The following is a 139,003-nucleotide window of genomic DNA, read 5'->3' as shown; positions in this document are numbered from 1 at the left end:
TTCCCTTTAGCTTCCGGCCCTGGTGCACCCCTGCTTGTGTTTCAGTGCATCCTGTGGGGGTCATCGTGCATGGGAGAAATTTGCTCTCTCTCTCCTCCTGTCTCCCCTCCTGTGCCTTCCCAGCCCCAGTGCCCGGGGATCCCCAGCACCCCTTTGCTCTAGCTCCTCCCACACTGAGCTGAAATTGTCCACTCCTCTGTCTCCTATTCTACTGTGAGCACTGGGGGAGCAGAAGCCCAGCATACTGCCAGACAGCCAGCAGACATCCAATAAATTAGATTTCAAATTTCAAATTCATGTTCCTCTCTGTACCGATAACATCTCAGGTTCCATTCATGACCTCCCATGGCGGGCAACGAATCTTTTCAGAACTTTAATCGTCAGAAAAGGGATTTCTGGCTGAAGGTCTCTCAGGATGAACTGCTAGTCCGGAACTCTCCAGAGTCCCCCCATCTCCTGCGTGTTTTCTCTAGGGAACAAGATTCAGGGGATTCTCCTTTTCCCTTTTGGTGAAACGTGGTCTTGTCACTTTCCCATAAGAAATGCCCATCTGCGTAATAAAAGAATAAAGGAGAAACTTCATTAGGGATAATGTTTTCTCTTTTCATTAGCATTCACTGAAGGGTTTAAAAAAACATCGAAGACATTTTCACGGCAAGGTTCTATCTCAAGTGAATGCCGTGGCCAACTGTTTCCGGGGACAATGGCCACTGTCCCTCCCACCTGCACGCCCCTCTGTGCTGTGACCTTCGTGGGGCCTCTTGTTCACAGGTGGGGATGATTTCTCCTCCCATCTGACTTGGGTCAGCCAGCAGGGTGCAGGGGAGCGAGGTGGGGGACCTCGGGGGCAGGTGGGCAAGGGCCAGAGCTTGTCGGCTCCCAGTCAGCCAGTGGGTGAAGCAGACGGAGCTGCCTGGTGTTGAGGACTCATGCAGACAGAAGGCCTGGAGGGTGAGCGGCCCCCACGGAGGGGAGGGAGGCGGCCCGGTGACACTCATGTGGCCGTCTCTGTCATTCCAGCCACGGCCCAGCTCCCTGCTAGCTGCTGCACATGGATGTCCCGACCTGGCTTCCAGGAGCAGAACCGCCCGCTGACTGGGGACATCTAATCAGCGCCTGTTCTTTTCAGCCACACATGTGAACGGTTTGATCCAGGACAACGGGTTCCTTCAGACGCATTGCTTTGCTGGATCAGCTCCTAGAGGTGGGGGTGGGGGCTGGGGGGCTGTCGTGTGATGGGTCACGCTGAAGCGAAGCCAGAAGCTTCTCCGAAGGCAGGCACTTGGCCAGCAGGCTTTTCCAGGTCCAAGCTCCTGGCATTCTTGTTCCTTGTCACCACACTCCTTCCCTACACCAGGCCGTTCCCTCCCGTGTCCCTCAGCCCCATCAGCGGATCCCCACTTCGTCTGGCCTGCTTTCTCACACCTGAAAACACAGTCAACACTCTTCCATCTTTGAAAAGACAGCTGTCCTTGCCCAGCCAGGACCCACAATGAGTTCTGTGTCTCCTCGGCCCTCCCTCCGTAGGCGAGCTTTGCCCAAGAGCCGTGTTCCTCCTCCTGTTTCTCGCAGGCCACAGTCTGGCTCCCGCCCCCCCCCATGCCACAGCACCGGCTCTCGCCAGTGTCACCCGGGACCTTGCCTTGTCACCTGTCAGCCTGTCCCTGGACTTACCGCGATCCTTAGACATGGCAGCCAGACCGTGGCCTGTCCCAGGGCCTTATATGTGTCTCCCGTGTAACACCTGCCACCTCTCAGGTCCCTGTCCCCACCCTTCTCTGTCCTCTCTGGCCCGGGCTCCGCCCTCCAGCACAGTGTCCCCAGGGTTGTGCTCCCTTGCACCACCCATGCCATATGACCCCCTCTGGTGCTCCATCTTCAGGGTCTCGGGCTCTCCAGCATCCTTCCAGTGTTTCTCCAGGTCCATAGATCCAACTGCCCAGAGGACACCTCCCCTCAGATTTTCCAGAGACACCCCACATGGAATACACCTCCCCATGGCCCCTGAGCCCCCCACTACTTCTCCTTTAGTACAGGCCCTGGCCCCGGGCCCCTGGTCTTGTTGAGGCCAGAGAAGGGCCAGACATGGGGCAAGTCATGGTAGGGTGACCTGAGCCCAAAATGGGGAACCAGAGAGGAGACCCCAACCCTACTCCCCTAAGCTACATCCCTTTCATCAAGGGTGTGTCACAGGGTCACGGGGGCACCAGAACCGAACACCAATCATGAGGAAGACAGGACCTCAGAGCACTTGAGAAATGGCCCCCATGAGGGGACAAGAGGGCTGCGAAGCATGGCGGCCTCCCTTGACAATGGCGGGGCTATGCTTATGAAAACCTCTTCCATGGAAGCTCACGACTGGAGTCAGCCTAGAGCTGGGGAAGGAGAGCTAGCTTTGCAGTCCCTGGCCCGGGGGGAGGGAGGCTGCTGATTCTTGTTCTGCACAGAGCTGTGTGGTCCTGAACAAGTGACTTCAACGGTCCGAGTCTCAACTTTATCACCTGTAGAATGGGAACAATCATAGCTGTTTCTCGACTTCATAATACTACAGCAAGGATTAAGCAAAGTTAGGATACTCACATGTCCCTCGGGCCTTCAGCTGTTTACAGGGGAGCAGGTGAAGGGCGGGCGTGGCAGTCTTGAGGAAGAGGAGAAGACCAAGGAGAAAAGGGCTTTTGGGTCTACAGACCACAGAGTGTGTGGTGGGAGCCTGGGGAAGAGACCCTGGGTCGGGATCTAGAAGCCCGTCCTTGAATGTGGTGCTCTGGAGAGGCCGGGGCTGGGGACCCGAGGAGGATGCTGGTCCTGCCCTTGGACCAGTGGCCAGGAGCTATGATACATCAGGAAACCTTCCAGAAGCCTCCAAGGGGCAGGCCAGTCCAGCCCCCCAACCTTGTCTGCCCATGAGAGGGGCCCAAGTGCCACGTGTTTCTGGAAGCTTCTATGGAGATGATTCTGTTCCCAAGTGGGGTCACTGTCTTCCTATGGCACCCAGGACATTCGTAAGCCTCAAACAGCCCAGCAAGCCCCCACCCTCTGGGCCAGGTGGAGATGTACCTCTCCCAGTCCCCTTCACCCTGAGCTGGGAAGAGAGGGGACAGAGCCACACCAGCATTACCTTAAAACATAACGCAGGCCAGTAGAGATGGCCAGAAAGACTCTGAAGGTCCTTAGGCATATATTTAGATAATCCCTAAAGAAAAAGATAGAGATAGCCCAGGAGATAAAGGAGAATGTCAAGCCGTGACACATCTGGTTATGAATAATAACAGTAGTCCAATTTATTTCTCGCCCCCGGCTTGCTAGAAATGACACCAGCTTTAACCAGATACTTAAAAATTCCTCTTTGTCTCTTAAGGAAATCTGAAGTAAGCAAAAAAGATTGCTGGATGTCTTCAAAGGAAAATCACACTTTGTTTGGAGCACACGCACTGTGATGGGCGAGGGAAATCCAAATCTAGCCTTCTACTGTTTTTGAGCTAGTTTATAACTCTGTAGATTGCACATAACTGATAGCAATGAAAAGCAATCCTTTTCTCCAGGAGTGCAAGCAAACTCTGCCTAGTAGAAGGACACTACCACCACCACCACCATCCCCCGCCCACACACGTAACACAGGCATGCAGTTCATCCCAAAGTTCCTAATCTATAAATATAATAAATGTTTCTGTTCTTTGGACTCCCCTTTGAATTGGTTGTAACATTTGCTTGGTTTGGTCATCAATCAGGAACTCCATAACATCCTTAACATATGGTCATTTTATTCCCATATGAATTTTTTCCCCTTTTAAGATTCGAGATGGGGGACCACACGTCGGAAAAAAGTGTTGTGGATCTGCAACATGGAGGCAAAGGCTCCCCGATGTTGATCAGACCCAGGGAGGTGGTCCGGCTGATGGGCATGTACCATGACTGGAGGTCCACCTTGCCAGCCACAGCCCCCATCCTGGAGCCCCGCCCTCCTCAGGCTATCTTGAGGACACCCAGTGGCAGGTCAGTCACTTAGGCTCCTCCATCAGGAAAAAGACAGCTGGGATGACGGGTATCTCCATGTCCTTGATGGGGAGCCGATGGTCCCCAACAGCCTGGACCCACTCAACATCCTCACGTCCACACCAAACCCCAACCCCTGATCTCCCCGGTCCCGTCCTCATGTCAGGCAGCCCTGGGTCGATGACATCTCCAACCTCATCTTTCAAGGCACGTGCTTACCACTTTTTCTGCCTCATTCAAAACTATGAATTCAGGGGCGCCTGGGTGGCTCAATGGGTTAAGTCTCTGCCTTCGGCTCGGTCATGATCTCAGGGTCCTGGGATCGAGCCCCGCATCGGGCTCTCTGCTCGGCGGGGAGCCTGCTTCCCCGTCTCTCTCTCAGCCTGCCTCTCTGCCTGCTTGTGATCGCTCTCTCTGTCAAATAAATAAATGAAATCTTCAAAAAAACAACAGCTATTAATCCAAAAGAACCAAGTCATACCAAGGATCGGAAACAACAGAAGAATCTGGACGAACTCCAGTCCAGGGAAAGGGGGGTTCTCACACTGGTGCCCAAGGCCTGTGCACCTGGAACTAATTTGGGACAGGGGGGCTGGGCACCCAATGGAACCAGGCCAGGTCCTCACCGTGGAGGTGATTTGGGGGAGATCCCCCCTGACGGCTGACTTCCTGCCTTCTTCTCCATGCCCAAGCCTCTGTTCTTAAAAACTCAAGAGACAGACTTGTTCGGTCTCTTCCCAGCTCCCAGGTGCACTTCCGGCCCCACCCCTTGCATGCTGGATGTGGGACCCCTTTCCTGTGCCCCCAGTTAGTAAGTGGAAGCATCCTTCCCCTCTATCCCTTGCTTCTCTGCCTCCAGCCTCTGCGCATGTGTTTCCAGGCATTGAGTTTTCATTGATATTGATGAGTAAAAGGGGGAAAAAAAAAAAAAGCAAAAACAGGAGTAAAAGCATATCAACTTTTATTTCAAAACAAGAACAATTGAAAAGAAACCATCCTTTACCATCAACCTCATTTTATATTTTTATAAAAGTCATGTTAACACAAAAGAAAGTCATGTTAATACATGTTAATACAAAAGTCATGTTAATACAAATAGACACATTTCTCATTGTTGATAATAGGGTGGTCCCTTGCAAAAGCAAGGCAGGTGGTCCTATGTTTCCCTCATTTCCTGTGGGTTTCTTTTCCCAAGAAAGGACAGCAGGAAACTTCATCCTAGATCCATCCTAGTCTCTACAATGACCTTGGGGACATGCCTGGGCCACGGTGTTCTGTCTGCTGGCCTGACCGTTTTTGACTGAGAGATACAGACCCACTGGAGTGGAGGTTACAAACGGAAAAACCGTTACTACTGAGAGGTTGAGAAGTCATACAAGGTGGCATTTATCTTGGTGACTTCACAGGCATGATCCGTATCTAGGCCCCACACCCCCCAGGTCTAGAACATCTGTCTCCCGGGGCCTGCAGCTGAGGGGCCCCTGGGAAGTCAGACCCAGTTTGTGAAAGTCACAGAAACATGTCGGTTTGTCACAAGCAGTTCAGAAGGCGAGCTCGGCGGGGTGCTGAGTGGGACAGTCTGTGACAATCCTGCTGGAGAGCCACTTAATGAGGGCAGGATGTCACTCAACCTCCGGCCTCACAGCAGGGGGCCGGGCAGCCCATGGAGGGAGGGGGGCTTCAGGCTCTGATAGGGACTAGGACTGTGGCCAGAGGTGGGCAGGGCACACCCCTGCTCCAGGATGTCCTTTCCCAAAGAAGGCTCAGGCCAAGGTGGACAGCCTCTGCTGTTCTTGGGGGCCATGGGGCTGGCTGTGGTTGGGAATGCCGGTCCTCTCTGGACTTGGATTCTTTTCAATTCCCATGAAAGACAGCAGCTGCCCAAGCCCAAAAGACTGTGATCAGGGGCACCCTGGTGGAGCGGTTGGCTAGGCATCCGACTCTTGGTTTCTGCTCAGGTCATGATCGCAGGTTCCTGAGAAGGAAGCCTGTGCTGGGCTCTATGCTCCGCACAGAGTCTGCTTGGATTCTCTCTCCTTCTCCCTTTGCCCCTCCCTCCGAAACACTAATTAATTAACTTTAAAAAAAAGACTGATTAGGCAAAGAATGTCCCTCTTTATTTCCCATTCATTATGTGGCCAGGCAGAGCCCAGACATCCCAGCACTGTTTCCAGTCCTCTGCTTGAAGGTGGGGCTCTTTAACCTCCAGGGAAGTCTTAGAGTCTAGCTTGGTGCCCTTTCCCCTCGGGATGGTGGCAGCACCAGTGGGGTTGGCCCATGGCCTGGGAGACGCCTACCACAGCTCTGTGAGCAGTTCCCAGTGTCCATGTGACACGCGTCTCACTTGAGACAAGGATGCAATCACTTTTCTTTAATTCTTAAGACAGGTCTCCCTACGGAAGCAGCAAATTAGAGGGATTCTGAGCACAACGGGTTTTAAACATCATTTTGAGAAAGCGTCTTTGAACTCAGAACTTGTAGAAAATTGTTGCTATAATCCCCATGTAATACATGAAATCACTAATACCCTCCATGCACAATGTTGTCTAATCAGAAGCAGAAAGAGCCCAGTTCTCACTTGGTTCAAGTCTCTCCTTCCTATTGTAGTAGCCTTGAATAAGGTCATCCTTCTCTGTTTAACTTTGCCTGGTACCATTTTTGCTTTGATGATTCCCACCTTGGTGACATGGAAGCCACCATGGTGGACAGTCCCTTCGAACGCCAAACCCACGAAGGAGACAATGGGTCTGGGTCATGGGGCAATTTCTAATGCCATAGGATTTACCTGTAGGATTTCTCCTTTTATCTTTTGCGCTGACAGATTTCCTACATTGGCACCGTCACCGCCTTGTTGGAATGAATTCTACCCGTTCAGATATTCTGTGAAAACATTTCTGTGTTTGATTTGCCGATATCTTATTTGATGAGTTTGTGTCTGCATTTATAAGTAAGGTTAATCTATAGATTTTTTTTTGTGCTAGCTTTATCAGATGTGGGGGACATGGAAGACAGTTTAAAATGATGGTAATGAACAGCATTGTTTTATGATTTGGATGTCAGCTAAAAAAAGCTGGCAAGTATCACCCATTTTAAAATTCTGTTGCAGTAAGAAGAGAACAGAGGGATGTCTCTCTTAATGCCGCGATCATCCATTGGGGCGTCACAGTCTCTGAATTTCACGCTTCTTTAAGAAATTTGCTAAGCCTGCTGCTGAATCCTTTATGTGTCCTGACATAATTTTTGAATCATCATCAACTTTCACGAGTTATATAATTTAGCCTGAGCAATGTTTCACCGGCATTAGAAATAGCTAAATTATTCAGCGAGTCTGAATATGAATAACAAAGAGTAAATTAACATGTTTATTAGCATCAGAGGGACTCATTTGTTTCTGGGAGGCAGGACTGAGTTCAAGTAAAGCAAAAGTGCATTAGGCTTTGAACCTTTTTCCTTAGTTTTAACCCCAAGCTTGCAAGTCTGTTCCTGATGAGCTGTTAGCTGACCTCCATTCTGAAAAGGACCTTCCCGACCTTAGGTTTCTTTCCAAAGCAGGGGGGGGGGGGATATGCTCTCTCCCCACGTTGTAGGAATGTGAGCACGGAATGAATGTGGAAATTTCCCTCCATCTGTATCCCCTTCCTCTGGGATCAGTTAAATAACTAAGGATTCCCTATTGCTTAACCGTGACTTGCTTTAAAAGACCTTAAAATCTCGGATGACCTTGACTGTTGAACTGTCTGGATGACGAGTTTCTAAGTGGTTCATTGTTAAATATGGTTTTCCGTTTTTTTTTTCTACCATTATTCTGGGTTTTAGTAGTTTACGTTTAAAAGGAGCCATTGCTGGGGGCGCCTGGATGGCTCAGTCCAGTTGAGCCTCCAAAACTTCCTGGTTTCAGCTCAGGTCATGATCTCGGGGTCGTGAGATTGAGCCCCACATAGGCTCTCTGCTCAGCAAAGAGTCGGCTTAAGATTCTCTCCCTCTGCCCCTCCCCCAGGTCATAATCGCTCTTGTGCGTATTCTTTCTCTAAGCTAACTAAATAAATAAAAATCAATCTTTAAAAAAATAAAAGGGGACATAGTTAGTTTTTGAAAACTGCTTCCTTTTCCTACATGGCAGCTGGCATTCTTGTCTCAAGGATCTGTGTCCAAAGTAAAAGGCCCTCCTGGGGGACACCTGGGTGGCTCAGTGGGTTAAGCAGCTGCCTTTGGCTCAGGTCATGATCTCAGGGTCCTGGGATCGAGTCCCACATCGGGCTCCTTGCCCTCCGCAGGGAGCCTGCTTCTCCCTCTGACTCTGCCTTCCACTCTGTCTGCCTATGCTCGCTCTCGCTCACTCTCTCACTGACAAATAAATAAATAAAATCTTAAAAAAAAAAAAAAAAAAAAAGGCCCTCCTGGGAGCTGTGCCCGTCTCCTGTGGAAGGGAATGAAATTGAGCATCCCATGAAAACCAACATCAGAACGAGTTTCATCTTTTCTCTTTTCCATTAGCATCTCTACTGCTCTTTGACTTCGTTTTGGTATATTTCACCTGGTAGTTGTGCCTTTCAGCGAGATTTTCCCAGAGACTGGCATACATTTATTTGCACATAATATTTCTTATAATTCTATTCATTTTCTCTCTCTCCATGACAACATCTGCTTTTCTCATCTGTGCCTTACAGGCTATTGTCTTCTCTTTTCAAAATTTGGATGGACAAAGTCAGCATTAAAAGCTTCTAAACACTCAGGATAAAATTGTTGCTGTAATTTCCATGTAACACATGAAATCATTAATATCCTGAACGCACACTGTTGTCATTCCATAGTCGGAAGCAGGAAGCGTCCCAGTTATCACTTTATCCACGTTCACATTGCACCCTTGGTGGATGATTTTCAGATTTTCTTAGGGAACCTGAGACCTCATGGTAGCAAAGTACCAGGACTTTCTTCTTCTGGTAGGAAGAGGGGGAATCTTTCCTCCTTCTGGGGCCAGACACTCAGTTCCTGAAGCTCTTTGGCAAGCATGAGCAGAACTATAGTGGTATTCGCTGCATTATTAACTTAGCCCCACGTTGTGTTTTGTTCCCTACTTAATTGTGTTTTACATACCTCTTAACCTCATGCAAGATCAATCATTAACTTTGCCTTTTTATCCCTACTCCCTGTTTACCTACTGATTGTAGAAACCTAATGGGGACAAGGGCTGTAACATTTGTCTTGACATATCTGACTGTACCAGGTCCCAAACAGCGCCTTGCTGTCTGGAACAGTGCTTACCTCCAGGCTGTTTCAAGCTCTCCCGCCCCTCCCCCATCAGAGGTTTCAAGAAACCCTCCTCTCCTGCATTCACTTCCTTCTCCAAACACAGAGCTGTCCCTTGGCTCAACAGGGCAAGGCAGCCTTGGGAATGACTCCCTGCCTTCTCACTGGGCTGCCGTTCTGATAATAAAGCTTTCCTTGCTTCAGAACTGTGTCTCGGATACAGGCTTCCTACATCTTGGGTGCACGGACAAGACTGAGTTGGGTAGCCCATCTTTCTTTCCTTCCCTCCTTCCTTTCTTTGTTTTTCTTTCTTTCGCTCTTGCCTGGTTTTCTTAAGCAATTTATGCCTTGGGCTCCAGGTCCTTCCAAGAAAGGCTTGCTAATCTCTAACAAGAAAGAATTGCATCATGCCTGGGATTGCTGGAAGTTACCTCCTCCAAATGATGTTTGAAAAGACTCTGTGTGGTTGGAATTCCATTTACTTTGCTCCTTCTTTATGTATATGCTTCTCTTAAAAATTAGAGGTCTGGAAAAGTTGAGAGTAGATCCTGAGTCCTCATCACAAGGAGAATTTCTCCCCCTTTTTTTCTTTTCTTCTTTTTGTTGTATCTATGACCTATATATATATGATCTACTGTCATTCCACAGGGCATGTAAATCAAGCCATCATGTCATTCGCCTTAAACTTACACAGTGATGTATGTTAATTATTTCTTATTGACACTGGGAAAGAAATTTGAGGGAAGTACTTACATCACCATCCCAAATGAGAGAATAGGAACTCGGGGTCACGTGTCCCACAGGCCCTGGGAACCTCTCCATCGGGCTGTGGCAGGGGGCCACCTGGGCCAATCCCACTGGTGCTGTCACTGTCCCAAGGAGAAGGGGTACAAAGTCAGACTCTAAGACTTCCCCGAGGTTGAAGATACCCACCTTCAAGGAAAGACTGGGAACAGTGTGGCAGGTGTCTGGCATAAAACAGTACCATGTATTACCTCCTGGCCTCACAGTCAGACCACATGTGGCTCAGGCCAGGCCACAGTCAAAGCTCCCGCTGGGGCCATGGTCCTCTCAAAATTCAGCTGAGCGAGGATTTGCTTCCAAACTCACTGGGTGACTGCTGGTGAGATTTGGCTCCTCCCGAACTATTGGACCAAGAGTCTCAGTCCCTTCCTGACTGTTGGTCAGCACCCAACCAAGTTTAGTTTCTCAACACGTGATCGGTTCTCTCCTGCAGCTCCCAACATGGCGGCTCGCTTCGCCAACATGATCAAGTAAGAGAGAGCCAGTGGGAGGCAGTCACGGCCTGTTGTCACCTAATCTCAGAAGTGACACCTCATCACTTCTTGAAAGCAAGTCTCCAGGTCCCGCTCATCCTTGAGGGGAGGGGACTCCACAGTGTGAGAATACACCCTTACAAGGCTTCCCGCCACAGAAGTCTGCAATAAAACCAGATGTATGTGGGGAGTTACTACAAGACAATGGAAGCCATTTCAAATTATGGTGAAAAGATGACACACATACACAAAAATGCTTGAGATAATCAACCAGCTCCGGTTTGGAGGGTAGGTTCCCTGCCTCACACCATTCACAAAAATAATTTCCAAATGGCTAAAAATCTAAAAGTAAAAAGACACCATGAAATTACTAGAAGAAAACGCAGGCAACTGTTTTTATAATCTTCGGACAGGAATGTCCTTCTAGACAATACTGGCACGCTCAGTTCATGAGGCGAGGGGGATCCGTATGTTTTTATTACTATGGTTATATTCTCAGAACTAAAAACGGTACCTGGCATGTTGGGAATATTTAAATAATACTTGTTGAGAGCATCTGGGTGGCTCAGTTGGTTAGGTGATTACCTTCGGCTCAGGTCACCATCCCGGAATCCTGGGATCAAGTCCTGCATCAGGCTCCCAGCTCCACGGGGAGTCTGCTTCTCCCTCTGACTTTCTCTCCTCTCATGCTCTCTCTCTCTCACTGTCTCTCTCTCCCTCAAATACATAAATAAAATCTTTAAAAAATAAAAAAAAGAATACTTTTTGAATAATGTTTGAAGGAATAAAACCCCAAAACCCTAACAGAAAAGGCTGACATTTTTGACCAAAGATGATTGTAAAAGGTGTGTGGGATGGTGGACACAGGAAGCATGAAGAATTGAGCCAAATGGAGAATAAAACGTTGGCTTCATTAATGGCTGAAAACTAATCAATAACACAAATCGCAAAATTTCTATAAAACCTGTTGTACAAAGAGGAAGGTCTTTTCATCATCTCTTCTCTGAGCCCAACCTCCGTAGCCCACGAACAAACCCATGGGGAAGCTGGGTCTGTGTTTCCCACTCGTCCTGACTTACCTGTGGGCCACGGACACAGAGGCTGGAAAGTGGAAGTTCTGCCCCAGGAGCTGGGGTGGAGTGGATGGGTTGCTTGATGATTTCAGGTGTCCCTGGGGAATGAGAAGTCAGCGTGGACACCCCCGGAACAGTGACCCCCTGAACCAAGTGTCATTTCTTCCCTGGGGAAAAAGAAAGACTGGAAGGTGGGAGGAGATGGAGAGAGGGGTTAAGATCCCTCCCGTCTGCGGACATCAGGGATGCACGTGTGTGAGTGTGAGTGTGCGTGAACATGGGAGTGGGTGTGGGAGTGTGAACGCGAGAGTGTGTGAGAGAGTGAATGAGTGTGTTAGTGTGAGTGTGTGAAATACTGGGTAGTGTGAGTGAGTGTAAAAGTGACCGTGTGTGTGAGTATGAGGGGAATGAGTGTGTGAGAATGGGTGTGAGTGTGTCTGTGCACGTGAATGTATGAGAGTGAGTTTGAGTGTGTGAGAGTATGAGTGTCAGAGACAGTGTGTGTGTGTTGAGTGTGTATGCATTGGGGGAGGAGGGGCGTTCCCTCTTCCCAATATTCCAGGACAAAAGTGGCCCACAAGAGATCACTATCTATGTTATACAAAGGGTTTCATCAAGAAAATAAAGGAGCAATATCCAATTAAAGGGAAAAAAAAATCAAGGGACGGCCAGCTCAGTCAGTGGAGCATGCAACTCTTGAGCTCAGGGCTGTAAGTTCTAGCACTGCACTGGGCGTGGATACTAATTAAAAATAAAATATTTTTTACAAAAGGGGGAAAATCTAGAAGAAAACACATGAGCTGACAACTTACAGAAGAAATACAAATGGGTGATAAAGATGGAGCAGATCGAGAGGGGTTTTTTGTTTTTTGATTTTTGTTCTTTTTTTTCCTGCTTCATCTTTGTTTCTGTTTTGTTTTGTTTTGTTTTTGTTTTTGTTTTTTTTCCTGCTTCATCTTCTTTCCTTGATCTCCTCACTCCTGGAGGGAAGAAGAAATAATCAGAGATTATTTTTAACATAAAAGCACACAGACGTTCTCCTATGATACGTGTTCAGTAGGAGCAAGCTTTTCGGGGTTCAGTCAGGAAAACGGTAACCATTCTATGCATTTTTAACATGAAGGACTAAACACAAGAATTGGGGGCTTCTCCAGTTTATGGAAGAGTGGAGAAAGCAACTGGAAGCTATAATCAAAGAGCCTGGCCTGGAACACCAAGGGACAGGTTCCTGAGAACTCTCCAGGAAAACGGGATTCACATGCACTTATGCGTCTGGATGCATCTGCTTCCAAAGAATAATGTCTTATCATCAGCCATGCCTCCAGCATCTCACAGAATGTCTCTCACTGACGAACTTTGATCCTGGACCACACAGAGAAAGGGATTCTGGGAACTGTAGTTCCTGTTTTCTCTGCATTGAGCAAAAGACCTCGGCAGTGCCAGCAGTGATGTCAAGGTGACTCAGGCGGCCGGGGACAGTCCGCGGGGTCCACACACATCCCTTCACTCGTGTTTAACTTCCAGAAACAGGAAGTGAGAACGTCATGCTTCTGCGTAACCAAGCCAACCACCGCTCAATCAGATAACGCCATGCTCACTGTCTCCCAGAGAGATGGGCATCTCTCTCAGAGACATTTCCTTTCTCAGCCACGATTCCCTTAAATATCCAATAACATAAATGTTGAATCAAAAATACTTTGTATTAGATAAAGAGAAATTGAAAGAAAAAGATTTTTTTTTTTTTTTTTTGAAGACAGGAAAGAGTCCAAGAGCCAGGAAAAATGTTGCAAACATGTTTTATGAGCAACTTCCTATTTAATGATGTGCGAGTTTCAATCTGAGGACCTCTCTGGGAAACCCTTAAAAGGAAATGTATGTCTGGGTGCCTGGGTGGCACAGTCAGTCTGTTGAGAGGCGGACTCTTGGTTTCACCTCGGGTCGTGATCTCTGGGTCCTGGGATGGAGCCCCACGTGGGACTCTGTGCTCAGGGGCGAGTCTGCTTAGAATTCTCTCTCCTTCTTTCTCTGCCCCTCCAACTTGTGCACTCTCTTTCTCTCTCTCAAATCTGTCGATCAATCTTAAAAAACAGAGAAATGAATGTCAATCAAAACTGACTTTCCTTGTGAATGTTGATACTCCTGGATGCTCTTAGTAATTCAATGGCAATAAAATGAAGTATGTTATTTTAAAAGGAGAAAAAACTGAACAGCGCCTACACAGCCCTCCTTTCTGCAACTGGTCCTGTGGGCATGACGGGAATTAGTAACGTGTTTTTCCATCATCCAACCCGTGTTTTCCTTGCCCTTAGCCATCACTTTCACCCTCATGGTTCTTTCCCTCACAGGGGGACCCACGTGATTCCTAAAGGAGGTTCTGCCTCCATTGGGTTGCTGGAGTAGTTTAAGTAACTTTTGCCACTGTACATAAAATACTAAGAGGCATTGCAGACAATGCTCTGGGTTCCTGCTCTTCCCCACTGCATGGTGTGATAATAATCTTTTTCTCTTTGCTATTACTACCAATCACTCCAATGGGACAGCACCTGCCTTCTTGCCTCTTGGTTCAAAGGGATGAGAACCCCCAAATGTCCAGGTGTGAGTTTCAACTTCCAGGTCAACAGAACCCTGTTTGATTTCCCATGAGAAGCAGTCTTCTCCTGGGAACTAAGATCTCTAAACCAGCAAAGCCCCCGTGTTGCAGAAACAGGAATAAAATGTTTGCTTAGAGGGCCATTAAGCAAGCCCTGTCCCGGGTCTAGCGTGGTTTCTGGAACAATCATCTTCAAAACGTCTGGGTACTTCCCTGTCCCCAGCACACAGTGCCTTTGGAGAAGGCAGGAGAAGCACTTCCCATATACATTTTGAACAGTGTAGCTGAGTCCTTCCTCGAGAGGACCACTCTCCCCTTCCATCAAGGGGCTCTGGGTCTGTGACCTGCCTTGCTTCTAGGAACTGGTCAAGGGGTTAGAACTCCCTAGTGAGGTGCCCCACATCTCACCTCTGGCCACTAAGAGTTTTTTCACTTATGCAGATTAAAACTCTGATAGTCGCCCTACTATTGATGGGGAGTGGGAGTCGCCCCCCCCAACACCTGCTAATGCTCTCTCAGGCTGTGCTAAACATTTCCTTCTCCATCTCTGCTTCCCCTCTTGCCGGCCGCAGCACCTCTGAAGATCTTTCTCTCAGCACCTGGATCCCACCCTGCCCCACGGACCACAGGGAGCCCATCTCGAAGGTGGCCTCTCCCAATCTCGTCCCTGGTCTTCAAAGAAGAACCTCTCCAGAGCCTTTCAAGGAAGCTGGGGTTCCTCTTGCCACTGAAGCAGGAATGACCACATTCTCAGGGTCTCTACAGCCAGTGGTTGGTTTGATGGAAGATGGCAGAAATAGACAAGAGAGGAAGGAACTCCAGGGATGCCAAGGTCAAGCGTTTTGTTGCTTCTGTCTTCCAACAGTAAGATGCACCTGCCCTGTGCATCTCTAAGAGGTGGTGGGGGAGGGGGGAATCACCTGAAAGATCCTGCTTGCTCTATCAGTTACCATGTGCTCGCTCATCACCACAGATCACGTCCTGTTCTGAATTTGTTCTAACGACAGTCCTCTCGGAGCACTCTGCATGCTCATTAAATAATATTTTTGTCTCGTGCAGCTGCACATCTGCACCAGATGCGTCCCGTGTCCCCAGATGACTGATGGCAAGTGGCTTCTCCGTCCTCAGTAGGCCTTACCGTGGCTTATCACACCAATGTATATCTCCCCACCAGCTTTATTAACCTATGATTGACAGACAAAAAATGTACACAATTAGTTCGTACAAGGTGATTTTTCAGGGTGTACAATATGATGATTTGATATACGTGCATGTTGTGAAATGATCACCACAATCAAGTTCATTAATGTGTCCAAGGCCTCATATAGTTACCTTGCGTGTGTGTGCATGTGTGTGTGTTAAGAACACTTGTGATTTACTCTCTTAGCAAATTTCAAGTCCACAGGAGAGGATTAACTACAATCACCATGCTCTACATCAGATCCCAGAATTTATTCCTCTTATAACTGGAAGCTTGTATTGTTTGACACATCCTTCCCTAGTTCATCCCCAACCTCTTAGTTTCTGGCACCGCTCTAGCCTCTGGGTCTATGAATTTGACTTTGGTAGATTTCACATGGAAGTGAGGTCATGCAGTACTGTGTCTGGCTTATTTCACCTAGCACATTGCCCTCCGGGTCCATCCCTGTAGTCACAAGTGGCAAGATTTCCTTCTTTTTTATGGCTGAATAATATTCCATTATATATATCCCATTCCATAACACACACACACACAATTAGTTATTAGACTATATATGGAATGAAATCTATCTCATATATTTGTTTTTGTTAGTTATATTATGTTATTTGTTTGGAGTTTTTTGGTTTGGTTGGTTGGTTTTGCTACTGAGTTGTAACAGTTCCTTATATATTTTGGCCATTAATCCCTTATCAGATCTATAATTTATAAATATCTTCTTCCATTGGTAGGGGTTTTTTGTTTGTTTGTTTGTTTGTTTTTAAAGATTTTATTTATTTATTTGACAGAGATACAAGTAGGCAGAGAGGCAGGCAGAGAGAAAGGGAAGCGTCTCCCTGCTGAGCAGAGAGCCTAATGTGGGGCTCGATCCCAGGACCCTGGGATCATGACATGAGCCGAAGACAGAGGCTTTAACCCACTGAGCCATCCAGGTGCCCTGGTAGGTTGTTTTGTTCACTGTGTTGATGGTTTCCCTTGCTGTGCAGAAATTTTCAGTTTGATGGACTCCCACTTGTTTATTTTTGCTTCTGTTTCCTGTGCTACTGGGGTCAGATCCAAAAAACTGTTGCCAAATCCAATGTCAAGAAGATTTTCCTTTATGTTTCCTTCGGTTTTACAAGTTCAGGTCTTATATTTAAGTCCTCAGTCTATTTCAAGTTGATTATTACATACGGTCCAATCTCATTCCTCCTAATTTAGACACAGAAGTACCCAGGCTCTGAAAAGAATCACAAACGACAGATGTCAGATGTCCTCTGGGTTCTGCCACCCCAAGTCATCTGAGACACACTCTGGCTGTTACTCCTGACCCCCATCCCAGAAGCCTGGGTAGAGAGGGGGAAGGAATGTCAGAAAGGTAAGTGCTTGGCCACTTGGAAAATCTGTGGCTTCTTCCCCTCTCTCCCCATGGGGAATGGGGGTTTGCTCCCCACTACCCAAAGCCAGGTGAGGATACCTGCAGGAGAACCACTGATGAAGGCGGAGAGGGGGTAATATGCTGGAAGGGGAGACTCACATTCCCTCCCCAGTTAGGGGGCGGAGCCTGCAGGGGACTTGGGGCTCTGCCTTTTGAATATACCAGGAGAAGGAAAGAAAACTGGAGGCCATGGTGGGTCCAGCAGTGGGCACGGAGGAGCTGTCTGTACTCCTCCAGTACTGATGGCTAACGTTCCATGGGACGCTGAGGAAGGTATCGAGGCTTGGGTGGCCAAAACCCAAGAGAGAACCCCGACAGCAGGTCAGAGCCAGCCAGAGAAGCAGTGACAAGTCCCAGAGGCTGTCTGTCCACAGAGGCACCAGGAAAGAGGGAACCTTCTCCAGTCCTCCTACCCTGAGACGTCAGAGGAGCTGAAGCATGCAGGAGAGGGGTGAGGGGAACTGAGCCACCAAGACCCTCCCTTTCTGGTTCTCTCAGTTAGGGTTCGAGTCTTAGGGGAGGGTCAATGAGAGTAGTAGACTTTTAAAATAACTGACATTGTTCAGAAAGCTGGAGGACTTGCCCAAGATGTCATTAGGGGACGAGAAGGGGAGAGCCCGGGTAGCTCGGTGAGGATGAGGTAATGGGAGAAAATAAAGCTGCCTCACGGGTTCATGGGCTGAGAGCAGACCGTTCAATTACCTGCCGCCTGCATTATGCAGAAGCCAGGCTTAACAATTAAGTGAAAATTAACTTCAAGAACATGCTCAGAATATAAGTCTATTTGGAGAAAAATGAAACACTTCTCTGTGTGCTTATACATGGAGATGAGAACCATGGGTAGGGGTGCCTGGGTGGCTCAGTTGGTTGGGTGGCTTGATTTCAGCTCTAGTCATACTCAGGGTCAGGAGATCGAGCCCCGCATCAGGCTCTGCACTCAGCGGAGAGTCTGCTTGAGAACTCTCTCTCCTCTTCTCTCTCTGCTCCTCCCCCACCTCAAATAAATAAATACATCTTAAAAAGAAAGAAAAGAAAAGAAAGATGAGTAGGGGCTTGGGAAAAGTGTCTGGTAACGCACTTCCTTCCACAGCCTTAAGACCAAAAGAACCAAAAGGTGTCAGCTTATGGGTGATTTTTTACTTTTGCGTGTGTGCTATTTTCTGTAATAAAATGTACTGCATTTGTCATCAGACAATTTTAAGAAACAACGAAAAAAGAAACACAGTTAAAATGAACGGGGGGAAATGAATTGGAAGAAAATACAGGCACCAAAAAAAAAAAAAAAAAAAAAAAAGGATTGGAAGAAAAATCCCTAGGAGACTCTGTTGCTTCCCGGAAACCTCCATGCTTTCTGGAAGAGGGTAGATTCCGGGAGTGCCCCAGTGACACCCACTTCCTTGTCCCCCGCTCCCCCCCCCCCCCCCCCCCCCTTCCTTCCTCCCTCCCGCTCAACCGCCGCTTGGCTGGGCTCGGCTCGGTGCTGCCACCTAGAGGTCGACGGCCAACATGACTTCAAGCCCAATCTGTCCGGAGCGGGACTCTTGCAGCTGCAGTTTTCAGTTTTTCATTCTGAGAAAATTGGTTTCAGGGCTGAGGATGGAAATTCGTGGGAACTTCCTGTGAAAATACAAGAGAGGAGGACGGAGCAAAACAGAATTAGAGAGAGAACACCTGTATGTGCATTATTAAGCATTTCAGAAACCAGAACAGTGGGGGCACTAAACAGGCGTGGGGCTTCCAAACACAGGTTGCCTCCGCAAGAAGCCGCTCCCACTTGCACACTTGTATTTGATGTGTGCCCGTTAGCGAGGCTTTCGTGTGCTGTGCATTTGCGTGGACGTGTGCACACGTGTACATTTGCACTGTGCAGATAGACACCCATCTGTGCAAACATGCACATGACGTGAATACACGTTGACTTCGGTGATGTTGTGCATATTCGCGAACCGTGTGTTTGCGTTTGTACGTTTATGTGAGTGTGAGAGATTGAACAGGCGTCTGCGTTCCGGGTCACTGGAGCCTGGATCTCTAGCTGAAGCTGCCGGGCAATGGCAAATGGGCTGGCTGTCTTCCCTGACGTTACCTGTAACAGGTGCTACAGAATTGAAAGAACTCTCGGCCCATGACCAGTCCATCCAAACCCCTGCACCGAGAGGCTTGAACAAGTTCTATCCTGGTCTTCTAGTGGCATAAGGCTGTGTCCCTAGGATGAGCCCGGGCTCCCACTGAGATGGCTGCCTAAGAAAGCACACTTCTGCCAGAATTTTCCGTGTGTTCCAGCCAAACCTGGTGACAGGTTCCTGCACTCATTTTCTTTGAGCGTTCACTAAAAAGAGCTTAGACTTGCAAATCTTTCTTCGGCCTCCTTGATAGATCTCTGTAACTCCTAAGAGCCAAGAGTATCTTTCTCTAGGACCTGAAAGCCATTCTTCTGAAATGCAGTCATCTGGAAGGATAGGTCTCCATCTCGAGGATCTGCTGGAGGACCGACTCCCACCCTGCACAATGGCCAGTGAGCAGACCCAGCTGGCCTCATGAGCCCCCTTTCTCCACCCTCATTCTGCCTTTTGAAATCTAATCCCCCCCCCCCCCTTAACCCATGTCTGGCTTTGTTCAGCTTTGACACCGCATGCCTGCCCCCTTTCCCCGCTCAGGATGCTTGATCTGACTCCCCCTGCCAGACCTGCATGGCCTCCCTGAGGACATTCTCGGGCTGCTGGGGGCACAGCTGGCCAGAGGCCTCGAGCACCAGCTCCCTGGCCTCTTGGGAGCGGCTCTCTCCCCACACCCTCTGGTGGGATAATTCGGAAGCTCAGGGGCCACCTGGCTCGAAGAGTTCCTTGGGGGGATTTCCGTTCCTTGCAGGGGTCGGAACTGTCATTTACCAGACAACGTACATTTTGGTGGCTTCCTGCTCTCTCCCTTCCCCGCCCACCGGGGGCATCTCCAGGTTAGGGCTTCATGGGATCTTCGCCCCAGGGTCTGGTTCCAGGGAATCCAGACTCTGAGGTGGCCTCCTAAGGCTGGTAGCCAGCCCTCAGGGCTCTGTCCCCACAGGCTGTTCTCCAGGTGGGTTTTGTTGTTTTTGGTTTCTCCCTGCTCAGCCAGCTGGGTGAAGGGTAATGGGTTTTTCTGCCTCCTGCATGCAAAGCCTCCAGAAAGGGGGCCTGATTTCTGACCCTAGGGGTGTCTTTAGTCTCCCCTTTCAGCTTTTCCGCCTCCTCACTGCTTTGCTTCTTTGGGTTTTTTTGTTTTTTGTTTTTAATGATTTTTAGGGAGCAAGGGCCTGTGTGGAAAATAAGAAGACAGGAGTATTTACTGAGCGCCTATTCTGTGCCCCACACTCAGGGACACATCTAGCCCTTCCTGCCGCTCTGTGACAGAGATCTCACTATCTATCACACTGCAGGCCAGGGTCCTGGGCTGGGAGCAGGCTTGCCCAGCGCTGTTCTGTGACCCAGCCAGCCCCTGGGGGGAGAATCTGGGACCCCGAGTCCCAGCTCTGCCAGCAGTGAGCTGAGGTAGTGAGAGTCACGAGGTCACTGAGATCCCACTTCGGTTGCCCATGTGTGCCTCAGTTTCTCCATGTGTTGAATGAGAGGGTACAGGGTCCCTCGACACTCTGCAGCCTCTGTGCGCCTGCTCTTCTTTACGGAGGGAGCACGAGATCGAAGGACTTCAGATTCTCAGTCCCAGACGCCTGCGGACACGGTCGGTCACCCGGAAACACGGCTCGGGTTAGTTTTCTTTGCAAGCGTTGCCTGGCGATCACTGAAGTCAAACGCTCCGCAGCTCTTCCTCCTCCTCCAGCTTTGGAAAGATCGCTGACATTTCATTATGAGGAAGAATTTAGAGACAAGCAGCAAACAGGAAAATCTCTGTGTGAACTTCCTCCTCTGAACTCCGAAAACAAACATTCTGGAAGCCTCGCCCGTGCCCATCCTCATTCCTGACAGAACCAGTGCTCACCTTTCCTCAGAACACCCCCAACCTAGTGCTGAAAGGCGTGGACTTGAGAGTGAGACCATCTGGATTCAAAGCCCAGCCCCAGCACCTACCCACCGTGTGACCTTGGGCAAGTCAGCCGACTTCTCAGTGCCTCACTCCGGATCTGTAAAATGAGATAGTAAAAGCACGTACAGGGTAGGTCACATGGTTTGGAAGAGTTGTTGGGGTCTGGAAAGAATTCTTGAGACGTCTGGTGCAAAAGGGTCATTTTATTAAAGCCCGGGGACAGGACCCCGTGGGTAGAAAGAGCTGCAATGTAAGTGTGTGACCTTATACTTGGGAGCTGGGGGAGCGAAGCAAAAAAGGACTTTGACCTGCTGAGGAAGACTCTCCAGATCCAGGCGGCCGAGGTTCTGTCAAGCTAAAGCTGTTTTCTTTCCCCGCCTCTAGTAAAGCTTTAACTTTAAGATAGTTGGGAGTTTCCAGGAGGAATGTCCTACTCTATCTTAAGTTATTTGTTCCTGGGCTGCAGGTTATAAAGGCATTTAATTTGCTTGACATTCCCTTCCGCCTCTGTTTCCCACACTGTGGAGAGGACCCTGATGTTAGGGCCCCAGGAAATGGAATCTATGGGTCTCTGAAAGTTAGGCTGTTGGTAAGAATGCTTTTTTCCATGTAAATCACGAAGACCTTTGTAAGCTGATGGAGACTCCTGTCCTGCGGGACTGGGATCTTTCAGGGAACCATTCGGTTTTTTCCTTCCCTTAGTTATAGGGAAGCCAGGAGTGCCTGAGGAATGTCACACACATATCCCATGGCAGGAGGGTGTCAGCTCACCTTCTGTTCCCTCATCCCGGGGGCTTGTGACTGACTTAATGGACAGAGATGTGTCAGTGGTGCTGGCTACAATTCCTAATGGGATCGCCCTGGGCTGGGAGCCTCCAGTCTGGGGAGACAGTCTCCAGAGGGACCCAACTTCTCTGCGGGGAACATTTGCATAGGGGCTGGGGGAAGGGGAGTTACCCTGGGTAAAGGGGTTAGCAGACCTAACTGAACGGCAAACCAAAACCTAGGGGAAACCCTGTAAGAGGGAAGGAAGAATCTTACAGGGGATCCTGGGTGGCTTAGTTGATTAAGTGTCCGCCTTCGGCTCCTGAGCCCGATATCGGAGATCAAGTCCCGCACGGGGCTCCCTGCTGTGCAGGGATCCAGCTTCTCCCTCTGCCTCTCTCTGTCTCTCGTGAATAAATAAATACATTTTTAAAGTCTTAAAAAAAAAAAGGACAAATCTTATAAATCCCAAGGGCTTGAGCACCTACAGAACCAGAGGGGACGAGCTGTGGGAATGAGCAGGGGCCCCTTAAAAAAACAAAGTTCAACTGAGTAAACTGAAGATTTAATTGGCTTTTTTCATGGATTGGGCAGCGTCCCGGGTAGAGCGGAGCTCTGACCAGCTGCACAGAAATGATAGGATTTGATAGCAAGAAACAGGGTGGGGTGATTAGCAACAGAAAAGAAAGGATCCTTTCTGGAAAGGTCACTTTCCCTGAGGGGGAAGAGCGGGTACCGGATGACCTCACCTCTCTTCAGGGGATGGAGAGTCCCTGAGACGGGTGACCTCATTGGTGCTGCCCGGAGAGTGCCCGGAGGGTTCCCAGGGAGGCCGGAACTGCATTTGATTAGATTTTAAGCCCCCTCTTGGAGACTTGGCCTAAGTGACTCCATTTTGGGCCCATGGCTTTCTTATTAACAGGAGCAAATAGGCAGTGGCGGCACTCTTCATCTCTGCCCTCCATCAGGCCTGCAGTCACAAATCTCCTTCCCTCAGATCTGGAATGTTCTATTCCAGCAGGACCCTGCCCTCCTCCAGAGCTCTAGCAACATTCGCCCAAAACCTCCTGTGGCCCATGGGGGGCAGCCCGTCACAGCTCCCGGACGCCTGAAGGCCCCAGAAAGCCCTTGAAGGCCCCCGAGCCCTGTGCTGCCACCCCCCTCATTGTTCCGCCCTGACCCTCTCATCCCCTTATAAAACGCTCATCTATGTTCCCCATTATTAACCCCCAACCTGGGAGCCCTCTGAGCAGAAGGACAACTCATCCCTCTTTCTCCCGTCGTGCCAAGCGCCCAGCACATAGGGTTCTCAGTAAATACCTGCCCACTGAGAGGAGATTTGCAACAGGAGAGGCCCAGGCCTACCTCCGGGCCGTTGTCTGCGGTGGGTCACATTTTTGCTGGTGAAACGTGGGAGCTAGTAGCACAGGGCAGTGAGCGGAAGGCTGGGCTAGCCCTCCTTTGGCCTGTCTGGTGCAGGATCAGTTATAAACCCCAGCAACACCCCCCTCCACCCGAGGCCAGGCTCACGCCTTCTCTGACTATGTATTTGCTCCCCAGATGGGCTGTCTGTGGGGTTGACCAGAGGGAAGGGGTGCCCAGGCCCTTCCACAGCCATAGCTCCGCAGGAGCCTTGATAGTGAGCAACTTGATTCACACACCAGCCCATTTACCGACCCCCACCTCCAAAAAAACAGGGTTACTCTTCCTGGCTTCTGAACCTACAATTTTAATAAAATCATAATTCATGTCACAAGTATTAGTGGCTCACTCTGTCTGCACAGGCACAACAGGAAATAGGGATCCTATGTGCAAGAATTTGGAGGGACACAAGGAATTTTAGCACAGTCCAGGTTCTAAGAAGTCTTGTACAAAAGGAATGTTTAGCGTTATTTAAAATAGCGTCACCCAAATTCCCTTGACAATGGGACAATTTTTACAGAACACCTGTTAGTGTGTTGCAGTGTTCCCTGCAGCCTGGCCCCAAAGGAAAGAAAAGAACAAGTGTTTATTCCCCCTGTAGAGGGCTCTGCCCTGTGCCAGTCCCTGGCCGTGCGCTGTCTCAGGCAATCCTGACAATGGCCTCTGTCGGATGCGAGCACCAGGCTCTAACAAGTCAGGGGCTCTTTCCAGGGACTCAAGCCCAGTGTGAGAATCCCCTATGGCTGTAGAGTCCCTTGTTGCCTCTAAACTACAAACCTGCACTTGGATTTTCCCCTGCTTTTGCTGCAGCTCAGAGGTAATGATTCCTGTGGGGAGAAAGGGAGATGACTGCCTGTTTCCCAAAACCGCCACCACTAATGGTTTAGATTTGCAAATGTGGCCACATGGAGAGTTCACTTCCAGATTAGACATCAGCTCCCTCAACTAAGACTCAGGTTTCTTGTCTGTAAGTGGAGCTATGGGTGCGGGGCAGAGAAGGCATAGTTAGAGAGATGTGACCTAAAGCTCTCAAGGTTTACTTAGTTTCTCCAACATATAGGGCCTGGATTTATGAAGGTCAAGTACTCAGCCTGCAATTTAGAGACTCTCCCACCAGGGGGCGAGCAGGACCGAGATAATAGCCAAGTGAGGCTAGAGCCCCAGGTTGCTTTTTGGTTCCCCCTCTGGCTGGGTATAAGAGAAACTATGAAGATGGTTCTGGTCACTCTGAGCAAATGGGATGGCATGGATTAGGATGGATAACAGGATGGATAACTTTTCCACCATGTGAATTAATGCTACTTAAGACCTGGTCCCTGAACCTTCTTGAAACTTTAAGAATCACCATGAATTCCACCATCTCGGGGCTGCAGGAACATGAGGAACAAGGAACAGAGTTGGAAACAGCACCAGTGGGATAAAGGACTTAAGTTTTTTTTAAAAAATCTGTGCATGTTTTATTTTGCCTGTATAATGGCTTCTCTCTCTCTAGAATTTTCAATGTTTAACCTAAAAGAGTTCATCTTAGTGTTCTGGGGTCAAATCTTAAGCTGAGGCAGTTATGACACCTGTTACCTTCGCTCGCTTCTGTCAGAAGTGAGAAGAATTGAAATCGTTGGCCCGACATTCAATCAGCTCCCCTTTTGGCAACTCTCTTGTGATTGCAGAAAGCAAGGCATCTGAAAAGAGCTAAATAAATACAATGTGAAGCTGAATGTCTGCCTCCTTCCAACCCGCCTCCGCGACTCGTCACAACTTCCGACAGCGATGGAGTGGCTCTGTGTGCGCCTTTTGAAGGTGGCACAAATGGTGCTGTTTCATACAGCAGGGCTCGTGCTGCAGATTGTCCTTTCCAGACCCCACTGCAGTGTGTCGTGAGATCGCTCTAGGCTGGCATCCGGTGACCTGGGTCATTCCTTCCCCCTGCGGTAGATGACCCGTTTGCCCATTCTCCTGTTGGCAGACACGTACGTGCACACAGCACGGCAGTGGGTGTCTTTGCGTAGGGCTCCTCGTGTTTATGTAAGGGTTTCTCCAGGGTACACAGAAGTGCAGATTCTAGGTTCTGAGACTTCAATTTTGCTTCATTCTTCCTTGTTGTCCTGCATTCACAATTCATGGAGCGTATGAGAGGTCCCATTTCCCGCCTCACCTACCCTTGCCTTTTCACATTTGCCAGCCCAAGGAATTTGTTTTAGTGTCTCTCTGATCATTGGGGCATCTCCTTGATGCCTGATCATCAAGGCCAAGCATCTTTTTGATCCTTCTGTTTGGCTTCTCCGGTCATTATGAACCCTTCTGCTCTGGCTAAGCTGGGAGGTTCTGGAGGAAGGGGCTGGGTCTCCCCTGTAAGGCTCTCCCAGGGCACAGCCCCATCCAGGGACAGATTTTTCCATGTGTCTTTCCCACCTGATCTCTGTGCCTTACCCCCCAAGCTTAACAAGAGCCCTGGGCTGTATGGGGGGCCAAGTACAGCATGCTGGCTTTTTATTCACAGTGTCCTGTCTCAAATGCTGTGCCCCTTCCAGTCCAGCTGAAAGTACTTATTGATGTGTCAAGACTCAAGAGCTACCTCCTCCATGAAGGCCTCCGCGACCACCAGCCCCAGACCATCCCAGGTTCGCCTTTGTGCTTTCTCTGTCTTGGATGAACTTCTCGTTGCACGCGCAAAACCTCTGAGTGTCCTTATAGGGATGTATCTGTCTCTCCACCAGACTCTGGGCTCCTTATGGATATGCCTTGTCCTGTTCCCTCTCAACTCCCAGTCCATTGGGCAGTGCTGGTCAGAGGGTGGCAGCACAGTACGTGTTGGCAGCTGCATCCTGCTCTGATCCTATCTTCACATGTTGGTCTGATGGACAGAAGAGCCCCAATGCCAGCCTTGTCCACATCAGTCCTCAGCACACTGGAACGTCCTTGAGGACAAGGAGTGTATTGGATTCACATCCCTGTCCTTCACAGTGCCTAACAGGGCTGAGTGTTTGCACCCCTCAGTATCCATTTGTGAACAGGACAGTGTGACTGTCTGGTGGAGTAGAAAATGGCTTTGGTCAGAAATTTCTGGACTTCTGATCCCAACTCCCTAATGGCATGAGTTTGGGCATTTACTTGGTTTCTCCAAGCCTTGGTTTTCCCATCTTCAGAAAATATAAGCTCTGAGGACTGGTGTTGGGGAGAAAAAAGATTGCTGTGTAAGGCATTTTGGCATTTAATCATAGGCACCTGGCATATTATAATTTCTAGGTCAGAAGAGTATGAGGTCTGTTATTGCTACAACACTCAGGATGGGGGGTTTTATAGCTGTAAGTTTCAATGAGCGGATAGTAGCTACTCAGTAAAAGTGATGGCAGCCCAAGAACAGTGTCTTGTAGAAATTACGAACCCAGCAAAGAAGTTGAACTGAACTCAGCACCTCGCACGTAATTAGGTACCCGATCAATATTCAATGAAGCCGAACTCACTTCCCCCAGCTGCATCCTGCTCCAATCCTATCTTCAAGAAGTCTCTCCCTTTTGTGATTCCCCTCTTCCTGACAGCAATCTGCTTTTAGTTTTTCCAAAGCATGATGGTGTGCTAGACTGTTATTGAACTTGAACTTGAAGTTGTCCTGCCTATAGTATACTATAGTATACTTTAGTATACTAAAGTGCAGTCTCTTGCTATGAGTCTGGGCTGGACCATATGTCCCTTTGACCACAGAGACGTTAACAAGACAGTGCAAAGTGTGATAAGCTCTTCCACACTAGACTTGTCCCTCTGGAAAGCTGCTTCTTGGGATGTGATCACCATGTCAAGAAGAAGCCCAAGCTAGTCACGAGGGAAGGGAGTGATGCCCAGGCAGTCCCCGGATACGGTACTCATCCCCACTGGGTACCAGGCGTGGGAAGGCAGCAGTCCCTCTCACAGCAGATGCCACATGGGGCGGAAATGAGCCACACTGAGCCAAATCGCATCACCACCAGCAAATAAGTGATCACTGTTGTTTCAAGCCTCTAGGTTCAAGGGCGGTTTGGAACATCAGGGATAATAACCTCATGGGTGGGACTTGTTTGGAGGACACATGTCAGTGACCTAAGGGGTGAGGTGTGCTGCTGGCTTGGAGACTCACCAGATAAAGCCCTTCAGGATCAGCTGGTAGACATGAGGGTCTAAAAACAGGAACCCCATCTCTGGGGTACTTCTCCCTGGGAACCCAATTCCCAGGTGCCTCCCCTGTTGTTACTAGGAACCTTGCCTGGCTAACGATGATTATCTTCAACAGTGAAAAGTTGTCCAGGCTTGCATTATAGGAAGTCCAGCAGTGGCAGCTTCTGGCCAGGTGGATGGAGCGGCTCAGTGAGGGCAAGAAGAACCCAGATGGACCCCAGCGTCTGAAACTCCACCGGTCCCAGATTTTCCGCCAGGAGCCCTCTTCACTGCGTCATCCTCACTCAACACAATAGGAGAGGAGGATGCTTCCCAGCTCCCCCAGAGGAGAGAAGAATTTCCCAGAAGGCTCCACACACCCGCACCTCTCCTTGAAAGTCATTGGCCCAAAGTGAGTCACACGCCCATTTCTGAACCAATCAGTTCGTGTGCACTGGGAGAGAGACGAGAATTGCCCCGAGACCAATCAAACCCACTCTTGTATGGGGGGGATGGGGTGCCTGATTCCTCTGAAGTCCACGGGCTCCGTGGGGCGGGGGGAGGGGAACTATGTCTGGAAGTAATTGGGGTTCAGCTAGGGAGGTCATGCAAGGGAAGCTCCACCGTGAGACCCCTCCCACAGGACGTGATGGGGAAGCCAAGCAGCGCTCAGCTCCCACATCCTGTCCTGGGATTGTGAGGGAAGGGGTGTAGGTCTAGGAGGAAGATCTGGGGAGGGTTTGGGCTCTTGGGGCTTCTCTCCTCCCCCAGCTGGTCTTTCCAGCACCACACATCCACCCCCACCCCAACAGGAAGGGAGGCAACAAGAGGAGGATAACATTCAGATGTGTGTTTTTATTATTGGTGCTCGCTCTGAGCGGAGGGCGACTCTTCCCAGTCGTATCTAGGACTTCGAGCTCCTGCTTTTGCTCTTTTCTCCAAATTTCTCATCCAGTGCTTTCTGTAAGTTCATATTCATCGCGTTTTTCTGGTGCCACCGTCCTGCAGAGAGCAGGGAAGGAGCCATCCTAGATCACCCAGTGGACTTCTGGAGTGTCTGGTTCCCAGTGGTGACCCATGTCTCTCCCAGGCCCAGCCCAGAGCTCTACCTGCTGCTCTGGTTTCTCTCTGCACCTTGGGGCCAACACATTCAGCCTGGGTAGGGGAGCACCCACCTCCCACAGCCCAGCACCACCACGTACCTAGATCATCCGTCTTCCTGCCATGCCAGTGCTCTATGTCCCTCACTGATTTCTCAATCACCTCAGGGGTGTAGGAGGCCTTCATGAGGCTCTTCGTCTCCTCGGGGGCCCCTGTGGAACCCCATGAAGAAATCCCCAGAAGCCCCAAGTCAACGGAGGTCAGACACTCAAGGATTCATACCTGGGTGTCAGTTTCCCCGAGGGATGGTGGCTTGTAGGAGGGCAGGGCTGTGGGGAGGCAGGCCTGGGTTCAAACACCAGCTCTGGCATTTGTAAACAGTGTGGCCTCAGGCAAGTATTTAACCTCTCAAAGCTTTGGTCTCTTCATCTATTCAAAGGAATAAAATTTTCTTGTAAGATTGGGAAGATTACATGGCTGGAAATTTGCTGGAGCACCTGGCCCAGAACAAATAATATCTTTTATTTTCAGAAAATTTATTTCTAGGTACACCTGGGTAGCTCTGTCAGTTAAGAGTCTGCCTTCGACTCAGGTCATGATCTCAGGGTCCTGGGATTAAGCTCCACGTTGGGTTCCCTGCTTAGCGGAAAACCTGCCTGCTCATGCTCTCTCGCTATCTCTGTCTCTCTCTCTCTCAATTAAATAAATAAAATCTTTTTTAAAAAAAGAAAATTTATTTCTATATTGCATTGTATGTTAACTAAAATTTAAATTCAAAGAAAATGCATTTTTATGTGTACAGTTAAAATACACACACAAAGAAATAAGTTATCAAGGTCAAGAGTCAGCAGAAATATCAGAGAACCAAATCCCAAAAGACAGCAAGGATTCAAATGATCAGTTATGGAATATAAGTGTATTTAGTGTTTTAAGTCACGAAAGAGAGAATAAAAGTATCAATAAAGAATAAGAAGTTACCCAGGGGCGCCTGGGTGGCTCAGTGGGTTAAGCCTCTGCCTTTGGCTCAGGTCATGGTCTCAGGGTCCTGAGATTGAGTCCTGCATCGGGCTCTCTGCTCAACATGGAGCCTGCTTCTCTCTCTCTCCCTCTGCCTGCCTCTCTGCTACTTGTGATCTCTGTCAAGTAAATAAATAAAATCTTAAAAAAGAAGAAGAAGAAGAAATTACCCAGAAAGAACAAATTAGTAAAAGTAAATGGGATTTCTGAAACAAAACCTATAATAATCAGAAAATAAGTTCAATGGATGATAAGGGGTCTGGGATTTACTTTGAAATAAGGAGGGGTGGGCAGGTGGGTGGATGGGAGAAAAGATAGAATAAGACTGGCCATTGCTGAAGTTGGGTTACAAATGCAACATAATGGTCATTAAATTATTCTCTCTTCTTTTAAGTTTGTAAATTGGCATCGGAATGTTTAAAAGCAAATTTAGGGGACAAGGAAAATAGCAGATTAGGTGCAACTAAGAAAAAGGTGGTCAAATGGAAGATATAGCTAAAGTAACTAGCTGGGGGTTCCGGGGGGAACACCTGGGTGGCTGATTAAACATCCAGCTCTTGATCTCAGCTCAGGTCTTGATCTCAGGGTCATGAGTTCAAGGCCTTCACTGGGCTCCACACTAGGCATGGAGCCTGCTTAAGAAAAAAAAAAAAAAAAGAAGAGATTAACCAAAATGCAGCACAGAGGAGGGAAAAAATGGAGAAAATATGAAAACGCTAAGATGAAGTTCTGATACATGTGTAAGTGGAGTTCTGAAGGTGAGACGGGAGAAACCAGAGAGGCGGCATTTGAAACAATAATCATAGTGGGAATTTTTCCAGAATTGGTGTAATATATGAATTCTCAGATTCAAGAATCAGCTTCCCAATCAGCATATGTAAAAAGAATTATTTAGCTAGGTACATCCAAGTAAAACTTAAAATACCAGAAACAAAGAAATCTTTAAAGTGGCCATACCTTGATGTATATTTATATCAATATATATCTATATACAGAAATTATACATAATACACGTGGGTTATAAGTTATGGGGCAAAATAATGACGATGATCTCTAACCATCTTTGAAGATTTACAGTGCACCAAGCACATTCTCAGAGCCTGATAGAACTTGCTCATGGGAACTTCTCAATAACCCTGAGAAGTATGATTATTATCCCCCTCTTACTGTTGAAGTCATGGAAACACAGAAAAGTTGAGTTACTTGTCTAAAGTCACACAGCTGGTAAGTGAAAGATTGAGGGCCCAAAGCCAGACCCTGTGTACCCAGAATCCACAGCTTAAATTACTTTGCTGCTGTAGAATTAAAATTCTGTAAAATAATAACATGTAAGCTGAGATGGTGGCAGAAAGAATAAAGCTGAAGCTTGTAAGTGTCCTCACATTATTCAGGAAAGCCTAAATATCTTGTTCAACTTTAGAATGTATTAGCTATGCGTGTAAAAATGTCAAAGGTAACCACTAAAAATTAGAGAGATTAAAGACACAAATTGGAAAAAAAAAAAAAGAAAGAAAGAAAGAAAAAAAGAAACTTCACTCAAATGCAAAACAAGGAAGGAGAAAAAAAGCAGCACCAACAGAAAACAAAATAAAGTCATAGAAGTAATTCCAAATGTATTGGGGGATTAGTGTAAATATAAATAGACTAATCCCCATTGATGAAAAGCACACGATCAGGCTACAGAAGATATTTTCTAAATATACAGTATGTAAAACAAACTTAAAACAAAAGGACACAGAGAAAGGATAAACATGGAAGTACAGAAAAAGATATGCCAAGCCCATACTGACCAAAAGCACTCTGGTCACGTTTTGTTGATATCAGGCAAATAGACTGTAAGGCAAAGGCATTGTGAGATAAAAATATGAGATAAATAAAAACTACCATAATTCATTCAGGTGATGTAATAGTTCTGAACTTGCTGCATTAGAATAATCTTATTAAATGTAAATGGCTTAAAATAGATATAGCAAAATTGCCAGAGCTATAAGGAGAAATTGACAAAGCTGCTGTCATCGGGAAAGATCTAAAGATACATCTTTAGTAATTAATAGATCAAGCAAAGAAAATTAACAAGGCCTTAGAAGACATGCATAGGAATACTTTTTTTTTTTAATTGTATTATTAGCCCCAGGGGTACAGGTCTGTGAATTGCCAGGTTTACACATTTCACAGCACTCACCATAACACATACCCTCCCCAATGTCCATAACCTCAGTGCATAGAAATATTTAACAAGCCTTCTCTATTAGACAAACATGGAACTCCAAATGCAATAGATTATTTTCAAATACATATTGAATATCTACAAAAATTGTCCGCTGAGCTATAAAGCAAGTCTCTAGCAATTTCAAAGGAGAGAAGCATGACAAGCCACTTTCACTAATGCAAACACCATCCAGCTAGAAATCCACTGTTTTAGAGCAATTTCCATTGTTTGGCATTTATGGCTTTCAATACTTAGATGACAGAATGTTAAGTTAGAAATTTGAGGGGCACCTGCATAGCTCAGTTGGTTAAACATTTGACTTCGGCTCAGGTCATGATGCCAGGGTCCTGAGATCATGCCCTGTGTTAGGCTCCACACTTGGCAGGTAGTCTGCTTCTTCCTCTGCCCCTCCCCCTGCTTGTGCTTGCTCTCTCTCTCAAATAAAATCTTAGAAAGAAAGAAAGAAAGAAAAAGAAGGAAGAAAAGAAGGAAGGAAGGAGGAAAGAAATTTAGACTGAGGGGGCACATGGCTGGCTCAGTCAGTAGAATGAGGGATTCTTGATCTCTGGGTTGTGAGTTCGAGCCCCATGTTGGGTGTAGACATTACTTAAAAATAAAATCTTTAGGGGCACCTGGGTGGCTCGGTGGGTTAAGCCTCTGCCTTCAGCTCAGGTCGTGATCCCTGGGTCCTGGGATCAAGCCCTGCATCGGGCTCTCTGCTCAGCGGGGAGCCTACTTCCCTTCCTCTCTCTCTGCCTTCCTCTCTCTCTGCCTGCCTCTCAGTCTACTTGTGATCTCTCTCTCTGTCAAATAAATAAATAAAATTAAAATAAAATAAAATAAAATCTTTTTTTAAAAGGTGTTTATCCAAGGGAGTATTACTCAGCCATCAAAAAGGATGAAATATTGCCATTTGCAATGACGTGGATGGACTTAGAGGGTAGTATGCTAAGTGAAATAAGTCAGAGAAAAACAAATACCATATGATTTCATTCATATGTGGAATGTAAGAACCAAACGGATGAATACCAGGGAAGGGAAGGAAAAATAAAATAAGATGAAAATTGAGAGGAAGACAAACCGTAATCGATGCCGAACTCTAGGAAACAAACTGAGGGTTGCTGGAAGGAAGGGGGATGGTGATGGGGTAACCGGGTGATGAGCATTCAGGAGGGCACATGATGTGATGAGCACTTGGTATTCTACGCAACTGATGAATCACTAAATTTTACCTTTGAAACTAATACTATACTATATGTTAACTAACTAGAATTTAAATAAGGAAAGAAAAAAGAAAACAAAAGGAACTTGGAGTGAAAACCCAAGCATAACAGAGATCAGAAAGCAAGCTGTGAAGCCCACTCCTCTAGATTTCTCCATGGAAATTCCAAGTAGGCTTCTAAAAATCTGATGAAGGATTCACCAGCATTGAGTATGAGATGTTCTGATTTGGGAAACTGGCTAGAATATTTCTGAGAGGACTTGTTTGGCTGAGTCATTGCTCCTCCCCCATTGTCCCAGCCAAGATGGGACCCACCTCTTATGTTAAATCGAATTAGAGGCTCCACAGTAGGGTTACCTAGGAGCTTGATGTAGAGCCCAAGATTTTGGGTGGGTGCCCAGACTTGGAGCAAAAGGCACTGGCCCAAGATGGCAGGGCAGAGAGAATGCACAGGCCAGCCCTCCTTCTACAAAGTACAAAGGTGTTCCAAAGCCCAGGTGTGGACTGGTGGAGAGAGGACCAGCCTGGAGCCATTTACATGAAAATCCTACCTTCATCTGATCTCCCTGCTACTAATCATGCCCACTGTGTTCTTCTGTCCAAGCTCACAATATAACAGCCAGATGGATCCTTTGAAACGTATAAAATTCTACAATGGCTCCCAGGAAGAGCCAGTGTACCCAGCATGGTCATGGTCCCTCTGCCTGATCACTCTTCCCCAGCAATCCATTGGCTGACCTGCTCCCCTCCTATAGGTCTTCACTCAAATGTCACCTTCTCTGTGAGGTCCATCCAGATTGGTCTATTTAACATTGCTTAGGGGCTCACATGTAGGGGTCCCACTATAAAGACAAGCAGAGGAACTGTTAGCAAAAGGCAGATATTGCAGCAGGAGAAGTGCGCAAGGGACTGTGCTCAAGGGGCTGTGAAATCTGACCTAAACCTGACAGGTGGCAGGAGAGGGAGCTATTACTATTATGCTGTAAATAGCACACATAGTTGGGGCACCTGGGTGGCTCAGTCGGTTGAGCATCCAACTCTTGACTTTGGCTCAGGTCATGAGATCGAATCCCACTTGGGGCTCCAAGCTCAGTGGGGAGTCTGCTTGAGATTCTCTCCCTCGCTCTCCTTCTGCCCCTCCCTGCACTTGTGCATGCATGCTCTCAAAATAAGTAAATCCTTTAAAAAAATAAATAAACTGCACACATAAATTATACATACTCTTCTACATGGATGATAGTTTTCACAATTAATTTTTTAAAGATTTTTTAAGATTTTTATTTATTTTAGAGAGAGAGTGAGCACGACTGGGAGGAGAAGAGGGAGAGGGAGAGAAAATCTCAAGCAGACTCTGCACTGAGCGTGGATCTTCACATGGGGCTCGATCTCATGACCCTGAGCTGATGACCTGAGCTGAAACCAAGAACCAAAGGCACTTGCACTACCAGGTACCCCAACAGTTTTCACAATTTAAAAAGAGAATGCATCTACACTTGTTTAAATGCAGGTTGATAAATTTGGTTTTATTAGAAAATTGGCTAATATAAATTTACCACATCAACAGATCAAAGGAAAAAAATCATTAAAATGTCATTTTTAAAAATACACCATTTGTAAGAAGCAGCAAAAGCAAAACAAAAAACAAAACAAACAAACAAAAACCACAAAAAACTAACATAGGAGTTTAAGACCGCTGGAGAGTAGGGGGACCCTAAGCTTAGCTCCTCCCTCCAACACCGCTCGATGGTCACCCAATCATTCCGAGCACGGGAGAAGTCAATCCGAAGTCTGAGAACAGAAACTGCAAGTCTACAAGTAGAAAAGCGACCGCGCTTTGGAAGGAGGAGAGTTGGCTGGGAGGAGACAAGCTGAAGACTGCCGTGGGCTGGGAGCCCGTCCCCCGACCCCCCAACGAGGCTACCACAAAGTATTATCAGTAGTATAAGCCTAATCTTTTAAAATCTAGATTTTTTAAAATCAGAACTTTGAGAAGTCCGCTACCGTGGGGGACGTGCCTGGCTTAAAGGGGCTCAGGCGGTGTTGTGGGGCAGAGTCCCAGCAGTGACAGGGTGGTCTGGGGATCCCTGGGGTCACAGGAAGAATGAGCCTTGCCTAAGCGCTGTAATGATCCCGGGCACAGGAGCAGGAAACCAGGGAGCAGCAGTCTAGGCTCTGCCCTTCTGCTCCACGTTGCCATAAAGTTGCAGTGCTGTGGGGTCCTGCAACAGCTTTCCTGGGATGGGTCAGCAGATGGCAAAGGCCCATGAGGACCGTCCCCTGGGGAAACCCATCTCTTGCCTGACATGAAACAGCTCAGACAGAAGCAGGATGAACACAGAGTTCTGATGGAAACTGGGGAGCCAAGAGTGATTGAGCGCTCTTCGGTGAGGGCTCCGTGAAGGACGGGCGTGCAAAGTTTCAGCTCGGGGACTAGCAACCTGGGGGACATGTTCATCCCATCCCACCTTGAGGGCTCGAAGCCTTCAGGGAGTCAAACAGCGCCTCCTGGTGAAGACTGGAACTGTTTACATTGAGCCCTGGGCTCTGGAGTCGCACTTCCTCCCAAACAAGCCTGAGAGTCAGCGGGCCCCTCCCACAGAAGACAAGCACAAACAACTCGTTGGCACCAAGTCAACTGCTGATGGCGGCTGCAAAGCTTCAGCTCTAGGGGAAAGAGGATCTAGCTGCCTTTTAATTTTTATTCTTTGTTTTTTATTACTATTTTTTCATTTGCTTCCTTATTTTTTCAATTGCTTTTTAAATTTTATTATTTTTAAAAATTGTTAGTGATTTTATTTTATTTACTTTTGGATCTAGATCTTTTAACAAGCAGACCAAAACACCTAGGATCTAGGGGTTTTTTTGCTTTTTTGTTTTGTTGTTTGTTTGTTTGTTTGTTTGTTTTTTCTCCTTTTCTTTTCTGGACAAAATGACAAGATGGAGAAATTAACCCCCTTGAAAAAAGAATAGGAAGTAGTACTCATGGCCAGGGATTTAATGCAGATATAAGTAAGATGCCTGAACCAGAATTTAAAACAATGATTATAAGGATATTAGTCAGGCTTGAAAAAATTGTAGAAGACACTGGAGAATCCCTACTGCAGGGATAAAGGAACTAAAATACAGTCAGGCTGAAATTAAAAATGCTATAACCGAGATGCGTTTTATGGATGCCATAAAAACGAGGATGGATGAAGCAGATGAATGAGTCAGACAAATGAGTCAGTGATATAGAAGATGAAATTATGGAAAATAATGAAGCTGAAAAGAAGAGGAAAAGAAAGGTAATGGACCACGAAGTCAGACTTAGGGAACTCAGTGACTTATTAAAACGTAATAACATTTATATCATAAGAGTTGCAGAAGATGGAGAGAGAGAAAAAGGGGAAGAAGGTTTATTCTAACAAATTAGAGTTGAAAACTTTCCTAATCAAGGGATGGACACAGATATTAAAATCCAAGAAGCACAGAGAACTCCCATTAAATTCAACAAAAGTTGGCCACTTCCAAGGCATGTCATAATCAAATTCACAAAATACACAGACAAGGGAGGAATCCTGAAAGCAGCTAGGGGAAAAAAAATCCTTAACCTACAAGGAAAGACAGATCAAGTTCATAACAGATCTGTCCACAGAAACTTCTCAGGTCAGAAGGTAGCGGTAGGATATATTCAAAGTGCTGAATGGGAAAGATATGCACCCAAGAATTCTTTATCCAGCAAGGCTGTCATTCGGAACAGAAGGAGAGAAAAAGAGCTTTTCAGACAAATAAAAACTAAAGGAGTTCGTGACCATTAAGCCACCCTGCAAGAAATTTTAAGGGGGACTCTTTGAATGGAGAAAAAAAGACCAAAAGCAACAAAGACTAGAAAGAACCAGGGAACATCACCAAAAACACCAACCCAACAGGTAACACAATGGCACTAAATTCATATATTTCAATAGTTGCTCTGAATGTAAATGGACTAAATGCTCCAATCAAAAGACATAGAGTATTAGAATGGGTCAAAAAAACAAGATCCATGTATATGCTGCCTACAAGGGACTCATTTAGGACTTAAAGAGACACCTGCAGATTGAAAGTGAATCTTTGAAGAACCATCCATCACGCTAATGGACATCAAAAGAAAGCCAGAGTAGCCACACTTATATCAGACAAACTAGATTTTATTTTTTAAATTTATTTTAGAGAGAGAAAGCGAGTATATGTGGGAGGAAGGGAGAGAATCTTAAGCAGACTCCACACTGAGTGTGTAGCCTGATGCAGGGGTTGATCTCATGACCCTGAGATCATGACTTGCACTGAAACCAAGAGTCAGACACTTAACCAACTGAGCCATCCAGGTCCCCACAAACTAGATTTTAAAACAAAGACTGTAATAAGAGATAAAAAAGGGCGTTACATCATAGTTAATGGGTCTATCCATCAAGAAGATGTAACAATTGTAAATATTTATGCCCCAAACTTGGGAGCATATAAATAAATCAATTAATAATAAACAAATATATAAATCAAATATATAAACATATATATAAATATATAAAGCAAATATATAAATCAATTAATAATAAACATAAAGAAACTCATTGATAATCATGCAATAATAGTAGGGGACTTTACGCCCCACTTACAACAATGGACAGATCATCTAAGCAGAAAATCAACAAGGAAATTAACAAGGTATGACACACTGGACCAGATGGACTTAACAGATATTCAGAACATTTCATCCTAAGACAGCAGAGCACACATTCTTTTTGAGTGCACATGGAACATTCTCCAGAATAGATCTCACACTGGGTCACAAATCCGCCCTCAACAACTACAAAAAGATTGAGTTCATACTACGCATATTTTTAGACAATGCTATGAAACTTGAAGTCAACTACAAGAAAAAATTAAAATACATGGAGGTTAAAAAATATCCTACTAAACAATGAATGTGTTAACTGGGAAAGTAAAGAATAAAAAGAAAATACATGGAAGCACATGAAAATGAAAACATGACAGTCTGAAACCTTTGATGTGCAGCAAAGGAAGTCCTAAGAGGGTAGTATATTGTAATAGAGGCCTTCCTCAAGAAGAAAGAAATGTCTCAAAAAAAGAAAAGAAGAAGAAGAAGAAGGGGAGGAGGAAGAGGAAGAGGAAGAAGAGGAAGGAGAAAGAAGTTTCTCAAATACACAACCTTACACCTAAGGGAACTAGAAAAGGAGCAGCAAATAAAACCTAAAATCAATAGAAGATGAGATTAGAGCAGAAATAAAGGGTATAGAAACAACAAAACAGTAGAACTGATCAATGAAACTAGAAGCTGATTCTTTGAAAGACTTAATAAAATTGATAAACCCCTAGCCAGACTCATCAAAAAGAAAAATAGAAAGTACCCAAATACAAAATTATGAATGAAAGAGGAAAGATCACAACTGATGCCCCAGAAATATGAACAATTACAAGAGAATACTATGAAAAATTATATGTCAACAAACTGGGTAATCTGGAAAAAATGGATGAATTCTTAGAAACTTCCAAACTACCAAAACTGAAACAAGGAGGAGAAAATTTGAACAAACCTATACCAGCAAAGAAATTGAATCAGTAATGAAAAATTTCCCAACAAGCAAAAGTCCTGGGCCAGATAGCTTCCCAGGGGAATTCTGCCAGACATTTAAAGAAGAGTTCTTCTTCTCAAACTGTTCCAAAAAATAGAAATGGAAGGAAAACTTCCAAACTCTTCTACAAAGCCGGCATTATCTTGATTCCAAAACTAGACAGACTCCACTAAAAATAGAATTACAGCCTAATATCCTTGATGAACATGGCTGCAAACCTCTCAGTAAAATTCTAGCAAATCGAATTCAACAGGACATTAAAATAATTATTCATGATGATCAAGTGGGATTTATTCCTGAGCTACAGGGTTGGTTCAATATTCACAAATCAATCAATGAGATACACATTAATAAGATAAAAATGATAAGAAATATACGATCCTGTCAATAGGTGCAGAAAAAGCATTTGACAAAATACAGCATCCATTCTTGATAAAAAACCCTCAACTACTTGGGGAACCTGGGTGGCTCAATGGGTTAAGCCTCTGCCTCAGCGCAGGTCATGATCTTAGGGTCCTGAGATCAAGCCCCACATCCGGCTCTCTGCTCAGCAGGGAGTCTGCTTCCACCACCCCCAGTCTGCCTCTCTGCCTACTTGTGATCTCTGTCTGTCAAATAAATAAATATATATTTTAAAAACACCCTCAACAACTCAACAAAGTAGGCATAGGTGGAACATACCTCAACATCATAAAGGCCATATACAAAAGACCCAAAGTTAATATTATTCTCAATGGGAAAAAACTGAGAGCCTTTCCCCTATAGTCAGGAACAAGACAGGATATCCATTCCCACCATTACCATTTAACCTACTACTGGAAGTCTTAGCTTCAGCAATAAGACAACAAAAAGAAATAGAAGACATCCAAATCAGCAAGGAAGAAGTCAAACTTTCACTATTTGTAGACAACATGATACTCTAGAAAAGCCAAAGGAGTCCACAAAAAAATTGCTAGAGCTAGTTCAAGAATTCGGCAAAGTCACAGCATATAAAATCAATGTACTGACATCTGTTGCATTTCTATATACCAGTAATGAAGCAGCAGAAAAAGAAATCAAGGAATTGATCCCATTTGCAATTGCACCAAAACCAATAAGATACCTAGGAATAAACCTAACTAAAGAGGTAAAAGATCTGTACTCTGAAAACTACAAAACACTTATGAAATTGAAGAGGGCACAAAGAAATGGAAAAGCATTCCATGCTCATGGATTGGAAGAACATTGTTAAAACATGTATTCTACCCAAAGCGATCTACACATTTAATGAAATCCCTATCAAAATACCACCATTTTTCACAGAGCTAGACCAAACAATCTTAAAATTTACATGGAATGAAAAAAGACCTTGAATAGCTAAAACAATTCTGAAAAAGAAAAATAAAACTGGAAACATCACGATTCTGGACCTCAACCTCTATTACAAAGCTGTAGTCATCAAGACAGTGTGGTACTGGCACAAAATCAAACACATGAACCAATGGAACAGAATAGAGAACCCAGAAATGGTCCCAAAACTGTATGGCCAACTAACCTTCAACAAAGCAGGAAAGAATGTCCAGTGGGGGGGAAAAAATAGTCTCTTCAACAGATGGTGCTGGGAAACCTGGACAGCAACGTGCAGAAGAATGAAACTGGACCACTCACTTACACTATACACAAAAATTAATTCTAAGTGGACGAAAGACCTAAATGTGAGACTGAAAACCATCAAAATTCTAGAAGAAAATTCAGGCAACAACCTCTTTGACCTCAGCTGTAGCAACCTCTTACCGACATCACCAGAGGCAACGGAAACAAAAGCAAAAATGAACTATTGGGACTTCCATCAAGATAAGTTTTTGCACAATAGAGGAAATAATCAGCAAGACTATAAGCCAGCCTACAGAATGGGAGAAAATATTCCCAAACGATATGTCCAATAAAAGGTTAGTATCCTAAATCGATAAAGAACTTATCAAACTCAACACCCCAAAAACAAATAACCCAGTTAAGAAACGGGGAGAAGACATGAATAGACACTTTCCTAAAGAAGACATCAGATGGCTAATAGACACATGAAAAGATGCTCAACATCAGTCAGCATCAGGGAAATACTAGTCAAAACCACGATGGGATATCACCTTACTATGTCAGAGTGGCTAAAATTAACAATACAAGAGACACCAGGTGTTGCCAGGGATGTGTAGTCAGGGGAACCCTCTTACACTGTTGGTGGGAATGCAAACTGGTACAGCCACTCTGGAAAACAGTATGGAGGTTCCTCAAAATCTAGTAATAGAACTAACCTACAACCTAACAAATGCACTACCAGGTATTTACCCAAAGAATGCAAAAAATACAGATTTGAAGGGGTACATGCACCTTGATGTTTATAGCAGCATAATCTATCAATAGCCAGATTATGGGGGGAGCCCAAATGTCCATTGACTGATGAATGGATCAGGAAGATGTGGTGTATATATAAAGGAATATTACTCAGCCGCCCAAAAAGAATGAAATCCTGCCATTTGCAGTGATGTGGATGGAGCTAGAGGGTATGATGCTAAGCAAAATAAGTCAGTCAGAGAAAGACCATGTAATTTCATGTAATTTCCATGCATGGAAACCATGTATGGATACCATGTAATTTCATTCATGTATGGAATTTAAGAAACAAGACAGATGAACACATGGGAAGCAGGGGGAAGGAGAGGGGAAACAAACCATAAGAGACTCTCAACGATAGAGAGTAAACTAAAGATTGGTGGAGGGAGGGGGTGGGGGATGAGTCAGATGGGTGACAGGTATTAAAGAGGGTACTTGTTGTGATGAGCTGTTGTACTGGCTGGGGTATGTAAGTGACGATACACTGAATTCTACTCCTGACACCAATATTTCACTGTATGTTCACTAAAATTTAGACAAAAAATTAAAGAAAGAAACCGAACAAAGAAAAACTGCATAGTCCTTATAGGAAAAAAAAAAATGATAAAATGTAATTTACAGATACTGAAGGAAGATTTAAATTAGTGGGTCTACCCATCATATTTGTGGATTGGAAAATTCCTTATCATAAAACCGATCATTGCCCCTCATTTGAGCTGTAGATTCAACAGACTTCCAATTAAAATCTCTACAGGGTTTTTGTTTTGTTTGGTAGATATTGACAAGCAGTTCTAAAATCTCTATGGAAAAGGGGCACCTGGGTGGCTCAGTCAGGTAAGCGTCAGCCTTCTTCTCAGATCATGATCTCTGGGTCCTTGGACCCAGCCCAGCATCCAGCAGGAAGTCTGCCTCTTTCTCTCTTTCTCTCAAATAAAGAAAAAATAAAAATAAAATCTGTATGGAAGAGTCAGAGACCTCAAACAGTCAAACATTCACCAGTGGTGGTGGTGGACAGGTGGGTGGATATCTGTCCAACCAGATACCAGACCACCTCTCCTACTTGGTCACTAAAAGCACAATAGTCGGCCAATGGGCAGAAGGGAGAGCCTGGAAACTGACCCCTGCGCACATGGGAACTGGGTGAATACTAGTGATCCCACTGTGGGTCCCTGGGGGAAGGGCTGAAACTACCCAGTAAAAAAGCTTCTGAGATCATCGGTAATCCACATAAAGGAGGAATTATACAGGAATCCCTGCTTCTCACTGACAACAGAAATCGACTCCGGGTGGATTAAAGGCTTAAATGTGAAAAGCAAAACTAAATCCTTCAGAAGACTATATAAAAGATGCTCTTCATGACTCAGTGTGGGATCGGATTTCTTCATCCCACTCTCCCTGGAACCTTCTCGCAGTGGAAAGAGCAACTCCATCCTCCCCGTCTTTCAGGTCAAAAACCTTGAAATCGACCTTAATTCCTCTCTCATACACCCCAAACCCATTTACTAGCGTATTCTCTCCTCCAGCTTACACAAATACCCAGAATCCTACTGCGCCGCTACTTCCCTGGGCCGCCATATTGCGCGATGATGCCTCCAGAGCTGTGCAGGGCCCCCTCCTTCCTGCCTCGACAAGCCACCATCATCTCTCCCACCTGCATTTTTGCAGTCCACTCCTCCCTGTTCTCCCCATTTCTACCCCAGCCCCCCTCCCCCCACAGCTATACCCTACGGCAACTAGAAGGGGTCTTTTCACCAACAGGGCCCTTCTCCCCTGGCTTCCCCACCCCGCCAAGGAAGGAGACTCTCTGCCACCTCCCCCACTGAGCCCACCTCGGGTCTGATTTCCTCTCTGGCTCAGCCACAGCATGGATCAGCAAACGCAAGGCTGAGGGGTCGAGTAGAAGCAAGAGGGAGGCCTGGGTGAAGCCCAGCGACGCTAAGGCCGAATGCAGCCCGAATTCATGGTGCTTGTCAATGTCTCGGGTATAAATGCTACCGTGGCCAATGCCACACCCATCCGTCAGGGCAAATTTAACAATGGGTTCTTGTAAGCAGGTGGGTGCAGGCCGGTTTGCGCTGGTTCCAGCACCACCCCCGGGCCCAGCTGCCAAGGTTGTCTCTCTCAGATTGGCAAAACGTGCACAGATGACTTTTAGATAATTCTTTTATGTTTGGGTAGAAGTTACTGTATGAAGCTGTGCACACCCTCGGGTGATGATTATTACGGAGGCCAGTGGAAGGCAGGAACCCCAAGGCCCAGAACAAAAGACAATCTGGGCTGTCTTCTCTCTCCCTTTCCAGCACCTCCCCTTCTCCAGGCTCAAAGAAAAAGCCAGAAAGGCTTCCCGTGGCTGTCTGGTTCCTTGGGTGACGGGGATCTGAGCCCGGTGAGGAGGTCTGCCAGGCCCTGGGGTCATGAGACAGGGCCTGGTGGGATGGAAGGAAGGAAGAAGGGGACCAGAAGAAAGTCATGTTTGGCAATGAGGAGAGACTTGAACGTGGGGGCCGAGAGAAGTCCCTGGGAGCCGGCTGTGGACCTCCAGCTGAGCCGGCCAGTAAACCACTACGGGAACAGGGTCATTGCTGGGGAGGTGACCCGAAGCCGAGGAAAAACTCTGGGGCTTCGGAGGCAGGAGAAAACCGGATTTGAGCTCTGATAAACTTCCTGGTACCTAGAGGCCTTGAGCAAACTGTTTCCAATGAGCCCGTGAAATGGAGCTAATAGCCCCGAAGAAACAGGATGACGGCTGACCCTCAGGAAACACTGTACACTGACGTCCGAAGCTCCAACCCTCCCTTCTCCCCAGGCCGTGCCAGCATGGCTCCAGGAAGGCGAAACAATGGCCTGCTGGCTGCTTGTTTCAAACCCCAAGCCAAGTGCCCTCAAGTGGCATTTCAGAGTCCTGTCAATGACCCAGTGAGGGCCACAGTTACTGTCCCCACGGTGCCAGGAAGGTGACTGAGGCCCTGAGAGGGGAAGGATCCTGCCCGAGGCCACACCCAGGAAGCAGGAGCGCTGCACTTTGAACCTAGGAAGACTGATATTGTGACTGTGGCACCCAGTTCAGGGGTGCCTGGGGCCTCCCTCTGGCAGACTAGGACACCAGAGGTACCTGGGGAGTGAGGAGCCATCTGCCAGCTGGGATCGATCATCTGCACAGTGGGAACGGATTTGCCCAGGGCCTACCATTCCCGGCACAAGGCACAGGGCCCAGAGAGTGCCCTTGGTGGCCACACAATGAGTGTTCCCCGTCACCAGGAATGCGTCCTGGGTCTCAGACCCCATAGGGGTCTAGGAACGTGTGGTTTGGGGACCACAGGTGCTGACAGCCCCCACTCCTGCCCTTTGGCCTGACCTTGAAACAGGTTTGATCGCATGTTGTAGCCCAGGTCATAGTAGTCTGAGAAGATGGAGGTCATTTCCACGGAACTCTGGGTCCTGCTGGGCCATGAGTTTGCCCTCTGCTGGCCCTCAAAGACCTCACTGATGGCCCTTCGAGCCTGCACAGCCAACCAGGGAGAAGAGACAAGGGATAGAGAAGCAGGATCAGCCCCCTATCTCCCCTCCAACTCCTCCTCCCTCTCACCCGTCCTCACCACCCCCTACCCCACCCCTGCCCTGAAGCCTTGAGCCAGGCCCAGGGCTGGGGAGCTGGGAGAGCTGAAGACCCTCTACCCCTCATACCACCCCATCTCCCACACGGGCGCTGAGGAGGATAACCATCATAGAACCTCCTCCCTGCTTTGAGCGCCTACTGTATACCTATCAGAAGAGGTCCTCATAAGGTAATATTATCCCTGCCATTTTATAAATGAGGAAGCTGGGCCTTGGGGCAGGATGCACGTGTGGCCATAGCTGGTGAACCGCAGAGACCCGCTTGCCTCTAGAACTGAGTCATCCCCCAAGTCAGCTCTGGGCTCCTGAGATTTCACTGGGGCCTACTCCTTCCTGTACCAACGAGGGATCTGGGAGGCTCAGAGTGACTGAGCCCAGGCCTAGGAGCCAGGAAACCAGGGTTCAAGTCCCAGTTCTACGATAATGCAGCAGCTAACATTGGGCCTCTCTGGGCCTCAGTTTCCCTACTTGTAAAATGGGGATGGGGGCAGAATTGGATGGTCTTTGAAGTAGCTTCCTGCTCTGATAGTCACTGGCTCAGGGACACCTGTGATGTGTCAAAGCTAGATAGAAAAAACAAATATCGGGGCACCTGGGTGGCTCAGTCATTAAGCATCTGCCTTCGACTCAGGGCATGATCCCCAGGTCCTGGGATCGAGCCCTGCATCGGGCTCTCTGCTCAGCAGGAAGCCTGCTTCTCCCTCTCCCACTCCCCCTGCTTGTGTTCCTCTCTTGCTGTGTCTCTGTCAAATCAATAAATAAAATTTAAAAAAAATAAAATAAAATAAAGAAAAAAACAGATCTCTCAATTCAAGCCCAGGACAGCCCAGGCCAGAGAGAGAAATTACAGCTGCCAAAGCTGAGACAGCAGGAGGAGATTGTGACCACAGAGCCAGGCTCAAACTTGGATAAGTTCTTCCAAGGAGGACAGGACATTCAGGATGGTGGCCTCCCAAATTAGCAGGCGGGTGTGGTCACCACACCTTAAGATGACAAAGTCGAGGGGGACCCTGCCCACAGCCTTTGTGATCCTGGAAATTCCACTTGCTCAGGGTGACCCCAAGCTGATCACGTCCCCTCTTTGAACCTCTGTTGTACTGTATGTTCAGAAAGAAGCTCTATCTTGAGCCTGGCCTAGTGTAAAACATAGTCGCTATGAGGTTGAGATAATGATTTGACAGAATGTCTCAAAATGCCAGAACAGGAAGACCTCCTAGCATTTGACCAGAAATAGGAATTTTTATCTCAACTTTCAGGTGATCAGTAGTAACTCTGTGGAATCACTCATCTGGTGGGGGGAAAGATGCTGGCATCGACTAGTGATGTCTGCCATGCACACAGACTTGGAAAGCTGGGATATGCATGCCATTGATTTGTCAGCCTAATCTAGTCCAAAGGCCTCATTTACATAGATAGAGACAAGATCCCAGAGAGGGGAAGTGAATTACCCAAAGTCGTCCAGCATCCAGGGGGCAGAGCCAGGATTCAAACCCAAGTCTTCTGATCCCTAGTCAGCAGCATCTCCTTTAGGAGACTTGCTCAAGTAAAAAGCATCTAGTCCAACAGCAGACTTATAATTGGAAAGTCAGTAAGGGCCAGGCACCCAGAATATGTTGGCGCAGCTTGGATCCTTATCCCATAGAGCTGGATGGGTTTAATTCACTGAACCCCTCTAAGCCTGGGGCTCCTTATCCATAGGATGGTGTTAATAATACCTTCCTCATGGGGAAGATCAAATGAATCATTTTCTGTGAAGACTTGCTCTGCCTGGCACCTAGCAAGGGCATAGTCAATGCTCCTCTCTAATGATACTATTGTAGAGCTCTGTGCTCAAGAGCAGGCTCCCTGGCAGGGGTAGGGAGGGGTCCCTGTAAGTCTCAATGTATAACCTTCCTTCTGTTCCCAGCCCCTGTGCCAGCACAGATACCTGTTCCTCTGAGACAAGGTCATCCACCACGTTGCTCCCAAACTTGTGACGAATGTTGTCAGGAATGATGCTGCTTCTCGGGCCCTGGGCTCCTGTGTTGGGGCCTTCCTTCAGCCCCTGGTTCGGCTGAGCCCTGCTCTCCCTCGAGGAGGGTCTATAGCCTCCCCTCCTTGGGGACCCACGCTGTGGGTCCATCCCCGAGGACAGGCGGTTGCTGCTGATGATGGATGGGGGTGGAGTCCGGACCTCCTCCGGGTGGACCTGCCTTAGGGAGCTGCCTTCCTGGTGCAGGGTCTGCTGTGGGGAGACTGGGGCCTGGTACTTGAACTTGGAGGTATCCAAAGGGCTGGGGGCAGCTCTCCAGGGTTCCGTGTCCTGCTGGTCTTCCTTGCTATTCAGATGGGCCCTGGGCAAAGTGGTTGTACCTGAACAGGGGCAGAGAGGGAGGGAGGCAGACAGACAAGTGCACAATGCGGAGTGGGAAGGGAGACAGTGATGGGGGTGGGGAGGAGAAAGAGATAGCCCCAGAGCCCCAGAGCAGCAAAAGAAGGTGAGGGAAACAAGGGACCCCACGAGAAACTGCTTCCTCTGCTCCTTTTGCTGCCTCTACTCTTGCTAGGACCTGGGCCCCCCTCCCCCCTCCCCCCACTCCCCTGCCCCACACATGCAGATGGGCCTTACAGAACAGACAGTGCATGTCGCCCTCCTCGTAAAGGTCAAGGATTTAATGTTTTTTTTTTTTTTTTTTTTGAGTCTTCCAGCACAATAGATAGTATGTAAGGAGTGATGTGAACATTTTCCAAGACCACTGACTCACCAAGACCCCTGGCTCCAGGTGTAAATGACTTAGGGGGAAACCTAAACATGCATCTTTGTTCCTGGATGCCTAAGAAGACAGGCATTGGACCACCGTCCTCAGTACAAACCCCAAGCCCTGTGCAGAGACGGGACTCACTCTCCTTTCCTTTCCGAGTCTTCCAGACACCCCATATCTGCGCACTCTCTTTCTGTCTTCAATAAACTCTGCTCTCACTTCCTCTTGGCTTGCACTTGACTTCTATACTGTGCAAAGCCAAAGACCCTCTTGGCTGGTCCTGGAGGAACCCCTCTGGGTCCTCGGACCCAGCCAGTCTGCATCAAAGAGACGGGGACAGAGAGAAATCACAGGATCCAGAAGCACAGGTGAGAAATCAGGAGAGACAGAGGAACAAGATAGTTCAGTCTGCCAAGCCTCGCAGCAGACGGGATCATCCCATATTGTTTTAGACAATAGGAGTGGCAACCTTGAGGTCTAGCTGTGTGACCTTGATGTCTCTGAGCCTTAGTGGACCTAGCTCCATCTGATTCGTTCCCTTCCCTTCTTTGAACCCCCCAGCCACCCACTGAAGGAAACCACAGCCATGGGAGCTGGCAGACGGGCATCTTGGCTTTTGGCCAAGTCATGGAGCAGGATGGCCAGGTCTTTCTCTGCCTTCAGAGCTGCCGCCCAGCCCCCACTTCCCTCTGCTACTGTCACTATTCAGGGGGTGTCACCCCAGCCACTTCCCCGCTCTCACACCTCCACGGGTCTCCCCTTCTGGCCCCGACTCCCAGCCCCAGAGGGTTCTTGCTCCCAGCCTGTCGGCCTCCTCCCTCTCTTCACCCAACCCTGGCTCCCACCAAACTGGCTGTTCCTTCTCCCCACCCGTGTGGCCACCTCCCATGTCTGCCCAGGCTGGTTCTGCTACCTGAGGGCACACCCTTCCTTCTCCATGAGCCAAAATCCTACCCTCTTCAGCTCCTTCTAATGCCATCTTGTCAGGAAGTCCTCCCTGACTCCACCCCAGGCTGGCCTGGCCGAGGACCCCACGCCCCTCTCACGATCCTGGACTTTCCCTTTCTCCGTCCCTGTGGGCTACAGACCTCCTCATGTCCCTTCCAGGAAGGGAGGTGGCGGGTGGCGGTCTCACTGAGACGGGTCCATGGGTGAGTGGATCCTGGATCCCCCTCAGCGCCCACCAAACAGTCCTGTGCGTTGGAGCTGCAGGTGGAATCCGTCTGCCAGCTGGGGAGCGGGGGGCGGGGGGTGGCTGTTGCGGGGGGCGGACCCAGAGGAACACGGCCTCGACAGGGTAAGACGCCATTTCTTTTCATGATCACACCTCTGACATCAGGCGGCATCTGACAGTGGGTGACCCTTTGTCTAACCCGAAAGGTTTTCTCTCTGTGGTAACTAAATCCCATAAGTAACAATGTATCTGAGAACCAGCCTCAGGAGACTCAATTTATGTAACACGATACTTGTGATCATACCCAGGGCGGGGGTGGGGGGGGTGGTGTATAAATTTTTCCTTGGTTATTCTTTCTGGTATTTTCTGTGCGAAATACAGAAGAGGAACCTTTCCTCTGCCCCCATCCCCTACTCCCACCCCCACCACAGCCTTGGCCTCACCCCCTGCTTCCCCATCTTCAAACCCAGGTGACAGCTCTAAACACGTTTGGTGAGCTGCCCTCCAAAATGTTCTAGATGGTTCCTCCAGGCCTCTTGAAGGGTTTGTGGTTTTGCTTTGCTTTTGTTTCTAGATGAGATTGGATTCTATGGATTGCTTTGTAACTTGCTGTTAAAAAGCGTCCCACTGAGGTGCCCGGGTGGCTCATTCAGTTGGGCATCTGCCTTCGGCTGAGGTCATGATCCCGGGGTCCTGGGATGGAGTCCCTGTCGGGCTCCCTGCTCAGCGGGGAGTCTGCTTCTCTGCCCTTCCCCTGGCTTGTGCTCTCATTCTCTCTTTCTCTTTCGCAAATAAATAAATAAAATCTTAAAAACAAACAAACAAACAAAAGTCCCACTGGGCCTTGGGGATCAACCTGTTGCAGCAGACAAGGACCTGGACCCGACTTCCCTTTCAAACAGGAAGGGCTCAGCAGCAGTCCTGCTGCTGAGCATTCTGATTACCCCAGGTTGCCTTTTCAGAGCAGTCTGCTAGAAAGCAGCAGGTCTTGCTGGCCTTTGGAGGTTTTAGTTCCCTCTCACCAGACCCTGCACTGCGGTCACCAAGTGGCAGTGGGGATCTGCAGAAAACCCTTCCCAGGGGCCCTGGAGACAGAGAAAGCTGATATCCAAGCCCGCCTGCCTCCTCACTCTCCCCCACCAGGGATATCAGATGCCCTTCCATTCTTCCTCCTTTGTCATCGACACAAAAGGCAGAGGGAAAAACCTGTTCAGCTGACCAAAAAGCCTCCTGTCCTTCCAGTCCTGGTGCTGCCCCAGCAAGCAGGCAGCCAAGCAAACAGGAGCCTCTGGGCACACCCGAGGCTTTCAGGATGGGGAGGGTAGAGAGGGGGCAGGCTTGAAACACACTTGACACACTCAGCATCCGTCAGCTCCGCCATGGTCCCTCCACCTGCTTCCGGGGGCCTTGCGGCCCAGCACAGTAAGGGCCTCCCCCCGGGTGCAACAGGATGTGAGGCTCAGGACTCCAGCAAGAGAGATCTGGGTTTTCCCCAGGCCATGCTCCCGACTGCCTCATCCATGAGCACATTATAGCAGAATTCCCGGCTCCCCCTGCCCACCCTGCGGGGAGATGAGCGTTTCACTGGCCGGGTCCTGGCTTCGAAGGCTGATACTGACCCAATTCACACACTGTGGGAGCACCTACGTCAGGTGCTGTGCCCAGCACTGGGGACATGAAAGGGAACCAAAGGGCCAACCCCTGTCCTCTTGGAGCTCAGGGTTTGTTGAATGAATGAGTGTGGCCTGGTGGCCCAGGAGCCTCACTGCAGCTCTGCCCCAGCTCTTCTGCAGGAAAAAGGGCAAAGCGAATCTAGCTTCACTTGCTAGTGTGAGGTTCAAATGGTCCGTGGTCAGTTTTCCCGGCTTGGCCCTTAATCAGAATCCCCCCCGCCAAATCCCCCACCCATTACATTTGCAGGTCCGTGTGCCCCTCCCGGCGCCTGCATCCGAACCTCCTTGGGAGGGCTGGGATCCAAGGGTTTAATAAGCCTGGGTCCTTGGGTTGTTGGAGACAGCTTCCAGCAGCCATTTCCCACCAGTCTCACTGGATGGCCACTCACTGTGGGGCCCCTGTCAGAGCTGACCTGACCCAGTCACCCCTGCATTGAAAGCAGAGCCCCCACCTCGGGGATCAGGCCCAGCTGCCTCTCCTGCCTTCTGGCCATATTCCCTAGGCTGCACCAAAGCACCAGACATCTCACTTCCAGTCTTTTGCCCACACTGTTCCCTGTGCCCAGAACACTCCCTTCATCCCTCCTTGGGCCACACCACTCCCTGGGTGGGCCGGGCTCACTCAAGACTGACATGCACCTTCTACCCTCCACCCCCGGAAGCCAGCCCCAGCCCCCACCGGGTTCTCCCTCACCCCTGCCCTCTGAGTGCACACTTCCCCTCTGAGTCCCACAGAGGGACACAACACTGGGGCCATAGTCGCCGGCTGGATGGGGGCGGGGGGTGGGCAGCACTATTCCCCTCCCCTTGATTTCTGTCTTCAAATAGAATGAAGAGGAAGTCAGGGCCCCGCAGTGGGTCTAGAGGCCCAGGCGAGACTGAGGGAGGAGGAGAAGGGCCTGTTCCCTGCTGCCCACATGGCACCCTTCCAGAAGCTCTGGTCCTTGGTCAGCCTGTCCTACCTGCTCGGTGGCCCAGCTCCATTGACTCTTGCTCTGGGATAGGTAATTCCAAGCTTAGCCCTGTAGACAAAGAAACACATTTGGTCATCTCAGATGACACACAGTCTACAGGGACGCTTGTGACCATCTGTCCAGCCCCTGACCAGAGGGCCCTCCAAGCTGTTTCCAGTCCTCTCTGGTACTCAGTAAGACCCCCTGCTGCCATGCCCCATCCTCCCTGGCCTGCCTTCTGGACGCCTGCAGACTCTGCACTCTTGGAAAAGCCCAGGTCACTTTCAATGCCAGTGCCTCAAAGAACTTTCTCGAACAGCCTGGGGGCCCTGAGCTCCTCTTGGCCTCTGCACCCTCTTCCTTCCACCTTGTCCCTGCTCTGCACCACCCAATGCTTCCCTGGGATCCCCCATCAGGCATCTGGCTGTGGGAGGCCTTGTCCCAAGCCCCTTGTCCTGGTGGCTGTTTGCCTCCCTGGAAGGAGGACTGTGTCCATTCTAAGAGCTGGTCTTTCAAGCTCCAGGGAAAGGAACCAGCTTGGCCAATAGGAGAGCTGAGATCAGGAACCACGCTGTTGGGACCTCAGTCTACGCATCACAAAATAGGCCTTTGAAGAAGAGCAGTTCTGGCATCTCCAGTAGCCCCTGGGGCATTCAGGTTTGTATTCCTTTTCCTAGTAACCTTCTTCTTATTCAAAATATCTGATTTTATTGCAGTGTCTTAAGATTTTTGTGAATCTCGTAATATGAAAAAGCGAAATGTTGTGTCGCATACAGTGGATTCTTAGTCCCTAGGCCTAAGCAGAAAGTATATTTGGAATAAGGATAACATAGAAGTAGCAAGTCAGAGCCGGAAGGGGTCTTTGGGATCAACTAATCCAACCCCTTCACTTTATGGATAAAGGAACCAAGGCCCAGAGAGGGTGAGTGACTTTTGTTGGGTCACCCAGCAAGCTGGTCTGCTGGTAAGCTCAGAGCAGACTAAGAACCAGATCAATTTTAGGCATGATTGGGTGTCTCCATCAGTTAAGTCTCTAACTTTGGATCAGGTCAGAATCTCAGGGTCCTGGGATGGAGCCCCAGGTCAGCCTCCCTGCTTGGTGGGGAGTCTGCTTCCCCCTCTCCCTCTGAATCTCCTCCCACTTGTGCTCTCTGCCTCTTTCAAATACATAAATAAAATCTTTTTAAAAAAGGATCAATTTTATTCTTTTGAAAAATCACAAAGCAAAACACCCTAATAATGTTGACACTTAATAATTGTGTAGTGGTAACTATGTGATTGTGAAGCTTCTGACAGGACTCTCCGTGATCCCATGCCCCCCCCCCAATTCTTACACAGCATTAGTACCCCCACGCCATCCCCCTGAGGGTGGGCTGGACTTAGCAGCTTGTTTTTGATCAAAAGAACATGACAAAAAAAAAGGGGGGGGGAGGATGTCACTTTGAGATTAGATTAGTGGCTTCTGTCTTATTCACACTCTTTCTCTGGCTCTTCTTGGCTTGTTTGCCCTGGTGGAAGCAGCTGCCACGTTTTGAACTGTCCCATGGAGAAGCCAACAGCTCATGAGGAACAGAGACCCTCGGTCCAATAGTCCTCAAAGAACTGTATGAATCTTACCCTGCAAGGGAGCATGGGAGTGGATCCTTCCCCAGTTGAGCCTTCATATGAGAACACAGCCCAGCTGACATATTAATTACAGCTCAAGGGGGACCCTGAGCCAGAAGACCCAGCCAGGTTACACCCAGGATCCTGACCCATAGAAACTGGGAGAAAACAGATTTGTACTTTTTTTAAGCATGTAGTTTGAAGTTGCTAAGCTTTGTCATGCAGCAATAGCTTTGTCATGCAGCAGTAGCTCACTAACATATATTTTGGGACCAAGAATGGGTTTCAGCTGTGACAAATACCTAAAAATGCGGGTGTTTGTTTGGAACTGGGCAGTGGTTGGAGCGTGGGTGGATTTTGAAGAAAAAAGGCTTAAATTGCCTTAAACAGATAATGAGTAGAAATCTGGACTTGGAGGATGCTGCCATAGCTAGCACAGAAGGACATGAGGAACATGTTCTTAGAACCTGGAGGAAGATGTGACCTTGACTCTGTCATTGACAGTTATGTGGAAAGCAGAACCCATGACTAATGGGTATCTAGCAAAGGAGTTTTTCCAAGCAAAGCAGGGAAGTTGCCTCCTGGTTTCTTCCTGTTTGTAGTGAAATGTTAGAGAAGAAAGAAGCATTGAAGGAAGGACCATTAAACATAAAAGAGGCAGGACTTACTAGTTCTGGAAATTCTCATCTTCTCCAAGCGCCAGAAGGTGCTAACATTAAGAAATGGCTTCAGAGCACTGTTAGGAAAATGTAGCCAAGGATGTGACTGTACCACCTTTTGTTAAAAGATTATGAAGATAGGGCACCTGGGTGGCTCAGTCAGTTGGGCATCTGCCTTCCATTCAGGTCATGACCCCCAGGTACTGGGATCGAGCCCCACGTTAGGCTTCCTGCTCAGTGGGGAGCCGGCTTCTCTCTCACCTCCCTCTCCCAACTTGTGCCCTCCCTCTCTCTTTCTCAAATAAATAAAATCTTTTTTTTAAAAAGGGGGGGGGGAAGCTTATAAAGAGGAAAAGCATGTTATTCATGCTTCACAGAGGACCCTTTAAAGAGATAAGGATGCACCTGACAGACCCCCAGTGGGGTAATAGTGCCCCTAGGAAGCTTAAGGGTGCTGTCTCTCTGCAGGAGCCCCAGGAGAGAGGAGCGTGGTTGTTGTCTAGTGGGGCAAGCTCTTTAGGCTTCAGTTATTGAGAAAACCATATCGGCAAAAGCACTAGCAAAGGGAGCAGAGACAGTACAAAATGGGAGAGACTAGTGGACTCTCAAATTCTACCAGTAGAAGCATATTACTCAGCATACACACGTGATTTTATTCTACTTACTTATATATTATATTGTTATATTATATTATATTATATTATATTATATTATATTATATTATATTATTTATTTTTAAAAGGATAGTTAGGGAGTGAAAACCAGTACCTGTAGGGCAGAGCTGAGAACCATGGAGAATTACTCCCAGGCCTTGAAACCCAATCAGGAAAAGTTCAACATTTCCTTGGCTGGATTTCAAAACTGCTACGGGCCAGTGACTCCTTTGTGTCTCCAGCGTCCTCATTTTTGAATAGGGGTGTCTATCATTTTTATCCCAGGTCTGCCACACCATTTCGTGTTGTGTGCGCTCACAATAGGCAGCTTAGTTTCAAAACTGGTAGCTTAGTTTCATAAGATCTACTGCTGGGGAGGGACTGAGCTCAAGAAATCACACCCAAGGAGTCTTATCCCTGCCAGAGCCTGATTTGTAGAACCAGATTGTAGATTTAGAGCTGATGCTGTAATGGAATGAACCTTTTCAAGATCTCAGGTGGAAATGAGTGTATTTGGCATATGGAAGGGCTGTATATTATTGGGACCTGGGGGGGGGGGACCTAGATGGCAGTTGAAATGGCTTACAAGGATCCTGTTCTTGCTATGCACACCTTTGTATCATCCCTCCCCTTGAGTGGGGACTGGACTTGTTGACTCGGCTTCTAACCCACCAGGATATGTGATGGGATGCTGCTTCCAGGGTCAATGAAGATCGAATATAGAGATTGTGACTCTGGCTCATTCACACTCTCTCAGGATCTCCTTGGCTCCCTCACTCTGATAGAAGAAGGGTCCATGTCATGAGCTGCCCTCTGGAGAAGCCCACATACAGGATCTGAGGGAGGCTCCTGGTCCACAGCTCCTGGGTAACTGAGGCTCTCAGGTCAACAATCCATGAGGAACGGAGTCCTAGCATATGCATGGTCTGGAAAGGGGTCCTTCCCTAGTTGCGCTTTGATTATAGTCCGTGAAAGACCCTGAGACAGGGGATCCACTGTAGCTGCATCTGTATTTCTGACCCAAAGAAACTGTGAGATTAAAAAAAAAAAAAAAAAAAAAAAAAACAACTTACGGGAACTTGGGTGGCTCTGTAGGCTAGACATTTGGTTCTTGATTTTCGGACCAGGTCATGATCTCAGGGTTGTGAGATTGAGCCCCACATCAGGCTTCCCACTGAGCATGGAGTCTGCTTGGGATTCTCTCTCTCCCTCTCCCTCTGCCCACACCCCAAATTAACTAATTAATTAATTAATTAAAAATTTTTTAAAGATTTTATTTATTTGACAGATAGAGATCACAAGTAGACAGGCAGAGAGAGAGGGGGAAGCAGACTCCCTGCTAAGCGGAGCACCTGATGTGGGGCTTGATCCCAGGACCCTGGGATCATGACCTGAGCTGAAGGCAGAGGCCTTTTAAAAATGTTCTTAAAGCCACCAAGTTTTGGAGTGATTTGTTACATGGCAAGAGATAACTGATACAGCTCATATGTTACACCTTCTCACATCTGGTAGATGAGTCTATCTTCCCAAGGACTCAGGTGTTTGGAGAAAATATTAACTCCCCCTCTTTCATAGATGGAGAAACTGAGGCTCGGAAAAGACATAGGACCCCAGCCAGGTGGCACTAAAACCAAGCCCGACATCTTCGAGCTGTCTGCTCCCTGCCCCCATTCCCCATCCCCAGCGCCCATGGCTATGTCCCATCGGCCCTAATGCTACCCCCGGCCCCCAGCAGCCTGTACTGGCTTGAGCAGAAGGGCGGACTCACTGCCAGTCTCTGGTCTGGAGAGAAAGGTCCCAAGAGATGTCAGTCAAGGAGAATGGGGGAGGAGGTCCAGCTGCTTCTGGGTACTCTTCCCTCACGAGCAGCCCTGAATGGAGAGAGGGAAGAGGAAATCCCTGGTCCCGGGAGACCCCCACCCACCTCACAGGTCTCTGCCTCACCTCTCCACTCTATCTCATAACGTCAGAAAACACGTGAACCACTCTGGTGTGTGCTGCAGCCCAGGAGTGCAGATCCACACTGCTGAAGCTCTAGTTAAGACCCCTGAGTGGTTGCTAAGGAGGAGCCGTTCTCTGCTCCTGGAGTTGCCATGGTGAGCACTGTTCATGGGGTTCTGTTACCTCACAGGGCTCCTAGGCCCACCCTAGGGAACTGAGGCCAGGGAAATCCAGTACTGGGGGGCGGGGGGGGGGGGGGGCGGAAGAGTCTTCAGACATCATTCACTCTCTCATCCACTCAAAATGTTTCCAGGGCCCCTTACGTGTGTCAGGTTGTGTGTCAGGCAGTGAGGGCTTCAGTGCCTTCAGGTGGAAAGGAAGATCTTGGGACAACAAAGGATTGAGTTGAGAGCATGATGAGTTTTGTCTGGGGAAAAGAGTCACGGTTCTCTGAAGGGCCATTTGAACTGGGCTTTGAAGGATGCATAGGAGTTTAACAGCTTAGAAGGGACTTGAATATTAAAGGTGTGGACGTGTTTATGAGCATAGATAAAGATCAAGAGGAGTGGGGAGGAGAGGGAAAGGTGCACCGGGAGCTCTCTGAGCTGGATCAGAGAAGGGATGAGGGACTGAGCAGTAAAATGAGAGCAGGAAGTGTCAGAGAGAGTCTGCTCTCCCCCGTTCAAACCACGAGGGCTACTGAAGATGAAGAGCTCAGTGGCTTCTGCAGTTGGTGCCAGCAGCAGCTCAGTCCAATCTGGCTGCTGTTCAGCAGGGGCAGGGGTCTAAAGACTGCCTCCTCATGCCAGCCTTCCAGGGGCTCCCGGGGAGGCAGAGACTGTGGTGACACTCAGGGCCCTTGAGTCTGGGCCTACCACTTTAAAAAAGGGTGACTTCGGCTGGATTCTTTGGCTGAGCTTTCCTTGCATGTGAAAGAGACACAGCTCACCGCCAAGGGTGAGAATGAGGACTGAGCGAAGTCACTTCCGAGCACTGCCTAGTGCATGGCTTGCCACAGAGAGATGTCACCTGTACCTCACAGCTAACCCCATAAGCGACTCATCAGCAAGGCCTTCGGAGTACACCAGGCTTGCACCCCCTCAGCCACCTCCACCCGCCGCCCTGGTGCCCCGGCCCCCAGTCCAGACCACCGCCACCTCTTGCCTCCTCTCTGGTCTCCTGGGATTGCTCGCACTCCCATATTATCTATTGCTGAGTGACAATATTACAGCAAACTTAGCAGCTTCATACATTCCCTAGGACAGTTGCTGGGATCAGGGGTCTGGGCGTGGCTTGGCTGGATTCTCTGGCCCCTCGAGACTAAAGCTGGCATGACAAGGACCGTATGGAGGCAGGAGGGGTCAGCTCTAGCTCTCTTCCACGCAGACCCCGCAGGCCTTCAGTCTGACCCACTCCGACACCCAGTCTCTACGGCATTTACTGAGCACCTGCCCTCCCCAACGCCGGGCTGGGGACTGGGGCGTGTCATTGACGGACTTGGTCCCTGGCCCTCAGTGGCCTTGTCTTGGCCCAGGAAGGCCGCCCAGTGGAAGCAGGGGACCCCCATTAGGCGAAGCCAGTGGGAAAACAGCCCTCCTAAGGCACTGCCCAGACATTTGACAATGGGATGACCCTCTTTGTGCCCGGACTCAACGTAGACAAGGGCCCAAGCTTAGGATTTCATCTCCAATTCCAGCTTTGTTTTTCTCAGGGAGCCCAGTAAAATACACACTTTGAGCTGAGCCTGTGGCAAGTCAGTGCCCTCGGTCCTAACTGCCTTATGAGTAATAGGCTCCCTGTCCGTCTCTCCTGCTCACGCGTGACCTGGGACAGAGGACTGCCCTCCCCTTGCTTGTCACCCCCTACCCATGTCTGGGATCTATAAATGATAAATCCTGTGACTTACCCTCTTTTGTGCGGTTCTGTTGAAACTGCGTCTTCCGTCAAAATAAACCCAGGGTTTTCACATTCCCAAGTGGGAACTCGGATGCTGAGGCGGCTACCTGCTGACCCTGTGGGGTGTGGGGGTGGCTTGTGCCCCCTCATTCAGCAGATCGTAACCTGATGCTTCTTAATTCAGTAAACCAGCTATGGGCCCCCCAACACATGGCCCCAAAGGAAGGCTCAGAAAGCCTGTTTTTAGGAAACTCAAAATCCAGCCATGTGGGTCCTGTCTTCTACCATAGCTTCCTAGTGCCAGGGCTCTGGAACCTTCTCCCGGAGTTGAGGCTGCTTTTCTAGGCTCTCTTCATGTGTTCCCTGGAGGGTCAGGTGTGAGACAGGAAGGACACACCAGGAGGAGGTCATCTTCCTCAGGCCTGCTTCTGAGCATCGCCTCTTCCGAGAGGCCCCAGGACCTGTATTGGGGGACACGGCTTTGGAAGCCCGGATGTCCCCCACCCTATTTCTCCTCCAACTATAGCAGGAACGGCGGGCACCCCAGCCAGCCTGTTTCAATTTTCGCCACCTTCTCCATCCCGCTTTCAGGTAGGTCCCAGTATGCTGTACCTGACATGGGACAACGGTGGCTTCCTTTGCCAGAATGAAATAATAGGGTGGCATGCTCAGTGTGGCCTCCCCAGCTAGGGGCTGCTCTGGAGGTTTGTGGCCTCGGTGGGTTCTAAGGAACATGAAGGAACTGGGAGTATGTGGAACGGTTGTGAAACCCAGGGAGAGGCAGGCAAACACAGCTACTCAGAAAAGGCAATTTATTCCAGTGTTTCGGGGTGGGGGGGGGGGAAGGAAAGCTCTACACAGCAATTCTAAAACCCAGTCAGTGTCCTTTGCTAAAGAGGTACACACGACATGTCAGGCTGCAGTCACTAAACAGACGGGGGCTGCCTGCCAGCGAGGAGACCCGCCACTCAGGCTTTCTCCCGCTTCCACTGGGACACACGCGTCTCCGGGGGTGCCCGGCGGAACCACTCGGACCAGGAGCCATCGTAGACGGCCACATCCGGCTTGCCGCAGAGGTAGGCGGCCAGGGCGATGTGGCAGGCAGTGACTCCCTTCCGGCACGTGGCAATGAGGGGCTGCGTTAGGTTCACCTTCTTGGCCTCGAACATAGCACGCAGCTCCTCTGGGGTCTTCTCGAAGCCGTCCGCGGTCAAGAAGTCCATGAACGGCATGTTGACTGAGCCGCGGATGTGGCCCGGGTCCAGTCCTGGGCGCGGCAGAGGACAGAGGGAAGGACAGGTTTAGGAGCAGGAAAGGGGGAGGGGGAAAGAGGGTGGGAACCACTGGGGCCATGGCCATAAGGACAGGGAGCTTCACACACAAAATAACACCTTTGCCCTTCTCAGAGTTCAACTGAATCCTGGCCCCGCCCCCACGGAATGCTGGAGACTGAAGGCGAAGGGCTCCCTCCCCCAAAACCTGCCCCGAGGTTGGGATGTCCAACAGCATCCCTGCTTGAGAGGACAGAGACGAGTCTCAGCTCTGCCATTTACTGGCCTTTTTATTAACATCTATCTGGGGCAAATGCTTCCCTTCTCTGAATCGGTTTTCTCATCTGTAGAATGGGCTCAATGGTACATACCTATCTCATAGGGTTATTGAGAAGCAAATGCTTCGTGCGGGGGCCAATTGCTAAGAACACAGCAGTGGACATGGTCCAGGTTCTCGGGAAGATTACGGTCTAGCAAGGAAGGCAGATGCTAGATGGATAACCACATGATTCATTAATATAATATAAATGCATAAAATAGAATGTCCATTTTACAGATGTAGACACCGAGGTTTGGCAGCATGAAATGGCTCACCTAAGGCCCCATGGGGAGGCAAAGGCAGACCCAGGATTACACCAAGTCCTCTGATGTTCCTGTCAAAGAAAATGTGACCTGCTGCTAGACATAAGTTCGAATCCCAGCTCGGCTACTTACCAGAAGGGTGATCTTAAGCAAGGCATGTCACCTCTCTGAGACTCAGTTTCCCCAGGGGTTAAATGGGAAGGAGAGTCTCCATGGGCCTAGAGTCTCCATGGGCCCAGGCTATTTTAAGGAGCAAAGCACCAGCTGCTGCCCCTGGTCCATCCATGCTCAGATGCTGATGCTCCCGTCACTTCAAGACCCACCCCGGGGGAGGGAAGAGGTGAGGGTAGTGTGGTCTCCTCGGGCCTTCCTAGCTGAAAGGCCCGAATTAGAAGTAGAAGGCCCGAATGGATAGAAGTAGAATGGGGGTCTGAGCTGGCTCCAGGGTCAATTCTGGAATGTTCTCTCCTCTGCCAAATCTGGTTTCAGAACAGTCTGCAGGGGTGGGGGGGGCAAAGAGGTCTGGGCCAAGGCCAGAGCTGGAGCTGCCTGCAAGACCAAGGTCTCCGTCCCACCCTGAGCATGCTAAAGGTCGCTCCTCTCTCCCTCAAGCACCCCCACACCCTGGCAGACTTTGAATATGGGGAGTGGGGCCCAAGACAGATTTGAGCATCTCTTTGCGCTCCCCTTCCTCCAAAATTCCCCACTACACCCCTTAAACCTGGACCATGGGACAGGGCAGGACCAGGGAGGGCAGCAGTGGGAGGGAGAGGACAAGACCAAGGCACACATTGGGGCAGGGTGTAGCCAGGAGGCCCTGAATCCCTGAGCCTCAGTCTTCTCATCTGTGAAATGGGGGAGATAACCCCATCTACCTCTCAGCCTTATGGAGAAGACTAGCTACCGTAGGTAGAAGCCCCTAGTAACCCCGGGCACAGTCGGGGTACAGCATGCCAGCAACATCCCAGTCCCAGGACCCTGAAGCCAAAGAGGCTTGCCAGATTCACGGACATGAGTCAAGAGATCCTTTGATTAAACAGATGTCCTAACTTAGAAACCACAGTGATTTCTTCCTGCGGTCATTTCATCTTTTGTGTCCGGAAATTTTAATCTGAGCCTGGATGCGTGCTGACCCTACCAATGAGGAACAACAGATCTGTTGGCTTCAAAGGCATCCTTTGCCAAGACACCCAACTTAAAAATCTTTCGGCATCCAGGCAGTGGGCTGAATTTAAGTGCATTTGGAAGTGCAAGCGTTTGTTACGTTCTGAATGTTGTTTTGCTTCTTTCCTCTCATCCTGGATGAAAACAGCTTCACTGCTTTCTTCTGACTACATAAAAGGCACCTCTCGGGAGCAAAGAAGTCGGGGTGGGGGCTTCTGTGATGCAGGCTTCCCCAAACTGGGCCAGCCTCAGGAGGCGGGGGTCTGCCTTTCACCTCTGCCAGAGAGGGCCCAGGGCCTGTCTGAGGAATTTCAATGAGCAGGCATTGACCGCCCGTACGTGACAAGGGCCAAGATGAATCTAGCCCAGAGAACCTTGGAGAACAGCCAGCCGAAGGCAAGGCATGCCGGCCCAGAAGTGGGGGTTCCCGCTGCTTTTCCCCCAAGTCTGACCTCCACTGCAATTTCAAGGCTTTCTGCTCCCCCCTCACCCCCACCAGCAGGCAGGCCACCATGCTCAGACCTGTGGCACCAGGCACCAGACCAAGGGTTAGCTCAAGAGCTTTGTCTTCCCGAATCCTCACAAAGCCGGATGATCCCCCCAGCTCTGATGGGACAAAAGGAAACTTGGCTTAGGACACACAGGTGTGTGAAGTGAAGTCAGGTCTGTCTGACCCTAAAACCTGTGTTCTGGGGCTACCCTGAGCCTGTCTAGAAAAGGGAACTGAGGCAGGGAAATGGATAAGATGAACTCTTAGGTTCCTCCCATTCAGGGACCTGGGACTTTGTGCTCCAGCTTTGGCCAAGAAGATGCCAGTGGTGGGGGGAGGTCATCGAGAGGACGTGGCCGCTGGTTCACCCAGGAGCTGGACCGGGGCCACTGGAGGTTCCTCTCCCACCTCCTTGCCCTTGGACATTCTGCTTGCCTTCCCCGCTCGCAGAGGCTGCCCCAAGGACTTGGCCTTGCGATAGTGATGTGGTATTGAGCCCAGCTGGACAGTGTGTATGGGACCAACCCCAGTTAAGGTGTCTGTATAAACTGTTGAGATCTGGTGGGTGGGCGCGGCAATCTCATGGTATGGCCAGCCAAGACAAGCCTTGTAAGTTCCCTTGCTTATTAAACCTGCCACCCATTGACCTGGAGTGGCCTGCCTCTTTCTTCAGCCTCTCCCTGCCCTCTGCCTCTGGGGCTGGTTTCAGATTACCCCAGAGAGGCTGGGAACTAAAAGTTGGCCAGCCAGCCAGGAGACTAAAAAAGTGGGCCTTGGGAAAGAGGCATCTGTGAAGGAAACCTTACATCGGCCAGCGACCCCTATGTGGGGAGGGGTGGCTCATATGTTAGGGGATTATGGACCCCTGCTTGAGTCCAGGAACGTCCCCCCACACTCTGGCTGCTTTCCTGTGCTTGTTCGAGATACTGTGCACAGCACTGCGGCAGAGAAATGAAGCGAACGGTTGTCACGGGGCACTGGCCTCTACTGGGAGTGGTTCAGCAGGACACTGGTGCCCAGCCAGAGGCTCAAAGTCAAGTTAGAAAGTTGGAAGAAGAGCTGGGGTTAGAGAAGGCCGTGCAGGTGTCCACTACTCTGCTGGCTTCGAGCAGGAGAGTAGAAATCAGCTGGAAATCTTGGTGCAACTTTTTTTTGGGGGGGTGGGCAGGGTGAAGAAGGCATGAGATGCTGTGGATTAAGACACAAGAGCTTGTGAGAAAAGCTGATTAGGGCCCTGAGAGGTGGATTGCCAGGCAAGCAGCAGCGGGAATGAAGATGCTATGGCTGAGGGAAGCAGAGATCCCTCATGCCTTCCTGCCCCTAATACAAAGGAACATTTTTAATAGCAATTGCCCCTAAACCTAGGGGAAAACTAAACCCAAAGTTGCAAATCTTATGTCTTTGAAATGTAAACACCCCAGGAGATAACCCACAGAGACTGTAGCAAAAAATCTGGGGGTTGGGAGGGTACAGACTGTTCTAGAAGGTCCCCTGTCCAAAGGCTAGCCCACATCTCCCCAGGATGACTTATCGAGGGCTAAGTTATGGGATCTCTGTCTGTATGCTTACATAGGCCTATATGTTAATATGTACTTTTTCTACCTCCTGAAGGTATTACCAAAATTAATCTGTAAAAGAGCACTATTTAATTAGCTTTAAAACAAACTGTATATCAAAGTGAACTCATGTGAAACTGAAATTTAATTTTCTCTCATCTGCTATAATGGATAAAGTTTTCTTGGATGATTGGTCTGTTCTTGATGGGATCGTGAAAGTATTTTCTTTGCCTTTTAGATAACCTACTTAGAAAACAAAGATTCTGTTTTATCAAAGTAAGTTCCTATGTTTCATGCAGTCTTTACCAGGCCTTTGATTACCTATGAAAATGGAGTCTTCTCTCTTAAAAGAGCTAAGTGTTCGGTTTTTGGTTTTTTTTTTTTATATATAAGTATGCAATTTCCCTATTTACCTTTGAAGCCTTTAATTGTCATTTTGGTTAAATGGATAACTGAATATTGCTTCACAACCATCCGTGATCCTATAAGAGCATGTATTTTAAAATCTTTGGTATTTTTGACGAACTTCCCCCAAATCAAACTCTAAATGAAGCCTTACTGATCTTGAACTAACTTGGAGATTTTCCTGGACAGGCTCGAAAGATTCGTGTTTTCTTCTCATAAGAGAGAAGTATTAAACTAATCAGACACTTCATATGTTAACTTACATGGGGAGTATCGTCAGTTGTCAGTAATGTTCATCCTTCCTTAGGAACTATTTATATGGAAGTTATTAATAGGAGTGTTCCGGAAAGTATATAAAATTCCTAAAAATCTGATATGTCCTGGTATCATGTTACCAACCATAATCTTGGTTTTTACTTGAAAAGATCTATCACAAAAAGAACCACATTCCCTTGTCAATTGCATGAGAATGAATTCTCATTAGAGCATTTCCTGCAAAGGGGTCTCCTGTTTAGGGAGATTCACAGGCAAGACAGACGAATAAAGATCATACCAGTGACCTGAGCAAGGATTAATTACACGGGATGGTATCCCGAGAACGGTCTCTACTCTCCTTCCTCACATCAGTAAAATGCGCCCATTACATTGACGCCGTAATATTAACGTGAGCAAACTTTTATCTGCAGCCGGACATGCTGTAGCCTTTGCTGAACATCTGTGTGGGAAGAATGGTGGTGAACTTGCAGAAGATTCAAGGCCCAGGCACTGTGATAAAGTTTTTGGGAATCTTTGCTCAGGGAAGACACAGTTCTTCCTCGATGTTGTGACTGGTAAGATACGAGTCCTTCCAACCCTCGAGAAGACGAAAGAGCTACAGGCCTTTGTAGGGATGGTAGGGTTTTTGAGGACAGTGCTCCTGTCCCTTCTGTCACCTGGTAAAGAAATGGTGACTAGGATCAGGGAGAAGGTAAAAATATTAATGACATGGTCAGTCTCTGGGCATTTCCAAAGCAAGGCTCTCACTGGAGTGAATGAGTCTGGGACTCTGGGAAATAGGGGTCAGGCACCGTGGCAGAGACAACAGGAGGGGGTGCCCCTAAGATTTTGGTCCTGGCTCTGGATGGGGGCCAAACCTCTGTGTGCCCCCATAGAACACAGGCTCCTAACAGTGCCCACAGCGCACCTCCAGATGGGGACGCTCAGAGAGGAAGCAGTCATGGCAGCCAGTGGGCTGAACTCGTAGTCACCCCTGAGTCCTGGTCTTCAACCACATTAACACTATAGTTTGGGCAATGGGAAGCTGAGGGGTGGATGACCACGAGTGGGCCCTTATGGGGTCAGGATAGACGAGGGACTGTTTGGGCTTGCCTGCAAGAGTCTGAGACAGTCTTCACCTTTCCAATTCCCAGCTCGTGAGGCACTGACACCCACGCCCGGCAGTCAAGAAACCGATGCCCCAGCCCAGGGACGATCCCTATCGACTGGCTCCTCAGGACATAGAACAGGTTGGACGCATGGAACAATGCATCGCATCCAGGTGGGCTGTCATATAGCCAAGGATGCTGGCTTGGCCCTGACATAGAGTGACTTTTTAATGCAGTGACAGCATGTCCTGTGTCTTGTAAATGACACACAAGGCAACTGGCAAAGGAGCCTGGGGCCATTCACCAGAAATCCCAACTGGTGACAGATTGGCAGATCGGTTATGCTGCTCCCTCTTCCCTATGCCCGGTTTGTGTGGATACCACATCGGGTTACCCCCCGCCTTCCCTGGTGACTATGAACCAGGCTGCCACCACAAGGGGATTAGAGAAGCAGAACATGGTGTTTAGCTACTCTCATTGACTAGACAGCGATTGGGGGTCTTATTGCAAAACTGGGCAAAAGAACACGACCTAGAATGGTGGTCCCCATCTCTCCTATAACCTGCCAGCAGGTGGGTTGATAAAAACGGAAGCCATGTCCCAGGCTTTCCTATGTATGAACAATTAACTAGCAGGGCCTGTTGCCCCATTGCCCAGACTGGGGACCCTTGCCCAGACACCCAGCGCTATAAATGCACGGAAGTGGAGGGGGATGTCCATTGTCCCTGCTCCCTGCGGATCGACGTGCTGTGCTGCTGAGAACAGAGCCCAGCACACGTGGGCGAGATGTCACCTGCTGGAATTGGCAATGAGATGCCCCACCAGGACGGCGAGTGACTTCTCAGGCCTGGGTGAGGGGGGAAGTGTTCCCTCTTCGTGGGGATCTCATGGCTTTGCCAGAAGGCAGACCTGCTAAAACGCATTACACCTGGAACAGAACAGCACCATTGGAAGAGGGGAAGAGGAGGGGGACCTGGGCTGTCCATCCTGACCAAACGAGATTCACCCAGCAAGCCTTGAATGATGGCCAACAACACCTGTCCTTACTGAACACCAAACTATCCTCAGCAGGAAAAGCTGTCCTCCAAAGCAGGATGGTCTCAGAAACCATCACTGCCAGGTAAGGAGCCACCTGTGCCGTTATCCAAACAGAATGCTGCCGTGTTCATATCTGATGAGTCTATTACGTCATTGAGTCTATTATGTCTATGAGTCTATTTACTGAGCCATATGAGAGGGACACCTAGGTGGCTCAGTGGGTTAAGCGTCTGCCTTCAGCTCCAGTCATGGTCCCGGAGTCCTGGGATCGAGCCCGTCAGGCTTCCTGCTCTCTGCTCAGGATCCTACCTCTCCCTCTGTACTCTCTCTCTCTCTCTCTTTCTCTGAGATAAATAAAATCTTAAAAAAAAAAAAGTCACTTGAGAAAATAAGGGAAGGCTGTGAATGATCCGACTCCCAGGTCAGGGGATTTTATAAATCGATGGTTTGGATCATGGGTCTCTTGATGGAAAATGTAACCTCTGATGGTGGCAGCACTGTCTGACTCTGTGTTTTCTCTTGTATGTGCCCGTATTTTCTCTTGCTGTGGCCTCTGCCTCCAACACAGAGAGCCACCAAGGGAGCCACCAACATGCTCATAAAGCCTCTTGCTGACTGTTCAGGGCACAGTGCAGAAGTGGCGGGGGGGTGACAGGTGTGACAGGTCCTAGGAGCCAACATGAAGGGTAGAATTTGGTGGGGGAGGTCGTGGAGAGGACATAACCACCAGTTGACCCATGAGCTGGACTGGGGCAACTGGAGATTCCTCTCCCCCTCCCATCTTTGGAATGTGCCTTCTGCTTGCCTCTCCGCTCCCAGAGGCTGCCCCAAGGACACAGCCTTGAATGTGGTTCTGAGACCAGCTGGACAGCGTGTAAGGGACTGACCCGTTAAGGCCTCCGTATAAGCTTTCAAGATCTGTCAGGCGGGTGTGGAAATCTCATCTTGCAGCCGGCCACCCAAGACCAGCTCTTACGCTCCCTTATTAAACCTGCCACCAACTGACCTGGGGTGGCCTACTCTTCCCTTGGTCTCTCCCGGCCCTCAGCATCTTGGGGCCAGTTCAGATTACCCCAGGAAGCTCCCAGCTCCTGAGGAGGCTGTGAAGTATCCTAAGTAGGGGGTGGCAGGCCCCTACTTAGTGGGGGGCCTACTCAGTGGCAGGCCCCTACTCAGCAGCAGGCCGCTGATCGGTGTGGGTTTTCCAGGCCAGGAAAACCCGTTTCGCTCTTTCTTGCTTTCCTCCTATAGATACAAAGCAATCCAGGGCAGGATGCCCCAGTGGGCAGCTCTGGGCCACTGGGAGTCAGCTCAGCACGCTTCCTGCCCCCATCCTACACCAGCCCTCAGTGCCGGGGAGGGAGAGACACAGGCAGAGGGGCCCCAGGATCCCATGAAGCAACGCTACACTGTGAGGCTGTGACCTTTCTCCCCCCAGGCCCTGTGTTTGCTTACACAGCAGTGGCCTTGGGAAACGGCCTCACTTTGAGGCCTGCCGACTCGGGTCAAATCTTGGCCACTCTGCCTCCTTAGAGAACCTTCTCCTCCCCTTCCCCACCTGCAAAGTCGGATCGGTCCTAACTCCCACGTTCCTCCCAGCACAGGGTGGCTTCAAGGAGAGAATATGCAAAACACAAACATTCTGCAGCTGGAAGTGCCCATGAGGGGGTCAGTCTCCCTCTTCACCCTTCTTGCCCTCGAGGCAGAGGCCGGAGGAAAAGAGAACAGGGCTTATACAAACCCTGGTTGCATTCACCTGCCACCTGCTCTGCTGGCTTCCCCCAGCGTTCTAGAAGGTGAGCATGCTCCTTTCATTAAGGAGGAAAGGGCCTGCCCGCAGCTGCCCAGTGCAGGATGCAAACTCAGATCTGTCTGACGCTTACCTTGGGCTCCTTACAAACAGGACCAAAGGCACTGGGGCATAACGCTGGGGCTGGGGAAGGTGCTTGTCCCGGTGTCAGCAGGAAGCAGCCATCGGGAGTCCAAGGCCCACTCCCAGCTCCTCTACCAGGACGTTCTGCCAACCACACAGGCCCTGGGGGTTCCAGCTAGACGGCTGAGCCCAAGCCAAGCTGGGCACCATGAAGTCAGAGAGCCCCACGCGCCTCTGTGCTCCCAAAACGTGTTGTTCGGGAGGCTGGCAAAGCCTTTTAGGGAAGAAGTGCCACGCCCATGCTTTCTAGACGGCCCAGCCCTCGGCGTGGCTCCTCCATTTCTCAAAACACCCTTCCAGCCACTGCTGCCTTTCAATAAGTACACAGCCAGGTGGGCAAGGCTGGCATTCCTCTTCTTGTTTTAAAATAAGGGAACCCAGAGAGGTCAAGGAATTGACTGAGGTCTCACCACAGAGGAGGGGCTGACCTCCCAGGAGGAAGCATCCATGCTCCCCGGGACCCAGGATCTGGAGGTGATAGGAGGTAGGGAGAAGGGCGATGGGGAGGGACCCCTCTCTGAGCCTCAGTGCCCTCATCCTAGAATAGGAGTGAGGAGATGGGATCTGATCCTCTTGGCTTATTTCTAGCTTGCTCAGGGCAAGCCAAGAAGGAGCTAAGGGAAATAATTCTACCATTCCTCCCCATGATGGCAGCATAAGTTCCAACGAGGGAAGGCATCTTGGACCAAGGCCAGGAGGAGGTCTGTAGGGGGTCCAACTGGAAGTCTCTGATTCTTCAACTCCACGCCTCCAGAGAGCAACGTGGGCAGGAAACACATGGGGCCTGGGGAAAGCCATGGCTGTGCCATGAACTAGCCACAGGGCCTTGACCTGCCACTTCCTCTGTGTGCCTCAGTTTCCCTTCTGTCCGATGAGGTGACCTCTCAGGACCTCCAGCTCTAAGAATGTCCAGAACTGTTTTCACAGCATCCTCTCCCTCAGAGGCGCAGACAGGAAGAGTCATTTTTCAACAAGTTAGGAAAAATGTTGCACTGGACCTAGGTTCTGCAGACCATGCCCAAGGACAGAGCACAGAGCCGGGAGGTGTTGGCCACTCCCAGGGCTCGAGTCAGCTTGGAGTGGCCCCCACAGCAGTGAGGCAGGAAACCCAGCCAGGGTGATGGTGAGACTGCTAAGGTTCTCTGTTAGGAGGTTCTAGAACTCAGCACTTCCTCTCCTGAGACTCCCCCCACCTCCAGCAATGTGGAACCCTCCCTACCTCCCCTTTGTCCGAAGGACCAGATGAGCCATCTCCCTGTGGGTGCCTGGTTTAGAGCACTCGTATGAAACTAGTCAGCACTGGGTTAAATCTCAACTCTGCCACTCAACTGAGCAAGTAACTGAAGGTCCTCCCTCCTTGGATTCCTCCATGGCATATTACAAGCTTTCTTGGATGAGTTAATGTGTTGTGGGCTTCGCATGAAACAGTAGCTAATTTTATAGCTCTGCAAACAGACTGCAGCTGTTTGGAAAGGTCAGGGGGCCCAGGGAGCTGGAAGGGGGGTGGGGGGTGCTGCCGGCAGGGCACTGTTGATGTCTACCCGGGTTTTCTGGGAAACTAAGGGAGGCCCTAGGAAGCTAGGTGTCCTTGAGAGCCTCTGTACAGAGACACATGTGTGAGCTCATGGACACACCTTTGGGCATGTCCAGGAGCTGTGCCTGGGCATGGATGTGGGTGGAGACGTCACCAGTCACCTCTGCTGATGCCACCCCATAGGGATGTTAGGTTGCTTGTTAGCACGCGGCTATGGGAACAGAGAGGTAGGTCCTTGCGCATCAAAGCAGAAATAACTCTTAGCTTTGGCTCTGCTCTCTCATTTCACAGATGTAGACCAGGACCTACCTATGGGAGGGGGGGCAAGGAACTGAAGCCAACCCCTGGAGAGGTCCCAGACATCCTTACTCCCCATTATTCCATAGGGGCATCACTCCCCGGGAGCCACCCACCCCCCAGGACACCTACCTACTGCGTCGGGCTCTGGCTCAGTGCCCAGGTACCGTCCTTGGGACCGTGAATCCACCAGCTGGAACCTCTTAGACTCGAGGTTCTCCAGCACCTGCTCGTAGGTTTTGAGCAGGGAGCGGTCCAGGGTGGCTTTGAAGACGGCCGGCTCCGGGCGTGAGGGCTCCGACGTCACCGGGAGGCCCTCCTTCAGCCAGTTTCGGAAGCCGCCGTTGAGCACCGACACCGTGCGGTGGCCAAACACACGGAACATCCACCAGACCCGGGGCGCGTAGAAGCAGCCCAGGTTGTCACCGTCATACACCACCACGTGCGTCTGGTTGCTGATGCCCAGACGGCCCACGTAGTCGGCGAAGTGGGCCTCGCTGGGCAGCATCATCTCGTAGAGCGACTCTGTGTTCCGGCACTCCTCTATATCAAAGAAGGAGGCGCCGGGCACATGACGCTCGAGGTACTCCTTGCGGGCCTCGCGGGTGCCCGGCGAGTACCAGGACGCGTCCAGCACCCGCAGGCCCGGCCCCAGCTTGCCAGCCCGAACCGACTCCGCCAGCCACTTGGTGGAGACCAGCGCCCGGTAGAGCACCTGATGAACCATGGTTTCAGCTCTGCGCATCACCTGGCGCGGGTGGAAACCAGGAAAGAGAGCCGCATGAGGTCCGGGTGTCCAGAGGGGCGGGGTCTGGGAGGAGCTTTTTCCCACCGCACTCCCCGGGGGTGGTGTGTTCGCTGCAGCCCAGCAACCCCGCCGCGATGCCCGAGGCAGGCTGCGGGAAAGGTCTGCCCATTTGTCCCAGGAAAGGCCGCTCCGCCCCTCCCCGCGCAGAAGGGGGCGGGCAAGAGCCTCGGAGCTCCCCAGAAGGGGGAGCTGGCGGGGAGGGCGCTCAGTCCCGGGAGCTACAGTTCTCGTCCTCGGGATCCTGCCAGAAAAGAGCGGCGAAAAGATGCCCAGGACGGGGGAGGGGGGCACCTGTTGAACTTGGAACCCCCTTGGCTGGGAGGGGAGAGGAGAGGGAGCCCGGGGGAGGGGTCGCTGGGGCTCGCACACGCGCTCGCCCGAACCTCTGGCGAGCCCCCCCACAGCCAATCTCAGCAGCCCGGGAGGGTTCGCCCGCCTCCAGAAAGCCCGCGCCCAGCCCCAGCTCGGTGCCCTCTGCCCCTGCTGGGTCCGAGGTTCCCCGGGCACCCTGCCCTGCTCTCGCCGGGGGTACCCTTCCCGAGGTCGCAGGGGCCAGATAGGTGGCCCAATCCCGAGCGGCACGGGCGCCTGGCCGCCGCCCCACCCGGCCGCACTCACTCGCCCTCGCTGCCGCCCTGGCGCTCGTCCCTGACGGCTGGAGAAGTTGGCTGGTTCAAACCCGGAGTCCACACCTCCCTGGCCAGCCTGCACCATCGCACCGCCGCCGGAGGGGGGTACGGCGTGCCGTCCCGCCGATCCCCGGCCTAGCGCCGCGCCGCCCCGCCGCGCCCGCCCCCTGCCGCCCCCCCCCCCCCACAGCGCGTCGCACCCCTCCGACCCCGGGGACCCTCCAGGGGGGCGCGGGGCCGACGCGGGGCGAGGCGCGGCGGCACGGGTGTCCCCCCCGGGTGGGCGAGTGGAAGGCGCGGGCAGCGGCGGCTCCAAGTGGCCACCGCGGTGGGCTGTGCCCGAGTCTCCTCCCTTTGGCCGGTCGCAGGTTGGTGGCGGGAGGAGGGGACGGCTTCGGGCCCGGGGAGGGGGCGCCCTGCGCTGGGGCCATGACCGATCCCGGAAACCCAGAGCCCGAGACCTGGGTAACTGCTGCGGCATCGCGCTTGCCTTTCTTTAGGGGGAGGTCGATCACTGGGGTGCGCGGCGCGGGGCTTCCCTGCGCGGTCTGAGCGGGGTAGGGGGCTGTAGTCCAGGAGGGAAGGCGCGGCCCTGGGTTCGCCCTAAGCATGGCTGTCCGCAGGCCGCTCGGGGTGGCCTGCCCCGTGGCCTAGGCGTGAGCGGCAGGTGGGAAGCTGGGGTAGGGGGGTGGGGGGGTCGGGTCAGCTGGTGTCACCCGACAGAGCAAGAGGGAGGGGGGAGGACTAATAAAACCCCACAGAGAGGCCAGGGAGACAATGCCAAGTGACCCAGAGGCTCCAAGGGAAGTAACTGGCAAAGAACTTGCTGTAGTGAAACGAAACTAGCCTTGGTCAAGGCCTGCTGCTTCTAAGGTTTTCAGACTTCCCACGACAACCTTGTTGTACAGGCCAGAAACTTATTTAAAGACCAGAAAGACGGGCCTAGTGAGTTACCCCAGGGGCTCACAGTGGGGTTGAGACCCCGACCCCCTCGCAGTTGTTAATTCTCAGATCTGAAGCCCACGTGGCCTGCTTGCTGCCTTTGTTTACCTGGCTCACCCCCAAAGACTCATAATTCCAAAAAAAAAAAAAGCCTTTCTTTTTAATGAATCTATTTGATTGTAAGTTTGTATCATTACATTTTTTAACAATGGTTGTGTTTGTGTTTCATAACCACTTCACATCATTCCTGAAAAGGAAACAACTGTTTCCTCCAAGCTGGTGGGCCACCCCTGCTCCCTGCTCAGCGTTTTGCATACAGATGTGTGACATATGCCTGGAATGCTTTTCTCACCCCCCCCCCTTTAAAAATTCTTTTTACTCTGAAGTCATCATATCCTCACAGGAGATTGGCAAACGTGTACTTTGACAGGCATTTCCGTGGAGAATCTCTGAACTTCGTGTTTGGCCCTGCCCAGGCTTCCCCTAGTGTAGGTGTGTGTGCTCTTGAGATGGGCCTGGGGCTGTCCCGTGTGTCCTGGATTCCTTCACTCCCAGAGCATCTGCAGGGGGCCAGGCCTGGCCAGCACCCAAAGGCCCCGGTCTGCGCCCTTAAGTGACACACAGCCTGCTCTCCCAGACCCTCCTCTGCCTCCTTCAGGCCTATGGGACAACTGCCAATCAATAGCCCAGCTCTGGCTTCAGATCCTGAGGCTGCCCATGACCAGCTGTGTGAGGAAGGGCAAGGCACTCCCATCTCCAGTCGCCTCCTGCAGAAAACAGGCATCCTCGTAGAAACCCTCTAAAGGCTTCGATGCTGAGCCTGGGGCGGGGCCCACAAAGCACCTGTTCTTTACCACCACCCCCCCCCACCATGGCAGGATTGCTGGGTATGGATCTTAAGGTGGTGCCCTGCTGAAAGGGGAAGTGGGGGCCGACCTGTCGCTCACACCCCACTCACCTGGTCACATACCCCAGCAGAGGGGGCACCCTTCTCAGACCTGCAGGAAGCCATCTAATGGACCAGGGGCCGTTGCACAGGGACTCAGCATGTTCAGAGCATCCTGACCCCGGAAGGCAGTGACTTGGCTTGTCATGGGCTTGTGTACTCTTATCTGCTGGCCCAGCAGGGGAGCGGCGGGGAGAGGGGGTGAGGCAGGACCACTGTTGTAGCTGCTGCATGAACGTTCAGAGACAAAGTCCAGGCTCAAGGGGCCAAATCTGCCCTTGCAGGGCCCCCAGAGCCTGCACAGTGCTTGCCTGTGAGTGTGTGGAGTCTGGGGTCCCACTGCCTGGTGTGAGGTCTTTAGCCACCAACCTTGGCCAACTCAGTGCACTTATGTGACCCTCAGTGTTGCCCTCTGTGAAACAGAATGTTGCCAGCCTTCTTGGGGCTAATTGTTCCACTAATTAATTGAGAGCCTACACTGTGTCCTGTGGTGTTCTGAGGTATTGTGAGATTAAAGGAGGCTCAGGAGTCGGTAAATCCCGGCCACTATCCCTATGAGGCTGCTTGTATAAACGTTTGATGAATGAACGAGAGAATGAATCCCACCAGGGACCTTGGGTGGCAGGAGAAGCAGAGCTGCATCTTGAGGAGGGGCTGAAACTTGGCCCCTACCTGCCTGGGGTCTTGAGCCCAGGCAGGTAGGGGCTCCTCCCCACCTCACCTCCAGCCAGCAGCGGTGAAGGGCAGGCGGCACCCTGGAAGGGGTCAGGGTCATTCTGTTGCTCTGTGCTGTGTCTGTCCTCACAGGGGGAGGGGAGGAGAGGCCCCCGGAGCGAAGTCTGCACCTGGGTTCACCTGGGCTCACCACCGTGGCTTTTCTGTGCTCCCTGGACTCTGCCCTCCCCGGGGCTCCACCGCCCCTGCGGGCTAGGGCCGGCCCCAGGGGTGCAGGCGGTTCCCAGACATCGGTCCGGCCTCTTCCTCCGTTCCCTGCTGACATTCTCCCTCTCTCCCAGGCCTGCAGCCCCCGTGTCGCCACCGCTGCCGCCGCTGCCACCATGGCCCCACAGCAGCTGTTCCGTGCGCTCGTGTCAGCGCAGTGGGTGGCCGAGGCACTGAGGGCCCCTCGCGCGGGGCAGCCCCTGCAGCTGCTCGATGCCTCCTGGTACCTGCCCAAGCTGGGTCGCGACGCACGACACGAGTTCGAGGAGCGCCACATCCCCGGCGCCGCCTTCTTTGACATCGACCAGTGCAGCGACCGCACGTCGCCCTACGACCACATGCTGCCCAGCGCCGCGCACTTCGCTGAGTACGCTGGCCGCCTGGGCGTGGGCGCCGCCACCCACGTTGTGGTCTACGACGCCAGCGACCAGGGCCTCTACGCGGCACCGCGCGTCTGGTGGATGTTCCGCGCCTTCGGCCACAGGGCTGTGTCGCTGCTGGATGGCGGCCTCCGCCACTGGCTGCGCCTGGGCCTCCCGCTGAGCTCGGGCAAAACTCGTCCGGAGCCCGCCGAGTTCCGCGCCACGCTCGACCCCGCCTTCATCAAGACGTACGAGGACATCAAGGAGAACCTCGAATCCCGACGCTTCCAGGTGGTGGACGCCCGCGCCGCGGGTCGGTTCAGGGGCACCGAGCCCGAGCCTCGAGACGGTAACAAACCTGTGCGAAGGGGCAGGTGGTCAGCTGGGGCGCGGGCCCAGGTGCGCCCAGGGCTCTGCCTCTTCCTTGCCTTTAAAGGACATCGCATGGGGTGGAGGCCTGAGATTTGGGTTCTAGTTGCCTCCCTCCGTAAGCTTCAGTGGCTTTATTCCTGAAGAGTGCACAGTAGTACTTGCCCCATCCCCACCTTCACCCGTGTTGCGGGCAGGGACTACCCCAAACTCACCGGGAACCCAGGGCTCCCTGGATAAGAGGGAGAAACCAAACAGCCTTACCCCGATTCTGTGGAAGTAGGGGCGTCTCTGTGGAATCGGAGGGGTGGCAGGCAGGCCTAGTTTCGGAAAAGCCCAAAGGGATGGGGTTTGATTGGGTGTATGCCATCCTGCTGGAGACGAAGGCAGACAGGAAGGGGAGGAGTCTGGGGGCGGGAGAGTGAGTAGACCGTCTCTGGGAGGGACCAAGGCTTGCAGAGGGCAGGATGGAGGGGGCACTAAAGAGAGAGGGAGGGATTGCTGCCCCAGGCTGGAGAGAAACTAAATAGAGGTGGTTGCTGGCCTGAGTGGGGGCCGAGCCTATGAGCTGGTTCCCCAGGAAAGGAGACTGCAGGAAAGCCCTGTATCAGGGGGACGGGGCCAGGGGTCCCCACAAACGAGTGGGTCAATGGCCACGTTGGTGTGAACTTTTCAGTGATTTAGAGAGGTGGGTGCTCTCAGGATGGCTACCTCGTTCTAGGTCAGGAGGCAGCCCGAGGCAGGCGGGGGGGATTTGAGGCAGTTCATTTAACTGCCGTGAGCAACCAGTAATCACCGAATCTTTCCTCTGCTTGTGTTCTTTGGGGAGGATGCAAAGAACTTGCCACTTCCTCTGGGGGGCTGCCCCTGAATTGCCTCCCCCATGCCCCTGCGTCAGGCCTGGGGGACCATGAGGGTCAAATGTCAAATGAGAACAAATGATGAAATGCTCAGCTCCCAGTCTCATACATAAAAGTCACTAAGAGATGGGAGGTGACAGAGTGACTGTGTGCTTCTATGGTTATAACTCTTCCCAGAAGTACTTGACGCTACCTCAGTCCTGCTTGGTCATCTGCAAAGTGGGCTCATCGGTAAAGTGGGAGGTGATGGGATGCCCCTAGCAGGCTCATCGTGGAGCTGGCCTCAGCCAGGGCATGCAATGGCTGGATCTAGCTCGGTGGCAGACATCCCCTCATGGTCATTGTTCCCGCTGCACGGGCTGAGACCTGGACAAGTGTGCCCCTCAGTGAGGGGCACCGTTGGTGGGGTAGTGTAGCAGGAAGCATGCTTTGCTTGGTGGGGATTCAAGGCACAGGGACAGCCCGGCTCTGACGGTGACCAATCCGACGGGAGAGCTTGCTCTTCTTGCTTCCTCCGCATTGGTATCTATGTGAGTCTCCCATGGAGCCGCTTCCTTCGTGGGGAGGCACGATGCACTCCCCCCTCCCCGTGGACCTGGAGTGCTGCCTGTATGCTAAGTCCTGCCTAGCTACCCATACGGGTCCGCAGCTCCCTGGAGGAGTGTCTTCCCACTGCAGGGGGAAGCCGGGACAGAAGCCACCAGTCTAGAGCCCCACCCCAGCGGCATTCAGCCTTGATTTTTGAATCATGGGCTGTGAGGGTTGATTCTGTTGCAAATCTCAGTTATTGGCGTGAAAATGGGGATATTAATGACACCTGCCTCATGGGGGATGGTAAAAGCAAAGTGATTAGGTTTAAGGGAGGTGACCCTCTTAGTGAACGCCTCTCTAGCCTTGCCCAGATTCTACATGCTATGATCGAAGTGATCTTTTTTGAAAATGGAAGTCTGGTTTCTGTTTGTAGTCATGGTCAAAGCTCTGTCTTAATCAAGGCGGTTCCTCTTGGGCCTTAAGCGCCTCTTGTATCTGTGCTTTTGCCCAGTGACCTTGAACCCCTCTAAACACCATGTGATTTCCTGCCTCCTCCTCCGATTCCCTCCCCCTTTCCCTAGTCTGGGGTGCTCTCAGACCCACTGCCCAAACCCGTCCATGTGTCAGACCCCCACTCACTCACAGCACCTTCTCAGAGAAGCTTCCCTGCTTCCCCGCCCCCATGGCCTGGCGTTAGCAGCACCTGCTCTGGGGCCTCTCTGACCTGGGCAGCTGAGTCTGTGTGCCTCAGTCTCCTCATCTGTGTAAAGGGTGGGGGGGCGGGGGGTGGGGTGGTCATTTCTGTCCCGTGGTTTGGGGGAGTATTAAAGAAGAAGATACAGTGGAGGGGCTCTGAATAGTGTGTGGCACAAAGTAAGTATTCAGTCATGTCAAGGATTATTGTTTCTGTTAATATCTTTTATAATGTGTCCCATGACATCCTTGGGCCTTTGTAACACCGCTCATCCTTGTAATGGCTCAGCGATGCCTGTCCACCCGGCCCGATCAGTTCCTTTACTGTAAAGACAAGGAGTCCTAGCCAGGTGGAGGGCTCGTTTATCTTTGTTCCCCTCCCCCATCATGCCCCCAGCACATGGGTGATCAGGAATCCAGGGGAAGAGTGAGACTCTGCTGGGGTCTAAGTCGTAGATCCCCATTCCAGCCAGGCCTGGCACAGTACCAAGCCTCAGCATGCCCATCTGTAAACTGGGGATATCTGTAAGTGGTATCTGGGTTTTCTGGGGGGTGAGGACTGCGTGGGGCAGTGCATGTAGAGAGGGTTCAGTGCTGTGGCTGCCTGGGAGGCTCTCATACTGCAGTGGCCGTTTCTCATATGCCCTTGTCCTTGTCCCCACCTTCCTGCCGTCCCGCTGCAGGCATCGAACCCGGCCACATCCCCGGCACAGTGAACATCCCCTTCACGGACTTCCTGACCAAGGAGGGCCTGGAGAAGAGCCCCGAGGAGATCCACCGAATGTTCCAGGACAAGAAGGTGGACTTGTCCCAGCCACTGGTGGCCACGTGTGGCTCTGGCGTCACAGCCTGCCATGTGGCTCTGGGGGCCTACCTCTGCGGCAAACCCGACGTGGCCATCTACGACGGCTCCTGGGTGGAGTGGTACATGCGCGCCCAGCCGGAGGAAGTCATCTCCGAGGGCCGGGGGAAGACCCACTGAGACTAGGCAGGACACAGGGAGCTCTGCTCAGCCTCCTTGTTGATTCTGCTCTGACCAAGTGTGCGCTTCTTCCTGCGAGGCCAGGAGTTGACTTGTGGGCTCCCGGTGGAGGCAGGAGAGAAGGTGGTGGTGGGCACTGGGGGAGGCGGCTGCCCCACACGCCACGTGGGGGCCGTCCCTTGTTTCACTGTTGAAGAAATAAAATAGCCAAGGGCTAAATCTTTCTAACTGGGGGTCTGCCTGGTGCTCCTGATGAGTCGACGGTTCCAGCATGCCCAGCAAAGGGAGCTCTGCGGAGCCTGAGGGGTTTGGGGATCCTGTCCCTGCCTTCTGAGCAGGACAGGAGCCCCAGGACCCTTCCATTCCTGTGACCAGAGTGCACCCAGCAAACTGTCTTCCACCACGTAATGCTGGGGGTCTCACTGCTGGCTTCCGGGCCATTTAAGATGAATCTTGCTGTGATATGTCTAGAGTGCCACCCAAAGGCCCACCCAGGTCCACAATGCTTCCAATGTCAAGACAGAGATAGGTCTGGCAGGAGGCTGTACCAGAGATAGATACCGGCAGGAGGCTGTACCACATGGAGGAGGCCTGTCCTAGCCCCACTGGGATGTTCAAGAGAGGGGTTAAGTTCATCCAGGTTGGAGTTCAGCCACCTGGGATCCCACACTTGGAGGCTATCCTCTGGAGCAACGGGGCAGGGGGGTGGGGGGGGGCCAGGGGGTTTGATCCTTTCTGCTCAAAGGAACACCTCTGCCCCCAGGCTTGCCTTCTGTAGAGGCTCTGTGCTCCTCCTTGTATTTGTCCTTTGTGCAGAGATGGACATGGTGTCTGAGAAAGCCCTAGGTGGCCCCTGTCTGAAGTTGGGTCACATCTCCCCATCTCTAAGCCCCCAAGCACCCCTCAGTAGCAAAGAGGCAACATCGGTTGGTACTGGGGAGAAACCCAGAAGAACAAAACCAGAGAAGACAGTGACTTACCCAAGGGCACATGATGGGTTTACCACAGAGCTGGACCAGACCCAGGTTTCCTGACTCTGAATTTACTCTTCTTTGTACCTGCAATCCCCATCCCACGCCCTCTGACGCTGAGTCACCTCCCAAGTCCACGGCCATGAAGGAGTCAATGGGACAATACCCTGGTTTTCTGAGTGAGAGCTCTAAAGTTGGTCCCAACCTCTCCGAGTCCATTTCCTCACCTGTAAAATGGGAAGGACGCATACTTCAGAAGAAGGGATTTCAGATGAAGATTTAACCAAGAGCTCATGGCAGAGTCCCATTTTTTTTTTTTTTAAGATTTTATTTATTTTAGAGACAGCAGAGCGCGCACAAGTGGGGGGTAGGGAGAGGGACAAGCAGACTCTGTGCTGAGCACAGAGCCCGACATGGGGATTGATCTCTGGACCCTGAGATCATGACCTGAGCTAAGATCAAGGGGCCCGATGCTTGACCAACTGAGCCACCCAGGCGCCCCGACAGTGTCCCATTTTTTGAGCTCAGGGTTTCTCCACTCTAGTGCAGCTGACTTTTGCGGGGGGGGGGGGGCATTCTCTGTTGCCGGGACCGTCCTGCACCTTGTGGGGTGTTGAGCAGCGTTTCTGGCCTCTCCCCATTAGACTCCAGGACCATCAGCCAGTTGTGACAACCAAAAGTGTCCCCAGACACAACCAAATATCCTGGGGGGAGGGGTGGCAACAAGCACTCTGTTGAGAACCACTGCTCTAGGGGCAAATAACACTTGAGCCCAGCAGTCAGGACAGTGTGGCCAGGTAATCCCAGCGTGGAGGGAACCTTTTCTCCCCATCACGAGCCCATTCCCCCTGGAGGTTACATTTAGCAGCCCAGAAGCCTCCCTCTTTTGATGCTCAGATAAGCCTCATTTTTCTCTCTCGGGAAGGGAAACATCTCTGCCTCTCCAGGGAGAGGGGTTTGTGCGCAAATGCGGATGAGTTCTGATCTGGCTCCTATCTCAGCTACCCCGTTCAGGGCTGCCCGACCTCGGACACCGCTGAGCCTCTCTGAACCTCTGTTTCCTCATCTTTAGAATGGGAGGAATCTCACTTGCCTTGAGCACTATGGGGGTTACGTGAGAGAATCCCCTGAAACTGTTGAGCTTGCTGCCAGGCACAGTGACTTCGAGTGCTCCTGTTTTTTTTTTTTTTAAGTACTATTACGTGGGACACCTGGGTAGCTCAGTCAGTTAAGCCGCTGCCTTCGACTCCGGTCATAATTCCGGCGTCCTGGGATGGAGTCCCACTTTGGGCTCCTTGATCGGCCGGGAGCCTGCTTCTTCCTCTGCCTCTGCCTGCCTCTCTGCCTGCCTGTGCGCGCTCTCTCTCTCTCTCTCTCTCTGACAAATAAATAAAAACTCTTAAAAAAAAAAAAAAAAGACTGTTACTTAATTCAGCATGTTGAATGTCTCTTGTACTTGCGGCATTGGGGGAGGGGGCAACAAATAACCAGAACTGTGTTCCTGCCCTCAAAAAGCTTCCCAGCCAGAGAGTGAAACTGGTCAGTGCTATCATTTCCACAGAGAGGGGAGGACCTCGAAGTGGCAACAGACTCATTCTACAAGTGAGAAAAACAAGCTCAGAGAGGATGGGTGATTTGCCTGAGGGCACACAGCTAGTTTGAGAGAGGAGCCTAACTGGAATTAGAAAGCCCCTCCAGGGGTTCTTGCATTTGGTGGGTTTTCCAGATTTGGAGGATCAAGGAGAGAATGGAGCGTTGCTCAGGGTTTGGAAGCGCAAGTGACAAGCTTGGGGAGGATGGCCAAGCGTTTCCCAGCTCCACAAGGAGGAGACACTCTGAGCTACGAGATCTGAGCTAGGGGTTTGGCTAGGCTCTCTTCCCCCATCCTCGGCCTCCTCCCAGCCAGGAACCCAGGCAGATCCAAGCTGAGGCTTTTCCTCCCAGGAAGGTCCCAGATGGGTCTGGACAGGTTTGGAGAATGGCCCAGGGGCGGGAGAAAGGAAATTGAGCCCTGCCTTTCTAGGATTCCCAGAGCTGCTGTTTAATTTTGAGGCGTTGACTGGGTTCTGCCCTGCCTCTTGCAAGTCTCAACTCCCAGAATGATTAACGGCGGGGAGGGGGTGCCCGGCCGCTGCCAGCGCTGGACTACCCACCCTGTGTATTCCAGGCAGGAATTCGCCACACTGGACAAGAGTGATGAAATTTTTGTCCACCTGGCAAATATTTGCTGAGCACCCCTCTGTCAGGGACAGCTGGACAATGCCCAACCTTGTCGAACCAGCTGCGCGGGAATGTGTGCTCACTCCCTGGATGGTTGCCACGAGGGTTCGTGGCCCAAAGCCCATGCCCCACACGCAGTGGACTGAATAATGAATCAATGTACTGATTTGCTCCTGGAGCTTGGAATCTGTTCTGCACGAGGCCCCAGAAGGCCTGCTTTCCAGATCCTTCTGGGCGGGACCTCGGTCATCTAGTCTGAGAAATGGGAGCAAATTCTGGGGGTGACGTCAGGTAAGGTCAAGTTTGGAACAGTACAAGGTGTCACTCCTGCTGGAATAACCCAGCTAGCTATATGAGGACAATGGAGTTTTATTTCTGAATTTATGGGGGAATGAGTCATTCAGGAAGAGATGGAATTTTTAGGTTACTGAAGCTTTCTAATTTTAAGTACCGGAAGTTTCAACATATTTACCTGTTGGGGGGGAGGGTGGGTGGGTGGAACGTGGTGTAGACATGTTCCCTGGTGACTGTCACATTCTTCAGAGTCTCTGCCTGCTTCTAGGTGGGCCCACGCCCTCTGGATAATGAACAAGTTCATCTAGTGCCTTAATCTACTGTTGAACCCGTCACTCCCATACATGGGCCGCCAGCAGCTTGCAGGACCCAGATCCCCACTGAATTCAGATCCCTACTGGAGCCCTAACCCTACCTGTCCATGTCCCCCATCTCAGTGTACACAGCCACCACCAGGGGGTCACCTGTGTCCAGACCCAGCAGTGAGTCTCCAGATTCTGCCTCTCTTGGACTGTGGAGCTCTACCCTTCTTCCCACGGCCTTGGACCTCTTGCCACCTCACAGCCAGGATACGAAGATGCAGCCTGTCCCATCCACGAACTCCAGCACCCACTGCAAGACAGGCCTTGGACCAGGATCTGGGGGCATAGAGACTAAAGTCAGACCCTGAGACAGGAACTGAGCCAGTAGGGAGGGGAGGAGAGGCAGATACACCACGACAGGTATAATGAGGAGCATCTAAGAGGCGGAACACGGAACAGGAGAGAGGGGAGTAGGTGGTTCTGGCTCCAAGAGGCATTGGGCCAGCAGCCCCTTTAGGGACTCCCCGGACCACGACTCCAGACCTCGTGTAGAGAAGTGAGAGTGATCAGGATTCAAGCCCAGACCTCCTGTCCTGCTTCCTGGCCGTGAGTTTGGCGAGTACCCCAGATGCTGATCTGGGATGTGGGGCTAACCCAGTACCCACTGTATAGGATCAGATTCCTACAAAACACTGGGAACAAAGCCCAGGACAGAAAGCACTGCGTACATGCATCATTACTACTTTTTTTTTTTTAAAGACTTTATTTATTTGAGAGAGAGGGAGAGAGGGAGAGCAGATGAGAGGGGCAGAGGACAAGGGAAAAGTCGACTCCCCGCTGAGCAGGGAGCCCAATGCGGGGCTCAATCCCAGGACTCTGGGATCCTGACCTGAGCCGAAGGCAGATGCTTAACCGTCACTTACTATTACTAACATTCTGTCCTACCCCTCACTCCTGCCTCCCTGTGATGCCCTGAACACACGTGAAGGGACCTGCCTTATTCATGGTTCGCTTCCTGCCCCCAGCACAGTGACCAACATGGACAGGTCTTAGTAAATGTTTGACCTATACACATAAATACTCTGGTAGGGCTAGGAGAGACCTTAATAATCCCTCCTGTTTCTCCAGAACCTTCCCCCACGACCTCCAGGGAGGATGCTAAGTATTTTTGTGTTCCTTTAATCCAACAACCCTGAAAATAGTGTTCTTCTCCATTTTACAGGTAAGGAAGGTGGGGGCTTAGAGAGGTCACAGGAAGGTCAGGACTAGGATTGCAGTCCTGGAGGGCGTGAGGACCAGGCCCTTATCATTAGTCGGAAGCAGGAGCCCAACTGCAGAATATGGGGCCCAGAATGAGGCAGGAGGGGCTTGTGGAACCTTCCAGGCCAGCCAGGTAGCTTCCGGGGGCTGGTGCTTGGGGAGTTATGACCCCAGCGAGGCTGGCTGTGTCCAGGCTTCCTTCTTGCCTTCTTCCGCTGCCAGCCTCCACCCCCTCCCACAGCCTCTTCCCATTTTCAAAAGGCTTGAAAATCAGTGGCAAGCCCATGAGAGAAAGCAAGTCAAATAAGAATAAAGGGGCCTGAGTGGGAGCCCAAGGGCTTCAGGGTGTGGACTCCGTGCTTGTGTAATCCCCCCAGAGCTAACATTGAAAAGGGGAAGACTCACTCAAGGAAGGGGCTGTTTCTGGTGCTGCCCAGTTGACTTTTCCAAATTTGAAAGCAAGAAAGCAGGGAGATAATGACTTTTGTCTATCTGGGTTTACTTCTTTCCCTAGAGTTCCAGGAAGCACCCCTTCTCTCGTCCCCCAAGGGGTTGGGGGACAAAGTGTCAGGTAAATGCTCCCTCCCACCTGTGCAGAGTGGGTCAGGGTAGGAATTCAGTAGCAGACCCGTGCTTGGTCTTCTGACAGGCGGAGGTGACAAAGGCCCTGCCCGTGGCTGCACAGGATTCTGGGAGAGGCAAGGAGCCTGATGTGATGGGTGGCAACAGACAGCAGCAGCTGGAGACAGCAGTGGGCCCACCAAGAGCTCCCAGCCATCAAGACCTGCTCTGGGCACCTCCGGGAGCAGAGACGGAGACTTGCCCTGGGGAAGTAGAGGGCCTCTGGCTTGCCGACCCTCACACTTCCCACTGGTTCCTCACTCCCTTGGCCCCAAGCCCTTTCTCACTGCCTGGTTGCCCTTTATGGGCCCTATACTCATGTTCAGCTCTGCTATCTTAACTTGGCCCTTGGCCCGACTCACTGTGGTGTCCACTCTGGCATCTCCCATCGGAAAACAGAAGGCCGCTAAGAAATGTAGAAGAAATGATGGACTAAGGGCAGGGGGGATCACAATTTGGCCATCGTTTAGGTATGGCAAGAATCATCAATGACTATTCAAATAAGGGATGAGATAAAAGTGTTTGCTGGAAAGCAGGATATTAATAGTCTCCATGTGTCTCCCCACAAGACACCGATGGGTACACAGGGCAAGACAGAGACGGTACAGATCAGCGACTTGACTGCTACCTCCTTCCTGAGTGACCCGGTTGACCTAACCAGCGACGGGATAAAGAGACATGAGTTCCTCTTCACCAGGGGCCGTGAGGACACAGCTCCACTTCCCAGGGTTCCTGCCCCAAATGCACACAGTGTGTGTAACCATGAAGTATCAGACAAGCCCAAACGGAGGGCATTCTCCAAGATAAACAGTCTATTCCCCTCAAACACAGGAGACAAAGAAAGACCGAGGAACTGTTCCACACCAGAAGAGTAAAGAGACGTGACCATGGAATGCGACGCTTTCTGGACTGATCCTACAGGACTTTTGCCCTCTTTTGCTGTAAAGGACATTAGAAAGACAAGGGGAGCTTTGAAGAAATCTGTGGGTTAGTTCATGGCATCGTACTGATGCTCCTTTCCTGATGTTGGTAATCTCACCGTGATTGTATAAAAGACGGTCCTGATGTGTGGCTCACACGGAAGGGTTCAAGTGCGAAAGCACATTAACTCTAGGATTTGCTCTCCGAAAACGGAAGAGCCAGTGTAGTAAAATGTGAGCATTTGGTGAATCTGAGCGGAGGCTCCGCCAGAATTTTTGGTATTATTTTTGCAACTTTTCTCTAAGTCTGAAATTGCTTCAAAATGAAATGCTATTTTTTAAGCGCAGGCTTTTCTGATCCAGTTTCAGCCAGAGCTGCTAACTGCACCCACATTCTAAAACGAGGTGCTAGACCATCTAAAGCAGTTTTTCCAACCCAGGTGGTTAAGAACTGGTTTTAGAAACCCCAGGAGACGGCCCCCTCCTGCCTAGAGTGGGAGAGATGCCAGCAGGAGGAACTGGAAGGTAGAGGGGGGACTCTTTCCAGGGAACTGTTGGGGTGCTCTGCTTCTCCCCCTCATGGGGGGAAGTGCACAGTGGGAGGGAGCTCCCCTTCTGAAAGACGGAGGGAGTGGGGTTTCAGGGAGCCCATCTGCAGAGCTTGGCCTGTGTGTTCTGGATTCCGGGGGTGCTCAGAGGCGGGCTGGACCTAAGCCTGGGAAAGCTTGCAGCAGGGATGCTGACGTGGCTGCCCATTCCAGTGGTGGAATCAGAGGTGTGGGTTGAACACTGTCCAAGCCTTGGTGGAGCCTTGGCTTTTGGAGAACCAGCCGAGGACCTGGGTGAAGAGTGGTGACTTGGAGCTGTCCGTAAGGGACATTGTGCACACCAGCTATGGGCTAGGGCAGCAGGAGAGTGGGCAGTGGGACCTAAAGGAGGTGGTCCTTGAGTAGGGTGTCCCAGGCAACCAATCAGAGAAGACCCTGCCCAGGAAGGAAAGTACAGTGTGAGGCTGGTGGGGGGGGGGGTAACTCCAAAGAGCCCTCAAAACAACCCTCCAGGAAAAAAAACCTAGCCAGCTTGAATCTTAGCTCTGGCCACAGCAAAAGCGCACTAGAGGGCCTGGATGCCAGGCAAGGAAAATCTTCCCTTTCTGTTCCCATCTCCATTCCACACCAGTCATGGAAGTGCCAAGGAGAGGAGGATGGAGGGAGCAGGAGAATCTGGGAGGTCCCCAGGGGTCCCCAATGTAAAATGGCAATTACCACCACATCTCCCTGTTGGGTTGGGATTAAAAGAGATAATCCATGAAAGTGCTTGTCGTGGAACGGGGCCCATGGAAGTGCTCATAAATGTCCCTGCGGCAGCAGGAGCAAGGAGCCCAGGGGCCCAGGGGCTGCGCAATAGATGCCTGGTTCTGTGTGATGCCTGATTCGAGCTGCGGCAGGACATCAGCCAGAGCCAGAGAGGCCTTTGCTGGGCAGAATAAGGTCCCTGCAGGAGGCAGATAAGACTGAGCGTATGGTCAGGGCCTCTGTCCCCTGGAGCTGAGCTGAAAAGAGAACCAGTGCCAGCTGACTGGACTGCGTGGGCTTGGCGGGCGGGGGTGAGGGGGGCTTTCCAAAGACCCGAGCGCGCTGGCGCGCCCCCTGGCGGCGAGGCCGAACCTCCCGCCCCTCCCAAGGGCTCGGGGACCCCCCCTGGCTGAAGAGGGCAGCGCGGGGGCTCAGCACCCGGCAGAGTCACCGCCAGCCCCAGCGGCAATTACGTGCCAACTGGAGAAAGGTGCCCCTTCCTCCAGACATTCCGCTGTCCCTTCGCGGTGCGAATGGCGCCCCCTGGAGCCCGCAGAAATTATGGGCTCTTCCCGGGGAAGGTCTGCGCCTCCTTCATTTCTGAAACTCTAAAGCCCAGCGCTCAGGGCAGGCTTGGTGAAGGTCGACAATCCGTGGAAGTTCTAGGTTAAAGCATCGGGACATATTTGTTCTTTTATAAATATCCAAGTCCGCGGGTCAGTTATGCAACGCTCCGAGCCCCGCCTGTAAAATGGGCACAAAAATACTGACTTCGGCTGGAAGGAGAGCCTATCTGAATATTTCTGGGCGCTCGGGACTCACTCTTACTGACTGAATATGCCCGTTTCTCGCCTCAGGTGACCCGCAAAGGCGACTCAGAACCAACAACCCCCACTCTGGGCTAGGAGGCAGAGCTGAGGGCCAAGGCAGTGACAGGATTGGATTGTTGTTGTGTAAACACAACAACAGAGTCGAAGCTACTCAGAATATTCGGATGTCGGAACGTGGGAAGAGGAGGACTGAACCACAAATTCCAGCAGGGCCGAGTGGCAGCTTAGTCACGAAGCTGACAGCAGATGTGAAACTGCTCAGACATGGGAGGCGCTGCTAACGCGAGAAGGTTTGAAACAGGCTGTGGCAATGACTTCAGGTGAGGACTTCGGGATATATCCGTGTTCCTTCAGCTCCAGTTGCGGGGGGGGGGGGGGGGGCAGGGGGACTCCTGGGTCACTCTGGGTCTGGGGATTTAACCTAAGGAAATGATAGCTGCTGTGCTCTGGAGGCTGGGTCCTTGGGGGTGGCCTTTCTCTCTACCTGTCCCTGCAAACCTGGCATGGAGGAGTGGGTGAATTTGGTTCATCCTGGGCAATGGGAATGGATTTGAAGAACCATTAAAGTGCCTTGCCTCAGGCCCCGATCTCGGGTCCAACCAGCAGTAGACGGGGAGGCAGGGCTGGTTCCAGCAAAGCCAACACTCATGAAAGCTTTGCTCAGGATATGAGCTGCGTGTTCTTCACATGCCTTCCCCTGTTAGCTCATGGAGTCCTGACAACTGTGTAATTACCTCTAACTATTACTATCCTCACTGAGGTGCAGAGAGGTTAGGTGACTTTGCCAAGGTCACCTGTCAAGCTAGCAAGCCGTAAAGCCTGGGCTGGCATGCTTGTCTGGGATCCTGTGCCCCTGAATCACCCCTCCTCGGGTCTCACCTGCTTTCCAAGGCCCAGTTCAGAGCCCTATTAAGAAGGACCTGAAAGCTGCTCTTCCCAGAAGGGGACAGCAGGGAGCAGTGTAACCAACAAGCCTTAGAAGTTTGGCTCCCTTCCAAGGTAATCATCATCCTGAGAAACTGTCTCAGGGATGTTTGGTTTTGTCCTCTAGATGGGGAAGACATGCAAAAAACCAAGAAGAGAGCCAGTCCGCAATCAGAAACAGGACCGCCATTCTCCTGAGCATCACACCCGGAGAGACAACTGTCGCTTCCCCAAAAGGCACCGCAAACACAGGTCAGCCCCAAACTGACCTCATCCCCCTGCTCACTGCCCAGATCTGCCTCTCCTCCTGTACCGCCTCCCTTGCTTTATAGAACCTTCTACTTCTTCTTCCTCCCTGCCTCTCACACTCCCTTGAACCCGAGTCTCTTCCTTCCACTTCCTACATACCGACTGAATCTATAGACCTCTTTCGTCTTGGCCTGTTGACTCTGCCCTGGTTGGGGCTTCCCCCTGTCCTGACCCAGATGACCTCTTAAGTAGACTCTCAACATTTCAAACCACCCTCCCTGCAGCCCCCGGAGCGCTCCAAGTGGCCAGTCTAACCCCATCACTCCCTGCCTACATGCCTTAAGTGGATAAAGAAACATTTCCTGCTCTAGCTTTGTTTTAACTAACAATGGCCGAGGGCTCACACTACGTTCTAGGGGTGCTGCTGATCTGACAAGCCAGTCCATATCCCACTTCACTCGTCTACCCATCCAACCCATCCACCCATCCACCCATCCAATATACTGAAAGCCAGGGACTAAGCCAGATGTTTAACAGACACTAATCTTCACAACAACGCTCTGCGGGAGCTACTATCATAATTCTCATTTTGCAAAAGGAAAGATAACCAGGCTCAGAGAGGAAGTTGCTCAAGAACATATTGGTGAGTTCTCAGGAGCAACCCTCTAGCAGCTGTGACCTATTCCCTGCCAAGGGGGAGGGCTTTGTGGAGAAGGCAGAGGCTTGGGTCATAACTGAACTTTCAGCACACTAGGCTGTCCAGTATGGGGAACCTGGGGTGGAGGGGGGCACCGGGATCACCGAGGGGAGCCTCAGACCCCTCCTCTTTAATCCAGGACCAGGACAGAAACATCAAGGAGAGAAAGTGAAGGACAGCTTCCCTTTCAGCCTTCGTCCCCAGCGGGTTCCAGATGACACGAAGAGCTGTCCCTCTTCCCCTCCCTGCAGTATCCAAGATGTCAGTGCCAACGCCAAGTTATCGGGCTTAGAAGGGGACCCTCGGAACCAACCCCTCCTCCCCCTCCCGAATTACAGATGGGAAGAGTGAGAGCTCACCTGATACCTCAGCCTACAAAAGCCGGAGTGAAAACCCAGCCCTCCTGACTTTGACCCACTGCCCTGTCGACCCTTCCTCCCTAGACATCTTTCTCAGGGAACACTGACCGCCCATGGCAGGGGGGCAGGAAGGGGGCCTTGGTGGTCACCTGGAACCCACCTGGGTTGCCGTCCTGCCACTCACCAGCTGTGTGAGTCGGGAGGTCACTTCACATCTGTGTCCGCCTCTGAACGATACGGGTATAGTGATACCGACCTCACAGAGCTGCTGAGAGCCTCAGTGACTAATACAGACATGCAAAGCATCTGGAATATAGGGGGTGGTGGGTCAACTTTAACCCCAGCTATGTTGTCCTTAAAGAACTTACCTTGGCAGAGAACGCAGCCCGCCCCAACCCACACATCACACAAAGAGCAGTATGAAAGCATCTTGGAGAACAGATACAGGTAAATGCTACAGAATCCTGGGAGCAGTAGTTTCTTTCCGTTATCGGCTGTTTGATGACCCAGACCCGACAAGAAGGAAACAGTCCTGTGTAGAGCACACAGGAAGGAGGAGTGCCGGTTTGGAGGAGCACTCTCTATTGTCCTGGTGACCTCGAATCTGACCTTCCCCAAACACCATGATTTGGCTAAAGAGCTTCTTCTAGAGGCCGGGTCTGCGGGCCGCCCACGAAGCGCCGAGTGGATCTGGCTGCGAGGGCCGCTGGGGGGTCCCAGAGACCCCCCACCCCCACCCCGGCCGCCCCGCCCCGGGGCGCGGACTACAGCTCCCGGCATGCCCGGCGCGCGGTACCTGCCCGCCCCCAGCCGCTGCTCGGGGAGGATGCAGACGCCTGGGCGAGCCGGGAGGATGGAGGCCGGGGAGGCAGCGCCGCCGGCGGGGATGGGCGGCCGCGCGGCGGGCGGTTGGGGCAAGTGGGTGCGGCTTAACGTCGGGGGCACGGTGTTCCTGACCACCCGACAGACGCTGTGCCGGGAGCAGAAGTCCTTCCTCAGCCGCCTGTGCCAGGGGGAAGAGCTGCAGTCGGACCGGGTGAGGCCCGCGCGGTGAGCGGCCCGCGGGCGGGGGGTTCTCTGCCCGCTCGAATCCGGGCTGGCCTGGCCGGGAACCCGGCTGCTTTTATATCCCAAGAGCCGGAGGCAGGAAAAACTGGCGAGGGGAAGGGAGGAGGAAGTGGCTGGGAGAGCGAGGCATGTGCCCATTGCCGTGGCAACGGGACAACGCCAGGCCGCGGCCATTTGGAGCCTTCTGAGCACTGCCCGGGGCTCCCGCCTCGGGGGGCTGGTAGGATCGGGACTCTCCCCCTTCTTTAGGGCCTTCCCTTCTTCCCCAACGGGACTCCCGCACTGGGGAAGGGAATTGCTGAGGCTGCTTCCCCCGCCCTTCGGAGTGTGGGTGGCCTAGGAAGGAGTGCAGGGAGCTGGGTGGAGAAGTCCTGGGGTGCCTTCTGAGCTGGGCCTCATCAGGGAGGAGCCCTGGCCTATCTGGCACCATTTCTGGGCTCCCATCCCGGCTCTGCTGCAAACTGCCTGCGTGACCTTGGGTCAGACCCCTCCCTGGTCCAGGCTCAGCCTCCTGTCTGTAACCAGAGGAGGCTGGTCCGGAGGTGACCTCTAGGGCCCCCTCTCCCTCATTCCCTGACCCTCTAATGCTGTGACCTTGGGCAAGTCCCCTTTTTCCCCCTGTAGAGTTGCACGGATGCCCGCCCTGCCTCCCTGCAGGCCATGCCTGTCCAATGAGATAGCGGCTCCTTTGGTAACTTGTAAACATCCCATGTCCCCAGAATGACTGGGGAGCTGATGGAGATAGTGTAGGACTGGCTTCAGAGGAACAGCCTCTAAGAGGGACGATCACTGAACCCTACTCTGGGTTGGGTGCCCCTCAGAACTCACTGGAAGCTGACAATGACCCCTAGTTAGAGGGGAACGGAGTGAGGCTCAGAGAGGTCAAGTCGCCTGCCCAAGGTCACACAGCGAGAAAAAGGCAGAGGCAGGATTTGCTTCTAGGTGTTTCCGACCCTAAAGCCTTTCTCCTCCATCATGCCCCTTTGCTCCAGGAAAGAGCAGACTGCGTTCACTCCCTCCCTCCAATCCATACTGGGCCTGGAGTGGGGGTCGGGTTGGGGGTGGGAGAAGCTCCCTCTCCTCTCATGGCCTGTGCCCCTCATGTCCATAGGATGAGACCGGGGCCTACCTCATTGACCGTGACCCCACCTACTTCGGGCCCATCCTGAACTTTCTCCGGCATGGCAAGCTGGTGCTGGACAAGGACATGGCTGAGGAGGGTGAGTTGGGCCAGAGGGCTGGCTGGGAACTACATCCTAGCCCTTGCCCTCTGCAGGCTGCCGGAACCTTCCATGGAGATCCCAAGTTTCTCCCAGTTGGGAGGTGGGGTGGGGGGAGGGACATTGAACTTCTTCCCCGCTGCCTGCCTCGTGATCCCTGAAAAGGCTGAATCTCAAGGCCTCTGCATGGGTTGAGCCTCGGGGCTCTGCCGAGCTGACCTCACCGGAGTTTTGTTGAGTGCCCACAGAGAAGCGGAAGATAGAGGGAGCCTGTGAGGCCGGCAGCCTCTGTTGTGGGCACGGATGCTCTTTCCCCGGACCTCCTGGGAAGCCAGGTGTGCGCGGGGTGGAGGTGGGCATGGGAGGAGGAGATCTGGCTCTTTCTCTGTGGGTGATCCGGTATCTCTCGGGTGCCTGGTGAGGCTGGCAGGCAGCCGGTGGGTGGAGCCGGTGACTCTTCCCCAAATCCAGCCGCCTCTCGAACACAGCTGGCTGTGGGTGGAGGTGGGGGAGGGGACCCTGCTCCCCCAGCAGGGGGTTTGGTCCCTCTGGGGCCTAGGTGGCCGAGGCCCGAAGATGCCCACTTCTGGCTCCAGCAGATGGTTCAGGAAGCCATGCCTGGAAGAATACCCTTTTGGCAAAGCCTCAGCCATGGGCAGGGCCTACAGTCAGGGTCAAGTTAACTCTGAGGGGCCCAGGGTGTGGCTCTGGGTCAGACCCAGCCAGGCCAGCTGGACATGTCACTTTTCCTTTCTCCGCTTGTGTGTGTAAATTAGGGGTGGTGAGAGCATGCTTTGGGACAACAGGTGCTGTGAGTCCCAGTGCTCATACCCTGTGGGCGTCTAGCACAGCCCATCCTTCCTCACTTGGGGCCCACGGTCTCCCTTCCGGACCCACATGTATGTGGTGTTCTAGAGGCCAAGTAGCTCCCCGGTGGGCTAGGGCTCACATTCAGAGTGAACGGTGGGTACCCACCCCGCCGCTTTCAGGCGGCTCCTCAGGGAGCACAGGTAGCGGGGGACCTGGGAGCGGGGCCCGCGGGGAGGGGAGGGGAACACTCTCACTGCGTCCCAGCTGACGTCTGTTTACAGGTTCTGGGATTCTCCCAGCACCTCACAGGGGGCTGGGGCCCCCACCAAAGGAGCTGGAGGACCTGGGAAGAGATTTACTAGCTGTGTGGCACCAAGAAATTCACTTATGCCTCTTTTGCCTCCATGGCCCCGTCTATGAAATGGGGTCACCATAATGCCTACCTTCCCAAGCCACTGTGGGGGTAAAAGGAACTAAAGCAAGTGTGTTCCTTAACTCAGCACCCGGCACCAAGGACCCACGATGCCACGTTAGCTGTCTGTCCTCTGCAGGGCTCACGAGCTGCACTCAGGCAGCAACGCTCAGTGGCTGCCCCCTCTGTGTCAGTGCTGTGTGGGCGCCTGGGACAGCAGGCCGATCAGGCCTGGGACCCGTCCTCAGGGAGCCCAGAAGCCAGTCAAGGAAAGGACCAGAAGGGGTCCCTGCCCGGTACAAACACAGGGGAATCGAAAGGCGCGGGGCCATTGCCCTTCCCTGGAAAGGTGACTCACTTAATCTCTGAGACTCTCAGTTCCCCCAGCTGTGTAGGGACATTAATGCCTGCTTCCCCACGTCCCCAGGGCTCTGCAAACTGTAGGGCTGGGGAGGGGCAAGGGCACAAAGATTATGCATTTGTAGTGGGCTCTGAAGTCAGAGGAACTTGAATTTGGATCCCAGCTCTTGCGACTTAACTGGCTGCGTTGCTTCCGACAGCTGCTTCTCTTTCCGGTCCTCAGTTTCCCCGATTGTTCAGGGGAGGCAACAAAGGTACCTATTTCTAGTGCTGAGAAGAAACTGCAGGAAAGGATGTGGAATGCTTAGCCCAGTCCCTGCACTGAGCGCATGATTCATAAACAGGAGCAGGTCATGGGGGCCAGCCACGGTCCCTCTCGTGGTGGTGTTCTAGGCTCCAGCCTCAGCCAGCTCTGTGTCTTGCCAGCCCTAGAGCAGCCCCCAGATGAGGGCATTGGCAGTTGTCCCTGGGTCGCCAGGCTCAGCACAGGAGGGATGTAGGGTTGGCTGGGTGATGGCCTCTCACCCCTAACACAGAGAATATGGGATCCCAGGAAGGAAACATCCCCTCCTGCTGGAGCCCGGAGCTGACTGGAGTGGGAATAGGTGTCGAGGCAGAGGGCACGAGGGGAGAAGAGCTCACGGGGGCCACCGAGTGACCCGGGGGCTGTCCGGTCTGTGCCAGGCGTCCTAGAGGAAGCCGAGTTCTACAACATTGGCCCGCTGATCCGCATCATCAAAGACCGAATGGAGGAGAAGGACTACCCCGTCACACAGGTCGGGGCGGCGGGGCGGCCGGGCGGCGGGAAAGGATGCCAGGGCTGGGGGAGGCGGGGAGAGGCTTGAGAGAGTTGGGGAGGCCAAGCTGGCCTGTAAAGGGAGGGTGTGGCTGAGCTTCCGGGCTGCCCAGCAAAAGCCCCAGACGGGGAGAAGCGCTCTGCTTGCTGTCCCTGACGCGGCTCTGCTCGCGGTGTGACCTTGGGCCCATCGCATCCCCTCTCCGCCCCTTGATTTTCCCTTGTGGAATACAGAGGCGTGGAGACCTGCACACTCCCCTTCCTTACAAGCAAAATGGGGTCCGTGTGGAGGAACAGGGGGCCCTGTGGGGGCAGGGCACAAGCTGCTGGAGTTCACAGTTCGGAGCGGGGGCCCTGGGCCCCGTGTGTAGGAGTTGCTGGAGGGATTCTCTGGCCCACCTCGGGGGAGACGCGGGTGCGGGCGGATGGGCAGGTGGGAGACTGGAGCAGGAAGGCTCCATGCCGTCCTTCCTGCCCCCTCATGGCGCCCGTGGTCCAGCTCTGCCACACTTAAGTTCGGTGGCCGTGGGCGAGTACGACTCACCTCGGTGAAAATACGAAGCATCAAGTGACCCCGCGGGTCCAGTGCCTGGCAGGGGGTAGGCTCTCAGAGTGTGGCTGCCACCTTCCCCCGTCGCCCTGCCCCTCCTCTCCTTCTCGGGGCATGTGGTGTGGGTGGGAAGATGACAGGTGCACCTGCCCCGCCCACGGGTGTCCGCCACGTCGCCTCTCCGCCTGCAGGTCCCCCCCAAGCACGTGTACCGCGTGCTGCAGTGCCAGGAGGAGGAGCTCACGCAGATGGTCTCCACCATGTCTGACGGCTGGCGCTTCGAGCAGGTGCGCGGGGGCCCTGGGGCCACACCGGGAACCTCCGAGCTTCCCCGCATGGCAAGCCCTTCCCTTCCGCACCCCCGGGCTTGGGTGACCTACCGCAGAGCCGCAGGGCAGCTCTAGGCATCCTAGAACTGGGGGTTCTCACATCCGCTGGGGAGTGGTCTACACAGCAGGACGGGCGAGTCTCTGGGCCCCAAAGCTCAGGGGCAAGGAGATCGGAGCCACATGAATGAGCTGACTCCACCTTGGGTCAGCACCTCCTGTGACAAAGGCACAGGGCCAGTCCCAGGGTCCCTGCGAGCGACAGGCTGAGTCCTGGCCTCGCCACGTCTGTGAAGGCCAAGCAGCAGCTTCCCGTGAGGGTTCATAGTGTCCGATCGTCCCCCAATCCACGTGCAGTGTAGTCCTGGAGACATTAATCACAAGTGGGGTTGCCCTCGCCATGCAGCTCGTGGCCCGCCTCTCAGGTTTCCAGAGGAGTAGAGCCAGCAAGTTTACCCAAGGTCACTCGTGTCCCTAGGGAAGGAAGAGGGTTTGGCCACCCCTTTCTCTGCGCCCACCCACAGCTCCTTGCATGTGGAGGTTGACGAAGGGAGAAGGCCCAGAACGGTGGGGCAGGATCGGGGAACAGGCCCCGTCCAGGAGCCAGAGGCCTGGATCTACCACTTACGAGCCGCGTAACCTTGAGCAAGACCCATCTCCTCTCTGGGCCTCAGTTTCCTAGTCTGTGATATGGGGCAGTAGTGCTCCCTTCGCAGGACTGTCGTGAAGATGGGAAGGGCCACTGATAAAGTCCCTAGCCAAGGATAGGACTCCAGACACTGGCACCAGCCAGCACCCTGCAGGCTATGGGTCTGTAAGTCTAGAAGACTCCAGAGAGGACTCAGGATCCCGAATTCTAATCCCTGTTCCACCTCCTCTTCAAGCCAGAGGGGCTGATGGTTTTCCCTGCCTGTCAGGTGAGGGTCCCTGGGTGCTAAAGGTCCTAACCAGGGCCTTGTGGTTGTGGTTGCCCGGGGCCCCCAGAGCAAAGGTGGGGCTGCTCTTGAGAGCCTACGGGAGACTCTGGCAATCGCAGGGGCTCCCAGAGGCTGAGCCGACAGCTCAGGGATTGCTGCTCATTGGCCCTCTGGCCTAAGGAATGGACAACCTGTTCTACCTCTGCTTGTAAGAATGAACAGAATATTCTATGGGTGCCCATCATGCCAACCCTGCCCTACAGCTTGGTTCTGGGACTGCTTCAGCCACATCCGGGATGGAGGGGGACAACCTGCCCATCATCGGCTTCCACCTGCTTTTAGATAATGGCCTCTAGATCTGGGCTGGGGTGAGGGGTGGGGAGCAACAAACATAGGTAGCCTTTTTCCAAGGAATGCTCCCCCCCTCCCCCGGCTTAGCTGGGCCTGGAAGCAGACCTGATGCCTAGGTGGGGGATGGGGAGCTGACTCTGACTTTCTATGGAAACTCAGGGCTGGGCCTGACCCGAACAGCAAGATCAGGGCATAAGTTGGTATCCTGACCAGTGCTGATGTCAACCCCCCTTCTGGGCTGGCCGCCTTCAACCCAGCCTGTCTTCTTCCCCCCACCCCCCCATCCTCCGCCCCCCCAGCTGGTGAATATCGGCTCTTCCTACAACTATGGCAGTGAGGACCAGGCTGAGTTCCTGTGTGTCGTGTCCAAGGAGCTCTACAGCTCCCCACATGGGCTGAGCTCGGAGTCCAGCCGCAAAACCAAGGTGAGCCCCCAGCCTCAGCTTCCCTCCCTCCCCCCCCCCCCCCCGCCCTCCACCTAGCCATCCCTGCTTCTTTCTCCCTCCTGCTACACGCACATAACCACCTGGTCACAGCCAATGCCATCCATCCCATGCCACCCATGGTCCCATCTGCTCACGCCAGTTACCCAGGCCCAGGCGGGGGGAGAAGTGAAAAGGCTAGGCAGCAGGGAACCTAGGGCACAGCAGCAGGGGACCTAGATGCCGTTTGGAAGGGGTATCTGAAACCAGGGGTCTGGGCATGGTGTGCTGTGCTCTGCACGACCTTGGACAAGCCACAGCCTCTCGGCGCCCCTGTTGTGTTCTCCAAGAACTGAGGGTACACCACATCCTTTCTGTGGTGCCATCAAGCTTAGAACTTCTGGGATCCAAAAAATGGCCAGTTTATTTCGCAGAGGGCAGAGGAGTCAAATCCACTAATCCTGCCCCTTTCCAGGGCCCCTTCCTCAGGAGCTCTGCAGGAGCGGGTGTCAGGAACCGCACGGGGCCCAGCCATGTGTCTTTGGCCCTGGCCTGAGGCAGCAACAGCTGGCCATGGGGAGAGGCTGAGCAGAGGTCCTGCCACCCGGAACCCAGAGCCAGTCAGAGGCCCCAGGGCCTTTGGGCAGGCCCATGGGGTAGGGCAGCGAGCCAGGTTGGGAAGAAGGGACACCATTCCTAGGGGCCTGTCCCTGTGCATCAGAGACTTATGAACCCTGGCTTCCTGTTTGTCTGTCTGCCCCCTTGTTCTGTGACTTCCCCTGCTCCCCCCACCAGGGGTCAGCACTGTCTTGCAAGGGTGCAAGAGTGAGCCCGCTGCTCCTGCCTCTCCAGGAGCCCCTGGGGGGCCTCCCAGATGCGGGTGGGGTCTGCCCTGGGCCTTCCCTGGCCTCCTTTCTACACTGGGGCCTCCTAAAGTGAGGACGTCCCTCGAGGACGCCCTGGCCATATGCCCGCCCCCTCCCCATCCACCCCTGGGAGCCCCCCTACTGCTCCGTGAGTCCCCAGCCCGGCCCCATTTTCTCTGCCCTTCCTCGGGTCCCTTCTCAGACTCCCCCGTTCCGGGGGGGGCTGGACGAGATTCCCCAGCTTCTCCCTCCTCAAGGGCCCCCTTCGTCCTGCCCGCCCGGTGGTGGGGCCCGCGGGGCCAGCCACCCGCCGGCACTGCCCGGCCGGGCCCCTTGTTAGCTGTCCACTCTTTCTTCCCTGGGTCCGCCGGCTGGTGCACAGAGCGCGGAGCAGCAGCTGGAGGAGGAGCGGCAGCAGGAGGAGGTGCAGGTGCAGGTGGAACAGGTGCAGGTGGAGGCAGATGCCCAGGAGAAAGGTGCAGCCACCCCCCCGAGGACAATGATTGCTAATAACCGCCGGCGCCTCCCGCCCCCTGCCCGCTGGAGCCCGCTGCCGCACCCGGGGGCCGGGGCCTGCGGGGGGACGGGCCGCCAGGGCTAGCTCCGCCGCGCGCCGGCCGCCTCCCCTGCATAACCATCCCTTCTCTCACTTTCTCTTTGCAGCCCTGGCAGCTCAGGAGCCCGCTAACCTTTTCTCCCTCCCACCACCGCCTCCTCCTCCTCCGCTTCCTGCCGGAGGCCCCGCCTCATCTCCACCCACCTCTTCTTCCTCCTGGATCTCATCTGCACCCTGCCTCTTCCCTCTCTGCCCCTGCCCGGGTTTCCTCTCCTCCGCCTGCTCGCACCTCCCTCCCGGGGCCGCCCCGGGCCCGGCCCCCCGCGCCCTGCCCCCGGGCGCCCCGGCCCCGCACCCGCCCCCCCGAGCGTCCCGCCTGCCGCCTCCCGCGCCCCGGCCTGGGGAGCAGGGCCCCGGCCGTCTGTCCTCCGGGCCCGCCAGCCCCGCAGCCACCGCCGCCGCCGGGCCCCGCTGAGGCCGGGCCGCCCCGCCCCCAGAGCCTCACCTGCTCGCCTCCTCCTCACCTCTCCTCCTTGCAGGTTCCCGTCCGCACCCCTCAGACCTGAGGCTGCGCTGGCCGTGAGGGCTCCTCCCCGGCCCCTCGCCCGCCCCCAGAGCCGCCATCCCTGGTTTGTAGCTTGGCGGAGCTGGAGGGAGGGCGGAAGCCAGGAGGGGGCGCGTCTCCTGTTCCCGGACCCGAGCCTCTCGCTCGGCTGACTTTCTCCCCTCCCCTGCTTTTGGCCTTGGGTGTGAGGCTCTGAGAGGAGAGGAAAGTCAGGGGGCCGGCCTGGTTCCCAGCCAGCCGCCAGCACCAGGGCTCCAGAGCCGGGCTGGAAAGGAGGGAGGGGAGACAGCGGCGTCACAGCCCGCCCCTCCCCCACCGGGCCCTGGGGTTCCCGGCTCTTGGGTGGGGGGAAGGACAGCCAGCCTGGGAGTCCCTTGGCCTGCAAGGAGTCAACCAGAGTTGGCTAAGGATCTGGGTGTCACAGAAAAAGTCCTGGCCAGGTCCCCCGGAGCCCCTACTCAATCTTAGCTGCCTGCTGTGTGACCTTGGGCAAGTCACTGCCCCTCTCTAGGCCACAGTTGCCTCTGAAATGGGGACAGACAGCTGCTGTCTCTGACCTTTTGCCTGAGACAGCAGGGACCTGGCCTTGACCCCCTCTGGCCAGAGTCTTGGGGACTCTGACCTCCGAGGCAGCCGCCACCCAGCCCCACCCTGGGGTTCCCGGATGGGCAAGCTGGGTCCCCTTCCTGCTCCCCCTCCTCGGCTCTGAATTCACCTTCTCTGGGCCTCAGCCCCCCACCCTCTTCTCAGAAGGGAGCCTGTGACTCACCTACCTCTCTCTCTCTCCCTCTCTTCCCTGCCCTGCCCTCCATTTCAATCTCCTCTCTGCCCTCCCCTGGCCTTGCCTCCCCCTCCTCACTGGCCCCACCTTCCCTCCCCCATCCTGGTGTTCTGGTCCCCCTCCCCCCCGCCCCCCTGCCCCTTCCCCCTCTTATTTTCTAGCTGTTACAAGCCAGAGGCACCCGGATGTGAGGCCCCAGATCACCTCCAGGGACTTGGGGTTCCGATCTGAAATCCTTTATTTTTGTACCGCGGGGTGGGGCCCCGGCTCCAGGCAGAGGAAGCACTCTCCCCCCTGCCACTTCTGTCTACACCTGCGGGGCTGTGATTTCCCCCCGCCTCTGGGGGCGGGGCAGGGGCCCGCTGGGACCTCTCAAGGCCCGAAGTGGGCCCTGGGACCCCTGGGCAGAGCTGCCTGCGTGTGGCCAAAGTGTGACGCTGTCCAGCTGTGTCTCCCACGGCCCCACGGTCCCTCCCCCGGGCCCCCCAGCTGCATGAATGGTACCCTCCCCCCTGACCCCGTCACGTCTCCTCCTTGAGCCTTAGTCTCCTCATCTGTCAAATGGGTTCGCTCTCCCCGCCGCCGCCACCTACCTCACAGGGTTGTTGTGAGGTTACAAAGACCAGCAAGGTCGCAGACAGCCCTCGGGGAGTGTACAAAGCACCAGACCGGAGGGTGGCCCTCCCTTCACCCTTCCCTCAGAGGGGGACGGCCCTGCTCGGCCCCAGATGGAGATTCAGGTATTGGCGGGGTGAAGGGCGTGGGGGTTGGCCTTGTGGGAAGAAGAGGGAGGGTGACCCGGCCTTCACCTTGGCCGCTCCCACCCCTGTCTGCACTGTGGGGTGCAGAGGGCCCTGGCCAGGAGGGGGCAGGCCGGGGTCTCAGCAGGAGCAGAGCAGCCCTTCAGGAACTGGTAGTGATAAGGGCCAGGGGGACACGCCTCCCTCTGTCCCGGGGAGAGTCTGGGGGTAGCAGGGGCTGAGCAAGAGGCTCCCCACGCCTTTATGATCCCCCGGGCTGTGTCCAACCCCACCATGTAATAAAGCCTGAAGAAACAGCCGCTGGGCTGCCTTCCTCTCTTCCTCTGGGCCACCTTCGGGGACGGGGTTTAACTCAAGGTTGGGTCAATGACTCCTAGGTGATGGGGCTTTTTCCTAAAGCCCGGGAACCCTGCCCTGTGGTCACTCTCCTGTGTATTTTGAGGAGGGAGGTCATGGCTCCGTCCTCTGCCCCACTCTGGCTTGCTGGGAGAACTTGGGCAGGTGCCTGCCCTCTCGGGTCTCAGTTAACTCATCTGTGAAGTGAGGGGTTGGAGCAGGTGACTTACAAGGCCCAACCCCGGGGAGCCATGCAGGTCTCTTCCTGCCTCTGGGTAGTCCTAGACCAGCTGGGGATGCTGAGGGGGTAGGGGGCACCCGGGACCAGCATGGCAGGGCCCCCTACTTCCTGGCCTCACCCCACCATTCCTGTGGCCCTTTGCTCCAGCCTAACCCCAACAGGACACCCCCTGCTTCCTGCTGTGACTTTTCTTTGACCCTCCGCCCCTCCAGATCACTACCACCCTTCACCCAAGTCCAGGAAATAGAAACACCCAGGCTCCTTCTCTCTGAGCCCACTGGACCCCGGGCTTCGGCATGACACCCCCCGCCGCGGCCCCTGCCTGGCCAGTCCCTTCACATACCTTGTCCCACTGCGTGTCTACCGTGTTCTCCCATTCCACATCTTAGCGCTGCCAGGGACATCCTGGCAGAGCAGGAGTCCCCTAGGCAGAGACCCTCCCCTGGGCCGGGTGAGGCCCCCCCTGCTCTGCTTGAGCCCGGAGGGGGGAGCCCACGCCCTCCCCTTGGGACATTCGGCTCGCTGGACTGACCTCACGTTCTGTGTCTGACTTTGTAAAAAGTCATCAGGAGGCTTGTTAAAAGAACAGATTGTCTACCCACCCCCCCAATTCTGACTAAGACTTGGGTGGGGCCCACGAATTTGCATTTTAGCAAAGCGCCCAATACTGTGTCTGCCAACCTCTGAGAAGCCTGAGCTGCTACGGGCTGGAAATACTTTAACATTTGCCCCACTGAGAGGTGCCCCCCACCCCTACCCCGCAGTGTCTGCTCCATCTCCTCTATCTCCCCACCACACGCATCCCTCCCCCAAACCCCGAGCTGGCCGGCCCAGCAGGCAAGCACCGGGCTTCAATGGCCACTCCCTGCCTTTGAAATTTCCCCCTTCTCCGAGGCTCCCCTTCCTTTTCCCAGCTAGGCTTCAAGCAAGACTTGTCCGCACTGCTGGGCTCCCCACTTCCTTACCTCCACTGCTGCCCCCAGAGAGCACGAGCAGCCCTCCCCGACCACTCCCACTTGGCTGCTAAGGTCCCCCCACCCCCAGCTCCCCTCCGGCTCTGCCTACACCCCTCAGCCTCCCTTGTGGACCCCCATCTGTAGTGTCTGTCTCTCGCCTCTTCAGTCTTCCCACTCACCTTCTGCGGAGGGGCTCTGAAATCCTCCTCCAGACCTCAAGCCCTGCCTACCTCCTGCACACCTCTCTCCCAGAGGCACCCCAGGTTCCGACACCTTCTCGGAGCCCTTCCCTCCTCAGGGGCCCCAGGCCAGGCAACAGGTCCTCCACTGGCCCCGTGGATCAGGACAGACACCCGGGAGTGGTCCTGGGTGACTTCTCCCTCACCCAGCACCCATCCACCAAGGCACCTGGAGGACACAGGGTCCTTTCAGTCCATCCCCATTGCCCGGCTCATTCGATCCCCTCCCCACCGTCCTGGAGTTCAGCAGTGGCCTCCCCACCTCCCACTCCCTCTACACTGGGCCTAGGGGTCCTTCTAAAATGTGTATCCACTCACGTATCACTCCCCTGCTATAGAGCCTTCTTCCGTGGCTCCCCAGAACACCCAACATCAAGTCCCTAACTCCAGATTTTTTTGCCATCTGATCTCCGTTTGCTTCCCTCTTAACCACTGTTTAACTCAGAACAGCTCACGGATGTGCCCTCTTCTTTTGGGACTTAAACCTTTGTACCTGCTGTCCCCCTGTCTGGAATGCCCTTCCCCACCTTGGCCACCTTTGGGTGGCAACTCAAGTCTCACCTCCTCCAGGCAGCCTTCCCTGACTTCCTCAGCTCCAGGCTACCCCAAAACCCCTGCACACTGGATTATCCTCCTCAACCCTGAGTTCGGGAGCTGAGCTCTGTGCATCTGTCTGGCCCCAGCACAGTGAGTGGCACATAGCAGGAGACCGAGGGCTTAAGAATGAAGGATCCCCAGAATGCCAAGGGAGTGTCATGCTGAGAAGTGGTGGACTGGGAAGCAGGAGGCAGGGCTTCCTCACCAGCCTTCACCCCGAACCCGACCCCGCTGGTGTGATTCTGAGGATGGCTTCTCTCCTCTGCCTCAGTTTCCTCCCAAGCTTGCAGACAGAGCTTACACTTGTCCATCCTGATCTGAGGGTCACCAAAACACCTTCCTCCTGAGGTTGCTCCTGGGACCTGAGCAGCTGCCCTGGAGGTCACCCCTGCCCCCCAGGCCCCACCTTGGCCTTCTAGACATTCGACAAACAGGCTGGGCAGGAAGCAGAGTCTGCTCAGCCAAGAGTGTAGGGTCGATGCCAGGCCCCATTCAAACCCCACAGCAGGCCCTCAGATCAGACGGCTTTATTCCACAGGGCAGTGGAACTCACTTCCAGGTGGGAGTGGGCAGTGGAGGCCTAGGGGACAGGTAGGGGTGGGGTGAGGACCCTAGACCCGGGACTCCCCCCACCCTTTGGCTTACGGTGGCAGCTGGCTCACTTGGCTGTCTCCAGGGCTCTGGGGGTCCCTCGGGGGTGCCTCCCATCCCCACCCCTCAAGTTCACAGGCTGACTCTACTCTCTGCATTGGCGGAGGGGAGCTCAGACACCCCTCTGAGGACCCGGAAGCCCCATGATCACTGCTGGGCGACTCCAACCCCCCAAGTCAGCAGCAGAGGAAGAGGAAGGAGAAAAGAGGATCAGGAGGCAACAGGGCGGGCGTGAAACCCCCTAGCTGGGCCTGCTGACCGTCCAGGCCCTGGGGCGCAGGGGGAGTCTTCACCAGCTGATCTCCATCGCTGGGGCAATGTCAGGGAGCAGGTTGGGGGGACGACGGATGCCACCTCCTGCCTCCACGGGGCCCTGCTGCCCCCAGAATACTCGCTCCCCTGTCTGGTGGGGGCCCTGGACTCTCTGCGTCCAGGTGGTGGGCCCCAGCTCTGCAGGGAGGGGAGCTCCTCAGGTCAGCACCTGCTGGATCCAGCCGATCACCCCTGTGATGCGGGTGTAGACACCAAAGTAGTTGGGCCGGCCACAGCCCAAGCCCCAGCTGACCAGCCCAGCCAGGAACCAGCGGCCACTGGGCTCCTTGCACACCAGTGGACCTCCCGAGTCGCCCTGAAAGGGGGAGAGATGAAACAGTCGCATCAGGGTCGCATCAGGGTAAGCCGGGGTTCCTGACTGCTAGGATTTTGCCACGTGACAAGAGACTCTTTCGAAGCCTCTGCTTCCCCTGCTCCCAATCAACAGAGAGAGCCCAGAGCACCCCTGCTGGTCGGTCCTTCCCCGGGTCCTGGCTGTTGCGGAAGAGTGCACGTGTCCCCATGCCCCACTGCTCTCCGCCTCCCTTCTGTGGGCTCCTTCCACTCCTAGCTCCCGTGTCCCCTTGGGCAAAACGCCTTGCTCAGGCAGGGGGCAGAACTGGATGTGAGCCTGAGACCTGCCCACCACCTGCAGCCCTCTGGTCATTGGGGGCTACAACTTGGTGCAAGTCTCCACCTCCCCAAGCCTCAGTTTCCTTATCGGTAAAGTTGGGACAGCCATCCCGGCCCAGGGCTTCAGCAGGCTGGTGTGAGCAGAGGGCCAGGCCTTGAGTGATGTGAGCGATGCCCACCCTCCCTCCCTCCCTCCTGGCCACGGCGTCCCCCCTCCCCAGGCGTCACCTGGCAGGCATCCTTCTTGCCCTTCCGGTAGCCAGCACACAGCATGCGGGGCGTCACCTGGTAGCGGTAGGCCTCACCGCACAGATCCTGCGGGATCAGCTGCACATCGACCTTCTGCAGACCGTTGCTGGTGGGCCCTGCCCGGCGAGGTTGGGGGCAGAAGGCAGAGACGAGGGCGGACTCTTGTGCTATTGTCCTTACAGCTCGGGACTCCCCCACCATCATCTCTCCTGCTCTGCCCGCCCCCTACCCCTCCGCCTCACCATCACCCTGTTCTGGTCCCTCGTGGCCCCAGGAAACAGAGTCCCCACCCAAAGCCTATCTGGGCTAGTGTCCTCTCTGCTGCCCCTCCTGCTTGAGGCGTCTTGGCCAGCTCTCCCGCCCCTGCTCGGGGACAGCCCCTGGGAGGTTTTCCCAGAGCACACATCTGACCCCTCCACTCTCCACTTAAAATGTATCAGTGTCTCCCCTCTGTCCAGCTCAGTGCTCTGCTGGGGCCCCAAGGGAGGGCCCCCAGGGAGCTTCAGTCTCCCCTGTGCCTGGTCCCGCCCTGAGATCTCGTCTGTCTGGCCAGGGTGCGGCTCAGTGGTGTTTCGCTGGAGGCCTCAGTGGGTTTTAAAGGGCAGGTCAGGCGACGTCCTGCTCAAGCTCCTTCCTGCCAGCCCTCGCCAGCATCCACCTGCCCCCAGCTCCCTTCTGGTGCAGGGTGTGCCCAGGACTTCCGGGGTTGCCACTGTACCCCTAGCGGGAACCCCTCTCTCCCCACTTGGACACTGCCGACTCGGCCTCCCAGCCTTGGCTTAGCCAGCACTGTCTCCCCCAAGAATGTTCTCTTCATCTTTACAACCCATCTTCGCCCAGCTCAAGGTCTGGCATACAGCAAGTGCTCATTAACGTGTCCTTGAATGAGTAGCAGATGCACTCATCCTGGCTTTGCCACCATCTTCCAGCGTCCTCTTGAACAAGTCACTTCTCATCTGAGCCTCAGTTTCCCCATCTCTAAAGCATCTCTGCAGTCCTGCCTGCCTCCAGGTTGTAAATCACTGTCCCTCTCTTTAAAGCCACCCCTGTTAAGGGTGAGGGGCCTGGCTGTGGCTGTGCCAGGCTGGGCCTGTATTCAGAGAACTGAGCTGGCCCCTAGGGATGGGGAGTTTAGGTGGGAAGGGGAGAGACCCCCGGCTTCGGGGGCAGTAGCAGGCACAGCCGGGCTCCGGGGTCAGGGAGTCCTCGCTGCCAGTCCCCGTTCCAACCTTCTCTGGCTGGCTGACTTGGAGCAACTGCTCGAATGGGACCATAATGCCAACCCTTAGGGGTATCGGGTGGATTAAACAAGACCACGTTCCCGAAAATCCCCCCACCATGTAGAAAGTCACCTGTGTCCAATGAGCAGAGGTTGGAGCTTGCCCATGGGCTCTTGGGTTCCTAACCTGCCCCATCACTTCACACGTATCCCCCAAGATAACCTCCTATCCCCTCCGTTCCCTTGAAACGTGATCCAGAAGGAGGGAAGGACCGGGAAGGCCGGAGCCACCTGCTAGACTAACAGCTTGTGTTCTGTAACATACAACCTGGGTTCACCCCAGGACCAGGGGACCCCCCCCGCCCTGGCCCCTCCAGGCTCCGGAGCCCCCGGAGGCGGACCACACCCTCCCGGGTCCTAACCCCGCCCTCCCTGCAGCCCCGCCAGCTCACCGCCCTCGCGCAGGGCACCCCAGCCTGTGATCCAGCAGTGCAGGCCGGGCTCGAAGAAGTGGGAGCGCGCGGGCAGGCAGACGGGGCGCACAGCGGCCGAGCGCACCACCGGGTGGTCGAGCTGCAGCAAGGCCACGTCGTAGTCGTGGCTGTCCTCCTCGTGGTAGGGGTGCAGGAGCAGCCGGCTCACCTTGAAGGACACCTCCCCCGGCCAGCGCGAGCTCTGCCACACCTTGCCCAGGAACACCGTCCACAGTGCCGGGGAGGCCATGCTGCAGGTGGGGAGTGGGGCAGGGGACCCCGCTTAGCCGCTGCTTCTCTCAGCCCGGACCCTTAGGCTAGCTGGCTTCCCCACCCGGGCCACCACCGGAGGTTACATCCGTCCCTTTCCTGCTCTGGAAAGCCAGCTGGTGGGGGCTACAGCCCATGGTGCTGGTGCTGGAGTCCACCTGCCTGGGTACCAATCCCAGCTTCGTTCCTCCCTAGATGTGTGTTTGCTTCTCTGGGCCTCAATCTCCTCATCTGTGAAATGGGGGCAGCATCTTCGGCTCCTGTTACTGGGGGGAATTCTGTCAGACTGCACATATAAAAAATTAGCCCAGTGCCAGACAGTGGCAAGTATTTCTCTCCCTTTTGTCTGTGCACCTGACAGACGGGGCTGCTGTGAGCTCGTGGAGATCTGCTGGTCCTCCCTGGGAGCGGGTGGGCTTTGAATAGGCAGCGACCAGCAGAGGCTGGGTGGTGAAGACCCCTGGATGCCGGGTCAACGTCCAGCACTTTCTTGACCTCATGGGCCGCAGGGAGCCAGGGAGGCAGCAAGAGAGTGAGGTGGTCAGACTGTACCCAGAAAGGGCACCCAGGCCCCTGGGTAGGAGATACAAAGTGGGGCCAGGCTCTGGGCTCCCGGGCGGGACACGAGGTGCTGGGGAGAGTGTGGACAGGCAGCGGCTGGGGACTGGTCCGGCGCACCCAGAGCACTTGTCGTCTGGCTCTGGATGTAGGGGCATGGGGCGCAGTGCCACGGTGGCCCTGGTCTTTGGCTAGGGACTGTGTGGACCCAGGACAGAAGAGGGGGTCTCGGAGGGGAATCCAGGACTGGCGGGGCCCAGGAGATGGGGCTGGGAGGGGAAAGGGTTGCTGTCAGCCCACCATGCAGATGAAGAAGCTTCCTGTGAGGTGGGGGGGGGGGGGTGTGATGTCCCTTCTTGGAGGCTTCATGGGCCCCACCCACCAGGGCACAGGCACCTGGCATGGAGGGGAGGGGTATGGTCTATGGCCCCGTGAGGCTGTTCTCTGCTGTACCCCCAGTGTGGCACAGCTCCCTAGTATGAGCATGATAAATATTGCTGAATGGATGAGTGATTACGGGAAAGAATGAGTGAATGAGTTGCTGACCACTGACTGAGGGCGGACAGGTGGAGCAACCTTCCCTGGGCACGGACTGTGTTCATCGTGGAGCAAGGACTGAACCCGAGCATCAGAGCAGCTAGTCTGATGGGCTTCCCTCCACCCCGCCCTCCTGCTTGGACCTCAGACCCACTCTCCCTCCCTGCCGGGCCTCGCCTCCCCTCCCCCATCTCTTGTATCTCCATTCCCACATGCCCTGCTCACCTGTCCTCCTGGAAGCAGTGGGCGGCTGTTATGACCCAGCGGTCCGCGATGAGCGCCCCCCCACAGATGTGTCGGCCCCGAACCTGGAGGCTGGCCTGCCAGGGCCACTCACCCTCCGAAGACACGGCCCCGCCCACGATGCGGCTGGAGGGGCCCTGGAGGCCACAGTCTGGGGGTGCAGGGAGGGACAGGGACGGCCAGAAGCCAGTGAGGAATGGATACAGAGAGAGATGGAGAAGGGGAGGCAGACAGGAAGCCAAAGGAAAGATGGAGGGGGATGGGGAAGAATGACCCAGAGTGCGTGCAGAGGCCGCACAGAAAGAGCCCAGTGAGCTCTCCCTCACTCCCCAGTGCGGCGCCTCCTTCCCTCCGTCCCACACTCAGGGCCCAGCGGGGGAAGAGGGCCCTCTGCCCGCGCTCCCCACTGGCCCCGTGGCTCACCACAGTGCCGCTCGTCCGAGCCGTCTCTGCAGTCGGGCAGCCCGTCGCACTGTGGGTTGGGTTTCTTCACGCAGCTGCGGTCCTCACACTGGAAGGTGAACGTCCCACAAGGCACCCCTGGGGGGGAAGGGGATGGGGACAGGGCATGGAGCGTGGGTCCCGGAGCCCCAGGGACCCTCTGAAACCAGGCCCAGGGAAGGTGGACTCTGAAAGAGGTCAGGAGGAGACTGGGGAGCTGTCCCTTGAGCACACGGAAGGGGCCCTTGAGGCTCCTGTAGGGTACCCTAAAGGCAGGCCATGTCCCATGTCTCTTCACCTGCTCAGGCTGGTGGGGAGCAAGGCTGTGTCTCCACTGTCAGGAGGCTCCTGAGAGCAGGGCTGTGCATCTCCTGTTGGTCCAAGGCTCCCTTTGGAGCCCGGCCCTTCCTCTAGATCTGGGCCCCACCAGCTGGCCACCTGCTCCTCCCTGTCTTCACCGTGAAGAACTTTCTGCAGCCCCACCTGGTCTTGGCCTGCTCGTCTTTCCTTCTGCCTATTTAAGTTTTACCTCTTTGCAAGGCAAAGTTCGAGTCGGAAGATTTCCCTGCCTGATGTCCTCCTGCACTCCAGGCTACCCATACTACTGGACGTGATATCCAGAAGGCACTCGGCCAGAGACAGTCACCATCACGTCTTCCTACCCACAGATCATCCCAGAGGACAAAGACCACCTCTTTGGTGTCTTTTATTCCCACTCCCTCCCTCTGCTCACCTATCGCTGGCTTGCATGCAGGTGTGGGTTGGATAGATTGGGATGGACGGACGGACGGATGGCTGGAGAAGGGTTCATACAGATGGGTTGGTGAGTGTTTGGACAAGAGGGTAGAAACCTCTGCTGCAGAAGCATGCAGAAAGGCTGGGCTGTCCTGGCTGAGCCCATTACTTGGTTTCCGTCTGGGCAGCCGGTCACCCCCGCCACCCTACCTTCCCGGCACTGTTCCTCGTCACTCCCATTGAGGCAGTCGGGCTGCCGGTCACACACTCTGGACAGGGAGATGCATGTGCTGTCTTCTTGGCACTGGAATGTGGCTCTGCAGACTGCATGGGGACACACAGAAGAGGCAGGTGAGAGGAAGCCCGAGGAGCCGGGCTGGGACTTTGTGCGGCCTCTAGAACGTGTACTGTATCACAGGCTAGGACTATAAGTCTCCTTCTTAGCTATTTTACGCCCGAGTTTCCCAGCAAGTGAGATACCCCACTTCCTGGGTGGGAACAGAAAGGAGATGATGACCTGTCCAGGGTCATCTGGCTGAACCAGAACCTGAAGCCAGATGCTCTGATTCCACACATGAGGCACCTTCCCCAGCACATCTGCCTTCCCTCCTGCTTCTCTCCCCAGGTGTTTAACACTTGGATGGGATGGGGCTGGGGGAGGTCAGACAAGAAAAGGGGCGCCAGAAGCCAGGACTCAGAAGGAGAGTGCTGACTTGGGGACCCCCAGGGCCCCTGCTGCCGGGACTGGGCAGTGGGGAGCAGAACTCTAGTAAAAGCTGGCAGCTCCTGTCTGAACCCCTTGAAGTGGAGGTATGGAGACCCCACTCAAGGGAGGAAGACGCAGGATTCTCTCCTTGGTCACCCAGGGCCTGCCTTCCCCTTCCTGGTCCTCCATCCGCTCTGTACCTCCTTTGACAGCTGGCTGGGACGGAAGGCTGGGGCCAGTGGCCTGGTCGGGAGGAGCTGGGAGCTCAGAGCCAGGAGACCTTGGTCCCCAGCCTGTCCCTGCTACTACCCCAAACCGTCGCCCCGGGGAGCCCACTTTCTGTCTCCATGCTTCCGTCTTCTCATCTCAGCACAGCAAGAGAGCCCACTTCCTGGATGCCGATAAGAGGAGCTGCACATTTTGTGGGGGGCTGGCGTCTCTTCTCAAAAAGGGGGGCTCGGCTCCGTGCTCAGAGAAAGCAAGGCAAGGAAGGGGCGGGACAGACGGGCGGCCTACCACAGTTTCTCTCGTCCAGGCCGTTGGGGCAGTCCTTCACCCCGTCGCACGCGGGCACGCACAGGCCGTTCACAGAGCAGAGGAAGGCGCCGGGACAGGCTGCATGGGGAGGGCGCCCTCAGGACACACGTCATCGTGCAGACATGTGCAGACGTGCTGCCCCTGTGTGCCCACACACGTACGCACATGTACGCACACCCATATGCACGGTGCGCATGGACGGACGCGCCCGGGCCCGTGTACACAGCACACACACGCACGCGTGCATACACACACACACACACAGGTCTGTGTGAGTGTGTCTGCCTGCTGAACCCAGGTGACAGCCTTGCCTAGGGGGCGCACACAAAGCCTCAGGCAATGCACGCACACACGTACGCACACATACACACATACACACATACACACATACAGTCCTTTAGTTCCTCCACTTGGGGCTTCCAGGGATGGGAAGGAGGCAGGGAGAAGCGGCGGGGCATTGGGGGCGCCCGCCCTTCTCCCTGGTCTGCTCATACTCACGGTCGGACTGGTTGTACAAGCCATAGTGCACCTGCACGCCGGGCCCGGTGAGGGGGATCTGGGACGTGAAGTTGACCGTGATGCCGGCAGTGGCCACCACAGGGATCCTCTCGGCGTAGGGCTGCAGGGTGCGCAGGCCACACAGCCTGGGGGTGACAGAGACAGACTCAGGGATGCACGGGCCAACCCCAGGGAAGGGACAGCTTAGTGTCCTCATGCACAGACAGGGCAAGGGCAGAACAGCCGGGGTTGGGGGGGGAGCGGCGCCCTCATGTTCCCCTTCTCTGTCTTGACTGCTGCTTTGGGTGACTGCCCACTCCCAGGGTCCTCTTCTAGAAATCAGCCTATGTCATTCCCCTGCGCAAAGCCTTCAATGGTTCCCCACTCGCTGCAGGATAAAATTCCAAGCCTGAATTCTAGTCCCATCACCCAGGAGCTGTGAGATCCTAGCAAGTCAGGGTCCTTCCCTGAGCCTCAATTCCCCCCTTACAAAATAAGGGAAATTATCAACTCTGTTGACTCCAAATCTGAGAGTGTTTCAGTGTGTCCATAAAGGCCAGAGTCCTTGGCTGGCCTGCTCTGTGTAGACAGGAGTAGCTTGGGCTCGGTGTGGGGGAGGAGATGGCTTGTGTGCCTCGGTCAGGCACGGTCCTTCCCACTGAGAAGCCTCCACAGCCCCGGGGTCTCCCTGTGACTCTGTGGACCTGAGGGGAGCACCACTTCTGCACCCAGGACCGATACAATAGCACGGGGCTGAAGGATGTCATCTCCGTGCATGGCGGCACTAAGGTGGGACCATTCCCCAACCATGGGAGGGCCCTCACATCCCTGCTGGACTCCCCACCCCAATGGGATGCTCTGGTTTCCCCAGAGCAGGTGGGAGAAGCTCCATGGAGGGGCGACGTTCAGAGAACAGCTAGGAATCTTCCTACAGTATAAGGGATTTATCCTACATGGTTTCTGGGCACATCTTGCCTCAGAGCAAGTGGGCATGCTTTTGCCAAGTGGGAGCAAACCCTCCCCTGGAATGATGGGTCGTTCCCCAGATAGCTCCCCGGCGTTCCCTCCCTCCCCAGGTGAGACACCCTCACAGAACAGATGGGTCAGTCCCCTGAGCCCCCCACAGGGAAGAGGGCACCCTCGCTGAGCACATGGGAGCACCTTTACAGACGAGGGAGGCACACCCAGGCCACAGATCAGAAGAGAAGTGAAAGTGCCCCAGCAGAGAAGGCAGGGGGAAGTCAGGGTGGGAATGTCCCAAAGCATGATGGGAGCATCCCACCACAGGTGCAACAGCTAACTCTCGGGGTGGGGCATTGGGGGGGCAGGTACTTCCTCGAAACTTCTAGAATACGGCAAGCACCTCACAGTTCAATGGATTAGTCAACGAGCTAATCAACAAACAACTGAGGAAGATTGGGGGTTGTCTTGTCTGGCCCCTCCCTCACGGACAGCGACACTGCAAGGCCTCACTGCACAGAGATTGGGAGGTCCTTGCCACAACCCCACTTTGTGAGACAGAAATTGTTCTCGAATCTTACATTCCAGAGGAGGCTTGCAAAGGGAGTGGCACAGGTAAGCCAGAATCCAGCCTCCTCGGGACCTAGGAGGACCCACCCAGCCTGCTCCGGGGGTGGGGAGACAGGCGCACCTTGGCTCCCACTTCCCATGCCCCCACACAGACCTCCCCATGCTCTCTGACTATAGCGTATCATTTCCTTGCTTCCAAACCAACCCACAGTCCTCCAAGCACCACCAGGGCTCCAAAGTAAAAATTATTTTCACAATAATGCTCACGTAATATTTGCTTTCTTTCACTCTCATTCTTTTCACAAAGGATACGGTGGAATTTTCCAGAGACTACGTGACGTGTGAGACAGCAACCCAATGACGCCCAATGCAGTTCTATTAATCCAGTTTAAGAGAAAGTCATAAAAATGTCAAATAATGATATTTTTCTCACCAAATGCTTTTGGCTTTGGGAACTATAATTAGGTTTTTTTTTCTAAAATGTTGTTTATGTTAAAATTGTAGCAGATTTTTGAGTGAATTGATGTTTTTAAACTTCCTTAGTTATCATATCTAATACTGTAAAAAGAGATAATATAACCTTCACAAAAGCCCTTTGGGGAACTCAGTAATTTTAAAGCCGGTAAAGGGGTCCCAAGGTGGGAAGTTTTGGGAAGCCCTGCTCTCCGCGACTCCTCCAGCCCAGGGGGACGCGATGGTGATGAGCTGCCACAAGGGGGCACCCCCGAGCAGGCCTGGCCCTTCTTGGCCTTTTAAAACTAAGGGAACAGAGCTTGGGCTGTCTGTCTGTTTTTTGGTTTTTGGTTTTTGGTTTTTTGTGGGTTTTTTGGTCTGTTTTTAAAGTGGACAAACAAAGGGTCTCATGGATTAGCATCCCCTGAGAGTTTCCCAGAGGAATGGACAGGTGAGCTAGGGGCAGGAAATACTGGGGAAATGGATCAAGTATGCCCCTGACCATGCAGAAGGTTTGGGGACACAGGATGCTGTCCCCGCATGGTCATGGAGGGGTTGCGGAGAGGCAAGGAAGGAACCAGAGCCAGGCCGGAGAGGAGTGGAACATTTCAATCTAGAAGAGTCTGCATGGTCACCCTGAGCTCTGGCCAGGGGCTCTAAGGTACCAGTGGGGACTGACAGGACATCATCTCCACTGGCGTCTGAGAGAACGAGGTCCAGGATCAGCCTGTGGCTCGGCCTGGAACCCCGGGAACGGCCCCCCTCCACCCCGGAGGCAGTATGTGGTTCTCACCATGGAGGCCCAGAGCAGGGGCTGGTGGCAGCATTCCTGGGGCAAGGCTACAGTCTAGTGGCTCAGGCTGAACCACTCAACTTAAAGATGGTCTGTTTAGTCTGCACAGTGGTAACATAAATATTTTTTCAAGTTCAGTTGCCCGCTAATTTCACATAATAATCTAGGTTCTTGCTTCTTCTGAAAAACAAGCCCCAGAAACACTGGCTGGAAGTAATCAGAGGCTATCCGAATTAGACAGAGCACAGGACCCCCTGATAACCAGTCCCTTCCTCTCCTGCTCTCCCCCAAACAGCCTGTCCCCCAGAACTATGCACCAGCTGGGCTCCTATGTGCACCGGCATTTCCAGGTCCTGACGTAGAGACTTCTGGGGAAGGGTATGCACCTTCAGGCTAATTCCTCCCCATCCACCAAATGCCACCTCCTCCCCCACGAGCCGTGTCCAAGAGGCCATGGAACCCACCTCAGCTACAAAGTGCAGGGTCTGGAGGCGCATTTTTGCACAGTGGCCGGCTTGCCTTCTCACCTCTGTGGATTGGGGATTTTTTTTTCCTTCTTGCCTCACCCAGACTGTAAGAAGGGACCCTGTCAACTTTCTTGCACGTTAGCAACTCCACACAGGGAGGAATTCAAGAAAGAGTGGACAGGTGGGCAGGTGGTAGGTTGGTGGATGGATGGATGGATGGATGCACACACGCAAGCCTTCCCTGCGCTAAGGACAGATGAAGTGGGAAGGAGGGTCGGAGAAGGCGAACACTAAAGAAGGGAGAATGGCAGCGTCGGATGGGGTGAGCAGAGACCTGGACCCCAAGCCTCAGAGCTGAGTGGGAGGCCAGCTTTGCCACATGAGGCAGCTGTGTGGCCCTGACACGTCACCGTCAGCAAGCTTCAGTTTTCACCTCTATAAAATGAGGGTGGGTGATATTATCTGCTTTGGAAGATGTTTTAAGGAAAGAGAAAATGAGACATGAGATGAGAAAAAGACTTCTCCGAAAGCTGCTGACGTTGTCAGGCTATGAGCTCATCTAGGACAGTGGTAGACGCTGTGCCCACCACACTGCCAGCACCCAGCCTCAGGGGCACACACTCAGCCTGACCTGGAGCCTCTGGGGCTACAGGCAGTGCTGGCCACGCCGGGGCCCAGGGGAGCAGAAGAGCCACCCCATAGCCGGGCCTGGCCTGAGGAGGCTCCGGGGGGCCTAAGAGCCAGTGGGTTCTGCCTGTCCCATCAGAGGGAGGGCAGGGGAAGTGATCGGGCAGATCACAAGAAAAGTGACATCACAGGGGAGGAAGCTGGCAGGAGGCAGATTCCCCGAAAGGGGGAAGCCTGGGCCGTGGTGACGCCCAGGCGGAGCAGGTTCTGCGAAACCACGCAGCCGGCGGCCAGTCTTACTAGGTCAAGTCCCTTCACCACCTCCAGGCCACTTAAAGGCCAGGAGGCCTTGGCCGTGGGCACTGGGAGAAGCTGCTAGAAAGCAGTGAGGTGGGGAAGGGCAGAAAGGGCTCAGAGGGGCGAGACCGCAAGCCCGAGGACGCCCAGCCCGCAGAGGGAGCCGGGGCCAGCGTTCCCGCATCACTACGCTGACATCTGCGGGGAAGTCACCTTCTTCCCCCAACCCACCCTCCGTTGCTGCTTGTCCATGGCCATTCAGGGTCGGAGGACTGCACCTCCCCCTCCGTATACACCCTGTGCCCACAAATCGACACTGTTCCCCAGACCTCTCATATCTTTGCCACCCACACAAGCAAATTTTCCAACAAATGCTCATTCAAAGAATTTCCCAGCATCGACATTGGATGATCATTATCAAAAAAGATCATAACTAAAGGAAATGGTTTGTCCAGTGCTTATGGTTTGGAGGCACACCTCTGCCTTCCCTTCCACGCTCAGACATGGGCCGCGGCCTGGGGGCAGGCCTGGGGACATGAGTTTCCACCTGGGGACTCTGGATCCTTCACAAAGATCTCAGAAGAGAGAGATGGGACTTCCCAAGCCGTTCTCAGAACTGGCGGGAGCCACAGAAGCCATTGGTCCTCTTGCCAGGATGCCGGTGGATTGGTCAGGAGTCCCGTGGCCAAGAGAGCGAACAGCCGGCACGGCTGCTCAGAGGCTCCGCGGGACAAATCCGCATGGGCGTGAACACTTAGGTGTGCAGGCGTACACACACGGACTCGTGCACACAAACGGGTGCGTATACCCCCATGCACTCTGGACCCGACTGCCTCGCTCGATTCTGGTTTCCCCACTTGCAGTCTGGGTGGCATAGTACCAGTGGTTTTGTCTCTCTGTGTCCTGGGTTCCTCACTGGCCAGTGAAGGCAGCCTGGGGGCCTGTTTCCTCACTAAATTGTTGAGGATGAGGGATCCAAATCCCCCAGCTCGGTTTCTGGCCGGCCCAGCATCAAGAGCCAATGGTTAACTCTGTCTGGACCGCCCGCAGGAGTCAAGGTCCCTTGCCCATGATCTCATTCAGTCCTGCCTTGGCGGGGGTGTGGGGAGGGAGGGGAAGTGTCTATTTCATGGCCAGTTTTCAGATGAGCTGCCGGAGGCTGGGAAAGGGGAGCCCCCATCTCGCAGCAAGGGGACGAGCCAGGATTCCAACCCTGATGTGTCCGGTTTCAGTTCTCTGCTTCTTACCAGCCCCACACAGAGTGACATTTCGCTCGCAACTCATACACACAACCTACCAGGAGACACCTTCCTTCAGACATCTGTGTAAATGGTAGAAAGCTGGGGCCTAGGACTGGTCTAACCCTTCTGAAGGGGAAGGTGGTGTAGTCAGAGTTAGCTGTAGACGCCCCTGAGCACATCTCCAAGTCGCCAGGAAGCACAGGGAGGTGTGGGACGAGAGAGAAGAGGTACAGGAGAGCCGCACCCGTCAGGCCTCCCCCCTACCCTCCCCAGCCACCACCTAGCCGCACCCTGAAATCCCTCCCACCACCGAAAGGCAAAAGACCAGCAAAAGACGCCAAATCCTTCAGCTTTAGGCATCTTAGGTCTCAGTTTTCCGTCCTGTACAATGGGTGAGGACTGGATTCGACGGCCAGTCCAGCCCTTACGTTCTGTAGCCCGGTGGTGCTTTGAGATGCTGGGAGGGAGCTCCCTGTGACCCCACTGGGACCTGTCATGGTGTCTGAAATCCTACCCTCAAAGCCTTTTCCTTTTCCTTTGGACTCTTTCCAGCCATGGCCCACATTTAAGGGTAGCTCAGCAAGTCCATAGAAGCGGGGCCCATAGCTTGACCTGAGCCCTCCCTGTCATGGAGACAGTGAAGGTCCTCTGGACCATCCTCCTGGTTCCAGCGGTGTGGGGTGTGGGAGGGCTCTGCCTGCGGGGCCGTCTGGGCACCCCTAATCATACCAAACCTCAACTCCCTTTCTAGGAAACCGAATAATGACGGCTTTGATGTCCCAGGCCGGTGAGCCTGGCTCCTGGCAAGTGGGCTAACCTTGTGTGTTGGGGGAGAAGGGCAGGGGAGGCACACCCGGGGCCTGCCTGCCGCTTCCTCAAGGAGGGCTTGAGAGGGTGGCAGGAAAACATGCCACCATCATTTGAACAAGTGTGAAATGTGCGCCCCATCATTCCGTGCGCTCCTGACGCGGAGAGGTGAGCCCAGCCAGCCTCAGTCTGGCAGATCCCAGGCAGGGAGCGATGCGGTCCCCAGAGCGTTCCATGAGGATAAAGGTCGCGGGGCCCAGAAATGCCACCTACATGCTAGGATGTGGGGTGCCGTTGTTGGCCGAACAGCACAGACCTGAAGTCACACCATCTCCTGTCACCAAACCCTCCAAACAGCACAGAGCCGAAGTCACACTATCTCCTGTCACCCCCCAAACAGCACGGGCCTGTAGTCACACCATCTCCTGTCACCCTTGAACAGCACAGGCCTGAAGTCAGACCACACACATGTCTTCCTTTTCCCTTTAATCACAGCCCCAGACGAATTCAGAATCCTGGACAGCCTGGGCGCCCCAATGAGCGTTGTCAGTCCCTTTTGTCTGAGTAGGGTCAACCAACAGGCGAAATCCACATTGGCGCGTGTGGACACCAGTCCCAGAACCCAAGAGGGGACTTTAGGCCTGTGCTGTTTGGGTGGTGGGGGTGATAGGGAGGGACCCTGGTTATGGCCCCTCCCTGTGGAAATGGTCGAATTAGCAAAAGCAGCCTTGGCCCTGGCTGCGCAGCTTCCTGCAGCGAGGAAGCCACTTGACTTTGGCCACGAGCAGGGAGTGGGAGAAGGGAAGCAGGGCCTCCGATGGCTCAGGGAGGGGCTCAGGGGCAGGCTCTCTAGCCTTGCCGAGTCCCATGGCTCCCACACCGTCTTGTTTAAGGATCCAGGGGACCGGACAGTGGAGTGACAGCACCCAAGGAAATGAGACATTTCACTCTAACTAGACTCAACATCCAAGGTGGCCGAGAGGGTGGCAGGAGGGGAGGCAGGGGCAGGGGCCGGGACAGGGAATGGGTCAAGGGGTGGGGTCACAGGCCCGAGCACCCGGGGCTGGGCTCTCTTCCTGGGCCGCCCCTCTGGGGTCTGGGACTGGGGCTCCCAAGGTGGGTAACTGTGGGGAGTGGGAGGGAATCCCGGGGTGAGGTACCTCCGGTTCTGGATTGTCCACTGTCCCTGGGTGCACGGCAGGTCATACTTCTGCCTCCGCAGAGCATAGGCGTCAAACCAGAGGGCCAAGCCATAGTCCAGAGAGGGCACCTGGGACAGAGGAGTCGGTGTGACGGTGCTGGTGGCCTCACTTCCCAGGACAACAAAGGGAGGAGGTCCTCCGACACAGAGCCCCAGCAGGGGCTGAAGGTGGTCAGTCACTCAATAAACAGGCACTACGGTGACCCACAGAGGCAGACCGTGGCCTCACCTGTCACCACCCCCCTTCTGGAGGGATTTGCACCCAGGGCTCAGCTTGCACCTCCCCGGGGCTTCCCGAGCTCCGCAGGGTGCCTTGGGCAAAGGGCGCGTGGGTGGCAGAGGACGGGGCTCACCGTGAGGTGCCAGGAGCAGTGGGTGCTGGGCGAGTAGTAGCTGGGGAAGTAAGGCGTGCTGAGGACGCCCTGCGGCTCCAGACGGCCCTCCAAGGTCAGGTTCACCTCACAAGCTGGGCCCCGAGAACAGCTGTTACACAGGGTCCCCAGGGCCCAGCTCACTGCACCTCCCAGCAGGTGAGGGGCAGCCGTAACCCCTCCACCCTCCTGCCGTTAAACAGTAGAAGTTAGTTGCAGGATATGATCTGGGGCCTCAGTTTCCCCACCCAGAACATGGGGACAATAATAGCCCATACCTCACAGGGCAGGTAAGCGGATTAAATAGACATAAAATGCTCAGACAACTTGACATATAGGAAGTGCTCAATAAATGGTAGCCACCGACACAGATTGTGCCGCACCAGACCCTTTCACCACGTGCGTTCACAACAGTGTGAGCCTCGGTTATGGTGGTGGGGGAGGGAGAAGCAAGCCCCTTTTCAAGATGAGGCTCAGAGAAGAAGGGGGACTTGGCTGAGGTCGCAGAGCTAGAGGGTGAGGAATCAGGAGGGTTCCCAGCTGCCCTGCTACCTCTCCCTAGAGTCAGGGTCCCCATGTTCCCCTGTCCCCTGAGTTATGTCAGTGACTCCCACGGAGCCAGAGCCAGCTCCGGCACCTTCTCAGCCCTGGGCACCTCCAGAGGGATGCCAGAACCCAGCACGGGCATCAGGGGACCTGGGTCACTGCCAGGAGGCCTCTGGGGTCAACACCAGGAGAGGGAGGAGAACCAAGTAGAAAGAGGGGGACTGCCGGGTTGGGGGCGGGGAGCAGCGGCTCGTGGTCTCCTGTTGTTCTGGAACCTGCAAGATTTGTTTGGCTGATCCATGCCCCAGGACAGCCAGGGCATGAAGCATGGGGTTCTTCCTGAGAAACGGGGTCAGGGAAGAAGGGAGGGAGATTCGGAACAGGAGGCCAGTAGTGGAGGCCAGCGGGCAGCCTGGAGAGCCCTTCCCGGAAATACTGAGTGGCCTTCCCTGAGCCGAGTGCCATCTCCAGGGAGATCTGTGGGGCTCCTTTTTGGTGTGAGAGGATGGTCTGGGGATAAATCTGAGGTTCTCAGGCCTCCTGACCACAGACCCACCCTCCAGCCTCAAGCGGATACAGAGGGAAGAGGGCCAGGGGAGGAGCTGAGAGAGGAGACACGGGTCCAGGATGGGGACCGAACAGACAGTGAACAGCAAGAGGGCGGGAGAGAGAAGGAGGGAGAGGAGGGACAGGGGACAGGCAGGGTCGGAGAGGGAGGGAGAAGTGGAGTAAGGACAGAGGACAGGAAGAGAGGGGCCAAGGGCTTGGGAGGGAGGAGAGCAGAGGGGCTTCCAGAACCTTCCCTCTGCTCCCATCCCACCTCAACGACAGCAAAGAGGATGAAGGGTGCACCGGCCTGTGCCCTGGGTATCTGCCTCGGCTCCCCTCCCATCCCGGGGGACCCCTGACCCCTCACCCTGGAAGGCCACGGGCTGCACGGAGAGCACAAAGGGGTCATAGTAGCTGTGTAAACCCTTCTTCCAGACCACCGCCATGACAGCGCCGGACGCCAGGACCTCCACCACCGGCTCCTGGCGACTGCAGCCGTAGACCCTGGAGGGACAGAGGAAGGTGACCAGGACGGGTGGGGCCTGGAAGGGGGTTGGGTGGACTGCTGTGTGTCCCCGCGCAGGTGTCCGACCCTCTCTGCCCCAGGAGACTGACTGGAAGCCCTGCAAGGGTCAGGCCAGCTCCTCAGGGGAGAGAGACCAGGAGGTTGCCCAGAATGTCCCCGTCAAACTCCTGTTCCCCTGGATCCCTGTGCCCCTGAGGTCCCAGCCTGTACCCTGCAGGGAGATGAGGTTTCAGGGTTGAGGGTCCTGAGGTCACCTAATGTTGGGGTTCCTTTTCTTTACTTGGCAGCAGAGCCCACCTTGTAATTAAAATGTCTTGAAGCCTCCCAGGGCGTGGAGCCCCGGCAACAAGCCATTGAGTTAAAGTCGGTCGAGGTCCCTTCTGCTCTATCTCCTTATCACCCCTGAAGACCTCTCACGGCTCTAGGATGCAAGGGTGACAATTCCCTGATCTTGTCTGACCCTCCCCTTTAGACCTCCAAGGCCCCGAGATGGCACAGGGTGCCTGTGCGCCATCGTGAGCAGGGACAAGGCTGAGCTGTCCCCTCCCTAACAACAGGCTGGGGTGGAGGGGAGGGGTACTTGAAGAAGCCCCAGGGGAAGCCCATCAGCGTCCCCCCCCCCCCATCATCCCTGGAAATCAGATGGTGTCTGGCTTCTGTGCGCTTCCCAGAGCCCTCCAGGAACCCAGCCCACGCGCACCCCAGGTTGAGGTCATCATGCCGGGGGTGTGTAAATGAATGTGCCTGCTGCCTCAGAGCCAGGAGTTCAGAGAGGCCCCGGGGTGGGGGGAGGGGATTGGGGAGGACCTTGTCCCCGCTCACCCTCAAGGACTGCCCTTGACCTGAACATGCAGGTCCCACCCCCACTCCTGCCTGGAAGCTGGGCCAGCCTGAGCCAGAGAAGGCAGCAGCCTGGTGCCCCCGCCCCCAGCCCACACCGCCAGCAGCAGTTACTGGCTATTTAACAGAGACATTACCAGGTAATAATAAGGGATGGCTTTGCTATGTGTGAGAATCTCGGCACTGGTGGTTTGATTTCAAGCCTCACAACTCTACAAGGCGGCTGTCACTATGCACCCATTTTACAGGCGAGGACAGCCGAGGCTCAGAGAGGCAAAGCCACTTGCCTTGGGACACACAGCTACGAAGCAACAGTGCAGGGTGCTGCCAGGCTCTAAAGCATTCAAATGAGCCTTGTCACCTCCCAGAGCAGACCCGAGGGGTGGTCTAGTACAACCGCTCTGTCTCAGACGGGGAAACTGAGACTCGGGGAAGGAAAGGGGGTTGCCCACAGCACACAGCCATTTCCAGCCTCCTATCTCCTCTGTGTGCTAACCTTGCTGTCTCTCAGATACCAGATACCAAGGACCGGGGTCACACAGCCTCTGATCTCCGACTGTGGGGGGTGATGCTCAGCGCCCCCACCCTCCCACCCCCCTTCCCAGGACTCACGAGGTGATGAGCCTCCTCTCCAGGGGCCCAGCCACGTCGTACATGGCCAACCGGTCCCGGCACTCGGCCAGCGTCCACTCCAGCCGAAGCTTGAGCATAAGGTCCTTGGGACCCTGCAGGTGCCACAGGCAGCTGGAGGCCAGGTGGTCGGGCCCTTTCAGCCGGAGGACCTGGCCCTGGTTCACATAGCTGTAGCGGTAGCAGCCTAGAGGAGGGAGAGGGACAGGCCCCCTGACCCCTGTTCACCAGGAGGAGGGAGCCAGGGGGCCAGCTGGTCCTCACCTGGGCGGGGGTGGTGCAGGGAGAGCCACTGGGTGGGGATGGGCCCCCACGTGCTAGGTCCCATCTCTCTGTTTCCCTGCTGGTTTCCGTCTCCAGTCTCCTCACCCACGCATTCACTCAGTGGTCCGTTCATTCATTCACTTAGCCCTCCCTGAGCTCTCCATGCCAGGCAAGTGTCACAAAGATTCAGTCACTGCCCAGGAGCGCCAAAAGTGGTGAGGACAGATACAGAGCCCAGCGGTAACAGCTCAGGAAGAGAGGACTCTGAGCCCAGCTGCAGGGCAGGGAAGACTTGGCGGGTAGCAGACAGGGTCACTGTGTGAGCAAAGGGCCGGGGGCCAGGGTGGGGTTTGAGGCCAGAGAACAAGCTGGAGAAAAGAGGCAGGGGCCAGATGGTGCCTAGGAGAGGAGGTACTTTCTCCCACAGCCATGGGGAGCCACCGAGGGTTATGCAGGGCTGGGACGTGGCTGGGCTTCGGTCAGAGACTCCTCTGGCTGCTGGGAGCAGCTCCAAGGAGGCTGGGAGACCATCAAGGTGCCATAAGGGAAGGAGAGGGGAGAGGGCGTTCCAGTGGGGGTGGAGAAGCAGCAGCCTGGGTAGAGGAAGTGAGCTCAAGCTGAGGAGGAGGAAACATCAGAATGAAACAGGTTGCGCTCATTAGGCATCTGCCGGGAGGGCTCCGTGAGCCGAGCGGAGCAGACTGCTGTGATTCTTCCTGCTTACAGACCTCGGCCAGACAGACCCGGGCTCACCAAACCTTCCCTGGGCCTTGGTTGGCTGCTCTGGAGAATGGGGGCCGCAACACCAGCCTCGTGGGGTCGTAACTTGCTTGGGGGTGACGCCCGCTTGCGTGCCTGGCGTAGCACCCAGACCTCACGCTAAGTACGTGCTCAGTGTGTGTGTAGTGACTGCTCTGTGGGGGGTGTGGGGAGAGGCAGAAGGTGGGGCTGGGGAGCAAGTCCTGAGACCTGTCACCCTTCAGCTGGGGCCCCCTGGAGGCGCAGACAGAGACAGTCTCATTGGCTGGCCACTCTCCCTTCACACCTCATTCATCAGCAGCAATATCCCTCTCACCCCACCCCCCAAGCACCTCCAGTCTTGGGTTCAGACTCCAGCCCCACCATCTACACCGTTTGTGCAAGCACTCCATCCCCCAGCATCGCCGTCGGGCCCCCACCTTCGGTTTGATTTAGGCTCCAAAAACCAGCAGCAACCAATCTGTCCCCTGGACCACAAGTATCTCCTTGAAACCTGCCCACAGCCAGTGAAGCTGTGGGGATGGGGGAACAAGCCCCAGATTGTGGGGGGCAGCTCAGGGTGCAGGGAGCGCCCACACCCCACCTTGGGTCCTGGCGCCCCCCTCCCATTAGCCCAGTGACCCTGGGCCAGTTGCTTAGCTGCTGGGTTCCGTCAAATGAACACTGCATTAGTCTTTAATCCTGCCTCCCTCTCCAGGTGCTCTGAGGACCAAAGACGGAAGGCAGATGAACAGGCTTTGTTCAGATGCTGCTCCCTCAACGCCCCCGTCCTGACCCCTGGTCATCCTGACTCAAACTGGGGAGCAGAGTTCCCCAGGGGGAGACCCGTGACTCCTGCAGAGGGAAGAGACAGGGAAAAGCTGCTTGTCTGTTTTTGGGTCATCTGTCGTCTCTAAGTCTTGTTCCAAGTTGAATAATTACTCTTTTTCTGAGTGCAGAGATATGTGCTGGTCTCTGTTGATAATGCAAAATATCTCGGGGTGACCCCGTTACCGCTGGTCACCGGAAGAAAGTGCGCGCGCATGCCCAGTGCGTTCTCCTCGCCTGCCCTTTGCTCACACTCTTGCCTCTGCGCCAAGTGTCCCTTCCTCTTCTCTACCTGCCAGATTTCCACCTCTGTCCCGCTTGGGTCTGCTGCCTGGCCCACACAAGGACAGCCAGGACTCCCCCTCTCCCCAGTCAGGAGCAACATTTCTCTCCCTCTAGAAGCAGATCCCTTCCTCTGCCTTGGATGGCGGCCCCTGGTGTCCATCCGCCGTCCCCAGGGCAGAGCAACTCCCCCTTTCTGCTGCCTCTGGGACCTCTATTCTAGTGCTGGCACTTGATGTTATGAGACACTGTTTATTTGTCTGTCTCTCTCATGGGCTCAGAGCTCCTCCGAGGACAGGGGTGAGGACACGGTCATTTCGTGTCCCCAGAGCCCGCCTGCGGCCGGCATGGGGGAAATGTTCACAAAGCCTATAAAAAGAGTTTGAGTTCTCATCCTCGCCCCCATTAGACACTGTGCTCCAGGAGGGCAGGGGCTCCAGATGAGCGCTGAATCAAATAAAATAATTACAAGGCCACTGCCAGCAACTTGGGGACCCATGGACAGCCAGCACGGGCAAGGGCAGCCGGAAAGCCCATCCCGACCAAGGGTCAGGGCGATGTGAGTAGCAGTGCAGTGTAAGATGGTAGATGATAGGAAGGTAGATGGATCCGTTTCTCACATTCTCCTTTGAACCAGTTTTACCATTCTACTCATTCCCTCGTTAATACGTTAACTAAATCTTTGATGTGTGGCTCACTACAGTTTTGCTTGAGAATCATGATTTTAGCAATTTGAAAATTGCTCATCACCTCCATCTACCAAAGAAGTAAGCATCTGACCAACCAGAAGATAAGAGAGGGAATAACGAGGATTTAAATTCTGCCTCCCTCCCTGAGACGGGGCTGATGCCCTCAGCCTGGCCTCAGCTCTGGGTAGAAACTCTCGGTAGTATAAGAAGAACCTGAGAATGTAAGAGCTTGTGCTCAGGACCGCAGGATACAGTAGCACAGGTGGTGCACTGCACAACACAGACTGCGATGCGGACAGTGCTCCCTGGCATTGTGCAGCATGGTGGCCCTTCTGGTACTCTGCTTCCCAGGGCTCAGGAGGAAGACCATGGAACCTCTGGGAGGAAAGCAGGGTGAGTCTGGTAATATGGCATGGGAGGGGGTAGGAGGACAGGGCAAAAGAGCCTGGCTAAGAAGGACAAGAAAAATGGGAAGGGAGTATCCTTGAATGTGACAGAAATATCTCCAAGAGACCAAGTCCATGGGTGGAAATTAGCTTGTGAGCAAACTGAGTTCAGTGATGAAAAAGCAGTCCTATTTATGTGCACCTAAACCGGCACACCCCACACGGGCCACGCACGCATGCACGCACGCACACGCGCACATGTGCACACATGCTCATGCACGCACACAAGCAGGAGTACACAATGGCCACCCCCCCCCCCGCCCCCCCCCTGCCCCGGGACCCACCACTGAGCCCCCCATCCCCCCCCCCCTGGTCACCCCAGGCCACTGCTCCCTGCTCTCACCACAAGCCACGTGGTCTCCTGACACTTGACCAAGCCAAGCAAAACGGCAACTCAAAAGGAAATGGAGAGGGGAAACAAAAGAGCATACCCAGCGTGGAATTCAGAGCAACTATGTCTTTCACGCTGGCTTCTGTTAAAAGGAAAGGAACAAACAAATAAACAAAGACCAAAAGTAAATAAAGAAAATGAAATGAAAAATGAAACTGAAAATAGAAGAGACCATCAGAGCCAGCCTGTCTGAAATCGACTGAGTGCCACCTCCCTCCCCGCCCCGCTGCAGTCCAGCCTCCATCCTGGCTCTGGGGTCGCTGGGAGGCCTACCCTGAGAGCATCCCAGCCTGCGCCACCCTGGCCACACCATCCCGTATCCCCCTCCCCAGTACTGACCCAGGATCACCAGGCCCTCCGGGTCCACCTCGTACTCGGCCCTGTAGGGGGCAGGGGCCGAGCTGTTGGCTGTGGACAGCAGCTCCTCCACCAGCAGTGCCCGCACCACCTCGGGGCTCAGCATCGGCCGGCGGTGCTCGGGGATTTGAAGAATGAACCAGAAGAAGCAGGTGAGAGGTCCCTCCCTGAGGCAGGCAGAAATGAGAGGGGTGGGAAGGGGCCTGGAATCTGGCCCTGCCCAGCCCACTGCTCCTGCGGGGGAGACCGCCAAGCCTGGCTCAAGCTTCCTACCTCTACCTCATGGAAACCTCCTAACAACCAAGATGCTGTCTGCTGCCCCGTGTCACAGGGGGGAATGAAGCACAAGAGGGTAGGCTGTATACCACCGATCAGAAACAGGTACTCATATGGCACAGCTAGGGCACCCCCCCCCACTCCCACTCCAACCACGGCCTTTCCAGATGCGTGCCAGGCCCAAGCACACCACAGTCGTTGTCTAGCATGGATTCCTACCACATTGTTGTACCCATTCTACAGATGAGGAAACCAAGCTCAGTGAAAGGAGTTCGCACCCAGGCAGCCGAGTTGTCATCCTGTGCCTCAGTTTCCCCATTAAAAAAAAAAAAGGTCATTGCATCAGTAGCCTACAGCATCCCCTCCTGTTCTTTGAGTCTAAGATTCTAGCGAGGGCTGGTCAGGGGGCCAGGGCGACTCACCCGAAGGAGTAGACTGAGCTGGAGTTGTAGTAGGTTCCCAGACGGGTGCTGGCGATGAGCTCCTTGAGCTGAAAGGAAGGAAAACGGGAGCCCCCTGGTGACCGTGTGCAGAAACCCCCTTCCTGCTCTTTGCCCCTCCTGACAGCCCCGTTTGACAGGCACCTGCGAGGTAGAGAGGCTTGCCCCTGGTCACCTGGGGGGCAGTGACCGCTCAGGGAGAACCTCACTCCTAATCTTTCCCCCTCCCCCTCTACCTCGGCACTGCCCCCCAACACTGCCCTTCCGTCAGCTCTAGCCTACACCAGACCCCCCACAGCTTCTCTCCCTCCTGTCAAATGTCACCCCTCAACTCTAGAAAGCCCCACTGGGCTCCAGAGTCTGCCCCTTACCCCCAGCCACCAGCCACGGGAGCTCAGCTGGTTGGTGTGTGCACCTGTTCATGACTGGAAGGGGGACAGCCATCGTGGCTGTAAAGGAGCAGGACGGAGCTGTGGGCAACTGAGGCACAGTCCGACACGGAACTCCGGGAGATGGTGGGGGCATCCTCGGAACTGTGCCCTCACAATCACCAAGGGATTGACCCATTGGCTTGGCATAATCAGGCCTCCCCACACCTCCCCACCCCGTGCATCCCCTCCCGTCCCCACAGCCCTTCCCTACCATCTTCTGGGCTTTGGCGGTCTCACTGCGGAAGGCACTGGACTCCCGGCGGGCGAGGTCCTGGGAGAAGTGGCGATTGAGCACGCGGAGGCTGCCGGAGTACACCTGGCTGACCGTCACCTCCGCCTTGTACCCTGCGCAGGACGCAACCGACAAGGTCAATCAAGGGGGCCACCGGGGGAGACTCCTGTCTCTCCGACGTCTTCTCCTGTCACCCAGACCCACAGCTCAGCCTCCAGCCTCTGGGACCTCTGAGGCTCCACCATCATCATCATCTCTGTCCCTGTCATCATGTCACCGGTGCAGTGTGTTTTAGTGACAGGGAGGAAAGAGGCCCATGGATCACGTCCTGAGGGCTCCCAGTCGGAAGCTGACGCAATCATCCATCCAAGATATAGATGATGCAAAAGCCAGGAAAACCACATGGCCTAGAAGGGGTTAGCACCTCGCTGCACCCTTCCTTTCCCGAGATTGTCCCGACTGCCCCTACCGTGTGGGGTACACTAGTAACCCCAGACAGCTGCATCTCCCCCTGCAGAGCTGCCCATGGTGGGTGAGACAGGCTTGACTCCTGTGGCCTCAGAGCACACAGGCCCATCCCTGAGGAGTGACTTTAAGAGGAGCCCAAGGTACAACTGAGGGAACATGACCAAGAAACAGGGCCTGGCCCAGGGTGACCGACCAGCTGAGATGGGAGGATTGGAGCATCCACTGGGAAAGGGGGAGGGAGTGAAGTACCTTTAAGGGCAGAGGGAACAACATATGCAAAGGCCCTGTGGCAGAGGGATAATGGTGAACACTGGGCTGAAACCTCTTTGGCTGGAGCTGTCAGATAAGGGGAGGGGCAGCAAGAGGCTGGGACCTCAGCAAGACAGGATTTGGGTCTTTACCTGATGCACAAAGGAAACCACAAAGGGTTTAAGATCGAGGATGACATCATCAGGTTTCCACTTTGTAAAAACCTGTTTTGGCTGACAGTGAAGAAACTAGACTCATAGCCCTGGGCGTATACCCCTATTCGTTCAATTTATGCGTCCATTCAACAAATGTGACTTGAGAACCTGCTACGTTAGGTGCTGGGCTAAAGCACTCAGGGATACGTCATTAGAACCATGAATAAAACAATAAAGAAAAAACCTTGCCCTTAAGAGCTTGTAGTTTAGTGAGAAAAATCAGACAATCAACAACAAACATAGCGTAGGACACAGGAGAGGTGTAAGTGCTGTGGGAGTCAGGGAGGGTGGTGGGCTGCCCCAGGGAGGCCAGCGAAGAAGGCGATAATGTTAGTCACATGGATGTTAATCTCTGGAAAGAGTGGTCCCAGTAGGGGTCCGGCAAGTGCAAAGGCCCTGGGGCAGATGCTCATCTGATGGATTTCAGAAACACCAAAAAGAGAAGGGGAAGAGAGCAGGAAGCAATGAGAAGGGGGAGAGGACAGCCACACAGCATTGGGCCGACCACAGGGGACTTCGCTTTTACTGTGGGTGAGGTAGGAGCCATGGGAGGTTTAAGCAGAGAGGTTAGGGGCTTGGATCTGCTTTCTAAAATGATCCCTCCACAATTGTGTGGCAAACAGGCTCTAAGGAAGCAAGGGCAGAAGCCAGGAGACCCACGGGAGGCTTCCGTAGTCATCCAGTGACTCATCTGTTGGCCAGGCGTGGGGCACCGGAGCCTGGACCAGGCTGCGCAGGAAGGTGGTGAGAAGTGAGCCGCCAGAGGCAGGATACAGTCTGCAGTCAGAGATGACCAGGTTTGCTGGCAAACTGGGGCTGGGGTGTGAAAGAGAGGAGTCAGAAGGGGGAGTCAACCAGAAGGGGGAGATGGCCACTGACTGGGATGGGGGAGGGGTCTGGAGGAAACCAGGGAGCGCTGCATGCTGGACCAGGGGGATCCGAGATGCCCTTAAACCTCCTGGTGGAGGGCAAGCCCCAGCAACACAGTGGAGCTCAGGGAGGGACCCAGGCTGGACACGCACATTTGGGAGTCACTGGGGTATAAGGGACATTTGAAGCCAGGGACCCTGGATGAGACCCTGAAAGAAGTGGGCTGAGCAGGGAGAAGGAGAATCCTTCTATCAGTGAAGGACACGGAAGGGAGGCTGCAGCTATGAGCTGGGGGAAGAGAGATGCCGGCCCCTTGGAAGCTGGGGGAGGAAAGGGCTCCGAGGAGGAGGGAGTGATGTGCCTGGTCAAGTTGCCACGGAGGACAGGGGACTGGCCATCGGATCTAGCAAGCGGACCGTAGGCAACTTTGGTAAGCACCCCTGGGTGGGGGCAGGGGAGCCAGATGGGAAAACGTTCTTGAGGGGCTGCAGGTGCAGAATCGGAGACAGCTCTTTCAAGGTGTTTGCTGCAAAGCGGAACAGAGAAACGGGTTGGGGGGCACCAGCGGGATTTGGCTGCGGGAATAAGGAAAGTGCTCGTATGGGGACAGGCCACCTCTGGAACCCCGCCACTGTGTAGGAGGACAGCTGCCTTTGGAAAGGGCAGGGATGGTTCACCTGTGGGGACAGGGCGGGAGGGCAGATCCCATGGGTGCTTCAGGGAAGGCACATTGCCAGCTTCCAAGGGGCTTCTCTTCTTAGTGGTTCCCTTGGTCCAAGCAGGGGGCAAAGTGTGCGTGTGTGGAGGCGGGAGGTTTGGAAAGAAAGCGTAAACTGTCAGCCAGGAGAGCAGGAGGGGGAAAGTATGAGGAAAATACGATGGGCAGTATTAAAGGCTCCCACTGCAAGCAGAATGTACCCCGGGGCCCCGGGGCTACGCTTGTGGCCAGTGGGGGGAGCCAGCTGCCACCCCCAGCTCTCCTCTCCTCAGTCCCTTTCTGAGTCACACTGCCACTCAACCAGTCCTTGGCAACTCACTCTGGGTTTCTCTTGTGCCCATAGACTAGGCCCCTTTTCCCTCTCCCCTTCCAGATGCATCTCTTTGCCCAATGCCCAGGCCCCCGGAGCACAGCCTGAGCCCAGGTGGGAGGAATCCTTCAAACAGCTCCTGAAGTGTGGCCTTTACCCTAACTCCCTTTGTGGGCGCCGGAGTTGGCTTCCCCCAGCTGAGGCTTTGCAGCGCTCAGCCCCTGGGTCCTCAGCCCCACGGTACACCCACTCCCCGAAGGGTGATTCACTCCTGGAGCATAATCAGGAGAAATTAGACTCCACAAAGAAAGACAATTGGCAGTCGAGTTCCTGGCCCTCCAGCCTGACACGGTGGTTTACCCTGAAGACTAATTATCTGGCCGCCTACGGAGGCCTTGGTGGCCCTGTGCTATTTGGGGTGCTGGCTTCCAGCCGGTGGTGAAATGCACACAGCTTCCACTCCCCCGCCACCCGCATCGCTCGTGGCTCTGAGGCTCTGAGCAGACTCACGGTCCCCTCTGAGTCACTGCAGGCCTGGGCTTCCCAAGGGCATCGGCCCAGGGGCTCATTCCAGACACACCCTACCCTGACGCCCCCTGGATCTGGGCCTAGGATGGACCTGATGAGGCTCCATAGTGGGTCCCCAGTCCTTTCGAGGAGCCTGAAATTCCACCACGAGATTTAGCCAGTAAAACTATTTCTGGAAAGGCTCTGATCACCTGGGCAAGGTGTCTTGTCTCCATGGCTCCCCGGGCCCACGCTTCCTCTGTTCTAGCCCATGCTGTGCTTTCTCGTGCGGGCAGGGGCTGTCTCCAGAGCCTGGCCCAGAGCCTGGTGCACAGAAGGGGCTGGGTACTGAGCTTCTGAATAAGTGCACGTTAGGGATGAGCTTCCAGAGTGCGGGGGAGTGTTTTTGTCGGCAGCATCTAATGTGCTTTATCTGCTCCTTTCCATTGCCAAGAGCTAACAGAACCCGGTATGCTCTCCATCAGTTTCAGAGGAGGACACAGCAGGTGCTCAGGAGTATTTATTGAATGAATGAATGAATGAATGAATCCATGCATGTATGCATGAATGAATGGAAGGATAGATAAATGGACCCAGAATATGGGCCAGGTACTCCTGAGGCTCCAGGAGACTGGTTGAGGGCTGTGATACCAGGAAGGGGAGACTAGACTTCAGGACAGGGGAGGGGCCCCAGGCTGCCTGCTTGATCCCCTCTCATTGTGTGTTGAATTGCAGGTGTGCCTGAGCTGGGATAAGAAAGCCAGCTCTGTGCTAGGGCAGCCCCCTGGGTACTCGAGTCCTGTGTCTCCCTCCCCTTTTTCCCCACTCATGCTGGGGCCCTGGAGACCCAGAGGTGACAGAGCTGTGGTCCCCACCCTAGAAAAGTTCTCAGGTTGGGCTCGAGTGAGCAGAGGTGCTAACTGGTGCCAGGCACCACCGGCGCCACTGGGCCTCCTCCCACGGAGCCAACTGGCTCCGAGCCCAGGGGCAACCCAGGAGGGCTTCAGGGAAGGGGAGGCAATGTTTATACTCCTTCTGCTTGTTGGTTCACAAGAGTTGGGTGTTGTGAGATCACTCCTTCCCCAGCTGGGGACACTTGGTGCCAGCAAGGAACTTGCACTTGGCCTGAGCCCCAGGACCTAGAACACAGGTGCAATAGCTCTTCCATCTCACGGGACAGAAGGAGGACTCAGAGAGGAAGCTCATTGGCCAAGACCATGCAGTGTGTTGCTAGGCATTGCTGAGCCTGGAATTCTGATCTGTCTTGCTATATACCCCCCACAGCCATCCCAAGTCATCACCAGGTGCCTCTCCCAGAAGGGCCCGCCGCTTACCTAGGAAATACCAGAGCAGGACCCCCACTGAAGCCAGCAGGACAAGGGCCAGCCACAGCGGTGTCAGGCGGAGGTAGTCCCGGACTTTTCTCTTGGAGTTCTTGGGGGCCTTGAACATCCCCTCTGGCTCTGCCTCCTCACCGTCACCTCCATCACCCTGTCCACCTGCTGCCTGGGGGGCCTCGGCCACAGGCATCCTGGTGGAGAAACAGACCAGGGTTGGAAATGGCCCAACAGTGGCAAAGGGGCCTTTGCCAAAGATCAATGGCACACTTCCTGCCCTTGGGACAGGAAGGTCCCAACCCTAGAAGCAGTGATTGAGAGTGGGCCCCTAGGCAGCTCGTAGAGCAGGAAAGCAAGCCTCAGAGCTGCTCGCTCCAGAGGACAAGCAGCAGAGCGGTAACCTATCCGGTTCTGGGACCCCCGCTTCTGTAGCCATACCAGCCCCTCTGTGGTCAGAGGCCGGGTGGAGGTTTCCGTGCCTGAGTCCCCCACCCCTCCGGAGATTAGATCCACAGCTGGAGCTCCTGGAGTACTAATGTCTATAAGCCAGCTCCTCACGCCTCTGGCTTTCCTTGCACTGGGTGCCTTTCCTTCCTTTTGGTTCTTCAAAGCACAGCTTCCAGAAATACTGATCCCCCTTAAACCCTCCCCTGGAAGGCCCTGAGCCACTGCCCTGCTGGGCCAGAGAGCTGCCCTTCCAGAAGTCCCATCGCTTTTGTCTCCCCTGCTGAAGGTCTCCTGGGGACAGGGAAGGAGGCACAAACTAACATCGATTCATTGCGTGTCTACGGAACACATTTCATTTCATCCTCTGGTCACCCGGGGATGTTGGAATCGTTGGCCCCAGTGTTCTTCTTCCTTGGGCCCAGTCTGCACAGACAATTGACGTGTATCACCTTGCTTGAACCTCTGTACACCAGTTGGGGTTCTGTACCCATTGGACAGATGAGGAAACTGAGACGCGGAGTGTTTTAATCACAACTCACTCTGGGGTTTTCCTAGCCTCGTTTTCCCAGTGTGATTCTAATATCTGTCCCTCACTATCAACCCCATTGTACAGACGGAAAAACTGAACCCTGGAGGCTGAGCCACTTGGCCCAGGGTCATACAACAGGAAAGCAGCAGGAGGTGGGGGTAAAGCCCAGGTGTCTGACTCTCTGCTCCTCCCACCACCCTGGGCTGCTTCCTGTTAAGCAAGCTGTTAATGAACAATCAGAATTTAATAATAACTGAGTGACGTCCGCGTCAGTACCCTGAGCCCGCAGCTGTATCTTCAGGAACCCCCTCCCTCAACCCAGGAAACTTCCAAGTGTTACTCGGCTTCTCAGGCGGACCTTCCCACCGCACAAAAGAGGGCCTCCAGCCACCCACCCACCAAGCCAAGTGAGGATTCTAGACCACCGAGAAGTTTCTTCTTACTGCATCCAGAAATGCTGCCGTAGCACTAACACCCATCCCCAGATGTGTATGTGTGTCGAGGTGGGAGGGGTTTGCTTTGAGCTGTGTCTTGGGTTTTCACACGATGGGTTTTCGGAACATGGGGCTCCTCGGTGAAGTTCAAAGTCCCCCCACCTGGACTCAAGGGGCCTCCTGGACCTCCTTCTGGCTTCCCTGCTCCTGGCATTGTTTCCAGGTAAAAGTCTCGGGCACCAAGCCATAGGGACCCTCGGGGTCCCCATCCAGTACAAGGGAAGAGGGACTGCATGCAATTCTCAGCTGCACTAGGAACCCCTTCACCCCTAACCAGAGGACATCAGTACTCATGGGGCAGGCCCCGCTGGCTCTCGTGGGGTCACATATCCTGCAATGGTGGGGACAGCCCCGCCCACTGCCCAAAGTGTGGCTAGCATCCCTGGTGAGAAACGGGCTGTCCCAACAAGCTGAGCGGGGCTAGATCAGGGAGCGGCCAGGTGACAGGTCAGCTCCTTGCCCTCCCTCAGCCCAGGTCCACCCCTTCTCCCGGACATGGCCACACCCCTGATTCACTGTTGAGTCCGGATCACTAAGGTGCTATTTCAGGGTGACTCACAGAGCCCTGGGGACTTGAGGGGCCCAGAGGTGGCAATAGTGGACATGTGTCTCAACCCTTTTCTACACACTGTCTCATGTACACCTACAGAGACCTTATGGAAGTAGGTTCTTTTTATTAACCCCATTCTACAGTTGAGGAAGTTGAGGCAGAGAGAGGTTGAGCAACTTGGCCAAGTTCTCCCAGTTGGTAGCAGAGCCAGGCTGCAAAACCCAGCGCTGTGTCTCCACATTTGCACCACGACCCTTACACTCCCCTGCCTCACACACTGTCGGGGTACTAGTGGGGAAAATGAGGCACAGAGAAGTTCAGACGGAGGTCTTTCAAGGGGAGGCATCAAGGGGAGCAGTCGAGGGTCAGATGTGCAGTAGGGCCCCCTCCCTTCTTCTTCCCACTCCCCAGACCAGGCCTTCCTTCCACGGAGTCATCTCCTTCGGAAGTGCCCCCTCGCCCCCATCTGGGAGGACTGTGAGCCTCTCAGAGGAGCCCATTTTTAGAAAAGCCACTGTGTAAAAACCCAGGATTAGATAGAGCTTGCCAAGGTTCACCTGGGTTCCCCATCACTTCCCACCAGGACTCCTGGGGCCCTAGTCATTCTGTCCCCCCCCCCCCGGGCAGCCCCCCCTGGTTGCTCCCCGGACCTTCCACAGATCAAATACGTCCCACCTCGGGGCCTTCATGCTGGCTGTTCCCTCAGCCAGGAATGCTTTTCCTTCAGTTTGCTCCAAGGCCTGGCCTTTCCCTCCTTCATGTCTTTGCTCCAATTTCTTCAGAGCACTTCTGGCGACCTCAAATTGCATGCTAGGCTTCTGTGTCCTTTGTCTGTCTCCTCTTGTATGCCGCTCCCAGCCGCGTGCCTTCTCCAGCAGCAGGGCTAGGCTCTCCGTCCTTGTCGTGGAGCCCAGGAGTGCTAGGATCCCAGCTCCTTCCCCACAGCTGGAGGGGCTGTAGGCACACGTGGCCGGCCACCTTCTCCTGCCTTTTCTGTCCCCGCTCCCTCTTTGCCCTTTTGGCACCCCAGTGACACTGGATGTGTCAATAACGAAGATGGGAGACATCATCTACAGCCAAGGGCTCTTAGCTCACTCTGCAGGAAGAGCATCACATAGATCGTTTCTGGAACCCTGAAAACTCGTGGGCGTCACCTGCCTTTCCCAGATGCTTTTCCTTCTGCCCGGCTGCCCTCCTCTGACTTGGGCTCTCAGCCGGCCCCTGCACACCTCGGCCCAGCTCCCACCTCTTCCTGGCAACTCTCCCAGAATGCCCAGCGGCTGTCTCTCTTGAAGCATCCCGGGCCGCCCCCATCATTGTGCACAGCACCTTAGGGGCATTCGCTGCCCCCTGATGGTGAGCCCCTGGAAGCAGAGGCTGGATATGCCTCAACTGACATTGGGGGCGGGGAGAGGCGAAGCTTCTTCTCTGACCCGAGCCCCTGGCCCCCTCCCTAGCACCTGTTCCTCCTGTTCTCTGACCACTGGAAGCGGAGCTCATGGGGGCGGACCTGGACCTCATCCCACCTGCTGGCTTTTTGCTGGACGATGCCGCCAACCACATTCTCCTTCAGCCTCCACTAGCCGGGGACCTCTGCTTTGTTATCTCTAGTAGCTGGGGAAAATGAGGGGCAGAGACATAAAATGACTTGCCGCGGTCATTCATCTGAGGCAGGGCAGAGCGGGGAGGAACAGACGCAGAAATCTGATCTAGGGCTGTGGGAGGAAGCTTCCAGCAAGGCTCCCCGGGGCCTAGAGTAGGTCCCTGCTACTTCGTGTGAGCCCAAGTGTGGGGCCGTGTGCCTGGAAATGCCCCCCACAAACACCAATACATCACAGACGCATACATAGGTGTGCCCCAATGGGGATACATTACGGTACTCACATACCCGTCTGTGACCCATAAACTTGCGGAGGCGTTGCTCACACTTCACACCCGTGTGCACATGCTCGAGGGTGTGCACACTCACACACACGCACGCATGCAAGCAGAGCCCGCAGCATTCAGCTCTGGGCCTGGGAGCTCAGGGTCCCCCATTTAGCACAGCGTCAGGCTCGGGGCCCTGGATCCCACACCGGGAAGCCCAGGGAGGTGTGCGGGGATGGAGAGGGTCACATCTGGTCTTGCAGCAAGGGTGGGGTGCTCAGCCTGGCAAATTGCGCCTCTCCTCCACCCAGTCCCTGCTCCAGAGTCCACCAGATGCACCTGAACCCCAGCCTCCCAGCACCCCAAAGCCGCAGGCCCTCCCCTTCCCCCGTGCCTGCCCAGACACCCGGCCTCACGACATCCTGTCCTGCCTCCAGCCCAGCTCTGAGGACCCCTCACCTTCCGCTTACCCAGTCGCTGTCTGGCCAATGCGGCCCTGCAGACCTGGGCAGAGGGCAGAGCTGGGCGGAGGGCTCCAGCCCCAGGGAGCTGAGCTGGCTCTCTGAAGGGACACTGTCACTGGGTCATTCTCAGATCCTGGTCCCCTGTTCTGGAGGCCCCCGCTTACCTCTGGGAGTGGCAGGTGGGTGCCGGGTCAGCACGCAGGCCCCAGAGCTTCTGTTTGTCCAGGCCAAGGTCTCCCTACCCCCACCCAGCCAGCCTGGGCTGGATCAATGGCCCAGAGCCATGGCCAGGGTGTCTGGCCCTTGTCCCCTGTGGCCTGTGGCCCCAGGCTCCATGGGCCTGCTGCCGGGTTTAGGTCCGCACTGTGACTGAGCACAGGTAAACAGGCCCAAGGCAGGGGCCAGGCAGGGCCCGCCCCGCCCCACCCCGCCCCGTGGGCACCCCGGAGGCTGGCGGGCAGGTGCGGGAGATCCGAGCTCTCCCCTGAGGCCTGTTGCCTGGTGACGTTCCTGCCTGGTTACAGCCCCTGGTCCCCTAGAGCACGAGGTGGGGGTGGCCCAGGACAGGGGGCTGTGCAGAGGGGCTGTGCTGAGGGCCAGGCGCCCACAAGGGTCTCCTTACCGAGTCCGGTGAGACCAGAGGGGCCAGTGGCCAGAAAGAGAACCGGAGGCCCCCGTGGTCTGGGGACAGAAAAGGAGAAAGTGGGGTGGGGGTGGGGTTCAATGCGATTTTCTGTTCCTCTGGAAGTTCTTTGAATTACTACGTGATTCTCCAGAGTTGTGCTCTCCATTTTGGTGGCCACTGGCCACATAGGGCTTTTGGGCCCCTGGAATGCAGCCAGCCTGACCCGAGACACGCTTCGCAGGTGAGACACAGACCAGGTCTCCAGGACTTAGTGCAAACAGAGAACGTAAAATGCTCAACAAGCACTTTTCACAACGATGACATGTTGTAGTGACAGCATGGTGGCTATACTGGATTCAATAAAAACATGACGAAAATTCAATTTACCAGCTTCTCTGCATATTTTGTAATGGGGCGACAGGACCGCTGAGATCACAAGTGTGGCTCACGATCCAGCGCTAGTGGGCAGAGCAGACGTGGCCATGGGGGGCTGGCCCGAGAGCGTGTGTTGTAAACTGGGGTTGCCTGGGTGTGCACAGGCTGGTCTGTGTTTACCCTGTGAGGGGGTTGCCCGCCTGAACCCCTGTGTGCTGTGTTATGTGGGTCCCGGGGTGTATGTGAGTGTGAAGTAGGATGGTGTGTGTGGGGAGCATAAGGGGTGTGTGTGTGTGAGGAACATGGGGTGTGAGGTCTGTGTGTGGAGTGTGCAGTGTGTGAGGTATGAGTATGAGGTATGAGTGTGGAAAGTGAGAGGTGAATCAGGTGTCAGTGTGGAGTATCAGGTGTGAGTGTGGAGGGTGTGAGGTGTGTGTGAGTATGAGTGTGGAGGGGGAAGTGTGAGTGTGGAGTGTGAGTGTGGCTGGGCATGTGTGTCCAGCATGTCTGGGCCTGGCAGCTACATGCCCTGAGGAGCAGGCACGAGTGAGGACGGCTGCATGAATGAGTTTTCTGTGCACCAGCCGGGCGGGGGCTCCTCCCTCACTACTCCTGTTCCTCAGCTCTGCCCCTATGGGCACCCTGGGACGGAGGCCGCGCAGCCGTGCCCCAGCCTCCATAGCCCCCGCCCCAGGCCATGTTCCCTCCCTCCCTCCTCCCCTCCTCCCAGGCCCTGCCCCTCCGCCCCCCCTGCAAGTTTCCCAAGGAAGACAGGATTTGGTGGAGGCCAGGGGTGGGGAGACCTGAGCCCTGTCTCTGTACCGCACCCTGTCCTTCAGAAGGCGAAGTGGCCCAGACCCCGGACTGGGCAGCCTCGTAGCCGGACAGTCTGAAAAGCCTAAGATCTTGTGCAATCGAGATCCTCTGGACTTGGCGGCCACAGGGCCATTGATCGGCCACAGACTGTGGGGGAGGGGCTGATCCTGGAGTGGTGGGGGGCAGGGAGACCAAAGATGGCCAGCTCACCCCCAGAGAGTAGTAGGAAAGAGACATGGAACAGGGTCTTTCCCCTGGGCCTCTGAAAGAACCAACAACTCGGACTTGGACTTCTGGCCTTCAGACCTGGGAGATAACAAATTTCTACCACGGGAGTCTCTTGGTTGGTGATATTTGCCACACAGCACCCGCCAGTGAACACGGTGCTTCATGATGTGGGGTTGGGTTGATGCCTGCTTGGGTGTGTCGCTCCCTCCCGTGGTCCTGCACACAGCAGGTGCTCATGCCTGCCACCAGTCAGGGCCATCAGGCAGTGGCACATCTTAAGCCACAGAGTGGAAATGCGGGGGCAGCACAGGCACAGAGGTCTGTCACTGCCCGCTCTCACACCCCTAGACCAGGAGCTCCGTGAAGACAAAGACCAGGAGCTCCGTGAAGACAAAGGCTTCGTCTGTCTTGACTCTGTCAGTTGCCCCTCGGCATGCGGGGCATGAGTGAACAAATGAGAGCTTCTGTCAACTCCCCCAATGACGATACGGTCCGTCTTTTGAGCTCTGGGCCCGGAGCTGGGCCCTTCACAGTGACATCTCAAGTGCAGGTGTGGGAGTGGGGATTACACGTCTCTGCTCTGCAGAGGAGGAGACCGGGGCTCTGGGAGTAGAGGTTGACTCGGCCCAAGTCCTGGCTTTCGGGTGTTGTTAGCAACCCTTAGCACATCTTGCCTGGTAGAAGCATCGCACCAGGCTCTGCCGCCCTCCTCACGCTGCCTCTTCCCTGTGCATCTGGGTCTCTGTGCCCAATAGCCCTCTACTTACAAAGGACACCCTACTGGATATAGGGCCACCCTAACCCAGAATGATCTCATCTTAACCTGCTACAAATGTGCAAAGGGCTTGTGTCCGAATAAAGTCACGTTCACAAGTTCCATGTGGACATGAATGTGGGGGGAGGGGGGGACACTATTCAGTCTGGTTCAGGAAGGAAGCGATGGTTCCACAATACTGTTCCAGTGGGGATTAGGCTTGCCTTGACCAAGCCTTCAGAGGCTGCCCAGGCGGGTCCCTGGACGCCACCAGGGTCACCTCCCTCCAGCACTGCAACTCACGGGCTCATTTATTAAACAGGCGTTGGCACCCCCATGATGCTGGCCTGGGCTGGGCTTCAAGGCCACAGACACTAACAAGACCCAGACCCTGTTCTTGAGGGACGCAGGCCAGCCCAGGGAAGACAGACAGCGGGACAGACCACAGACTGTGCTCTCAGCAGCGGGCAGAGGACCAGGCCCTCAGCAGGACAGAGGGGCCTTCCTTAGTGTTTCAGAATAAGACTCAGTCAGGATGGCCTGTCACCGATTCAAGGGTGTCAACCCCGTTGTGGCCCTCCAGGGGAATCCACAGTCTCAATGGGCTTCTGGGACCATTATGGAGGCCCTGAGACTCTGGGGCGTTATGATAAAGCTAACCAGACACAGGACTGGCCTCACCCCCCTAATAAGAAAAATGGCCATTTGACCCCATTTTTCAGGAGAGGAAGTGGAGATTCAGAAGGCAGGCATCACTTGTGCTGATCACACGGAGCAGGGAAGTGCTGGGGTTCAAACCCAGGACCCCCCGATGTCGGAGACCTCAGATGCTCTCCCACTCAGTCTGTGTCCCTCCCTTCTTGACGTGCCACCACGCCCGGGCCCCTCACCCCTTCTGTCCTAACCCCGGCTCCTGGCCTCTGTGGCAGGCATGGCCTTGGCTGGGCCCCTTGAGGCTTTCCCAGCCAGAGGTCAGGGGAGTGGCTTCTGATCAGGGGCTTGTGGTTTGAGCGGTGCCACCTCAAGCCACAGTCGGTTGGGGACACAGAATGGAAACTCCTCGTGCGTCACCCAGCCCGGCCTCCTCCACTGTCCCAGCAGCAGGGGCGCCCAGAACAGTGGGAGCCAGAGACGCTGGTGGGAGGAGATCAGGCAGCAAGGCTTAACAAGGCCAGGACCTGAACCCGAATGACCTGTTCCCCGTTCTGTGCTCCTCCTCCCCAGACTCCGCCCACCCCCCAAATTTTAAGAATAAAATAAGAGGACAGCAGTGTCACTTTACAGGCAGATAGACAATAAAAATTTCCAAGGCACATAGAATCCCAAGTTTCAACATGTATTTTTTTTTCCCCCCTTTGGTCTCAAAATGTTGTTACAGCCAAGACTCCCCCACTCCAGACAGTTCCATCTGAGGGTCCAAACCCAAAGGTGCACCATCCAAAGATGGAGACATAGAAGGTTCTCCAAGGAGCTGCTTTTTTGTTGCCCTTCAGAAGAAGCATCCAGTGCTAGCTCAGGACCCCTAGGGCCTCTCCCCTCTG

The 139,003-nt window shown here is 53.9% G+C and overlaps 5 protein-coding genes and 1 long non-coding RNA gene across 12 annotated transcripts; 3 read left to right on the top strand and 3 right to left on the bottom strand.

Moving 5' to 3' along the window:
* Positions 1-27,972: 27,972 nt before the first annotated feature.
* On the bottom strand, positions 27,973-50,833 carry CIMIP4 (ciliary microtubule inner protein 4). Its single transcript, XM_059404611.1, has 5 exons — positions 50,812-50,833; positions 46,189-46,613; positions 44,002-44,146; positions 28,324-28,434; positions 27,973-28,123 (listed from the first exon to the last, which is right to left on the bottom strand). The coding sequence occupies exons 1-5, from the start codon at positions 50,831-50,833 to the stop codon at positions 28,026-28,028; spliced, it is 801 nt and encodes a 266-aa protein (XP_059260594.1). The 3' UTR covers positions 27,973-28,025.
* Positions 50,834-58,351: 7,518 nt separating this feature from the next.
* TST (thiosulfate sulfurtransferase) lies at positions 58,352-70,778 on the bottom strand. 4 transcript variants are annotated; one of them, XM_059402089.1, is made up of 3 exons: positions 70,617-70,767; positions 69,323-69,938; positions 58,352-58,823 (listed from the first exon to the last, which is right to left on the bottom strand). In XM_059402089.1, the coding sequence occupies exons 1-3, from the start codon at positions 70,710-70,712 to the stop codon at positions 58,525-58,527; spliced, it is 1,011 nt and encodes a 336-aa protein (XP_059258072.1). In that variant the 5' UTR covers positions 70,713-70,767; the 3' UTR covers positions 58,352-58,524. The 4 variants fall into 4 exon arrangements, with proteins under 4 accessions (XP_059258072.1, XP_059258068.1, XP_059258069.1 ...); XM_059402086.1 differs by adding an exon at positions 59,422-59,480 and having other exon boundaries at positions 58,735-58,823; positions 69,323-70,778; XM_059402088.1 differs by lacking the exon at positions 58,352-58,823 and adding exons at positions 59,184-59,316; positions 59,422-59,480 and having other exon boundaries at positions 69,323-70,778.
* Positions 70,779-70,879: 101 nt separating this feature from the next.
* On the top strand, positions 70,880-77,482 carry MPST (mercaptopyruvate sulfurtransferase). 2 transcript variants are annotated; one of them, XM_059402091.1, is made up of 3 exons: positions 70,880-70,995; positions 73,532-74,168; positions 76,956-77,482. In XM_059402091.1, the coding sequence occupies exons 2-3, from the start codon at positions 73,574-73,576 to the stop codon at positions 77,252-77,254; spliced, it is 894 nt and encodes a 297-aa protein (XP_059258074.1). In that variant the 5' UTR covers positions 70,880-70,995; positions 73,532-73,573; the 3' UTR covers positions 77,255-77,482. The 2 variants fall into 2 exon arrangements, with proteins under 2 accessions (XP_059258074.1, XP_059258073.1); XM_059402090.1 differs by lacking the exon at positions 70,880-70,995 and adding an exon at positions 71,002-71,092.
* An 8,528-nt stretch (positions 77,483-86,010) lies between these two features.
* On the top strand, positions 86,011-88,571 carry LOC132020467 (uncharacterized). The gene is made up of 3 exons (XR_009404975.1): positions 86,011-86,287; positions 87,019-87,143; positions 87,977-88,571. It is a non-coding gene; the product is annotated as an uncharacterized LOC132020467 (long non-coding RNA).
* Positions 88,572-88,959: 388 nt separating this feature from the next.
* On the top strand, positions 88,960-98,523 carry KCTD17 (potassium channel tetramerization domain containing 17). The gene is given in 9 exon segments (XM_059402084.1): positions 88,960-89,232; positions 90,376-90,484; positions 92,751-92,842; positions 93,604-93,699; positions 95,306-95,431; positions 96,677-96,770; positions 97,390-97,404; positions 97,407-97,479; positions 98,358-98,523. Coding segments are annotated over 9 exon segments (933 nt in total). The 5' UTR covers positions 88,960-88,974; the 3' UTR covers positions 98,428-98,523.
* A 3,306-nt stretch (positions 98,524-101,829) lies between these two features.
* TMPRSS6 (transmembrane serine protease 6) lies at positions 101,830-135,053 on the bottom strand. Of its 3 annotated transcripts, none has more exons than XM_059402081.1 (18): positions 134,829-135,053; positions 130,312-130,508; positions 125,620-125,753; positions 124,960-125,027; positions 124,244-124,428; positions 123,945-123,986; positions 120,249-120,453; positions 118,638-118,774; positions 117,158-117,270; positions 116,764-116,873; positions 109,389-109,534; positions 108,870-108,968; positions 107,858-107,971; positions 106,895-107,011; positions 106,454-106,622; positions 104,843-105,114; positions 103,151-103,287; positions 101,830-102,605 (listed from the first exon to the last, which is right to left on the bottom strand). In XM_059402081.1, exons 2-18 carry the CDS (start codon positions 130,505-130,507, stop codon positions 102,447-102,449), a joined length of 2,403 nt encoding a protein of 800 aa, XP_059258064.1. In that variant the 5' UTR covers position 130,508; positions 134,829-135,053; the 3' UTR covers positions 101,830-102,446. The 3 variants fall into 3 exon arrangements, with proteins under 3 accessions (XP_059258064.1, XP_059258065.1, XP_059258066.1); XM_059402082.1 differs by lacking the exon at positions 134,829-135,053 and adding an exon at positions 134,671-134,782; XM_059402083.1 differs by lacking the exon at positions 123,945-123,986.
* Between the last annotated feature and the right edge of the window lie 3,950 nt (positions 135,054-139,003).

The sequence above is a fragment of the Mustela nigripes genome, chromosome 6, assembly GCF_022355385.1.
Source record: "Mustela nigripes isolate SB6536 chromosome 6, MUSNIG.SB6536, whole genome shotgun sequence".
NCBI lineage: Eukaryota > Metazoa > Chordata > Mammalia > Carnivora > Mustelidae > Mustela > Mustela nigripes.
The sequence above is the reverse complement of the archived record's forward strand: the minus strand, read 5'-3'. Positions and strand labels throughout refer to the sequence as shown.

Coding starts and splice junctions, on each gene's coding strand:
- CIMIP4 (XM_059404611.1), bottom strand. CDS start 50,833: ATGGAGCTGGGCCACCGAGCAG. Junction 44,147..46,188: donor ACCTTGTCTCAGAGGAACAG/GTATCTGTGCTG, acceptor TTGGCTGTGCAG/GCTCGAAGGGCCATCAGTGA. Junction 28,435..44,001: donor GCGATCAAACCTGTTTCAAG/GTCAGGCCAAAG, acceptor GGGGTTCCACAG/GGGCCCCCGAGGAGACGAAG.
- MPST (XM_059402090.1), top strand. CDS start 71,057: ATGACCGATCCCGGAAACCCAGAGCCCGAGACCTGG. Junction 71,093..73,531: donor ACCCAGAGCCCGAGACCTGG/GTAACTGCTGCG, acceptor CCTCTCTCCCAG/GCCTGCAGCCCCCGTGTCGC. Junction 74,169..76,955: donor CGAGCCCGAGCCTCGAGACG/GTAACAAACCTG, acceptor GTCCCGCTGCAG/GCATCGAACCCGGCCACATC.
- TST (XM_059402085.1), bottom strand. CDS start 70,712: ATGGTGCAGGCTGGCCAGGGAGGTGTGGACTCCGGGTTTGAACCAGCC. Junction 58,824..69,322: donor GCCAGAGCCCGACGCAGTAG/GTAGGTGTCCTG, acceptor TGCCGCGCCCAG/GACTGGACCCGGGCCACATC.
- TMPRSS6 (XM_059402081.1), bottom strand. CDS start 130,507: ATGCCTGTGGCCGAGGCCCCCCAGGCAGCAGGTGGACAGGGTGATGGA. Junction 123,987..124,243: donor GGAGGGCCTGGTGATCCTGG/GTCAGTACTGGG, acceptor TCCTTTTAACAG/AAGCCAGCGTGAAAGACATA. Junction 107,012..107,857: donor CGAGGAACAGTGCCGGGAAG/GTAGGGTGGCGG, acceptor CTTCCCCCCCAG/GGGTGCCTTGTGGGACGTTC.